The 104,996-nt window shown below is 43.7% G+C and overlaps 4 protein-coding genes across 10 annotated transcripts; 2 read left to right on the top strand and 2 right to left on the bottom strand.

The window, feature by feature from the left end:
- The first annotated feature begins 1,148 nt into the window (after window positions 1–1,148).
- Window positions 1,149–27,621, top strand: TMOD1 (tropomodulin 1). Of its 6 annotated transcripts, none has more exons than XM_014888147.2 (11): window positions 1,295–1,381; window positions 11,474–11,637; window positions 13,477–13,633; window positions 16,929–17,048; window positions 19,507–19,596; window positions 20,038–20,168; window positions 21,731–21,838; window positions 23,375–23,518; window positions 23,959–24,103; window positions 25,186–25,251; window positions 26,034–27,621. In XM_014888147.2, exons 2-10 carry the CDS (start codon window positions 11,518–11,520, stop codon window positions 25,218–25,220), a joined length of 1,050 nt encoding a protein of 349 aa, XP_014743633.1. In that variant the 5' UTR covers window positions 1,295–1,381; window positions 11,474–11,517; the 3' UTR covers window positions 25,221–25,251; window positions 26,034–27,621. The 6 variants fall into 6 exon arrangements, with proteins under 6 accessions (XP_088012951.1, XP_014743633.1, XP_088012950.1 ...); XM_088156827.1 differs by lacking the exon at window positions 1,295–1,381 and adding an exon at window positions 8,104–9,041 and having other exon boundaries at window positions 25,186–25,245; XM_088156826.1 differs by lacking the exon at window positions 1,295–1,381 and adding an exon at window positions 8,361–9,041.
- Window positions 26,445–42,122, bottom strand: TSTD2 (thiosulfate sulfurtransferase like domain containing 2). 2 transcript variants are annotated; one of them, XM_088156823.1, is made up of 9 exons: window positions 41,982–42,122; window positions 41,551–41,873; window positions 40,578–40,686; window positions 38,802–38,927; window positions 36,854–36,959; window positions 34,090–34,208; window positions 33,320–33,478; window positions 32,266–32,404; window positions 26,445–30,924 (listed from the first exon to the last, which is right to left on the bottom strand). In XM_088156823.1, the coding sequence occupies exons 1-9, from the start codon at window positions 42,081–42,083 to the stop codon at window positions 30,665–30,667; spliced, it is 1,443 nt and encodes a 480-aa protein (XP_088012949.1). In that variant the 5' UTR covers window positions 42,084–42,122; the 3' UTR covers window positions 26,445–30,664. The 2 variants fall into 2 exon arrangements, with proteins under 2 accessions (XP_088012949.1, XP_014743607.2); XM_014888121.2 differs by having other exon boundaries at window positions 41,551–42,122.
- A 54-nt stretch (window positions 42,123–42,176) lies between these two features.
- NCBP1 (nuclear cap binding protein subunit 1) lies at window positions 42,177–72,372 on the top strand. The gene is made up of 23 exons (XM_014888148.2): window positions 42,177–42,369; window positions 42,487–42,572; window positions 43,201–43,301; window positions 44,454–44,610; window positions 45,562–45,669; window positions 46,212–46,333; window positions 46,820–46,889; window positions 48,272–48,487; window positions 48,897–48,994; window positions 50,316–50,379; window positions 52,562–52,672; window positions 53,083–53,147; window positions 53,870–53,932; window positions 55,234–55,308; window positions 56,343–56,446; window positions 57,294–57,416; window positions 58,547–58,649; window positions 59,978–60,071; window positions 62,575–62,678; window positions 63,069–63,183; window positions 68,343–68,486; window positions 68,888–69,001; window positions 69,884–72,372. Exons 1-23 carry the CDS (start codon window positions 42,336–42,338, stop codon window positions 69,995–69,997), a joined length of 2,385 nt encoding a protein of 794 aa, XP_014743634.1. The 5' UTR covers window positions 42,177–42,335; the 3' UTR covers window positions 69,998–72,372.
- Window positions 72,373–76,703: 4,331 nt separating this feature from the next.
- Window positions 76,704–83,714, bottom strand: XPA (XPA, DNA damage recognition and repair factor). Its single transcript, XM_088155953.1, has 6 exons — window positions 83,471–83,714; window positions 82,977–83,105; window positions 80,800–80,905; window positions 78,999–79,164; window positions 78,266–78,383; window positions 76,704–76,931 (listed from the first exon to the last, which is right to left on the bottom strand). Exons 1-6 carry the CDS (start codon window positions 83,646–83,648, stop codon window positions 76,783–76,785), a joined length of 846 nt encoding a protein of 281 aa, XP_088012079.1. The 5' UTR covers window positions 83,649–83,714; the 3' UTR covers window positions 76,704–76,782.
- Window positions 83,715–104,996: the final 21,282 nt, after the last annotated feature.

The following is a 104,996-nucleotide window of genomic DNA, read 5'->3' as shown; positions in this document are numbered from 1 at the left end:
TCAGGCTTCTTCAGCCTGAGCAAACAGACATGTGGGTGAATTGGGTTCTAAGCACCCTCTTCTCTCCTGCCAGCAGCTGGGATGATGCCAGTGACTTGGGCCATAATCCTGCTCACCTCAATGATGTGTGCACTGAGTCCAGTGGTTGGCACAGCCCCCTTTTGTATCCTTTATTTGTCCTAGCTGGGAGCAGTATTTTTGGAGCTAACTTCAGATCTTCCTTCAAATGCCATAGGACATGGAATTTCAGTGCCAGGCAGGTCACACACACACAAAAAAAAAGCCAAGTACTATCTCACGGCAACAAGGGGTATCTTCAGATGAAGGTCATCATTAAGTGTGGGAATGGATCCGGCTGGAGAAGCATTCACATGGACTGGCCACCTCTGGTAAGCCTGAGCCGTCTCCACTCTTGGCTTGTGGCTGCTGGTGGAGACCAGACAGCAGAGTTAAGGAAGAGCTTGGGGCTGACACTGTGTAGGAAGTTTGGTAAAAAAATCATTAAAGGACAAGTCCATGGGGCCTTAAAATGACTCAAAGGTGAGCTAGGGGAAAGGAGATTTGGCAGCAATGTTAAAACTTGATACTACAAGACTGGAAGGCAGCTCTCCTCGGCTGACTGCAGACTTGGAGCAGCTCTAGTGGCTGTCACTGGATGTATGGGGCAAACTGAGAGGGAGTAAAGTAAAGCACGGGATTAGTAGGTGCATTGATACAGATGGCATTTGTGGGGAAGTAGCTTTTACAAAGTGCTCGTGTCTGCAGCTACAGGTCCACAGCAGTTCCGGCAGTCGGGCCATCCAGCTGGAGGCCTGGGTGGCCATGACTTGTCTGAACTTTGAGGCCACTCTGTTCCCCCTGTCCCAGTGCTGCACCACTCTTCTCAGAAAGGAGTTTTTCCAGCTGCAGTCTCAGGGTGCTTTGCAGTGTCCTGAATCTCCAAGAAGATGCGTGTACATGTTGTGGGGTTTCCCAAAAAGACAGTTTGCCAAAGCATCTGGCTCGGCACTCTGAAGGACGTTGCCACGGGACAAAAGGCAAAATCCAGCGTGTCTGAATCGTTAAAAAGCAGGAAAGACCCTTTGGAAATAAGTGCTGCCCTTGCTGCCGCCCTCCGCAGCTGCCCTGGGGATGGACGGAGGGCGCTTGCCATCCCGAGTGCGGGCGGAGGGTAAGGACCGACCAAACCGGGGCCCGGGGCGGGGGCCGAGCCGGGCGCAGCTGTTCTGGGCCGGGAGGGGCGGCGGGGCCGGCCCCCGCTGAGTGACGGCCGGCCCGGGGCCGCAGCCGGCCCGGACCCCCGCCCCCGGCAGCGGCGGAGCCGCCCGGGCTCGGCTCGGCTCGGCACGGCTGGCAGGGCTCGGCGCGGCGCACGGGTGCGGTAAGCGGGCGACGTGGTGACGGGCCCGGCTCGTATCGGGGCAGAATATTTGGCCGGCACCCGGCGGCCCCGGCTCGACAGAAACAGCGGCCGCCGCTGCGGTCTGGGCAAAGCGCAGGAAAAGGGACTGCTCGGGTGCTGGGTCTCCCTCCCCGCCTGCCTGCTTCCCTGCCTGCCTGCCGGCAGCCTGCCGGAGGTGGGAGCGCTGCGCCGAGATGCGCGGAGCCGGCGGCGGGCGCTGCGGCAGCCGGGGATCCCCGGGCCCGGGGTGGCCGAGATGTCCCTCGGCGGGCAGGCGGAGCCCGTGGCGGAGGCGCTGGGATGGATAGCAGCCGGCGGCGCTCACGCGTGTCCGCGGCAAATCCCGGCAGGGATCGGGGGTGCTGGCACGGTGAGACGAGAGGGCTCTGCACGACGCCGAGCAGGTTGCAGAGAGCACCGAGAGTCCTTTTTTACTGTTTTTGCTTGCTTTTGTAACCCACGGAGCTCTTCTGGGAGATGGTTTTCCCGACAATGGATCGCTGGAAAGCTGCACTTGCTTTTGTAAGGGCAAAGTGGAAATTAGCAGGGGGAAAGGTTCATTGAGGCCGTGTGTTGTATCTGTCTTGGCTCTACTTTCTCCAGCTTGAAATAGTTACTGCCCAGAAAGGCACTGCCTATCCTGAAGAAGAAAGACAACCTTTCTTCACTCAGATGGACACAGCTTTGCCCCCACACGTGTGCTCATGTACTGCCCTCTGCTTTTTAAATGGTCGTGGATGGTTTGTTGGGCAGAATCCATTGCTCTCTGCCTCCCTTCAGAGCCAGCTGCTTTACCCTTATGTGGAGGTCCTTTCTGTTTGCTTTACATCTTTCCTTGGGTGTTGGGACTTGAGCCAGAAGGGTGCTCAGCCATGTGACAAAAGTTGTTTTTAAGCGTTTTAATTTTTTTTAAATGCCTTTCTCATGTGTGACCTGCCAGACTATGCAGAAGTGAAGAATGACTTCGTCATTTCTCGTAAAAGAGACAAGATTTACACTGAGAAGCAAATACTGGATTAGGTTTTTGGGCAGGCAACCTCTACGTCAGTTTATAGTAGTGATCTCTTTTGCCCTCTTGAAAAGAGGAGCTGGGCTACAGCATTAAAGCCAAGCACCATCTTGCTTGCATTGCAGTCCCCAGAGCCTTTTGCAGTGCAGTAGAAGTGTCTGCACTGTGCCTGTTGCCCTTATGTACACACAGCTGGGTATTCCAACGAGCACACTGCATCACAGATTCACTGCTTCTCATTTCAAAGTCTGTTTTCCCACTCTCAGGGCTCTTCCCCTACCCCTTCTTCAGCATTGCATTGTTTTCCGGCCTGACTCATCTTGTTCTTCACACGCTTGTCAGCTGTGATGGTCTGCTGCCTTTTCTCCAGATACTGTGGTTTTGCATAATATTGGAAATACCTCACTTTCCCCCCACCCCCTGTAGTTTATTTGGAAAAGTCAAACAGGTATGGAAACAGTCTGGTCTATCTCATTACTGATTTTCTTTGCCCAATTTTTACTTTCATTCACCCAAAGGACCATTTGATTTATCTTTACCAAAGATCCTGAATTAACTTTTTGTAAGAAGCACCAGTCCTCTGCTGCCAGATGTGTAGCTCCTATTCCCCAGAGCAATGTGCTACAAAATGTAGTGCTGCTGATGAATTGCTATACTTTTCTGTGTTCATTGCTTCACTGTTTTTCAGGTGTGTGGAGTTTTTGTGAAAGCACAGGTAGGGGGAAAGAAACTGATCTGCCTTCTGATTTTTTTCTCAATAGCTGACAGTCATTTGCACAACATAAGCTAGGCAGACTGTCTTCACTTCTCTGTTCAGGCAGAGACCTGCAGACAAAATGTCTTCACTTGTTAAAATTCCTAGGCTCTTGGAAGAAACAAGTGGTGTTCCATGACTCCACGGTATTAAATGCCCCCATGTTCTTGGGCACAAGGGATGCAGCACAATGGGAGGTTCAGTGGTTCTCTAGCCCATCCCCAGCTCACAGCAGACCTCAGAGAGGGAGGTTCTGGCTTAATATGACCTATGTCTGCAAGTCCCCAAAGATGTAGATCTCCCCTCCCTGAAGCCTTGCATCACCCTCCTGGAAGGGAATTCTTCCTACTTGTTCATGGTGACTGAGATAAACACATAACAGAGGCTGTCCTGGGTCAGACCAAAGTCTCTGCATCCCAGGGTACTCTGGATGGCAGCAGCCTGGGGAGAAGCTTAGAAGCAAGGTTGCAGTGATGCTTCTCCAGAGCTCTCCTCCATTCAGGCACTGTGCAGTTTGGAAGCTCTCCCAGCTGGAGCTGGTTTCTTTGTTTCTGCAGATTTGTGTGATTGTGTGAGGGTCTCGTCTCTGTTAAATCTCTTGCTCAGGTTTGGTGCACACTGTACTCTGCATACTCATTGCTGCTGAAACAGTGCTCATTTTGCTTCAGTGTTAAGTAAGCATCAACTTGTCTGAGGCTTATTAGCTGCAACTTGGTGGGCATTTCACTGCCACTCCCTGTGCTTCAGCCACACTAGCAGTAGGGTGGGATTGGGATATGCAGGCATTCATGTGTTACTAACAGTTCCTTTTGGCTTCTGGCAGTTTGGCAGGGCTCTTTTACAGGACATGGCCATTGCCTGTCTGAGAGTCTGAGGCTCTGCTCAGTGCAGGACATGAGTCTTTCTGCTCCTATGTTCACAATGCACCCATCGGGTTCCCTGCAAAACCAGAGTGTGCCACAGACACAGGGGTGTCCACCTGAGGAATAAGAGATACTCAGGCAAGAAACCCAGGCTCACTTTCCGGAGGAGATTGTGCTGGCTGTGAAGCTTCCAAGTGGAAGGGCTCAAGTTACAGAGCAGGAACTGAGTGCAGAGTGTCACTAATGACTCGAGTGTGCCCACATGCTTTTCACAGGGATTAGTAATTAAGCAACTGAGCGCATGCCAGGTGCATGAGAGAACCTCACCCCAAATAGGAGAACACATAACTGTTTACAAGCGTGTGTTTAAAAATATGTGAAGTGGGGAAGATATAGCTGGGATGCTTTTTGTTTGGGCTTTGGCAGATCTTAGCCTGGTCACCAAACATCCAGGCTAATTGCTGTTGAGAAAGACCACTTGGTGAGAGCTAGTATTGAGTTGTGTGGCTTGCAGGCTGCAGGAGTATTGACTAAAGGAGAGGCAGGAGATAGAGGCAGTTTCTGGATATCAAGCTAGGAGATGGGTGAGCTGAGAAGACTGAGGAGAATGCAAGCAGTGTGAGACTTTCCTCAGCACTAATGGATAAAGGGAGAGGTTACTTAGCTTGAGTACAAGGAACATTCCCTAGTGTGTGCATGACCTCAGACAATAAGCTGTTTGCTGTGGATCTGTCAAGTGCCAGGATGGGAATGTCAGCTCTGATATGAGGATATCCATGGGAATGAAACTGCATCATCAGTAAGTCTTGCCTATGGCCTGTTGAATTTCACTGCTGCAGTGGTCTGGGTGGTGACGATAACTCCAGATAATGTTACATGTTCTGCATGGCTGGTATGTCACTTCAAGAGTCAGAAGTCATGTGCTTTGATAGACCCAAAATGCCTTCTTCCAGATGTTTCCTTTCAAATACGAATTTCAGGATGTCTTAGATTAACAGCTGCTAGCTGGGAGAAAACCTAGATCTTCCTTGGAAATTTAGAGTTTCCTGAAGGGAGAGCAGATTTGATTTCCTTAAGCATGAGCCTCTTGCTGGGAAGCCGAGAGTCTTTCTTGTTGATGGCTGACTTGCCTGGAGCAATGAGAGTGTGTGGTGTGCTCTGCTTTCTATACCTGACATGGCAGAGCTTCTCACCATCTGGAGTATCCTTGTCTCTTTTCTGTCCGCTCTCCTCAACCAGGACATGAATTTGCGTTTTTTCTTCTTTAAAAGTAATTTCTCTTCAGGAAGCATGTGACATGTGACTGACTGCAATTGGGTCCCTCTGCAGCCTTTCCCTCTCCAGGCTGAGTAAGTCAAATTGCCTTTGCTTGTTCAGCTTGGAGAGACCAGTCTTCTACTAGAGGACATCAAATTGCATGAGCATCCAGCTACATGCTCAGGGGTGCTAAGCAGAGTTTCCCTTTCCAGTATCCCGTGGGGGTCTCCTGGCTAGACACTTTCTAATGCAGCTTGGACTTCAAGCCCAGAGCACAGTCTACTGACAGTCTTTTGTAGCTTTAACAAGAGTTTTCAATATCTTGTACATTCAAGGTGGTGGTGCAGAGTCCAGGCAGGCCAACAGTGCTTGATGCTGCATCCTGGGTGTGTGTTTATGTCTTGTTAAAATGATTCTTTCCTCTCTGACTGGTAAAATGAGATCTGCTTGAAAAGGGACCTACAGAAATGTGCAGACCATTACCTTAAAGGACTGGACTTAAGCATTTATATTCCTTTCATTTTTAGGAGAACAATGTTCAATTGAAGTGTTGTAAACTTTTGAATGTCTGTACCTCAGGTGCAGGGCATGTAGTCACTTGCAAAGGTGCTACTGGGCCAGGGTTGTGTCTGTGAAACAAGGGACTGTGGGGCCGAGGTGTGAGTGTGCTGGGAGGAGACACACCTGTACCAGCACACCTGCACTGTCTTCCCTTGTGAGCAGGGCAAATCGTGATTGCAAGCATCCAGCAGTGAACACTTCTGTTGTGTATGGCTGTGTGATGACACTGGGCATGGATCCAACCCCTGCTCTGCTCTGATTTCCTCCTGGGTATTGCACAATTCATGTAGTTTCACATTTTTATATGTGGTCTCAGTAGGAGCTGATGTGCATCTTTTTCTTTGATGCTACTGGATCTGGCCATGATTTGTTGGTCAGTTCTTGAAACTGCAGGGAACTGGTTATGTTTGGTTGCCCAGTGACTCAAAAAGAAGGGTTGACCATGGAGTCACCAGCACCCAATTATGTTGGGATGCAAGTTCAGGGTTTGAAAGATGTCCCAGGAGGGGAGAATCAGCAGAGACTCACTTTTTGGTGGATTTATCTCCTTCATCTCTACATCCCCACCATGCCTGCTCCAGCACTATGTGTGTTACAGCTACACCTCCTCCAAAGGCTTCTGGTACCCCCTGCCTTGCCTTAGATCACTGTGCAAGTGCCCCTGCTCTCCTTCATTTCCTGACTGTCAGACAAAGGAGATCCCTAGGCTGACAGACCCTTTGCACACATGTGTAGCTTTCACGTTTGTCAGAGGACTGACCACATAAGAAGTTTCTAAGTTTTCACTTAGAAACAAGCTGGAGGTGATTTGTTCCTCTCATCAGCACAGCATGCATCTTAGATCTGCACCTAGGTTACTCACTGAGATTTAAGCATATGCACAGAAAGTATCTAACTTCTCTTGAATTTTTAGGAAATGGTCACTTGAGGTATGTATAGCTCCTCCATCAAAAAAACCCCAGACCCTGGCGTTTATCTTTTAAGTTATGCTGCAAGTCAAACAAAAGGGAAAAAAAGCTGATTGTAGCAACTATAGAGGAGACATTTGATATTGGTCTGTTATTTTTATACCGCAAAAATAATAGTTCTGAATTTTGACTCAGGCTTATACTTAAGCTGTAAAAAAAATGTCATAAATCAAAACCCTGTGTGAGTCAAACAGGAACAGTTTTCAAGCCATCCCTCATTATATGAATTTCTGCCTTCACTGCTCCTTAAATACACTTTCATCCTGAAAAGACTTCTGCCTTTAAACTAGGCAGTTTTTTCAAGAATCATCAATAGTTATGCTGGCCATGCTTGGCTACCTCCTTATCCCAAAACCCAAGCCCCATGGTCTGCTTTCACATTTCAGAGCACAGGAAAGATGTTATGGTAAATTCAGTGGTTGTCTGGGGCAAATATGGTTTTTTCAGGCCTGGTTCTCATTATGTTGCTGAGTACATAGAATTCCTGTCCTCTGCCTTTGGTGGTTGGTTGGTGTGGTGGTGACCAGGGATGCCCCAAACCCTCCCACATGCTGAGCCTTGGGCATGGTGGCTGCATGCTGCAGCCTGCACAGACTCCCAGAGTCAGAGTTGGCTGGGACTGATAAGAGAATTTATCCCTAGAAAGTCCTGCACCTTTGCTGAGGTTAGTTGGTCTTTCTCCCTGCATTTTGCATGAAAGGAAGTGCTTTCTGTGGTGTCCTGGTGTTGGCATGCTGGTGCTCGAGGGAGGTTGTGCGGGCAGGCTCTGGGCTGCCTGGCCCAGTGTGCACCAGATGATGTGTTGCCCAGCTTTCCTGACACAGCACCCCTGGCTTTCACGGTGACGTTTTTGTATTTTCTTGAAATTTGTATTGCTGCTGTTCCTGTCACTTTAGCCAGTTCTTCCTCGTTTGTTCTTTTTCCTGGGGCTGTCGGGTCATGGGGGGATAATCCAGCAGACCCTTTGACTCGGCAGCATGGGTGCTGCTCCACGGCCTCCCCGAGCAGCCTGCTGCTAAGCCCATTTCTGCCCTCCCTGCTTGCCCACCTGAGGAGCACAACCAAGTACTGATGCCTGCCCTTGGCTGGGGGTGACACAAAGTGGGCCACGTGGGCCACTTTCCCAGATGGGTTTCCACCGTTTCCCTGTGCAGACGTCAGTGCTGCTCTCAAGTTTCTGTGGTACCCCAAAAAGGTCATGATGCTGCAGGGGGCTGTACCAGTGCAAAGCTCTGTGAAAGAGTTATTTCCAGTATTGTACAAGATGCTTTTCATTTTCACTTGTTTTCATTTGTTTGCTCAGCATTTTTTAATCCTTCAGAAAGAAACTGTTCTATCCCCCTCATGATCAGAAATGTTATTTTCCCATATTCACAGTGAGAACAGCCTTCTCTTTTTTATTATCTCCCATCCAATTAAATTTTTCTCCTTTAACAGTTTTAATTATTGTTGTGCATTCCAACCTGTGTGCTCTTCAGACTTACCAAGTGCAAGTGCTTGGGCTGTCTTCCCACGTATCTGACAAGTACTTTGAACAAAGAGACCTAACGTCTTGCTCTCTTTGTAATCTATATGAATCTCAGTATTTTGAGGACTTAAAGTTGCAACAGTGTCAGTTTTGTGCAGTATCTGTATATTGCACTTCTTTTGTGATGCTTCCTTAGTTGATTGAATGAAGAGTAATAGGGTTAATGAAAAAGAGTGAGAACTCAAGTTGCGCTGAAGGATCTTGTTTAGTTTGAGTTCAGGTGAAGGTGACGCCTGCGTTAAACCATGCTTGTACTGCAGCACAAGTCAGGGAGAACTGCTGGTGATGGTGGTGGGTGTTTTAGTACTTGCAACAAAAATAATTACACTTAGGCAGAATTTACCTGCTTTCTTATCTTTGGCAGTTCAAAGCCCCCTTGCCATTTACAGCAGATGGGCTGGTTTGCCTTTTCTCCCAGCACTCATTAGCAAGATAAGACAGAAGAGGCCTGGGATGTGGAGATAAGGGAGCAGTGAACATACTGGTCCTGGAGGCTGTGCTGGAGGACACGATGCTGAACGGCTGGTTCTGCAGGCAGGGGAGCAGTACAGAATGTCCTGCTGCCACGGGCAAGGCTGGTGCTCCTGACCAGCAGTCCTTTCAGTGTGCTCGCAGCGGGAGATGTGCGAGGTGCCAGCGCTGTCCGGCTGCACCAGCAGGTCTGGGAAGGCACTGTGCCCCCCGACACCTCTCTTTGAGGTATGTAGCAAATTTAATTCTCCCCACGGGGATTTCAGCTACGTTTCAGCAGACTCTGCACCTGTCTTCAACCCTCAGGGCCTTTGCTATATGCAGCCCCAGCTTCATATCTCTGCAAGATGCTTTGAAACCTGAAGCGTTTTCCAGGAGCATTGCCTGTGTGCACTGACATCCCATGTCTGTGCTGCCTTTCGCCTCTCGGTGCTGACATCTCTGTCCTTCTGGAGGGAGGCACAAGGTCACCCTGGGGGCTGCACTCTGGTCCCAAACAGGCCCCTGCTTGCAGTCTTGCCTGCGCTCCTGGGAGGGGTCTGTGGCTGTCTCTGGGAATAGTTGTCTTCATGTGGCCAAGACAGATATTGCTATGTGTATGGCAGGTGTGGGTATTTTAAGCCATTATAGCGAATTTAGCAGCCTGGGGTGGGTTATTCTCTGCCTTCCTGCTTGCTCCTAGCACCAGATCCTTCCACAGCAGAATTGTCAAAACTGCACATGGCATATGAAATTCAGGCTAGTCATGGCTCTTGCACCCAATCTAAGGCCACAGTAGCACAGCATATATCCAGATCCGAGTCCAGGCTGGTTTTCTAGGATCTCCCACATCAGTGCTCATGAGTAACTGCAGTAAAGGTTCTGCCTGTCTCTCTGCCTGCAAGAAAGGCAGGCTTGCAGGGCTGCGCTGCTGGACATTACTTGTAGGCTGGCTGGTGAGTGGCTCTGCCTGCCACCTTGAAGAGCCCTGCTCTGAGGGCTGAAGGGCACTGGTGAAGCGTAGGAGTGTGGGGTTCCTTCCACCTCACTCAGTCAGACCCACTGATCCCCATCGCTCCTGCTGCCTCTCCACCCTTTTGGCTGCCCTCGGCTCCGGTGCCTACAGGCTGGTGGTCACTGCTTGGAGCAAACCAGCCCAATGAAAAGCTGATTTTCACCCCCAGTTCCCAGCTGAGGGAGCTTCAGGGGCTGTTTCTACCATCAAGGAGGCACCATCTCCTCACTCTTCACCTCCTAAGTGGCGAGTGGCAGGAATGTGAGTGATGCAGGAATTGCCATCACACTAGTGGGGAACCAAACGTCTGACAAGATGACAGCTTCTAAATTTAAGGGCTTGATGTTGAACAAGCTTGTGTGCATTACTGTGCCCTTTTGTGACCAAGCTAAAGATAATTTTCCTATCTGGAAGAGCAGCTGTGCTGTAACTTGTATAAAGAAACTTCTCCACAAATGAAGAGTGATCATAAGAGCATAATCTGTCCTGAGGGGTCTAGCAAAGCTGGAGAGATGTGATTCAGGGTAGGGCTCTGATGCTCCACAGGAGCTGAACAGAGTCCATTTATAGAAACTCAAAAGATGTTTGGCTCCCTAAAAAATACACAGGCCTTGCTGTTATTTTTAATGTAAATGTCACTCAAAAGAGTAGCAAAACTTTAAGAAAAGTCACGTTAAATTATCTATGGCTCATTATTCTCTGCATAAACAGAGCCAAAAAATTAAAAAAAAAAAAAATTACAGACAGTGCTGTGGAGCAGAAGGAGATTGTCAGCAAAAGAGCAGAGCTGGATATGCTTTTGTGTGCTGTGCTGAGTGTACGTTTAACCCACCTGCATATTTTAAACACATTGACCTTGGTCTCTGCAGTCTTTTTCCTTGCACAGGTCTAGTTACATGCATACGATTGTGTATGGTGCATTATATTAGGAGACACGGACCAAATCTCAGGGTCAGGAGGGATTATCCAGATAGACCATTCACCTCGCTTCTCGAAGGACTGGTTTAGAACGTGCAGTAGCACACAGGTCAGCTGCTTAGCTGGCAGCAGTGCAAACATGTGTTGTCTCAGGAAAGGTGAGTCACTAAATAGCACATTTAACTGGCAGCCTCCTGAATCTGAGTGGATAATACTTCCTGATCTCCTTGTGGCTTTAAAACATGGGAAGAAGAGCCATGCACTGGAGCCTTGTGGAGGTTTTCAGGGCTCAGAGGTACTCAGTGGTGCTACAAATCTGTTTTCCCATCTGGTAACATGTTATCTGGAGTGCCATGTGCAGAGCCGTGTTACTGGGGGCTTGTAAGGACATGAGAGCCGCATACTCTGACTTCTGGTTTATTGTCCTTCAAAGAAATAAATGCCTAGGACGCTTCATTAACATCTAGCACTGCTTGCAGAAAGACATCCCTACGCAGAGTCCTGTACAAAGAACTTCCTCAGTCTTGCCCTATAAATCCGTGATGGGGCAATGTGCTGCCGGAGCTGCGCCGCTCTCACGTCCCTGGGTGATTATGTGTGTGTAGGATGTGAGCAGTCTTTTGAAATCAGCCATGCTTATAGCATAAATAAAATGCAGCTCTGGGGTGCTCAGTCTTCCCCAGCCAGGTGGGCTGTAGCATCATGCTTCATGTGTTCAGTGTTAACGCTTCATTTTTTTTTATGTCAGGTTCTGTTACAGCTTAGAAGTGAGATCCACGAGACTCCTCTAAGATGTCTTACAGAAAGGAGCTAGAAAAATATCGAGACCTAGATGAAGATCAGATCCTTGGAGCTCTGACGGAAGAGGAGCTCAGGAAGTTAGAGAATGAACTGGAAGAACTGGATCCTGACGTAAGTAATTTTTAATTGAGGTGCTAGGCAGTGAATCTTAGTAATTGTGGGGGAGTGGACTGCATTAGTAATCTGTATTTCAGTGGGATCCTTTGCAGAGCCTGTACTTGGTGCAAGAGTGGAAGACACTGGCTGCAGATACACAGAAGAGTTTTTTTGCCATTGGAAGCACAGTCTACATGTGTGTCTTTGTTTCTGTTTTCTTGCTCTTTTCCTGATGTGATGAGCAGCTGTGACTTGCAGCAGCAATATGAGCCAGTGCTGGTGCAGGGCAGTAATCCTGTGGAAAGTGGATCTCTGTTTCTGATCATACCACCTTGGAGGGAATGTTTTGTGGGTTGCTTGGTTTGAGGGTTTTCTGTGGTTTTTGGTATTTCGGCTTTGGGCTTTTTATAACGAACTTCAAATGGCCTGCATTTTCCCCAACTTAGGCAGAAATCCAAATCCCAGAGTTTTGCAAAGTGGGACAGTTTATTTTTAGTAACCTCCTAGCATCAGCAGGAGCTGCACATACGCAAACATGGGGTCTGCTGGTGCCAAGCTGGTGGAAGGTTTTGGAGCCAGCACTGTCCTGTTGCAGGGGATGTGCAGAGCCAACTGGCAGACCTCTGGCCTATGGCAGAGTTACTCGAGGAGCTTGGGCACTGCCAGGTGACAAATTTTTCCTGCAACATGCAGTTAGTGTTTCTGAAGTAAATTATGGGTGGTGTAGATTGCATCATCAGTATTTTTAATTGCAATGCAGGAAAATATTTGAGAGCTGGCAAGCTAGCTCCTGGGATTAAGTGTATGGGCTGATGGGCTGGCTACAGCTACCTCAGAAGGCACAGAGTCAGGCAGTATTCTGTGAAAGATGAAGAAAGGTAAAATAACTATTGACATCTGTCAGTTCAGGTGTAGTCAGCTTGAAGATTGCATAGTTGCCTCTCACGGCATGAAGCCTGTGGAAGCAAGCTGTCTCCTATGCCTCCCTGCTTGTGCAATTCACACACTTCTCTGTTGCCCTTCGAAGTTGCCCAGGTCTAACTGCTTCCTATTAGTAATTTTCCTTCCCAGGCTTTTCACTGATACAGATATAAATTATAATGAACTACTTTTATCAGGAAGGCATAGAAAAATCAGTATGTTGTTCAGCATCACCTTGGATGTCTTAAAAAGTAAACGTTGACTTCTATCCAGTAAAGCTTTAAAGAACATGCTTAGTGTCAAATCTCGGAATAGTCTTACTTACTGCATTAAGGCTGTTCTATATTTAAATATAAGCAGGTGTTTACGTGCCATATGTGTCAAGCACGAACCAACTTCCCGTGGTGGCTTACGTGACTGAATAACAAGGAGGCAGCTTGAAAAAAGGCTGAAGTTCACAGGGGTTTTGCTTTGCAACCAAGTGGTCTTCTCTGTGAGACCCTCTCTGTAGTTTTGTGATGGATCATGAAAGGCAGAAGAGACCACCACAACTCTCTGATCTGCTCTGTGAAAGATCATGAGATTTAACTGAATTGATTCTTTTCATGGGGCATTGTGGGCACTTGGACAGACTCATATAGTGGGGAGAAGTTGGCTGAGAGCCTCCAGAAAGAAAGGGCTGGAGATGATGTTGCAGAGAAACATGTACTAGGCAGCATTTAAAACTGAAGGGGGAAGAGGAGCATCACATGTCCTGGATGATGTGGGAATCAGTGGGTCTGGATGAAGCTAACCTTTGACAGAAGGAGAAGCAAATTGTCCAGCAATCTGGGAGAAGAGTGGTGTAATGAGGGAAGTGCAGAGGGGAGAGTGTTTGACAGATAGGGATTGTGGCATGCAGAAATAACCTGTGTTTCTCACCTCCATGTCTAGAATGCACTGTTGCCAGCAGGGCTCAGGCAGCGGGATCAGACGCAAAAGCCACCAACTGGCCCATTCAAAAGGGAAGAGCTCATGGCCCACCTAGAACAGCAGGCAAAGGACATTAAAGACAGAGAAGACCTGGTTCCTTTCACGGGGGAAAAGAGAGGTATGGTCATCCTTTGTATCATGCTGGGTGCATCACAGTGAAGGCACAGTGGGTGCACAGCAGCAGAAGGGTTGTGTCTGACCTGTGTTGATAAAACAACACTTCTTTTTTGACACTACTGGGGTTGTGTATCTACTCTGTCTGCTGTCTAGCCCCAGCTAGACAAGAGGTCCCTATGCTTGCCGATTTGGGCACCACCTGATATGTTGTTAAATGCTTTACAGAAGCTGTACCACTGTGCAGCCTTCTGCCATCCCCATGCCACTGTATCTGTATCACGGTCTGGAAAGAAATCATCTTCTGTCCTCTCTTGTCCCTCCTTGCCCTGTTCTCCTGTTAGCTCCTCATGTTAAGCAACATGTTTCACCATTGCCTTTCACACTCCATCCTGACACTATGAGTTACTCACCATAGAGAAACTCCACAGCTCTTCACAGTTGTGGTGATGCCCAGCATTCCCATCTAGTTTTCATCATCTCTTGACAACTCCAGGCTTATTTCCCAGGCTCCTGCAGATTGCTTGTTTGTGTCTTCCTGCACCATACCCTACAGCAGCTGCTGCACTCCTGTTCTGCAAGGCCCTGAGGCTTGTGAGCAGGGGTTTTCTTCTGCCTCTTTTTTTTTCTCTTATTCTGGCATCTTTTGCTATTCTCCTTGTATATGATACATTATCCAAGCGACTTTCCTGTTCCCGTTAGAACTCTGAATATCATCTGACATGGGACATAGTCTGGTCAGTCCCTGCCCCTTCATTCCAGGAGCTTCTCAGCAGCTTTTCAGCTGTTGTGTCTCCCTCTGTACTGTGATCCCCCTGCAGCAGAAGATCTGGTTGTGCACTGTTCATGCTAATGGTTGCCCAATATGAAAAAGAACTGCATGAAAATGTGGACGTATGAGCATGTTTCCTAACTGAGATCTTTCTGAAAGGTGCCTCTTTACTGACCCACATGGCTGTCTTATAGAGAACTTGTGCAAAATCTGTTCATTTAATAAAACCTATAAGGCAGTATTTTTAGATTAAAAAAAAAAAGTAGTCCTTGAGAGAAATAAATTAGTAAATTGAGTTCTATCAGGAAAACTGGTTTGATACCTTTCAGATGTGCTCCAGTCCAGTGTTGCTTACCCACCTGGCTAGCCCAGAAGGTAGAAGCAGTGTTCTGCAGGAGACAGAGGTATTTCAGGCATTTTGAGTATGCAGCATCATATTTCAGTCTGTTGTGATCTCAAATGTATTAAACATATTTTAATTTGTAATATGCTGTTGAGAGAAGACACTACTTACATTGACTGTGAGCCAGAGATGGTAAATTACATATTCACAGCTGTGATGAAGCTGTAAATAAATCACCACGTTTGCAGTTTGGAGGGTGATTTACTAGTTGGTTATGGGCAGTGTTCTCCCTAGCCATGCTGCTAGGAAGGGTGTTGGGGTGTGCAGACATACTGTGTTATGACCTAAAATATCATGCATTGTCATCATCATGCATGCACTGTTTAATTTAAAGTTCTATCTTGTAATAAGGCATGACTGAGATACAAAACTTTCTAAAACTTAGAAATTGACTGAAATTAGGTAATTAAAATTAAACTAGAAGAAACCCCAGAAATTTTGATGTTGCTGGGGTGTCAGAAGGATTTACTGCATGGCAGCAGAATTAAGTTTGCCCTCTTTCTCTTGTTTCCTGCTGGCGTTGCACACACGGTACAGTTTGCCCAGCCACACATCTGGTGGGACAGGAGTTCCAGATCTCTACACCAAGCAGACATTTTGGGCAGACATTTTGCTGCTGAATACCCAGAAGATGCTTGGCTGTGCAGGCACATGACACTGCCTATTTTTGTGAGAGCAGCTGTGTCCCAGGAGGCAGATTCCTTCTCTCTCTGTCAGAGTGGTAGTGCACAGGAAGAAGATGGGAGCAAAAGGCTGTTTACGGCAGCCTCCGTTTTGTCCCAGGGGACCCTGAGGTGCAGTTGCTTCTTCCTTGAGGCTAAATTTAGCCCCTTTCTGCATATCCCTGAGCAGAAGGATTGTTTCTCCCTTTTGGTGCCACTGACTCTGGTTTCAGAGAGGTGACAAAAATAGTCCTGGCTGGCATGCTATGCCAGGCCTTTTGCAGTCATTATCTCTGCAGTGCTCCAGGACTATTTTAGGGGAGGGGACTGCTCCAAAATGTTCCCAGAGCCCTTCTACCCCTGAGCCAGCAATGCTGGATATACCCAGCAGACTGCTCCCTGCTGTGGACAGTTAAAACATCACAAGCTTCTCTCTTTTCTTTTGGGCAGTCACAGGTGGATGCCTGATGTGAAATCCCAGACCTGACCCATTCTGCCTCTGAGAAGAATCTGCTGCCCATTGCAGCATGAGTGGTGAGGAGCTGGGAGCAGCTGTGCAGGGCCATCAACACTGTCCACTGCCCCACACCTCCTGGGATGCATCCAGCTCTGGCAGAGAAAGGGTTGTGGCTTGCCCAGTGATGGCCACGGGCAATGGGATGGGGGATTGGCAGGGAGCCAGCCCACTGCATTCCAAGCTCCAGCCTCCTGGCTGTGTGGGCCCCCCCCCCCCTAGGAAAAGGCCATGAGCAAGCAGCTAAGATGACAAGTTTGCATTACCAGCTGGACCTGTGGAATTGCACCTTTGAATTGTAGGGAATAGGTCTTCTTTTTGACCTTTTGCTGTCCAGAGAGAAAAAGCATAGGGGTATCCATCTGGCATGCTCTTTGCAACAGGGTTGAGCTAGACCAGTTGCCCTAAGCCTGCTCTTCCTTGCATCCCATGCTTTCAATGAAGTGCTGTCTCTGCCTTCTGCCAGAGCCCTCCACCACCTCCCCTCCAGCCTCTTTTGACTAACGTGCCATCTGCCTTGCCAATATGCACTTGGAGTTAGCAGCAAGAGGTCTCTCAGCAGCAGGACTGATCCTGCACAGTGCTGGGTACAGGCTATTGGCCTCTCTTGAGCGCTGGCAAACCTTCCCCCCTTTTGTGCAGCCTTCAGAGAAGTGAGGACCTGCAGGGTCAGGCTGTGCATGGCTTTCTGAGAGCTGTGCTGTGAACAGTCACGATCCTGTACCAATGTGCTGATGGAAGGGCTGAGCTCTGCAGGTGCCTCTCTGTTCACAGCAGGACTCAGACCAAGCTGATGGAAAGGGATTCAGTTTCTCTTTTGATTTTTCTCTTGTGGCCCCTCTGTCTTTTCTACTTTTCAATTCTCACAGCATAGAAATGCATCTGCAAGGGTAGCTGTGAACTGGGTGTTGTCGCTATACTGAGAGTATACTCCCTTTGCATTTTCAGGAAAAGCTTGGATTCCCAAGCAGAAGCCAATGGATCCCGTTTTGGAAAGTGTGACTCTGGAGCCGGAGCTGGAGGAAGCCCTTGCTAATGCCTCTGATGCAGAGCTCTGTGACATTGCTGGTAAAATAATTTCACAGTAATAAGGGGTGCAAGCTGTGCAACTTCTAGGGGTCATTTTGTTCTCTTGTGTGAAATGAGCTATTGCACTTTTTTACTGTTTATCTAAATGCTTCCAGTTCTGACAGAATTTATTTATTTGTTAAAAAAAGTTACTCTCAGCCTATGTGATTTAATGAGCAGTTGGACCAAAGCTGAGGAGCGAGAGGAAGGGTTTATCTATGGAACAGTGTGTGGTTTGATCTCTTCCTTTGTCTCTACCACTGACTGTTGCTAGCTCCAGCCTGTACATTCAAGAGAACAGCTTTCTTCAAACCAAATCTTAGGAAACAGTCAAGCAGACACAGTGAGAATGTGGGTTTCTTGTGCAACCTGTTAAAGGATCTGTCAGGTTATAGAAGTCTTTCAGTGGACACTCAGGCCTGGTGGTTGTTAAGGAGCTTTTTGAACACATTTTAAGTGGTGAATTTCTTGTGATTTGTGTGGTCAGACAGATGACAATATTGGTATGTTGCTGAACCTATCGAGTGGCCTTTGCTCTGTGCTTGGGATAGGACATGCCTTGGCCAAAGGAGCACATGGACAGCCCATGATACTTCACAAAGCTCACATGTGCTCTGCTGGTCCAGCAGTCAGTGAATATTTCAGTGATACTGGCTTCTTCTTCCACTTTTGTCTTCTTCAGGTTTCCACACTCCCTAGCAGTATCCTTCTTGCTGAAAGCGTGTAAGAAATTCTGTAGAATAACTACACCAACTAGACATCATCTACATAATAATACCATCTTTTGGCTTAGAAATGTGTTTCTGCATTAATGCTCCCAAACACATGTACCCTGGCCAAGCATTGCATCTCTGGAATTTGCTTTTTTACTGTTGATCCTCAAGTCCCATAAAGACCTGTCCTATAAAATCTGCCTTTCTAAGCTGTGCAGCAATCATTGTCCCATGGAAATGCTGTTCACAGCAGCTTCTTCTATAGTTGCTGGGAGAATACACTTAAGTGGGAGCAGGAATACTGATGTGATACAAACTGTGCTGAAATCTCAATATTGACAGTGACAGCCTTGCTCCTGCCTGCTTAGCAGGATTCATTTAGCAGGAGCTCATTTTGCTCCTCCCTGTTTAGCAGGGATCATTGAGAGCTGTGGTGTGTTGCATCCATTCCTTGGCAAGGCCAGGAGGGTGGCTCCCAGTAGCCCTGGAAGGGCTCCCATGCCTTTGATCAGCTGAGGGAGACAGAAGTGGAGTGCCTTCATTCTGCCTTGAGTTCCTTTGGAGAATACACCATAAGCACCAGACTTAGAGAGAGTGGGTCCCTCTTGTCTCCCAACACAAACCTGAGCCCCCAAAATGCATGGTCATGACAGCAGATCCTTGCTTCTCTCTGCAGTCTAGATATTCACACTCTGGCTGCTGGAGAGGTTTCATTGTCCAAATAAGCTGTGATCTGGGGACTATCTGTGTTGCCAAAATGCTGAGCCTTAAAATTACTTTTCCAACCTGTGTTGCACCCCTGAAAATGCCATCTGTGAGAAAATGACAAAGAAAAGGGCCAGATAAAATACAAACAAGCAAACTTGAAGTGCTCAACCTCACTCAGATTTTCAGATGGAGACTGCTTGGCTCTGTGAGATTCAGCTGGGAATGTGTTAGTGGCCATAGGGAAGTTCACTGACATGCTTTGCTGCTGGCTGTCCAGCCTATGCAACCCATAGAGTCACTATAACAGATCCTATTCTTGTGCTGGGCTTCAAGGATACCTTTCTCCTGCAGATTCCAGCTCTTCTTGGCCAAAGTGACAGAACATGGTGACAGACTGGTGCCAACCAAATCTAAGAAGTGCCTTTGTGGTGACAGGCTTGGATTTTAGGGAGAAATTTATTATTTTCGCATCTGTATCTATCCAGAGATCAAGACTTGTTCAGATGTGTCTGTTTTAACAAGTATTCATGTGTCTGCATTTTTCTTTAGAAAGTTGTATAGCTATTAAAAAATAAAGTTGTTTATTCAAAAATAAATTTTCAAACTTGATCTTTCTGCGTATAGCAGGGTTACTTTTAGAAACGAACCCTTCACCCAAAAGTTCCTAAGCTACTGATTTCTTATTGGTCATTTGCAGCTGCCAGGAATTTCACCAGAGTCCCCAGACATGGCTCAACTTGCATTTGCATATTGGCTTTGCAGTCTTGAGTCTGAGACCAACATTCTCTACGTTTTGACCAAGCCAGCAGAGCTTTAGCTTCCAAGAGTGAAAACACAATGTGCATTGTTTTGCTTCAGGTGACAGTCTTGCTGCCTTGTGGCTGGAGCACATTGGAGCACTGTTGTATATTTACGTCAGCTGGGGGGCTTTGTCCTCCCTTTGTATGTTTTTCTGTGCTTGTACAGGGAAAGGTAGTGTGCTGTGTCTTTTCCTGGTTCTGGAGCCTCCAATAAGTCATGTTCTCCTGTTTCTGTAGCCATCCTTGGCATGCACACCTTGATGAGTAACCAGCAGTACTATGAGGCACTGGGGAGCAGCACCATCGTGAACAAAGAAGGACTCAACAGTAAGTGATTTATGTTAGCAGGCTGCAGTGCATGGCTTTGAAGCTGCTAGCAGAGGCGAAGTGATAATTATTTTTAGGCTGAAGGTTAGAGCTGTGCATGTCAGAGTAGCCTGTGATAATGCTGGGGCCAGCTCTGGTGCATCCTTGCCCCGTGCCAGCCAGTGTAGTCTCAGCCACTTCCCTGGTACCATCTGGAAGCCAGTGCAGCCCAAGGGAGAGCCCTGTGCAGGCAGTGTGCCTTCTGTCACCCAGATTTGGACTGTGCTGGGTGGCCCCAGTGGAGTGGTTTCTCATTGTGGCTGTTTGTCAGGTTATACTTCCATCTGTCATACTTCCATCTCCCATGCCTCCATCTCTCCACTTCTGGAAGAGCAGGAACACACTCAAAAGATAGTGCTACTCAGAATGCTTTCATTTTCACATCTTGCTTTTCACCTGCAGGCGTGATTAAGCCCACACAGTACAAACCAGTTCCTGATGAGGAGCCAAACTCAACAGATGTGGAGGAAACTCTGAAACGAATACAGAGCAATGATCCTGACCTTGAGGAAGTCAACCTTAACAATATTATGGTATTTGCTCCTTTCTACCTTCCTGTCTTATTAACAAGACTAAGTATCTGATGCACAGAAGGCAGACACAGTCTGTTTTGCTGCACAGAGCTGTATCATAACACCGAACGTAGCCAGACAAGAAACACCAGTGCTTCCCATCTCCACTGTGGGCAGCATTGTGGGCAGATTGGATTGCTACCTGGTGTGGAACAAAGGCCTGGGGTTGGTAGCAGGAAGATTCCTCTAAGTGCCTAGAAAAATGGAGCTATGTTGAGGGTAGTTTGGGGAGATCCAAAACTGTCTGGTTAAAGCCATTTTAGATTGCTCTAATGATTTAGACAGGCATATTCGGTGGAGGGAATGTTGATGTGTATTATAAGATGGTGGGAGGAAAAAGGTTTCATAATCCAGACACTTGCCATGAAAATAGGAAGAAGCCACTCTTCTTGCAGGTGTCTCTATCTCCCACCCATCCCAATCCCACCTGTGGACTCTTGCTTCTTGTAGAAAGTAAGTCAGGACATAGCACCACTTCTTATGTTGCCTTTGGGACATATGCATACACTAAAAAACACAGTTTCTGTTTCATGTGGTCTATTGCTAAACAGCAAGAACATGATTGACTGCATGTGCACATCAAAGACATTTTTGCAATGCTACCCACACCTTTCTAAAGCAGAAATATTTTTACTCCAATGTATTTGATTCAGGCTAGTGACCCCATCCCTTGAAGACACAAGACTGAGGATCTGGCAAGCAGACACTATTTTTGTGTGTTGAACTCATGACTTTGGGATGGGGCTTGGAGAACTGGGAAATGACAGTGGAGATTCTAAGCTGCTGGGTGCCATGTTATGGTTCTGTGGATGACTTTGAGTATAGGTGATTGCACATGGTGAGACCCAAATGGTGTGGCAAGAAGTCCAAAGTGAGGATGCCACTTACAATTTTAAGTGAAAATTTCCATTCTCTGAAAAGAGTATCTAAAGTTCTTCATAAGTGAAAAATGCTGATTTTGAAGGAACTCAGAAAAAGCGGTGTGGGGTTTTTTTCCTAGGTTGAGACATAGCATGGCAAACGTTAGCCTGTAAGATGCTAAAAGCAGTCAGGGGTGTTTGTGATTTGTGATACAAGGAGATCATCTCAGTCCTTTCTGGATCAGTTTCTGTAGGTGGAAATTTTCGGCATGTGACATGAATATTTCTCAGTGCTGCCATTCGTATCAGAGAGCGCAGGAGCAGTGCTTTGTAGGCTCACAGATCCTGGTTACAAACATCCCTACAATGCCCGTATTCCTAGGTAGCTGAGTTTCTGGGCAACTAAAGAGCAGAGATGTGGCTTCAAATCAAGGCAGTGAGCTTTCTTTCAGCAGAGTACAAAATAGGATGAAGATACGGCCATGCTCCTCAAAATATGCTGGTTATAGCAAGAGAACTTGTAAAAACATTTTTCAACTCCTTCCCAAATTACTTCAGTGCATTTGACCTTGATGAGAAGTTAGAAGTATCTTTTACATGTATTGCATATTCATTGCACACAGATGATGGCCTAACACATGCTTTCTGCATTTCTTGTCACAGAATATTCCTATACCAACCCTAAAAGCTTTTGCGGAAGCGCTGAAAAACAACGCATACGTGAAGAAGTTCAGCATAGTTGGAACCCGCAGCAACGATCCTGTTGCTTTTGTAAGTACTGTGAGTTCATCGTCCCAGTGTTGTGACAGGAGCTGTCCTCGGGAAAGGTATTGTCAGCATTATTGACTGACTGCTTCTGCACCTTGTGTTGTGTTTTGCACATTCCACCATTCCACACCTCTGGCTGTTTGCTGCAGGTGCTTCAGTTTCAGGGGCACAAGTGGAAGCCAGCAACAGACAGGCTTTGGTTCCTTCACTTCATTTTTTATCTGTGAAGGTTTCAGGGTGCAGTCCTTTAACTCATGCAGACTCAATTTGTCCTCTAGGACCTCCTGGAAAAGGAACGTGAGACAACAACTGATGTCCTAGCAGCATCTTCTAAAAGCAGTTTGTCTCTCTCTCTCTCTGGAGATTAATTTCTGTTGGTACAAAGTTGTGCACACCTGCTGCTCCCCTCACACACGTCTGCACGAGCTGTCTCTCATATTCTTTGTGCAGACCTGCAGAAGTAAGACTCTGCATCTCCTAAGGTGTGGCCTCTGTAGGTGATAATGGGTCTTTCTGGCTGCTGTGAGTGATCTTAAATATCAGTGGGGATGCAGAGAGGAAGCCAGTTGTTCTGCCTGGCCTTGGTGCTGCCTTCCAGGCTGCATCTTTGCATCCTTCTCCAGCACCATTTTTGTCAGCTTTTGCTCTTAGTCACCCAGGTTACCCCTGCCTACCTCCATACACACACACATACACACATGTGCACACGTTTCCTGCTAGAAAAAGAAACTTTCTGGAGGACAACTACTGCTCTTAAATTACTTCAGGCACTCTGGACTGGGGAGAAAGCTTGTGCAGGCAGGACAGGTGCTTTGTCAGAGCTTGAGGGGTGCTGTGCTGGGTTAGGGGAGCTGTGGGGCTAAATGCCGCGGGTGCTGGTCAGCCCTGCCGTGTGGGCATCATCTTCTGGTTCTTTTGTTTCATGATGTAGATGGATCCACCCTTGCAGTTTTTTTGAGGTGACATGATCTGATCAGATCTGGGACATAACAAGCATTCCAGCCACTTCTGATCTTACCCACTAAGAGAAGCAAAAATTATTAATATGGTTGTGATGCTGCTTGGGAGGACACCTTGGATGTGGAGCATCCCTTGTTGTTCAAGACAGATGCTCCTGCCTGGGAGTGTTTTAATGGGAAGCATCTCAACCCTGTGCAGTGCAGGCAGGGACTCATCAGAATGGAGACAGGGCTAATGCCGGCCAGCATCCTTGTCATACCATGCTGGCTTTAGAAGAGGGACAGATGAAGCTGTCACAGGGCAGCTGCAGGTGTGGACTATCACCTTTTGGGGTAGCCCCAAGTATTTGTCCATGCAAGATTTTGCTGCAGCCTCCAGCATGCTCAAGAAACCCCATGCAGCAGCAGGGAAGCCCCTTTACTCCACAGAGAGCGCTTCCGTCTGTGCAGTGAAACTGTGCAGCATGTGGGATCCTCCAAGAGTACTCTGGAGTTGAGGGGAGCTGAAGCCCTGCTGCCCTTTGGTTCTCTGCCCCTGCCTGCCTGACTGCCAGCTCTTCCCGCTCACCTCTGTCCACAGGCCCTGGCAGAAATGTTGAAGGTCAATAGCACACTGAAGAGCCTGAACGTGGAGTCAAACTTCATTTCTGGGTCTGGGATCCTGGCTATTGTCGAAGCACTCGAGGACAACACATCACTCGTGGAGCTGCGCATTGACAACCAGGTAAAGTGTGTGTGGGGGACAGCTCTGGTCAGGTGAACGTGGCCTGCATATAGGCCACTAAGTGTGCCATGATACAAAGCCAGGGGCAAGTGTAGCTCCCCAAGAAACCCAGAGCCTGAAGCAGCTGAGCTATGGGGAACTTGGAGACAGCTGACTGAGAGACCAAAATCCTGATTTCTCCAGATGTCCTTTAGCTGCTAATCTGACCAAGAAATAAAGTCTTTGGTCAAAAGGACTTTGGGAATATCTGGAGGAGCTGGAGCCTCTCAGCTTTAGCATGTGCACAGGAACAGGCCAGGGGTTTGTTTTACCAGCTCCAAGTCAGAAAGGGACACAAGTCCAGAGAAAGGTCTGCAATCTGCACCCCTTCCCTCTGAGTGCTTGCTCTGAGTCACCCTCTAGGCTGAACAGCTTGCTTTTCTGTTTTATGTTTTCAAAAGAGTCAGCCCTTGGGCAACAAAGTAGAAATGGAAATCGCAAATATATTGGAAAAGAACACCTCCTTACTGAAGTTTGGGTACCATTTCACCCAGCAAGGTCCCCGGCTTCGCGCCTCCAATGCCATGATGAGTAACAACGACCTGGGTGAGTCAGGCTGGCCACAAGCTGGGAAGCATGGGAAGGTCCTGTGGGCAATTCCTGGTGGGATTAGGGCAGAACTGCTCAAGGATGTGTATGAATTAGAATGTGCCTCTTGAAGGGCCTGATGATGCTTTGCTGCTCAAGGAGGAAGGCAGCCTTCACCAGCTGGTTCCTTACTGCAGCTGCTGTCAGCCAGGCAGTGTTTTTTGCAGAAACAGTGGGTATTGTTGGGAAAGAGCAAGAGCCGCTGATGCTGTTCAGTAGAGCTTGTGATACAGGATGTGGCACACGGGCTATGAGCTGCTAGCATTTGTGATTCCTGCCAACTGCTTGTCTTCCTCCAGCTTCATTTCCACTTTAACAAGGAGATGAAAAGTAGTAGAGTTGAACTTTGACAGCAGTTAAGATTTGGCCCATCCTCTTCAGCAAAACAAACTGGAACTGTTTCTAGGAATATGTGGAAAGCCACATGGCTTTGAGTTATCTGTATACTCTCATTGAAGTGATCAGAAGGCCTGTGAAGCAAAATGTGGGCAAGTCTGCAAACTGCCATTTCAGCCAAAGCATGTAGCAGAGCCTTTTCATTGCTTGGCTACAAGCTGCTGTAGAGCACTGGAAACCAGGCCAGCAGAGCACTGCTGGATGCAGCTAACACACCCACCACACTGTACTCAGCAGCTGTCATATCTTGGCAGATGATACATTTGTTGTTTTTAAAAACAAATGAAAAAAAACCCAAAACTATCTTGCTTCAGCTGGTATGTGCTCCTAGGAAGCACAGCCAAGCACAGGGGTATGTCCCAGTTCTTCAAGGATCATACAAAATACTCCATACCTGGTCACTCGAGCACTGCACTGAGAAAGGCTTGGTATTTTCTGCACTTTGGAACAGAGCATGATTTTTCATGACTCTGCAGCACCTGGAGTTCAAAGTAGTGAGCTCAAAGATTTAAAATCTAGTAATTTGATTGTTCCTGCTGTTGAGAGGATGAATTCACAACTTGCCTCCCATGTAAGAGTTGTGTATTTTTCCTCCTTGACCACTAATATCTGCATTTCTTGTCTGATTTGGTCCTTGTTTGCAGCTCGTATTCATCGGTCTGATGGTCTCTGGCAATAGCATCTCAGCTCTACACCTGGACAATGTATAAGTAAAGAAAAACTTAAACTTAATTTTCCTCCCTGTCAGAAATAGCTCTCTGCTTCTGCTCCACTCCAGTGTTCTTGCCTGTCAACTGATGCTACCAAAACATGGTTTTGGTCTCATAGCTTCTGTTCCCTAAGATGCTCTGTGTGAACCAACTGTGAAGGCTTTTATGTTCATCCTCATGAGCTAACTTCTGTATCCTCTTTATATATTTTTGTTCTGGCTTTTTTTCCTCATACCTTTCTTGGAAAGTCATGAGTGTAGGTGTCAAAAGGTGTAAAACAACATTTAAGACTAGGTATGAGACTGTTTTGGCTATGTTAACCATGATCAGAGGACTGCAGCCCAGTGGCTTAGGATAAGAAGAGGTTTTTTTGTTTGGGGTTTTTTTTTTATTTGAAGAAGAAATTTTTTAATTTGAAAAACTAGCAAAGGAAAAACTGTGACATCTGTTTCCTGCTGTCTCTCCATCAGTCAGATGATGCACTGGCCAAAGTCCAATTACAAAGACAAACTGTGAAATATAATTAACTACAGAATAAGGGAGGTAAGGCTGAAAGTAGCTTCTGACCTTAATAATGCATAGTGAGAAAAACCTCATCTTCCTTGATTTTACTGTGTAAGGCTGTACCTGCTGCTTAAGGCAGGAATTCAGAAGCTGCTGCTATCCTGTTTCTTTCCTGGCAGAAAGTACATCTCTCAGCTCCTTTCTACAGCTGTTAAGGCAAGCCTGCCATCCAAATTATCCCATTGCCAAGACTAACTCCTCTTTCTTTTATTTTTCAGTGAGGAAGAGAAGACTTGCAGAGGTGAATGGGCCTATTTTTCCTAAGTGCCGAACTGGAGTGTAGTTCCTGGCTATGGAGGTCATTCCCAGTGGTCTGTGCTACACTGTGGAAATCTAAAGGCAATAAGTGCCTCGACAGAGTATTTGTGGTGCCTCTGTTCTGTTTTATGCACTAACAGTTGAAATTAAATAGTGGCTGTAGTTTTTATGAAGATTTTATCCAGTAGGACTGTTGATGTTTTCTGTAGAGTTGGAAACTATTCAAGCCAACGTGTCAATTTAATGCAACCTCAATTTAGAGTACAATCCAGAGTTAAAGGGGATTAATTTTTCTATAACTTTCCTGCACGGTGTTTCATAAAGTTAGGATGTGGTATGCATGAGTGAAAGATACAATTGTTTCACACAAATTATAGAAGTATTAAAAAAATACTTTTATTTTATTTTTTTTCCAAAGTTGATCTCAAGTAACTACAGAGGAGTAAGTGTAACAAGCACTTTTAACATCTGGAAACATGGCTAATTTCAAGAATTGTAAATTAACAATTTTTTACCAACATTTGCTGAATCATTTAACTGGAGATGCCGTTTCAAATGCATCAAAATGCAAAAAACTGATTTCCACCCCCTGATTAAATGGAACTTAAGGCCACCAAATATAAAACAGAGTCCCAAAAATCAAGTGGTTTATATGAATGAATATATTTCAATCCCATGCACGTGTGAAGAAAAAAATAGTCATTCTCAGAGATGTGATGCAAACCCTAACCCCCAGAGATGGGCAAACTAATCAGCAAATGAGAACCTCTTCTACTCCCCATCCCTTCAGTTTCCTAACGTTAAAAGTGTTTGTCCAGATATTCACTGGAGACAGGTTGAATTCTCTCCCTTTGCTGTTTTGTCTAGATGACCATGTCCATTAATTAAATTTTGTTCTGCTAGGAATGATTTCTTTTACCGCTATCCCTTATGTCCACATAAATGCAAGAATAAATGTTCTGCCCTAAAAGAGCTATGAAGTGAAATATCCCAAATCTGAACTTAAACTATGTACACTACGTCTCACAGCTTTTTGTCAGTGTACACTCATCATCCAGCCCCACAGGCTTGTGCATCTCCCAGACCTGCAGTGGACTGGACCCAGGACATCCAAAACTCCCACTGTTAATGTGGGTGGGATCCTGCTCATTAAGAAGTCTCCAAGGAAGAAGCATTGCTGTACTCAAATCTTAATCTTGGGCAGATGACACACCCCAGAAAATGTTCTCTCTTGCTAGAAATCTGCCTTTAAATTTCTGTTAGAGTGAAGTTTTTCAGCCTTTTATATACATTCTGGCAAAAGTCCCAGAGATTTCTTCAGAGCTTGAGCACAAACGCCATTGATAACTTAGCTCTGACCAGCAAAGCAGAGAAACACTATTCAGCAATGTGGGAAATGCACTTGTTGCTCTTCAACTCTTAATAAATGTGCCTGTGGTGTCATATAAAATGCTTCACTATAGCTTGTTTCCTCCACTGTGCAAAAAATCAGAAAATGAAAGTGGAAGAAAAATACTTGAAAATATATTAAAATGAAAAAAACTGGCAGACTTCTTGTCTTCTATGTGCACTGTGAAGATTTTGAAATAACCAACTACATCATCAAATTAGAGCCACACACTTTCAACTGAGCCATCCACTTGGATTTGCATGACACAGGCTCAGCTCTTCCCTCAGTTTCAGAATGTAAATTAATCTTATCTTGAAAAATCCTGGTGGTACTAAGAAGCACAGCTATGCAAGGAGATGCATCTGAAGACCAGGGAGCACCACCATGGATACTACTCCAGCCCTTAATAAAAAAAAAGATAAGAACCTTGCCCGTGTTTCACTGTAGCAGCAATCATATTAACCTTGCAGCCCAAAGGTGTATTAAGCTGTCAAGATCATTCCAGGTTCCTTGGCTGATCCTCACAAAGCTGTTTTGCTGCAGGATGCATCTGACAGCTGAAGGTGTTGCAGCAGAGAACAGGCAGTGCTGAGGCATCAGGCTCTATGGTGGAAGGGTTTAAGCTGTGCAGCAATGGAGCTACAAAATTATGATACTTAGGAGCAAATGTATTCCTGGTGGGCCCAGCAGCTCTCTGGGAAAAGGGAGGAAAAACCATCTGCTGACTGCAGCATCTGGCAGTTACAGCCCATCCTCCAGAAAACTCTTCCCTCTCCTGGAGCTCATGTGCCTTCTCTCAGGCATTACCACTGAGATGCATGGATGCCACCACATAGCTTTTCACACAGCAAGTCTTTATTTGTATTAATCTGACAAAACTAACCCAGAAAACAGGACAGAGAGCCCTTATGGGCTAACTTGCAAGAAGGAGGCTAACACAGTCTCTTATCCCCTTCTCTGCTCTCTGCAGCAGAGAGAACATGGCTTTATGGGAATCCATCTGTACATATTAAATTCGTCTCCTCCCTTGTCTTAGTGCAGCAAGGACCAGAAGAGGCCTCATGGCTCCCCTCTGCCTTTGAGGTAGAATCTCCAGCTCTGAGGAGCTCTCAGGAGAATTGTACCTTGTAGCCAGGTCTACCATGTGGCAGACTAGGTTTCAGTGTTTATCTGTGCAGAATCAAGCACCTCCAACATAACATGTTAAGTGTATTTGTGCAGGACTTAAAAAAAATTATAATGGAAGCACTAAAGGTTATCATAGATGTTTCAGAAATTTACATATAAAATATAGCTGTTGCCATCCTGTACTGCTAAGCAATACAGAAACAGCATTTCAAATGGATTACAGTGTTCCAGACCTGCTGATAGACTGAATTACAAAATTGTGTTCTTTTTAGCCTAACACAGGAAGATCATGGGACACTCCCCATCAGTGCTTTAGATCAGACCCACAAGTGGAGCTTGCATGTTTCTTCACAAATACTCCAGTCCTCAAAACCACAGAGGTTAACTAGCCAGCTGGGACTGGGAAGCCAGGGAGACATTGGCACTGCTCATACTTTTGCTGAAGGTGTATACTGATAGGAATTTTCTAATTTCTTCTCAAGAATGGGTTGTTCAGAGATTTACTAATAAATACTATACTAGAAAAATTCCTGAAGGAAATATTTCTAAGCTTCAGGGTTGTGCCTCGTTAATGGAACTGTCATGAGGACAGTTGGTGAACTGTTAATTTCATGGTAGCAATACTGGAAGCAAGAAGAAATGTTTGTCATGGCTTCAGTGGACCCAATGCCCATGTATTTAAGTTGCTAGTCAAGCCAACAATGAGGCCTTGCTGAATTAATAGCACCATGAAGAGAAAGGTACAATCTATATGAAAATAACATAGCCCTGTCATTAAGCAATTGCAGAAACCTAAGAAACTATTTTCTTGCTTTTAAAAGCATTTGCCAGTAAAAAAGCTCCAAATCTAGTGACTTTGATGTCCTAAAAGCTTACTGTTTGGTTCCCAGGACAGTAAATTCCAAAGACATTTTTCAGTCAAGACCCATCTTCCACACTATTAATAAATCCTTTCTGTACCATTCTACAGCATCAGGCACACAATACAGCACGTGGGGCAGTATTGTAATCTCATCTGCTGTAGGTCCCTTCAAAGACAACTTCTCCACTAACAAGTGCTGGAAATTGCATAAACATCTTGAAGCTTTTAAAAAACTCAGCTTATGCTTAAAAAGCACCAATGTTCCCCAGAACTTGAATTATCTAACTTGGATAAATGATCTTGCAGTCTCCTCATAGCTGTTGCTGACATTTATGCACACATGCATCACTAACAGTGTCATGATGGTGATATTTTGACAGTCTCTCTGCTCCCCTCTTTGTGTGCTTGTTTCAACATGCTTCAAAGCTGTCAGGTTTTTTTAGTGCAAGCAGAGCTGAGCCCTGCAAATTTCATACACTGACAAGCTGAGGGGAAAAAACAGTTCCCAGGGAGACTGAGCTCTAGAAAGAAGATTGGGTTTGCTGTTCATCCTGCATGTCACACAAGTATGGCTGGGCAAACAGTATCTCTGGGCCTTTGCTCCAGCTCCTTATGCTGCTTTCAGACAGTTTTACAGGAAAGTTAAGTCAGTTATTTCAGGTAACTTCACCTTGCTTCTTATTGATATAAAGCAAGAGCTGCAGGTCGATGGCGTGCATGTGGAATATATATATTCAGGATCAAATCTGGTCACATATCCACACCAAACTGATAAATCTGCTGTTGCAGACCTTACTACACGCTATTGAAGGAGATTCATGATCCTTGGAGAGGTCAGACAGGTTGATCTCCATGCAGGAAGAAAAAAAAATGGAATTGTTCTTGAATTCCTTCAGTTTCTTTTGAATTGTGAGCAGTTCTGTCACACTGCAGATACTCTGCTCCAAAATCCCCATGGTAAAGGCCACACTACAAGACTGTACCCAGAGAGAGGAATTCTGTAGTGCTGGTGATGGATTGGGCACTCCGGTAATTTACAGGCAAGTAATGGATGGTTTCCAGGGCATATTCTATGTTTAAAGGCAGCATATGAACAAGACTTTCCAAGCCAACATATTTTCATAATTTCCAAATCCAAATGATTAACAGATAGAGAACTGGTTACAGAAGCCTTTCACATGAGCACATGCCAGATTAACCAATGAAACAGCTTAATCTTTTCCTGTGTCCAGCATCCTTGGTGAGACATGTTCAATTGGTACCCTTGGCCGTCTCCTTGTGCATTCACATTCCTCCTTAAGTGTCTGTCCTGAAGCCCTTGAAGTCACCTTGAGTGCCTTCTCTTGACAAACAGGACAGCAAGCTGTAAGACCTTTGTTGCAACAACTTGGACATGTCAGGACAAGCTGCCGGCAGTGCTGACTGGAACAAAGTTTATACTGGTCCCACAGCACCCCACAGTATCTGCATGCTGGAGGGAGGAGGAGAAGAAAAAGTTAACACCCATACTGCTCTGGCTGTTCTCTTGCACAGGGCTTGCCAAGGCACCAGGGGGCTGCCAGCTCTCATTTAAATGGCTATTATCTTGCAGGTTTTTAATTCCTGTTTAGCTTGATCTTCTAGAATCTAGTTCATTTGAAAACATCATTTTGGACATACTTAAGATACTTTTCCCTCTGGAAAAGTGGAGAGTGCTCACTAGTGCTTTCTCTAGTTCTGAATAGACAGATTTAGAGATTCTTACTGCCAAGAGAAGACGAAAGACAGGCAGATGGCAACTAAACCAGTATACAGGAATGTCACCTGCTAAATAAGGGGATGCCACTGAACTTCCTTCCATCTACAAACAATGGCTTGTGCAGACAGAGTGCCATTTGCAGTCCTAGTGGAGTCCTTCCAGAACATCACAGGTTTTAACTCTTTAACTGAAAGCTACAGCCCAGTTTTAGCTGTACCGAGAAGGTGCATACCACAGCACTTCCCCTTGAAACTTCCGTAGGGATAGCTGTGATATATCCAGAGTGTGTTCTGTTTCCATACCGAGTCAGGCCCTTTCAAGATGTACAGAGTAATTGCAGAGGAGGAATGGGAGGTTATGCTTGAGTTACCAACTCAGAGAAAAAACAGCACTGCTTCCTGAAAAAAAAGAGCCAGAGCCAAATTCCAGCTACTTGGTGTATCTGGCAACTGATAGCAAAACAGGAGATTACTTAATTTGCAGTAATTGAAGAGCAATCCCAGCCAGAAGATCAGGCTATGTTCTTAAAAACTTCAACTAGAGGTCACTGAAATTCCATTGTATATAGCATTTCTCAAGCATGAAAATAACAAAGTGTTAAAGAGCATAGTGCCACTACTCTCCCAATACCTGGAAGTCTTATTTGATGATATTCTGTGAGAGTGCTGGAGCAGAAGACTGCTGGCAGCAGGAGAAGTATTTAAGACTTTGGTCAGTTGGCCAACCACAGTCTGATCAGCACTGTGGGCAACAAGCAGGTAAAAACAGCTGTGGTGCTGGACATATGTCTCCATAGGTGCAGATGGCTCATAAAAGAGCTGTTCTGCAGGGCATACTTCCTTCTACTGCTCCAGTTTTAGTGAACTCTTATTAGGGACCCTCTTTCCTCTCATTTCTGTGTTACAGGTTAAAGCCACAGTGTTGAAAGTCATCATGAGAAGTGACAGCACTATGAGATCAAACCAAGTACGAGGAAGAACTGCACAGGCCAGTTTGGTTGTCCCTATCCTGCACAACTCTGGAAATGATTGCAATAGCTTCCCAGCCTTCTGCACTTACATTATCTAGTCCTACCTGAGATGATATCTTCATTGGAACAAATGGCGTAACGATCATCAAATACAAACAGCTTCCCCCTGTAGAATCCATCTGGAAACTCTTCTAGGTACTTGTGAATTCCACCTTTTAGCTGGTAAACCTCTCTGCACACTGCCTGTTTAAAGCATATTAGCAAAAAAGCTGAAGGAGACCACAGCAGTGGTGGTGCGCCAGAGTTCCCAAAGCAAATGCTGTAAATGCCAGGGGTCAGTGAAAAGCAGCAGCCTCCCAGTGACCATCAGATGGCACCACGTGCAGCCATAGCTCTAGACAGTGACACCAGGGAGTACTGGGCAGCTCCACAAGGCTAGCTTGTTGGCACAAACCCAATTCTTCATTTAATGTTACACTCAAAAGAAGCTGCTAACCTCCTCACCTGAGGAAGGTTTGCTGCATCATAGATCAACTGCTTTTGAACCTCCATGACCTTGTTATTCAGTTTTTATTTCGTAATAGTTAGTAGAAGCAAAATTTTGCAGGGTTCACATTGATGCAGCAGGAAAAAGAACCCCAAGGTTTAAATCTCTGGAGAACCTTTGTTTTCTGTTCCCTTGATCCTTGAGAGACGGATCCAGGAGAAGAGTGGGATGGAAATTTTAGAACACAATTAGAACAATGCACTGTGCTGGATTTACTTCTGCAACATCAAGAAAAACACTGACTGGCTAATTTTCACCACTCAGAGATGCTCAAGCTGTGCAGTAATGACTACAGAGCATAACCTAGACAGTCTGTGGAAACACTGCAGAATATTTTCAAGCCCTCCTAAAACAAACCTCTTCTCAGGAAATGGATAATGTAATTATTTTCACTGCTGTAGCACTAGTCCATGCAAGTCATACTGCGCCACACTGAGCTATCCAGGTCCTTGACAGACAGCACAAGACAAGTACATGTCAGAGACATTTATCTCCCCACCTGCGCATTCTGCAGGTTGTGCACAGTAAGAATTCACCAGCAAGACAAAAGACAGATGCCCTTAAAGCAGCCTCAACTCCCCAACACTTATGCCCCCAGAATGACACGTTACCTTGCTCCTGAGGTAAGCAGAGCCTCTTTCACAACGAATTCCTCCTGTGCAGTACATCAGGACACGCTTGTCTTTAAAAAGCTCCAGGTTTTCATCTACGTAGCTTGGAAAATAGCTGAACTTCCTGATATCTGGAGCCAGACAGCCCTGGAAATGTCCCTGCAATTACAACAGATTGCCACGCAACTGGTTACAAGCACTGTTACTGCTAAGGTCTGTGCCTCAAACTAGAGGAAGTAACAAATCTTTGGGCTGGAACACTCAGCTCACTGCAGCTGTTTTAGGCAGCTCCTCAGCTGCATTAATGCATCAAACGATATGTTAAAATCTGTAGGAGGATTCTGGACACAACAAGCAAAGAAGAGAGAGCTAAGCAGAACTGTCAGAGAAAGGACAAACCACAACAGTGCATGAGGGATGGTGGTTGTTCCAGCAGGATGCCTCTTTCTTTTTGACAGATGGGACAAGACAAAAAATGCTGAAAAACATCTCTACAAATGATGCTACTTCAAACATTTATGCTCACATTGTATGGACCACTTTGTTTTCTTCCTGCCCCACACTGTGAAAGCACTTGACCAGGCAGGCTCCTTCCCGAGTTGCTAGGCAGCTCCTCTACTACTTGTGTCGAATATTAATTACTAAACTGCACTCTGTACACATTACAGTCAATCTGGAGTACGTAACCTCTTCTAACAGTAAGGTTACACCTCACAATCATAAATACTTCACCCCAGAAGTGAAGAAAGAAGCAGGCAAGAAGCACTTACGATTTTACTTTCATAGAAGTTCCTACAGTCCAGCAAGATGGTATCACTTTGTCCTTGAGTAGCCTGAGATAAATACTGTTCTACTTCTCTATGAAATTCCTGAGGGGATAAATGGATTCCTTTACAAAACAAAACAAACAAACAAACAAAAAATAAAGAAAAGAAAAAAGAAGAGGGAGGGGGAAGAGAAGTGAGAAGCAGAACTACAAAACAATGTCACAAATGAGATCACTGATCCAGATTCTCCTTAGATTTCCAAACAAAATTTTCTGTGATTGTTCACAAGCCTTTTCATCCCAACTCAATCAGCCAAGTTTATCCACGTTTGGCTTCCTATTGGCAAATGAAAGAAAACTCAACACTCTTCCATATGATTGAAGAAACAGCAGATAGGTATTATCTCTATGATCTTTTGTTGCACCCCCCTGACTACTCTTACAGCTGTAGAAGAGGGAGTGACATGTTCCACTTCTCTTTGCTCATCTCTTACATTTGGAGGTGCAGAAATACAATTTCTTAAATTAAACTCCTTTTGATAATAATGGAAAATTTCCATAAACATGTATTACTTTCAATACAACTTCAATTTACATAAAGTTTCTCAACTTTCAGGGCTTAGGACTCTTAATCTACTGAAAAGCTAAAAACCTCCACCAGCCAAATCCTTTACCTTATTAAAAATACCCTTACAAGCAACCTGCCAGAGTAACAGGAAACGTCTCTAAAGAGGAGGGAAAAGGGCAAAAAAAGGAAAGACACAGCCAAACATACATCCCACAAACTACAAAAAAATGTGAATTAAACATAATCTTCCAAATCCACAAAAAGTTCCTGTAGAAGTGTCTTGGGTTGTAATGCAGGATGTGACCAGAGGTGTGTATTCTATCACCATCTGTTGAGGCCGGGTGGGGCAGTGATCTTTATCTCTGTGGTAGATATCCTCTGTTAATGGGCCATCTGTTAAAATCAGGTGGGGCACTCATCTTTATCTTTTCCATAACCCTTCCTTCCTCTAGAAAGATATCTCTCTTAATGGGCCATTGAATCCCACTAAATGACTGATAAAATTACATCATCCCATTGGGAGAGGCTCCACGCAGGGGGAGAAGCCAAGCCTTTCCTATCTAGAGAAAATCTGAGATCTGTAACACCAAGGCAATTTTTTCCACTGGATTAAAGAGGAAAAAACAGACCTTTCCACATCATCAATGGAACTCTGGAGGAAAACGGCACCCTTCTACAGAACCACTGCTTCAACTGAACCACATCTGTCATCCAAGAGGACTACAGCCACCATTTAATGGAACTGCTACCAACACCCTGCCTGACAGGGCATCAGGTTGTATTCTGACTCTGTCAGGGGTTTTGGGTTTGTTCTCTGTAATACTGTATTTCTATTTTAATTTTCCTAGTAAAGAACTGTGTTGGAGTGTTTGCTGGGCTTTGCACCACTAATCAGTAGTTTGTCATCAGTCTTGTCTGTTTCTGTTCGGAGCTAGGATTATTAGAAACACGATTGAGACGGTTTTTTGTGTTTGGATTTGGATGTTTATTATATTTTATCAGAGAATTACAGAAAGTAAAACAGTAATTCTAGCTCCCTGCTAGAAGTAGGAAAAATGGTTTTAGCTGAGCCTGCTTCAAGGCTTTTTAAAGCTAAACACACTAATAAAAGTTTTACACTTATATTATTTATACTTTTGACCTAATAATAGATTTTCATGACTCTTAGTGACTTTCGACTGACCAATTTAAAGGTTACTACTTAAGTTTTGTGAAGAAGGAAAACAAGAAGATGAACAAGAAGAAAAGACACTACTCAAAATTTTCCATCTTGTCCCTTAACTCCTACTATACTGTAAAAACTTTAAGTTTAAAACTCATCACATAGTGAAAACACACACATCTAACTCACTACACGTTTGTGATTTCTAATTTATTATTTATATTTACAAGTCTTCTCCAAGGTTTCAAGTGCAGGGCAGTGTTTTCCAGGGCGTCTGTGCCTAGAAGCACAGAAAGCTCAAAATCTTCAGTTTCCTGAGATCCAACAAACTCTTATTCCTATTCCCATATCTTTGCCTAAGAGCCCCTTAATTTCAAAATTATAATAATTTGGAGGTAGGAGTTTTACACTGTCCATTTTAAAAAGAGGCTCTTGCCTTTCTTGGCAGACACCTGTCCTTCAAACCAAGACAAGAAGTACAGCACCAACAAAATCACTTGGTGGAAAAAAAAAGGCCAAAGCTGCTCTGTTAATTGGTATTTGCTGTGCTCCTCCTTACCACCTATGTAAGCATCCTAACAGCAAATCTACAGCCAGGAACACCTTATCCGGCATAACCCACACTAAACAGCTACAGTTAGCACAAAACAAATGTAGTCAGATGGAGTTCATGCAGAACTAGGATCTGCTTAATGCAAAAGACAGCAGCATGGCTGCTGGCTCCAAAATGAGTGAAGCCAAGTCAGCAGTCCCTACCCCACAACAAGGTAACTGCTTCGTATCATCTTAACTCTCCTAGAAAACCTGAAGTTAATTCTGAAGTTTTCTGAGGCAGCTATACACTTGGCTAGCCAAAATCTGGGGCAGCAAATTCTCTGCACCAGTAGCTTTTGAGTACTTGTATGGTATCAATTTCTGTATCTATTTCTTCTGTGTCCTGGCCATTGTGCTAAAGGAAGTATTTTTGATTAAGTTATTTTATTCTTCACTCATCTCTCACTTGGGTGAGAGGCTTTATTTTTCTTTACATAAACTTACCAGTTTCCTTATAAGACACTATCTTTGGATCAATGCCCATAGGTACAATTTCTTTGAATACTCCAACTCGAAGGTCTGGGAAACAGTGAGCTCCTCCTGCACTGCTCTAGGAAATCAAACACAAAAACAATTCACCAAAATTTGCCTGGTGTCAAAATTAAAATTACCCACTTGCTTTAATTCTACAGCTGATTAGAATACGGAAATATCTTTGTAGCTGAGGGAAAGGAATGTCTTTCCTGCTGAAATCCACACTCTAAATCCTGAAGTTTAAGTAGTGGACCCCTACCACCACCTGGAAGACAGGTGTCTTAGGCCCAATGACTACTCAGCAGGGGAGACAGCATTTGGTGGAGGTGCAGGGATGCACACCAAATCTTAGTCAGAAACATGTTACTAGCACTTATTGTGAGAAAGTTGAGGCCCCTACAAAAGCATGCTGATCCTGGCAGGAATATGAAATAATGACTTCCAGTAATGGATCATGTTGCCACATCCAAGCCCTGCAGTTCTCTTCATCTCTCTGGCACTGGACACAAGCACAGCTGTGTCATAGGAACTGTAGTGTTCGTGCATGTGAAGGAGGTGTATGAGAGAGCAGCCAGGCACAAGATTTGTTAACAGTGGAGCCTGGCATCTCCTCCTCTCCCCAAACTCAAGTGTGGGGCTTCCCCTTCAGAAGTCCTGGTAAGCCCTTTTTTGGTAGGCACCCCCACTGTAGGCTGCAGGGAGTGAGAATTTCTGCAGGGCTGAGCCTCAAATACACCTTAGGCACCATCAAGTATATAAACACGCAAAGAAAACTGCAGTGCTGTGCAGCACTGTTCCAACTATTATGGAAATCAGTCTGCAGGAACTGTAGCAGCGACTGGGTTCATAGCCCTAAGCATAGTTCTCACTTCTCTCTTCTCTGTCTTCATGGCACAGCAACATGAAAGCCTCACCCACTTGGGTATACAACATTCAGGAGGAACTGTGAGACAGTAGTCACCATAGTCCACTAATGAAGGAACACTAATGCCCAGAGAGATTATACAAGATTGAAAGTTTTGCCAAGGTCAAATTCCATCCCTGTTGTTTTTGCATATACATATGACTGTAACTAACAGAAGTCCTCTTGAAATTCAGCCAAGCATAACAGACACTTTATAAAGCTAAGATTGAATCATCACTGCAGCTCAGCATGGATTTGAGTTTCACTAACTCCTTTGATCTAGTTGCTTATGAAAAAATAATAGCACTCCCTGCAAATAAAACTGTGTGAAGAGGAGCTGCTGCTTAAGCAGCAGCTCTCCCTCCTTGCAGAGAAACCAGAACCTACAGTGGCTGGCAGCCAGAGCCTACCAGAATGCCACACAGTGACCAGCCACTGCTGCCTCACCATGTGAGGGCAACAATCAGTACATATGCTCCAGCCAGGCACTACGTGAAGTAGGGAGAAAACTCTTGATAGTCTCTGTGTGTCTTCTCTGGAAGATACCCAATCCATGGAATTGACATTGCACCTAAATGGACACCAAATCCTGCGTGAACCTAAACCAGTAGTACTGCTTCCAGTCAAGGATCTCAAATCAGCGTGAAGAGTGTGCAAAAGCCTTCTTGGGCTAAGTGCATGTCATGATGCCTGCTCAGTCTGGAGTAAGTGCTTGTTACAGAACGGTGGGGCTTAAACACACTCCCTCACCCACCTGTACTGGGGGGCTCTGTGGCTGCACCCATAGCTTCCAAAGCTTGTAGCAGCTGCTATCACTGCCCATGGAAACTCCTAATTCTGGTAAAAACCAGCAAAAATATCGTTTTGGTACGATTAAATCCACCAACTTAGATAAGTGGTGGGGGAGCAGAACTGCTATGGCAGAAGTAATAATGTCAAGAAGAAATGCATTTATTTCTTGAATATTAAACAACCTGCATTAACAATGCCTATGTAAAAAAATTTTTTTCATACCTTGAAATCCTCTTGACACAAAATGTTTTTGAACAGAGGCTGGGAAAGCATAACTTTAATGTAGAGACTGGTAGCTACTTTGCTTCCACCAACTGTCCCATTAATCCCCTCTGAAGCAACTCGTACCTAGAAGGCAAGAGGAGAAGCTGGGACTGAGCCTTAGTTACAGCAAAACAGATCACAGTGAAATCAGCAAACTGGGTGACAAACGGCAGTCACAGGAGTGTGTTCAGAAAAGAGACTACTGAAAAAGGAAGGAAAATATGGTTAGACTGACGTTGAACATAAAGACAATAAACAGAAAAAAAAAATCCAGGAATCCAAATCCAAAATCCAGGAATCACTTCTGAGCCATTTTAAAAGAATCACACCAGGACAGTCAGAAGAGTTCATTCAATAAACAGAAATACTGTATAAACAGAGAAAATGCTGTCTGCAAATCCAGCAGTCAACATTAGAATTCCCTCTGGAAGTTGCCTCAGAAAGAACAATAGGCTTGTGCCTCATGACTCACACAGCTAAAAAAGAAAATGTGAATATGCATAATATTGCATCTAATATTAAATTCTGGAATGAGTCACTTTATCTCCAGCACTGACAAATGAACAAAAGCTCTGAAGCGGGGGTAGGGGGAAAGGGGAAACAATGAATATAAGAAGCAAGGAAAAAAAATAACTGATTGGGAAGGTAAGTGCTGTATCTGTTTTGGAGATGAGATGAAAAAAACAGAAAGAAAACTCAAGCAAAACACCAACCACAAGGCAAGACAGCTGAGCGGAAAAGGAAATGAATCCATGACAATATTTCATCCCCAGACCTGTGTTGATGTACCACTGGCAGAGAACAAGAAGCTACTTGGGAGACAAGTCATAGGTAAAACGAGCCTCCTGCTCCACATTGCCCTTCTTCTCCCCACAGACAGCCTAGGAACATCAGCTTTGTGAGGCTAAAATTCACCTTCTCCCACAGCCTCCAGAGGCCAGCTATACAAGCAACTCATGTTCTTGGTCTAGCCTGCCAGCAATGAAGAGAACAGACTGTTTTACGTTGTAGTGTGGTCTAAGGTGCTGGCTGCTCTCACCTAATTCCCAACAGTGTGGTTTACAGCTTGGTGTAGCCACTCTGACTGGGAGTCCACTGTGCACTGAGGAGGGAGGACACAGATGGCCAGTGAGTGCAGCAGGCCCAGGCCCATGCTATCCCTCTAGCCTGGCCCTCAAGCTGTGTTGTGCTGCATGTGCTCTTTAACCACAGGATAAAGCCAGCCTGCTAATGCTAACTGAGACACCTGCATGCAGCTCTCTGCTGACACCAGGGATTAAGCTACTTCCATCTCCTCACATTTATCTAAAAGCACATCACGAATTTCTCGTGTGAATATCCTTTCTGACTGATGGTTAGAGTGATAAGAAGATGCATTTTCCCGTTTCCATGTGTAACAGAGATGTGAATGGGGTAACCATTCCGAGATTAGGGAAGGGTGAGGGTTAGGCAAGGCCAGGGTATCCACTGTGGGCTGTCTGTGAGGCTCACTCAATGCCACACAACCCAGGGTCCCCTGCACCAAAAGATTTTTTTTTTCTTTATTGTGATAGCTCTTAAACAGAATTCTAAAAGATACCTTACCAAGTCTGAGTGCCTCTCTTAATGGGATCATAACAGACTATCACTTTCTGTGCAAAACACATCTGGTTCTCCACATACCCCATCATTCTGCACTAAATAAAAATGTGGGGCTTTTTTCCTTAAGAATAGAACCAATACTTTGAACCTTACCTTGCCAGTGAGATGTAGATGCTGACACAAAGCCTTTTGCCAAGCACAGAGTTTCTCTGGATCCCTCACGTCACAGTAACAGTAATAGAGAAGTACTTCTCCCACCTGGCTGCCCACAGCATGGCAAAGGTAAGCAAATAGAAAAAGAATGTCAAGAAAGAACAAAATTATACTATTAGCAATAACCATTCAAAAAGCAGACAATTTTCTTCTGGCAGATGTGTTGAGAAGAAAACCCTCAAACAAACTTTGGAGGGATTAGCACGGCTGGGTTCATTTCAAACAGAAGGAATATTAACAAAAAAAATCTCCCACACTTCTAACTCTTGAGACTGGTTAGAAAATTAACTCCTCTGTAGTCGCACTGCCCGTAGCCTACCATATGCTCTCCCCACATACAGAACACAAGAATTACTGACTTTTGCACACACAAGGATGTCATTAAATGCTCACTTGTCCAGAATGGCACTTGAAAACTCAAGCACTTGAGCTATCTAAATTTAAAAAGCCTCATTTTTTTGTGAGATTGTGTGTTCCCACATTCTGTGTGGCACAAGCCAAACTCTGTTGTAGACAGAAACTTTCTTGTCAACCTTCTTTGTAACTATGAGCCCTTCAAGAACCTGAACGAGCAGCAGAAAGGAACCCGTGTAGAGCATATCCTGCTCTGTCGTGGTCCCTCTTATACATCCAACTTGTCAAGCAACACTCATACAGGCCTGCTTTAAAGGTGCAGGATAATACAGCCCACATAGTTCAACCCACCATTAAAAACTGCAGTGGATCTAACTCTTTATATAAAGGATACCCAAAGAATCCGAAGATCTAGAGGAATACCGGGGAAGAGTTTTCCTGCACCTTAGAAGCATCGCTAGACTGAATCTCATAGGAAGTACTACTGGCTTCTGTCCTAGATCATGTAAAGCCGAATGCCCCACTCCCGGACCTTCGGAGCAGTGGGCGTCTTCCTTACCTTGTCAGATCATCCTGGCTGACGCGGCTTATGTCCGGGAGCGCCCAGGATATCTCCGGGCTGCTGCAGGAGTGCCCGCTCGGCCGGTCCGCGCTGCCAGCCGGGCCCGGGCCGCCTTCGGGGCTGTCTCCGGCCTCCGCCGGCCCCGCACCGAGCCCCGCCTGCCGCCCGATGTCCCCGGAGTGGTGCAGGGCCACGTGCCTGTGGATGCCGGGCAACTCCTCGAACGCCTGCCAGCAGCACCGCCACCGCACGCCCTCTCCGCCGCCGGGACACCGAGACGCGGCCGGCACCTCCTTGGCTTTGACGAACAGGGAGAAGGCCTGAAAGGCACCGCAAGCGTCCGCGTTACCGAGGTTACAGCGCGGCGCAGCGCGGCCCGGCCCGGCCCAAACCCGAAGCGGCCCAGACCCGAAGCGGCCCAGACCCACCTTCCTGCGGGCGGCCGCGCGCTGTTTCCTGCCCGCCGCCGCCCCCTCGGCACTGCCCCGCGGCGAGCCCGGCCCGGCCGGGGCCGCCTCGCCCGGCACCATCTCCGCCTCTCGGCGGGGAAGAGCCTGCTCTCCTCCTGCTCCTCCTCCCTGCCCCGGAAGTGCTCGGGTTCCGCAGGAAAGGGGGCGGGAGCTGCTGGGCCCGTCCCGGAAACAGTGCGGCCGCGGGCGGGGAAGCAGTGCGCTTGCTCGGCCCGCGCGAGGTGTCTCGGCCCGGCGCTTCGCGGAGCTCAGCCGAGCTCCTCACCGCTCCGCTCCGCTCCTCATCACTCCTCCCGGCCGCTCTTCCCCGCCATGTCGCGGCGGCGGCACAGCGACGACAGTGATGGTGAGCCCCGTGCCGCCCCCGGGGTGGCCCGGCAGGGAGGGTGGATTGGGCGGGATGGAGGAGCGGCGGGGTTTCTGCGGCGTCGGTAACGCTATGCTCGGTGTGTTGTTGGAGCAGGGCAGCCCCACAAGAGGCGGAGAACGTCTGAGCCATCGGAGATCGAGGAGAGGCTCGAGTCGCTCATCTGCAGGGTGGGAGAGAAGGTAGGCAGGCCGGCGGCTCGGGAGAGTTTAAAGCCTTGTTTCCCTCGGATCTCTCCCCTTCCCGTGCGTGGTGTGGGAGCACTTCGTCTGCAGTAACGGCTCTCAAAGAAAAATTATTTTATGATGTGGATAGAAACTTGCCATTTTTTTGCTAAGCCACGTGCTGTGGCGGGCAAGTGCTTAAATCGCAGCGTGATGTTTCCCAGCCTGCGATAAACGGTCGGAGAATGGTTACCATTGTATCTAAAGATTGCTGATTCTCGTCGGCGAAGGGTGTGAAAGAATTAACTGATCTGCCTACGGCACAAGGCTCCAGTCCTGACAATGGGACTGATGGAAGAGGGGGTGGCAGAACAAAAGATGATGGTGCTCGGAAAAACAAGGTGTTTTTCTCGTGCCGTGTTGTTAATCGATGCTCGGCCGCGCTGCCGGGATGCTCCTGAGGCGATGGCAGATCTTGCATCCCTGGGGAGCACTGAAGTTCGGATTTTTGCCCTGAAAAATGAGGGGACGTGAAAGGATGCTCTTGTCCCACTTCATTGACTTACATGCGAGAGTCGGACTAATTCGTTTTGCCCGGTTGATGATGTTTTTGGTTTTTTTGTTTGTTTGTTTGTTTTAATTTTAGAGTAATTCATCGTTGGAGAGCAACCTGGAGGGCCTAGCTGGTGTTTTGGAAGCCGATCTGCCAAACTACAAAAGCAAGATACTAAGAATACTATGTACTGTGTACGTATTAAAGAAGTCTAGGAATATGGATGTGCTTTCTTTGTGCATAAGTTCAGTCTTAGATAGTTTAAAGGCCGTGAATAGCTTTAATTCCTGATTGCTCTCATGGCATAGAGTTTGTCTTACTACAAACGAAATAGAGGAATTTACGTACTGGGTGTAATTCAAGAAAAATATCTCTTTACATTGCTTTGACTTGAAATGTGTATAAAGGCTCGAAGCAATTAGAAGAAACATCAGAACTGGTCTGTACTAGCTGTGGGAACACAGCGATGCTAGGCAAAATCCTGTTTCCACGTGAAATGGTTAAGACCACCAACATTACGAGCTGCTAACAGTTACTTGTGTTATCTGTGATGTTTTCTCACTGCTTTGTCTTCCCTGGCAGTGATGTGCTCGTGTCTTTGTTAGCCCATTAGCTAGAGGAGAGGAACTGTGAATGGGAGAAGCAGAAACCAGTTTCTGGTAGCTGCTAGCTCTCCTTCCTCTCCCTCACCAAGTGCTAAGTGCTGGAGCAGAGGTGCCCTGTCAGGATCACTGAGTGGTGTTGAGGGAGGGGTTGAGCAGGGTCTGTTGCAGGAGGTAAGGCAAGGCCGAAGCAAGGGTGTGGTGCAAACTATATAGTCTATGCTAAGGTTTTGTAGATACTTTAAGTCTATTTTGTAGCAATATTTTTAATAAAAGTTTTGTAGTGCGTTTCCTTCCCCCGTAGCACAGACACTTCTGAAAGTACAGTTATGTACATACAAAAATGGTAGAGGAAAATTCCTTTTTTACAGTAGGACCTGGCCTTCCCTATGCTGTGCAATAACATTACTTCTAAATCGTGAAATTAAAACAACTTCTTGCATTCTTGCAATAAATTCTGTCACTGATACTATTTGTCCAACCCTCTGTTATACTCAGCAATTAGATATAAACGAAAAGCAAACATTTTAGGTGTACTGGAAAGTGGTAACTGCCTTACTGAATGTCTGTGGTTAAAACAGAAAATAATATCTGTAGATATTAACTGTGGAATAAAACTGTAGGATCACGTTTAAATGTCTTTTCTCATTTAACTTACAACAAGCAGATTCTAAGATGCTATATAGTGGCCAGTTGGCACATGATGCATAAACAACTAACACAGTATTTCTTTTTCTGTGTCAGTGCACGTCTTCTACCAGAAAAGCTTACTGTTTACACGACATTGGTGGGTTTGCTGAATGCCAGGAACTACAATTTTGGTGGGGAATTTGTAGAAGCAATGATTCGTCAGCTTAAAGAGTGTCTGAAAGTAAACATGTATAATGAAGCCGTACATTTAGTAAGTGGAGTTTTGTTGTCTTTTTTTTTTCATGTCCTTTTTCTTTCCACCTTTCACCTTTTTGTTACAGAAGAGCTGGACCTTGCAATGTGTATTAGTGTCTTTTGCCATCAATGTGCAGTGCACTGTAAATATTCCAAGAGGAAGTGTGTGTTCTCAGGAACGAGGAGTCATATTACATTAGCCAAATTTACTTCCAGCTGTATCTTTTTCACAGTGAAAAATTAAATTTGCGTTAAACAGAGATGCTTCTTGCTGCTTGTTCTTCAGTCAAATGTAAAAGATAAAAGAAAGTCGATGCAATTCCCTTGTATTCAGAGTCCTTAAAATCTATATTTGATGGCTGGTTTCGTTCTGCTGATGAAGAGTGAAGATCAAGCAGTCAGTTTTAAGTGCTGCCTGTCTTTGAAACCATTTGTTCCATTCTTGTTACTTACAGATTTTTGTCTGTTTAAAGGTTTACAACTTCAGCAGTGTCTGATTTAGAAGCCCACTGCCACATTCCCCAATCTGCTGGTGAAAATTAAGGTTCTAGTCAAGAGACTGATGTTTAGTCAACTGTAGGACACTTGCTAATAAGATCTAATTGCTAGAATTTGTGTTATTTTAGTAATCCGATACTGTATAGAATAGGTAAAAGTACAAGGGTTTTCTTCTGTAGTATCAGTTTGCGTGTTTACCACCATTCCTTAATTGGGAATATTATCCTTAGACTATAATTGCAATGGGAAAGATTAAGGACATTATAACGAACAATATATTAGGGAGCACATATGATGCTTGTCATTGAAAGGCAAGTCTGTACAGTGTGTAGTATTTCAGTCTTTGTGGTACTGGATGAGTATTAGACGTTTATTGGAGGTTTGTTTTAATCATTTCAATAATGTTTATTTGTTGTTGTGCAGCCAATTTAAAAAGTATTTGTTTAGAACACTTTTTTGTCTTCTTTAGGTACGTTTTCTCTCTGATCTTGTGAATTGTCATGTAATAGCTGCACCTTCAATGGTGGCTATGTTTGAGAACTTTGTGAGTGTGACACAGGAGGAGGACGTACCCCAGGTAAGCAAAAGATCTGTAGGCTCTCCGGGCCTGTTTCACAATTTGTCTGTACCATTTGTTCTGTCCTTATGCTTAGAACAGGGAGGTTTTAGAGAGAGCAGTCTAACTGGATTGACACATACAGTCTCCTGAGCATTAGTAAAAGGAGCCTGTGACAATTGGGAAATAGCATATACATTAAGAAAGTAAGAAAAAAAGTATGGTCCTTTATAGTGTAGTGGCTGAATTGAATTTATTTTACCTTACTCTGGCAATTGCAGAGTGCCTAGCTTTTCTGCAATACTGACAATGTCCAGAAGAACTTTGAAAGTGATGCCTTTTATCCCTTTTTTTTTAAGTCTGCCTAACAGAGTTCAAATGAAAAATTACACTTTTTCAAGAATTTATATTTTTTCTCATGCCTTACCTATCCAATCTGCAACTTCTGGTCTTTACATTCCTTCAAAACACCTTGCTAATGTTTTAAATTGAGATTTGTATGTGTACAAAATTTGCTGGAGCTTACTTGTATACTCAGGTTTTGGTATATTTCCTTCCTGTAGGTGCGATGTGACTGGTATATGTTTGCATTTCTGTCATCTTTGCCTTGGGTTGGAAAGGAGTTATATGAGAAAAAGGATGCTGAAATGGATCGTCTCTTGTCTCAAACAGAAAGTTATCTGAAGTAAGTTGTACCTGGTTAGAAACACTCTCTTTGGTACCTGTTTAAGTGTGAACTAATAGCGTTGATTATTGCTCACTTGAAAGTGTTCTAGAGCTTTAGCTGTGAACCATTTTGTGGGGGGTAGCAAAGCCCTAAAAATGCAGTGGGTGAAGAGATTTTTGCATTTGAAAAGTTTCATGGTCTTGTCTAGTTCTAGGGTATGTTTAAGCTCTTGCTGTGCTCATGCTGGAGTTGTAAGTGTGCTGTTAATACTGATAAATTGTTGCATGAATACTGTTCAGTGTCGCTGATTTCTGTCTAGATGCTTCAAGTTAGTGTTATTGAGATCGTTTAATAGAGATATTTTAAGCAATAACATAACCAGTTTTTATCTGCTGTAGACTTCATCAGCTGAAGAAAATGAATGGTAGTACACTCACAATAAAAACAAAACTGCTGCCTTAAATTAATCTATTAAACGTCAGGTTTTCTCTCCTGTTTGAACAGACGCCGCCAGAAGATTCATGTACCCATGCTGCAGGTGTGGACGGCTGACAAACCACATCCACAAGAAGAGGTGATTGTGCTTTATACTGCATTTCTTCAGAAAGTTGGAAAAATAATTTTTTATTGGAGTGTTCTTTTATCATGTAATTAGAAGGCATCTCTATATAAGTATGAATGCTTTGATTTGTCTGCTGTTTGCCATTGATTCCAGCAAGCTCTGTGTGGGGAATTCTTTTCCAAGTATTGGGCAGAAATAAGAGGTTGAGTGTAGCAAGAAGGAGGGGATTCTGTTGTTGGCTGCAAGCCCCTGAGGAAATGTTATGAAGTAAATTGTAGTGTTTGATTTTGAATTGCAGGTTACAGGGCTTCATGTTAAAAGGACTTTTTGTGTGAAACAGCATGTATGTAATTCCTTACTTACCCTTCAATATTTTCCCTTTGCAAGAAAGAAGCCTTTGTAGTGGCTTTGTTTTTTCTCAGCTTCAGGAAAATGCTAAAGCAAATGCATAGAAACTGTATGCAGATGTTACCGTGCTATTTTTCTTTACATTTAAGCCAAAAATACTGGAGAGGAGAGGTGGCATCTGACTAGCTTAGGGTGGGATTTGCCTTTTTAGATATTCTTGAGATTTTCACCTAACTTTTCAGGACAAATGTTGGAAAGTGGAATATTTTCTGGGATGTTTTGCAACTTAGTCCTATTGGATTGTGTTCACTGTTCTAATTAAGTCACAGTCTTAAAAATTGTCTTGTTAAACATAGCTTGGATGGATGGCCTTTCTGATTATGATCAGTTTGTCTACATGAATTTTTTGGCTGCCCAATATCTGAATTTTGTTATTTAGTTCAGTAGAGGAGAGATTAGCTAGCTGTGTTTGAGACCCACAGTACTTGCAGACATGACTGTTTACGTCAGGTGCTAGTTGTTAGTAGTTTTGTTCATGTTTTGTGGTGTCATAATTTCAGTAAACGCAAAGCCTTCCATGTCAAAACGTTTCTTGCAAATGTAATTTGAAATTTGCATTCAGTAAGGCCATGGGCCTTCTGACGTCTTAGAGTAATTAAACAAAGCAAGACTGTTGCACAGGTATCAATGCCATCTCTGTGAGCATGCTGGGATATTATGATTCTTTGACACTACCAAAGAGTAGTGACTGATCTCTGCTCTAGTTTCACTGGGATTTCTGAGGTGCCTGTTGGTGTTTAAAAAATTGCCAGCAGTTAAATTTTACTGACACAAAACTGTATGGACTTAGGAATAGTTCTGGCATTTTCAGTTCTTAAGTTGTTTGTTGGTTTACTGAATTAAGTTGTTTGTTGGTTAGCAGTTTAAGAAACTTTGGGTTTTTTTCTGAATGTAGTATGGAATATAATACATTTCAGCTGGTTCAGGAAACTGCCTTTTTTGTTCAGAGATTCAGCAGATTTAATGTTTCTCACCTTTTCTTTCAGTATTTGGACTGTCTTTGGTCCCAGATTCAGAAATTGAAAAAAGACCGTTGGCAAGAGCGGCACATCCTGAGGCCCTACTTGGCTTTTGACAGCGTTCTCTGTGAGGCACTGCAACACAATCTGCCTCCCTTCACACCCCCACCTCACACTGAAGATTCTGTATACCCAATGCCAAGGGTTATTTTTAGGATGTTTGACTACACGGATGACCCTGAGGTACGTGATTGCTGTGGGGAATGGTGAGTGGGTTTCATAGTCAGGTTCCTGGGGCAATATTGGTGAAAATGTGATGTTCTGTCTCTCAGGACAGTGGGTGGTTGGAAGGCCAGCTGCAGTTTTGTTTTAGTACTTCTGCAGGAATGGACTAAGTGACCAAGTTACTGCAGATAGCCAGTTTGAGAGGAGCAGAATTTAGGAAGTAAAATGTTGTGGTGCTGTCATTTGGGGGACAGTGTTGACTGAATTTTCTAATGTCTCTAGTAAAACTACATTCACAGAGCTAGACTTCGCTTCCAAAAAGTTTGTGATTCAAGTATTTTTCTGTAAATGTATCTAAGAAAGCTTGCTGCCTGTGGTATCACTGCATTAGCAGTGATCTTCATGAGTCTTTACTCTTTCTTACCAGGGTCCTGTCATGCCTGGCAGCCACTCCGTTGAGAGATTTGTAATAGAGGAGAACCTCCACTGCATCATCAAATCTCACTGGAAAGAGAGGAAGACTTGGTAGGAGGAGCTTGGTAGTGGGGGACCATAGCACTTTTTAAATGCTACTGTGGCTTTGGTGCCAGTAGGGATATCTCCTGCACTGCTTAGGCAAGAGCTCCAGATCAAACCTTTTCTGAAGCTACTTGTGAAAGTTTATTTACTACATTTATCTGTGCTGAAACTGTTGCGCAGAATACTGTGTATTCATAACATCCAGATAACAGAGAGTCTGTGTAATCCAGGGGGCAGTGGTTTCTTGGGAAGGGAATCCCTTGATAATATGGAATGTGCAGCAAAAAGTATGCAGACACGCCTTATTCCTCATGGGACCTCTGTGGAAAATGTGTTTGTGTTGTGCGTCCTCGAATGCTGATTAGCTGGGGCAGTGAGCATGGAGCTGGTTCATCTGCAGCTGACTGAGCATTGCTATTTATGGACGCCTCCTTGTTGTGCTTCCTGTGGGAATTACATGGCCGAGATAATTGAGTTCACTCTGGGGAGTCACTGCAGAGCCAGATTTCGTCAGTTTCAATTCAGCTCTGCCAGAAGGCAGTCGGGGCACTTTTCTTCATTTCTGCCCAAATACTATCTGATGTGGGTAATTAATAACCAAGATGATTTTCCACAGCTGTCACACTTCTATATGAAAAATAGCAAACCCTGTATAATATGCATGAAATGGGCAGAAGTAATGTTTTTGGTGATGGCATGTGATAAAGTTTTGTGGTTACAGCTGTTTGATATAGCAGAAAATTGAAATTTGGTGTTGTTGCCATTACTTCATTAGTAATGGGATAGTCTTCATTAATTCTGAGAAGAAAGTAAAAGACCAGGAGAGATACAAGATGTGCCAGAGAGGTAGTGGTTTGCTTTGCACAAATGATAGGTGGTAATGACCTGATTAAAAAATTAGGCATTTTGAAACATGAGAGTTTCTTATATAAACCATTAGCTTAATTGTGCTTTTAAGTAATTCCGAACATTTAATTGCTTGAAGAAATTTATTTTTTCCCTTTTCATGTACACTTGCCACAATTACTGATCACTGTGACTTTCTGTGCTAAACCATTGGGGGTAGCAGGATAGCCTTCAAGTGATGTTACTGCTGCACAGAGAGTACATTATAACAGATCCTAGTTTAGGCAGTGCTAGTGAGTCCTTGTGCTGTTTCTTAAGTGCTCTGTGGGTTGAGTAACAGATTTTGGAAGGATTATTGATTTGTTTGGTGCTGTTTTAATGGGAACTCTTGCCCAGAATTAAGCATTTTCTCTAATTCTCTTAATTTTTATATCACATTTGCTGTGTTATGTTTGAATTAAATGTGTCTGTGGTTTTGCAGTGCTGCACAGCTGTTGAGCTATCCAGGAAATAACAAGATCCCTTTGAACTACCACATAGTAGAGGTATGGATTTTACAGATCACTTCTTTGGAGCTCCATTATTGCATGAGTAACAAATCCCTGTTAGTTCCATTATAGATTCCTTAAATTACAGTTTGATTTGAGAATTAACCAGAATTTTGCTAAATTTAACCAGCAGCTTTTAATTGAGCAAGTTGTGTACAGTTGAGTGATAGTCTTGTGCTTTTGTTGTCATTTTAACTAGGTGCTTGCAATTTTAAACTAAAATACAAGAGGAAAGGTACACAAACAAAGATTCAAGAAACTCCATTTAAACATTAAAAAAATCTGTTTTTAATGCAAAGGTGCTTAAGCACTGGAAGAGTTGCAGAAGTTCAAAACCTAGAAGGATGCAGCCCTAAGCAACCTGTTCTAGGTGACTGCATTGTGCAGGAGGCTTTTGACTTGATGATCTCCAGTTAGACTCAGCCGTTCTGCATGATTTTATGTTTGGATCTTCTAAAATTTTTGTCCTACTAGCCCTGAAAAGAACTTGTAGTGAAGTAGCTGAATGTTTCCTCCAGGACATTCTCCTTATTAGAAATTCTAGATAACTATTGCATGTACCAGCAAGAGCAGCACGAGTCTTCTTTTGCTGCCGTCATTGAAAAGTCTGTTTTCAAGTTGCAGAGGTGTATAAAACTTCACTAATTTTCATCAAAAATTCAGAGGAATTAAGAGATTACAGTAACAGCAACTTGCTGTATAAAGATGTTATGAAGAAGTAACTATAAGTATGAATTTCAGAGCTAATTTTGACAAGAAATAACCCTATGTAGAATACTGTTCTTCAAGTAGAATCGGTAATTCCTTTTGGCACCAAAATGCCAAATATTCTGATTGCTGTGAAGTCGTGTGGGTTTTGGTCACCTTGTTCTTTTTTTAGTCTGAATTTGGAACAGTGTTAAATTTATTTATTACATTAAACAGTATTAAAATTAGGAATAATTTTATGCCTTAACATTAAACTTAAACATATTCAGTGATTTGGCCTCTAGTATCTTGAAATGCTGTAAAAAGAAATGAAAAAACAAAAAGTGTGCAAATTCTATGACTAACATAGTAAATATTCCCTTTTTTCCATGTGAAATTTCACTAAGTTTCAGAATGCAACTGATTGTCTAGTTGTAGTTTCCTATTTTAAAAAATGGGGACATTTTCTGCCTAATAGAGTTCTCTCTACCTTTTGGACATATCTGTCTGAACGAAATGTCCAATATGCTGACACAGAAAGGTTCCCCAGCATCTTACAGTCTCTTCATGCTTTCAAGTCCTTCCTTAAAAGAACAAGTCCTAGCCAATATGTTTTCATTGGATGTTTTTGTAATCTATAAATGGATGTTGATTTCTTATACAAGTAAGACTTTTCTAAAAAAAAAAAAAGACTCCTTTAAGCTTTATTCAGCAATTTAAATAGGAAACTGATCAACCATAATGAATCAAAGTTTCCTGACTCCTTTGATGTAATTTAAATTTAGTTGAGAGTAGATTACAAAATAAACAGAAACTCAGAGGTGGATATTGTGCAGTGATGACATTTTTCTAGCACTCAGAGGTTGACTACTGTTACTACAGGCAAACTTTAAAATAAAAACACATGCTGACTGCAGAATTATATTCATGTTTCTTAGAAAGCTTTTTCCAAGGGGTAGTGAGCATATGTATTTGTTGTATGAAATGCTGGTTGTAATTCTCAGTTTAAAGTTGTGACTTTATTTTTATACCGTTTTGTATAGGAGAAAAGAGGACACAATGAAAAATATATAAATGTAATTTTAGTGCATATATTCTTTTAATACTAAATGCTTATGTATCATTCACTACTCAACAAGATCGAATTATTTCTGCATTTATCAGATCATATGGTATCATTGCAGTAGGTCATATAACTATGCCCATTTCTACAATAACATGCTATATTTGTTAGACATGATTCATGTGTAATGCTGGTGTTCTGTTAGTATGAAATGATAAGAGCAGTTGGAGTAGACTGTAGTAGTACAGTGTTGTGTTACAACTACCTCTTATTGGTTCACGTTTTTTTTCCTGGAACATGCATTTGATAGAAAAGTATGGATCTTTTGGGATAGGTAATTGTTTAAGATTGATGACCACTATTGTGAAGCTGAGAGTTGTGCAGTCCGTGTTGGACTGTGCTCTTATTCTGTGATTTCCTCTCCTGCAGGTAATATTTGCAGAGTTGTTTCAACTGCCATCTCCACCTCATATTGAAGTCATGTACACAACACTCCTGATTGAGCTATGCAAGCTTCAGCCTGGCTCTTTACCACAAGTTGTATCCTTTCTGTGCTCCTGAGGAGCATTTATGAAATGCAGTTGTTATTTTGTTTGTTCTGTAGCTGATGGGACAGTAATAAATACTATTAATATTTTACAGTATCTGCAGGGAACTTTGCCTTGCTTGTTATAAAACTTGCTTTGCTTGTTGCACGATGTAATTTCTATCCTTCTGTGGAAGAAGCCAGCAGTCTTGTTGCAATAATGGAAGCACAGGTTGGGATTAGAGGGTGGGACTCAAAATATTCTTCACTTTTTCCACTGTGGATTTATTTGATTCACCTGATTTTGGAGTAGGCTATGGGAACGTCCAGTGCAAAAAGGTGATGGCCTTCTATTGAAAACCTGAAAGGAAAAAGATCTGATTTACATACTTTTTTTTTGTTAACCTTAATAAGAAACCTTAAGCTTGCACAAGCCACTGAAATGCTCTACATGCGTTTGGACACAATGAATACAACATGTGTGGACAGGTAAGTGTGTTTTGGAGATGGTGGAAAGCATTCCTTGCTCAGTGTAGAACAAAACAAAGACACTGGAAAGAGTAGTCAGAAAGCCTTGTTAGGGGTATCTGATGTTATTCAAAATGTTTTGTGAACTCTGGCTTTGAGTGATCTATGGAGAAGGTGGAGGATTTACTGCTTGCCTCTCCTCCCAAAGTGCAGCTCCTGGAGGTCACAAGTCTAGTTGTCTGTGCAGGACAGTTAAGATGGGTGACAACTTTTCTGTGTTCAGAGTTGTTCACGGTTGTGTAGCACTCTGTTACACACTTAATGCCTGCGCCTTAGTGGTCGGGGGCGTGACTTGGAAGGGAAGTTGATAGCATATGTGCCACTCACAGGAGGAGAATGGTGGTGATTTTACCCTTTCAATGAAGTCTGCATTGAGTAGGGAAGTGATTAATGACTCATTAAAAATGTGAAAGTTGCATATTCACAGTAAGTTTACCTTTCAATTCGTAGTTGAATACTTCATCTCTTCATGTGAAATGCATGACAGGCTATTTGTCCATAAAACCTTTCTGACTCTCCAGAGTCTTTTGTATCTGTGAACATAAATGCCTGTTTAATGCTGTAATAGTGTAAAGAGTTTAGGTTCATCTTGGAAAAGTAGAATGCATTTATAATAAAAGCTCAACTGAAAGTTTTCCTGCACTTCTGACATTTAACAGAGCTTTCTTTTTCTTTTAATGAAGATTTATTAACTGGTTTTCTCACCACTTGAGCAACTTTCAATTCCGTTGGAGCTGGGAAGACTGGTAAGTTTCTATCTTTTGGATTCAAACCTGATATTGCTAAAACCTTAACATTTCAAACACATCCAGAAAGTGTCACAGTAAGGTGGCCTTGTTAATGGCATTCCTCTAGTTTATCAGAGACCTTTTGTTATCTGTGCACCAGCACACAGTGGTAGATTATCCTGATAATCTCTTTAGTCACTGTGTTGTCCCTGCTGAACTTTGTGATAAATCTCAAGCCAGTGTAAGCACTCATTAAAGAGGGGAAGCAGAAATGTGATTTCTTTAATTTGTCCTTCACTTTCTGTCAGTTGCTCGCAAACTTTCCAAAATGTCTCCCCATACCTTTTCTTTATTTTTAATGGTTTGTGTTGACTTTTTGTATCCTGTATTCATTCTGTTGTCTTGCGCTCTGCCTTATCCTAATTCTTTCATTATAGCTTTTATCCTTGAGACCATGTGGTGTTTTTCCCACCTTTCAAATTCTAGTACCTGTAGTTCCATCAGCCCTGCCACCTATTTTACTGTGCCACATTTTGAACCTACATCTCTAGCTGGAGCTCCCTGGAGTCCATTGTCTGTGAACAGGTTATCTGGGATTTCCATTCCTGGCGCCCATGTAGCAAGGGAGATCCCCTTGGGGTCAAGTCCTCCATAGAGTTGTTGCCACAGCATATTACTGTACCTGCTTTCTGTAGGTGATCTACCTGAGAGTCCTTGTGAAGAGGGGTTCAGCCCTTCTGATAGGATTCTGTGGCTTTACTTAAGTTTCTTGTCCTCTTTTGGGGTTAAGTGCATGGTGAGTATCCTGGCATACATCTGTGTTGACTGTCAGGCAGCAGTCTTCAAAGAGATGATTTTAGTTTGCCTGGATGTTCCTTGATGGCAGTGGTTCTGTAGATCCCTCTCAAAAGGTGCCATTTTTCACAAATCTTGCAAGTAATTGTATTTCAGGCTTTTCTTTACCTGCAGTGCATTTGAAATGAGCCATATCAGCTGAGGGAGAAACAGACTATGAAGTCACTCAAGGTTCATTTCCTAAGGAAAGAGAAAGCCAGCTAACCGTAGCCACAAATTATTTTTAATGTGGTGGGGGAAGTTACTTGAAAATTTATCACAGAGAGATGAGATTCCAGGAATCCTAATTGTCAATAAGAAAGTAGTGATTAACTTACTTCAGTGGCTTAGAAGTGCTTACACTCCAAGGGTCCAGCACCTCATTATCTTCAGAGTGTGATTGTTTTATACTATCAGACCAAGCCAAAAAGAGACTAAAGAGACTAAATCCTTTTCTAAAAGCATTGCATTCTGTCCTTTGATAGGTCAGATTGTCTTACTCAGGACCTTGAAAAACCCAAACCCAAATTTGTGAGAGAGGTTTTGGAAAAGTGCATGCGGTAAGTAAGATCATTCCATAGTTGCATCTGAATACTGTCAGAGTTCTTTTAACTTGACTCTTGTCTTGGGCACATCTTTTCTTAGAATTAATTTTCAGTTAAAATATGAGTGTGTTGTTTGTGTAATTTTTAATCTGGTTTACCTGCTGTAGGACACTGATTTAACGAGAGGGGGAAACAGGTGTTGCAGATGGTAGTGAGCTATCCATGTACACCCGTAATTAATAAAGACATGCTTTACCATAGGCATGGAAAGAAATAGAATTCAGGCTATATTCTTGGAAAGTATTCAGCATTCACAGAATAGAGGGAACTGACCATTAATTGTACTAAAAATTGAGAATCTAGTCTTGATTCTTGTAGGTGCCTCTGATGTTCATTTACTTTAAGCTAATGAACAACTGTCTCAAAAACATGTCCAACCCCAACAAGACTACATAATCAGTAGTTCTGATAAGTGGCCTGGGCTTAAAATTGTTGAGGTTAAGGTGGTATAGGACAACTAAAATGCAAAATATTGAAAAAGCCTCTGTTATATTCAGCATCCTACATGAAAACTATTAAGTGTGAAAGTATTGTGCTGCACAACAAATGCATATTTTTCTGTGGCACTCTTCCATTTCACTGAAAACTCTGGTAGCAAATTAAGCCTTTGTGGGAGTGAAATGAAGCTGGAAAGTAAAATGAAGATGTCTGGTTTAATATTTTTCCTGTTTTGAATACTGACATCTTACTAGCTTTCTGCAGCACATCTCAGGGTTTTGTATAAAACTTCTTGCAGGCAGCCTTTTCACAAGGCAAATTAATGGTATGAGGATGAAACTCTAGCATCACAGATTTAAAATAGAAATCATCTATTAGTAAGTTTGGTTTACTTAGCTCTTACTTCCTGGCAGAAATTCCCATTCTGTTGCATAGACATCCTGAATCTTGTTCTATGTACATTAAATACAGAAAAAAACATTATAAGGCAGTCATTAGCTGTAGTGCTATTCCCTTTTTAATTCTACTGCTGTGGAACTTCTTATTTCCAGACTCTCCTACCATCAGCGAATAATAGACATTGTTCCTGCAAGTTTTTCTGTCCTCAGTCCTGCTAATCCGGTGTGCATATACAAATATGGAGATGAGAGTAATAGTAAGTATTAAAATTACTAGTGGTCAAGTTGGAGAAGTATTTCAGAGCAAGGGAGTGCACTAGATTGACTGTAATATAAGTTATCTTCATAAAAAAGAATACAGCTCAAATAAATACACATAATTTTCATATGGATAAATATGCTTCACATGAGCAATTAATGTGTATTAAGCCTGGATCTCTCTAACAAAATCCTGTGTGCTGCTCATGAAGCAGCAAAGAAAATTCAGATACATCAAGCTACTCTTGCTGATGTGGGTGTGATGTTGTGTAGTATTATTTGCCAGAAGTCTAAAATCAGACAATTTATCTATTTCCCCTGTTTGGGCACAATTCTGTGGAGAAGTCAGCATCTGAAGTGATAATGAGAAATTATTTTTTTAGCTTCATGAAGCACTAGAATATTTTACCAGTAAACTTGATTTAATGAGCGTACAGAAGGAAAGATACCATAAGGATTGAGGTAGAGAGGGACCTTATTATTCCTTTATTGCTTGGTGTAAGTGCAGTCCTAAGCATAAAAATGTCATCATCAAAGATACAGTGAAGAAAAACAAGGAAGTATTGTATTTTTAGAAACCTGGTGGAAACTGAAGTAGAGCTTTAGTGAGGAACGTGATTGCCTGAGCTCAGGTTTAAAAGTTCTCCTTCAAGTTTTGAATTTAACATGAAGACCAGAAAATGTGTTGATCGGCTTTTATGGCATATTGAGGTCGACAATGATACTGGAAACACCAAGTTTTAGGTGTAGCTGGGAAGGGTACTTGTTTCTCTGCGAGGCAGACTGATGTTAAAAGGGCTCACTTACTTGCCTTTCCTTATTTTTGACTTCTTTGTTTTTGTTCAGGGTCTCTTCCTGGATATACTGTGGCACTCTGTTTAACAATTGCAATTAAAAATAAGGCCAGCAATGATGAAATCTTCAGCATTTTAAAAGATGTGCCTAATCCAAACCAGGATGATGATGATGGTAAGATACAAGCTTTGACAGACTGTCATTTATTCTGTGTGTAGACTGTTCTACCATACTTCGGAGCTGTGAGTGTGTTGGTTCACAGACCTGTATTCTTTTCCTTCTAATAGTTGGTTTTAATTTAGAAGTAAATACACCACTGCTAGATTTTTGTAAGCATCTTCATGCAGCGGCCTGCCTGCTTTTCCTTACAGAGGTAACTTGGTGCTTGAGGTGTGTTTTCTTGCAATTATTGATGGAATAAAAGAGTTTAACATCTCTTTTGCTTTCAATGGCAGAGGGCAGTTCTGAAATTCTGTGCTTCTGCCCTAAGAGTTTCCCTCCCCTCAGTGCAGTCCCACAACAGATAAGACAGACAGCCTGCCAGCTGTCATGTTCCACAAATGAAAACTCACAGTGGGACTACTCACATTCTCCTTAGTTTTGGAGGTACAGGCAACACTGATTCCTATAAAGCCTGAGTGTTTTATGGAGTGAGGGGTGTGAGAGAGAGATAGAAGTAATCTGAACAATGGCAAGTGCTTTATTGCTTTTGTAGTTTTTGCAAGAGTTCAGCTACACAGGCAGAGGGCAACAATGATCTGGTGGATTTTTTTCTTTCCATGTGATCCACTGTCATGTTCCCTGATTTGCTTTGGGCATTACCCACTAATTAGTGCTGTGCAGGAGGGCACCTGACACCATTCACCATAGTAGCTATATTTGCTGTTCATGCCTGGTGGACCTTCTCTTATATCCTTAATGGTCAGCCTCTGTATGTTAATAATTCTTACCTCTCCCCCGCCTCACTCACATTCCCATCTTTATGGCCTTCCAAGGCCCCCATCTTGGGGCACAGCTGCAGTTTCTGTGCTGCCATCAGTGCTGTCACGTGTTGGGGTGGCTGTGTCTCTGATAGAATTCCATGTTGGTGAAGAAGCTTTCTGTACATCCTCTTCATGGCAAAACTGGAGCCTGAAACTGCTCATTTTGTGGGAGTCTTTACTAGCTCCTTGCTTGACCCTGCAGAACTCTGTTGATGGAACTCTTGTGAAATGAGCTAAAACCATAAGTTATCTCTAGAGTTGTACAAAGCTGACATGCTTTACTTGAAGTATTTATTAGTTTCAACTTCAAATACCTTGCAGGTGAAGGATTTACTTTCAACCCTCTGAAAATAGAAGTCTTTGTTCAGACTCTGCTCCATCTAGCTGCCAAGTCTTTTAGCCACTCCTTCAGCGCCCTGGCAAAGTAAGTATAATATATGTATTATTTTGGGCCTCACAGAACAGTTTAATTCTGACAGTGAAATGCTTGATAAAAGAAGTGGAGTGCAAGCTTCAGCAATGTTGCTACTCCACAAAGCAATATGACTAGGAGAGCTAATGATATTCTTACTGAAGGAATGGTAGTGTAAATCCTAGATTATACATGCGTGAATTGAATTAACAGAAATACACACATTGCAGCCATGTGAGGTTAAAGATGTAAGTGAGATAGGTTTGGAAAACTACTTCGTTTTGTATTGCTTATTTGCTGGTTATGGCAAGGAAAAATGGCTTCTCCCTACATTTCAATGACTGGGTAGCTGCCATCGACTATCTTATACTATGAATATGAATCTAGGACAGTTGCATCTGTATTTAAAAAAAGAGAAAAGGAAAACAAGAAACTTCAAAACAGTCTGCTGTTAATTTCTTCTGTCTACCAAAGCACAGTAAAATCCATCCCAAAATACTTTAGAGTTTGTCCCTTGAAGATATGCTGGAAGTGCAAGGAATTTACTGCACCGTTTTTGGCAAAATTTGAATAACATTTTAATCCTGTGTGTTTTGGAATTGATTTTAAGCGGTTTTGTTACATGAAAGGTAGTCACATGCATTTTAATGGGTTATTTTTCTATCTGTCCCTAAAGATAGATAAAACTACTGCAAAAATATGCACCTGGAAGCTCTACAGAGGCAATGTTGATAAGAAGCTGCAGGTAGTAACCTGCAGTCAGGACTAAAAGAGGCGGGGTGATTCAGATACTTAGACCATGGTATTTTCTCTGCTGCACAACAGCAGTGGCAGCCAAGAGATCAAGAAGAGCCTCTTATGCCTTATAGTTACATTACAATAAACTGGGCTATGAATGCTGTGTAGCAGTCAGAGTAACTGCTAAAATAGATGCTTTTAGCAGCCTCTCCTTGGAAAAGAGGCACTTAGGATAAGTGTCTGAAGTTGCAGAAACACGTTAAGAGGGAGGTCTAAGGCTCAAAAGGCAGCAAATTTTGGTTCATCTGTGTATAGAAAAGCACATGAAGCAGGAAAATATCCTGCTTTTGAGAGCCTGAGAAATGTAGCCTAGCTTCAGGAAGCAGGTTCACCACTAACATGCAAGTTGCTTTTAGGAGATGTTATTCCTTTGTAGACTATTTTAGCTCAGGATGGTAATATTTTCCAGGGAACAATTGTCTGAGAAATGCTGTAGATAGTCACATAATTTTCTTTTGGCCAATCTAAACCTCCTGCCTTATGTCTGCTGCACTTTTGACCTGGTCTCAGCATATCCATTGACTACTTATTTCTATTAAAAGGTTTCATGAAGTTTTCAAAACACTTGCTGAAAGTGATGAGGGGAAACTTCATGTTCTGAGGGTTGTATATGAGGTTTGGAAGAATCATCCACAGGTAAGAGGCTGGAATGTCAAAGATCTTTGTGAGTTTCAACTCACAGAGGTCATATGTGAATAAAAAATGTACAGTTTGTTTTATATCCTTTAAAATAACTTGTCTATTTTCATTCTAACGAAAGTTTGGATTGTATTTAATGTTGCAACTACTAAAATGAAGGCTGGACGTAAAATATATACCATCAATGCTGCTGCTTCTTTCTCAAGAGTTCACTGTGAAAGGGCAAGGGCTGTCATTAAGACTCAAATTCATACTATGCTGGTTGTTGAACAAGAGAATAACTTTTGCCGAAGCCATGGTTTTGTTCAAAGTTGGAAAGCAGCATAAATATGTAAATTTAAATAAGATGTAGATCTCATATCTAAAACAGGCCAGAATCCTAGAAATGTGCACATGTAGAGATTTTTAGGACTTTTTTTTCCTCCTAACAATTGCTTGCGAAAGCAGTCCAGTTACTACACAGAGCTCATGCTGGAGTCATTGTTGTGTGTGGGCAGGGTGAGTAGAACTACAGTAGTGGCTGTTCAGAACAGATCAGTCTGACAGTGCTGTGATAATGTTCATTCTTGAGCCAGAGGAAATAACACCCTAAAAGACCTACAAAAGATGCCTCGGTTGTTTAAGCTGTTCAATTTCTCACAGCAATTGTGTTTTCCCTCAGCTGTCATTTTTCTATGAATAGAAATCAATGAGGAACTCAGGCTGACTTTGCCTGCGTTAGTTACTTCACATATTCTTTGTTGGCTTGTTTGTGTTGCTGGAAAGTGGACTTCTGTGCTGGAAAGTAAACTCCAAGTATGTCTCAGTTGCACAGGCCAGACTATAAGAAGTGATGCCACTGAGAACTAGGAGTAATCCTAGCATCTGCTACTAGACCTGTGGTCTATTCTCTAAGGGAAAAAATGAGCATCTAAAGGATACCTGTGCAAGCTGTAACCTGTCTTAAAAACATCCCAAAAGGAGGATTTAAAAAAAAATATTTATCTTATTACCCAGTTTACTGACCTTGAAAATGTGACACTTACAGTCTGACCTACTTTTTGCTGCTATTTTACTGGATCAAAAGAAATTTCATTACTACAATATAATATCTGTATCAGCTTCCTCTTCATTCCTTTGTATCAGAGCATTACCAAACTGAGATGGAGGTTTCAAACTCCAACTAAATAGTCATGTTAAATTTTTATGAATAAACCAAGGTCCCTTTAAGAAATCTCAAGTGCAGAAGTTAAGGGGAGTTGTCTGTTTGCTTTCTGCTTAATCATGGAACTTTTCTTCTCTTGCTTTTACTGCAGTTCAGTGGTTTTTTGCTTCTGATCAAGCACTTTTTTCTTATTCCCAAGTCCTCAACTTCCGTGTCACACAGAAGGAATGATGTCTTCACAGCAGGGCACTTGCCCAGAGTCTATTTTCAGGCTGTCCACCCTACTCTCATGTCTATGGGAACACCCTTTGATTTGGTTCAGACCAACAATTCTTATATGGCTTAAAGCATTAATGAGTGGTCTGTGCTGCAGGTAGTGATTTAGCAGCAGGAGTCAGTAGACCTTGGACTTAAAAGCAAGCTGGTGGTGTTGACTTCATAAAGAGAAACTTTAACGTTGAGATTAAATATTTTCTCAAAATCTTAGATTTGTGTTTTTTGGAAGACAAGACTAAGTAATCAGAAATCCTTCCTGGCAATGCAGACAGACAAATAGAGCACAGGATACTATCCTTGGACTTGAAAGTTGAGTACTGAGTCCTCTGTATGATTCATTCAGTTATTTTAATTTTCCTTCCTTAAAAGGAGCTTTGTTACACTTCCTCATTTGACAACGAGTGGTTGTAAGGATAAATACAGTGCAGGCTGTGGTTCTTAGATACTGTGGCATTCAATCACATGAGTAACTAAGATAAGCCCTTTTTTCTGAACAGCTTGCCTCTTCTTTAGGCAGTAACTCTTCTCTGCAGTTGCCTGCTAGATGGCTTGCAACTCCCTCAGACTTGCCTGTAGCAAGTAAACCTTTCCACTGACTCCACGATGCTCATTTGTTCTGTCCTGAAGTTAATGGGCCCTGTAGGGAAAAGCTTACTCTCATGTTTGAAGGCTGTTGCAGTTCAAGGAGAGTAGGCTAACAGCAGCCCCTTCATTATGGTGATCTGACAGGTATATATGCTCTGGTTGGAGTACTTTGATGTCAAATACTGCCGTTCATGTCTCTCAAGGCCTCAGTTCCAACTCTGATTCTTGTATTTTTTGCTTTTCTGTGGGAGTATGTATGCTAACAAAGAGTGATACTTTCAGAAGTAGATATGGTTGTTTACAAAATTAGACTGCTTTATGTAATTGATACAAATCCCCTCATCTGAAATGTTTTAAGCTAGATAACCCAGTTTGCTAAAGTTAAAATTACTCAATAATACCGCTGATGTAGAGTTGCATTGAATCATCTCTGGTTTTATCTGAGACTGGAATATTTTACACAGATTGTATGTGTATTTCTTTCACAAAATACAGATGATTGCTGTGCTTGTGGACAAGATGATTCGGACACAAATTGTTGACTGTGCTGCAGTAGCAAACTGGATCTTTTCTTCAGAGCTGGCACACGATTTTACTAGGTAACAAGAACTTGGTTTGGGTTGCTATTTATCTTTGATTTGCTATTTTAAGTTACCAGTACATAGTTCAATATTTAAAAACTCAGTAGTGGAATAATAAGGTACAATTAGACTTTTATTCTTTCTCCAAAATACGTACTGAAACATTTTCCTTTCTGAGTTGGGGCTTGAATGTTGGTGTGACAGTGCAAGATTGCTGCTAGCATGTAATTTTGCTTGTAGTGTCTAAGCCTGCTGACGTGGAACTGTTCCTAGACAGTCTGTTTCTGTGTGTTGTATCTGAGGTGTCAAATTTGGTGTTAGTAGTATATTTTTCTGTTAAGAAACTAGATTTACTTTCCTATTTTCGAGTAGTGTGTAATGTGGTGTTCTGTGTTTTGTCTTTCCTAGGTTTTATATCTGGGAGATTTTACATTCCACAATTCGTAAGATGAATAAGCATGTCCTGAAGATTCACAAAGAACTGGAGGAGACCAAAGCAAGATTGGCCAGGCAGCACAAAAGAGTGAGTAATTTGTTTGTAAATTTTAAACCAAGTTACACAAGCTGGCATGCTGATATACAGACACACAGTTGGGTTTGGGAAGGACTGAATACATATGATTCTTCAGGAAGCCTGTCTGTAGAGATGTGGTCAGCTGTAGCACTGAGTCGTCAAAAAACAGATGCATGTTCTTGGTCTGCCTTTCTAATGGTAGCTGTAATTTCAGAATTTAGTAAAATCTTCTAATGGAGTTCATATGTATTTGGTCTGTTCAAGTTCTCTCTCCCAAGTTTCTTCCAATATGATCATGTCTTCCACTTGTCATCTTATCTGGATTCCAATTACCTTATTAGAGAACAGTAAGAACAGTTACAAAATATTTATAGTAAGTTCTGTTAAAGAGTGCTCTTGTGGCTTCCATGCAGAAGTGCACAGAAACAGCTATTTGCGATTGAGAAGTTGGCTGTTACTGTTCTTCTGATGGATGCTGCTGGATTCTGACACTGACATGGCACTTCCTTCTTCCAGATTATTTTCCTGAGTACAGTTACAGGATCGTGCATTATTAAATACAGCAAACTGATGAGGAAGCAGCTGTTGTTGTGTTCTGTTGTCTCAAGTGGGCTAGTAAAATTGAGTGAGTGTCTTTGTCTGTGGCAGCTGGAAAATATGGGGTCCAAGGAAGCTTGGCTGAATGCAGTACTTAGTTATGACAGAATTAAGTCAGTTTATAAATATGCTGAATTGCAGAAAACAAGAGAGAATTTCTGTGTTTCTTTGAGGTCTGTAAGTGTGTTTACCTGCATAAAACCCTTAGCTAGCTCCAAAATTTTGAATGAGGTTGGTGTCAAAATGTGACACAGAGCCTGTTGATGTTTTTTGAAGAAAGCTCCTCAAGTCAGTCATTTGTCTAGAAGCTTCTGTTGAGAGATCACTAATAACTCAGAGCTTGCCAGTGTTGGTTCATCCCAGCCGCTTCATCTTGTTTCCTTCACTCACAGCAGCAGCCAGCCTGCTTCCTCCTCAATATACATTGATGAGCCGTTAATAAATGCCTGTGATTATGGAAGACTTAGATGCAGTCATTGATCTTGCTGTGAGGCAAAGAGCTTCTCTAGCGTCTCTAAATATACCAGTGTTTTAATTTCTGTCCTTGTCTCTTGCTGCAGCTCTTTAATGCTCAGTACTTCAAATGAGTATTGTGCCAGGAAGAAACATTTGTATGCAACAGTGAGTAGTTCTGCAGGCTGTTGCTCTGCTGTATGACCATTCCTTTTAGAGGAAGCAAGCCATTAAGTTTTGATGTCCCCAGCATGAAGGGTATTCCCTTACCATGGAATGAGTCCAAGGCTTGCATGCTTTATCTTGGTCCTTCAGTGTTTTGAGTTCAGAAAACCTCTATAGATGGCAAAAAGGCAATTTCCTATCGAGAGAATAAAATTAAATACTCACTTGTTCTGGTAAGTTGTTTTAATTTTTTACACTGATTCAGAGCTATGCCTGTCTTGTGGTTGTGAACTTCATCTCCTATGCTGTAGGTGAGTTAACACATGGCCCTGTATTTGTCCGAAGTTAGACTTACTTCTTTTACAGATAATTGACGTTTCAAGCTGGTAATTTATGGATGTTTTTGCACAGAAATAACTATATGAGACTAAAGCAGTGTCTTGTGTTTGAATTTACCATAATCTATCAGATCCTGCCATTCCTCCTATATGCTTTGTAGTCTTGTTTAAGACTTAGTCACCTGAGCTTCCAAGGCTGGTACTTAGGTGTGTTTTGTGGGTGGTGGTGGTGTTGTGTTGTTTTCGATGCAGTGAAGCATGCCATATTCCTAGTTAATAGATCAGTTTCCGTACTGACTCTTTCTACTCTTGAAAGTAGCCTTTTTGATTATGAATATAGGGAGTCTCTCTTCAAAACACTGGCTTCAGTCTTTAGCCTTCCTGTTGAGCTAATCAATTGGATTAATTTGACTTGCACCAAGTACAAGAGAGAATTTGCACGAGGTGCATTATTTTTTGAAGCCCTGAGATTTCAGAACTCTTTATTTAATAATTACCTGTCTTGCTGCAGCAGATGCAATTAGAAAAAATCTATGCTAGATTGTTTTTAAAAAGTTGTTCATTAACATGTAATGATAGTTAGCAGATGTATTACCTTTCACTGTGTTTTCCTTTAATAAATAATGAAATCATAGAATGGCCTGGGTTGGAAGGGACCTCAAAGATCACCTAGTTTTAAGCTCTTGCCATGAGCAAGGACACCTTCCACTAGACCAGCTTGCTCAGAGCTCCATCCAGTCTGGCCTTGAACAGTACCAGGAATGGGTATCGTCAGCTTCTCTGGACAACCTGTTCCAGTGCCTCACTGCTCTCACAGTAAAGAATTTCTTCCCTATTTCTTAGCTAAACCTACTCTCTTTCAGTTTAAGGCCACTCATCCTTGTTCTACCCACTGCATGCTCTTATACTTAGTCCTTTTGGAGCCTCCCTTCAGGTATTGGAAAGCCACAATTAAAACACCCCACTGACTGCTCTGCTCCAGGCTGAGCAAACCCAATTCTCTCAGCCTTTCTCTTGTAAGAGAGGTGCTCTCTCCCTCTGATCATCTTGGTGTCCCTCCTCTGGACTCACTCCAGCAGTTCCGTGTCCTTCCTGTGCTGGGACCCCAGAGCTGGATGCAGGGTTCCAGCTGGGGTCTCACCAGAGCAGAGCAGAGGGGCAGAATCCCCTCCCTCCCCTGCTGCCCACGCTGCTTTGGATGCAGCCTGGGACCCGTTTGGCTTTCTGGGCTGGGAGTGCCCATGGCTGGGTCATGTCCAGCCTCTCACCCACCAGCACCCCTAAGTCTTCTCACAGGGCTGCTCTCCATCTGTTCATCCCCAGCCTGTGCCAATACTGGGGGTTGTCCTCACCCAGGTGAAGCAACACCTTGAACTTGGCCTTGTTAATCCTCATGAGATTGCTGTAGGCCCCTTCTTGAGCTTGTCCAGATTTCTCTGGATGGCATCCTATCCTTCAGGAATGTCAGCTGCACCACTAAGCTTGGTATCACCTCCAAACTTGATGAGGGTGCACTCGACTGCTTTGTCTATGTCATTAATCAAGATAACACTGGTCTCAGTAAAAAGTGAAACCACTGGTCACTGATGTCCCACTGATTGGAACTCAGACCACTACCCTCTGGATGCCACCGATTTCTTATCCATGTAGCAGTTCATCCATCAAATCCATCTCTCTCTAATTTAAGAGAGAAGGATGTCGTGGAGGACAATGTCAAAGTCTTGATAAATGACATCTGCTGCCCTTCCCTTGTCCACTGGTGAAGTCACTCCATCATAAAAGGCCTGCAAGTTGGTCAGGCAGAGCTTGCCCTTGGTAAAGCCATGCTGGCTGTCCCAAATCACATCCCTGTCCTCCATGTGCCTTAGCACAGCTTCCAGCAGGATCTGTTCCAAGATCTTCCCAGGCAGAGAGGTGATGCTCACAGGTCAGTTGTTCCAGGGATCCTGCTTTCTACCCCTTTTAAAGATGGGTACAATGTGTTCCCCTTTGCAGGCAGCTGGGACTTCATCCACAACTTTTCAAATGTCATGGAGAGTGGTTTGGCAACTACATCTGCTGGTTCCCTCAGGACTCCAGGTTGCATCTGTAGACTTGAAGTGTGTTGATGTTCTTTAGGTGGCCATGAGCCTGATCTTTATTTAGAGCAGGAGAGACTTTGCTCTCCCAGTCCCCATCCTGCTGTTTATCCACTCGAGATGTGGGCAGAAGGGTTAGCATTGAGGACTGCAGCAAAAGAAGTTCTTGAGCACCTCAGTCTTCATTTGTTGTTATTTGTTGTCATTGTCTGTCAGGGGGCACACCTTCTTTGACTTCCCTTTTCTGGCTGACATACTTTCCTGTTATTCTTTGTGTCCCTTGCCAGATTCAGTTCCAGCTTTGCCTTGGCCTTCCTCACTCCACCTCACCCCTACTCAACCCAGCTTTTTCTCTATGCTCTTCCCAGGTTATGTGTCCTTGTTTCCACTGCTTCTGCATTTTATTTCTTTCCTTTTAGTTTGACCAGCAGTTCCCTGCTCAGCTATGTCAGTCTTCTGCCTTCCTTGTCTGATTTCTTGCTCTTGGGGATTGCAAGCTTTTGCTCTCTTGTGGATATTTGCCAGCTCTACTCCTCTCCCCATCCCTGAGGGCAGTCTCCCAGAAAATCTCATTGACTATGTCTCTGAAAAGCTGAAAGTCTGCTTTCCTAAAATTCAGGGGCCTCTCTTGACTCCTTTCCTGACCCATATCCCTCAGGACTGTGAACTCCATCAAGGCATCATCACTGCCTCCTATCTTCACATTGCCCATTAGCCCCCTTGTGTTGGTGACCACTAGATCCAGTGACACCTCCCCTCTTGTAGAGCTGTCTATTTCTTGGATCAGGAATTTATCCTCCATGCATTCCAAGAATCTCAAGGATTGCCTACAGCTACTTTTCCAGCTTGTGCAGGGGTGGTTGAAGGCCCCCAGCAGCACAAGAGCCCGTGAGTGTGATGTCTCCTGCAGCTGGAGCAGGAAAAGTTCATCAATGGTGTCTCCTTGCTCGGAGCCTGTCACAGACACCACCACAGGCTCCCTTCCTTGCCCCACCCTGGGCTCCTTACCCACCAGCTTTCCTCTTGCTCATGGCTGTTCTTCAGACACTCTTCACACTCTGTCCAGCTCTTGATGTACAGGGCAATTCCTCTGTGTCTCTTTCCTCCTCTCATGTCCCTTCTGAACAGCCTGTGGACACTGTTAGTCATGCTCCAGTCATGAGATCCATCCCACCAAGTTTCAGGAGTGACAATAGGGTCATAACTGTCCAGCATCACAGAGGCTTCCAATTGCTCCTGTTTGCTGCCCATGCTGCATGCCCTGGTGTAGGGGCATTTCAGCTGGGGTGTCAGCCACAGCACCTTCCTGGAGGAAAACCCTTTAATTCTGATAAATCGCTATGCTTGCTTTAGCTTCTCCAAAATCTTGGTAATAATTTTTTTTCAGAGCTTTCCCATATTAGCATTTTTCCTTCCAAATTTTTATCTGGAATTGTCTGCAGTTGTTCTGCAGGCCTTTTCACACGTAGAACTGGTGGGTATTAATGGTATTCACACCTGGCAAATTACTGGTTAAGTCCTGTGTTGTCATTTACAGCGTGACAGTGATGATGATGATGATGACGATGACCGAAGCACCGATCGGGAAGATGGACCGCTGGAAGAACAGATAGAGCGCTTGCAGGAAAAAGTAGAGTCAGCTCAGAGTGAGCAGAAGAATCTCTTTCTTGTTATATTCCAGGTAATGATGGTCAAAGTCATCTGATTTATAAGCTTTCAGCATCTTGCAATCATGCTATCTTGGGCATTTTCTTGAAGTAAGAATATGGAAAGGGGTTGATGAGTTTACCATGGGTTAGAGTGAGTCCAGATCATCGCTCTGCAAAGACTGGTTCTGAGCAGGATCTGGTGAGTTTCTGCTTAGGAGCAGAGGAGTTCTCCTAGCACACAACACAATTTCCTGAGCAAGCAGAAGGTAACTGGTTTATTTGCCTACTAAATTTGGTATTTGCCAAGCAAAATGGTTCTTCTCACAGTGCTGTTCAAAGCTTCTGACACCCAGATCCTCTTACCTGAGGTTAGGATACTGCTTTAATTTGATGAGACTGAGTAAGTTTGTGGTTTTTTTCCCCTCTGCTGCAGCGTTTTATTATGTTGTTAACGGAGCACTTGGTTCGCTGCGAGACTGGTGGAATTGATGTATTTACACCTTGGTACAAGAGCTGTATAGAGAGGTTGCAGCAGATCTTCCTGCAGGTAAGTTTTGTTTCTCAGTTTGTAAGGGTGTTGGCGGGGCCATTCTTAGCTGGGAAAGCTCGGTTGCTGGAGGGCTGAGCGCTCCACCAGAGTAGCAGCAGGTGGCAGCAGCACATTTTCCCCAGAGGCTGGTGTGGGGCCAGGTCACAACTCTGGCTCTGGCCAAATCTCTGCCACCATCTGGTGGAGCGACTGATCCTGAGTGGAGAATTCTCTCGTTGTAAGCATACTGCAAAAAAATTTTAGGATTATGAATTTCACTGACTTCCACTTAACTGTAGGTTTTTAGTAAGGGCAAAGTTATGAACAAACAAGAATGCAAAAATAGACATGTTCTAAATAAGGGAATTAAAATATTGCAGGATTCCTTTTAGTGAGGTTTGTAAATATCTATTAAACATGATTTTTGAATATTTGGCTCTGTATTAAATCAGTTAGTAAGCACAGGTGGCTGGATGAAAGTGATTAGTTATAGGAAGTTATAGCTGTGTGGGCACGAGATGTGTTGAAGAATGGGAGGGGTGGTGTAGTTCTCCCTTGGGATGAACCCTTCCCTGGTAGTAGATGTGTCTTCAGAGGAAAGGAAAGAAACACCATGATTCTCCTAAGATACCTACAGTGGCACACAATCTGGGATCCGTGAGTGAAGAATTACACGGAGCACAAGGCAGGATTTCAGCACAGGCTTCATTCTTGCAGTCAGCAGTGCCTCTACATTACGCTTTTCTTATCCATGGCTGCTATGTTGTGGAAATTAGATGTGCTAAACAATTCAGATAAGAACATTTAGGATTCTTGCCTATCTTGGCTTCTCCGCCTATTCCGATATAAATATAAAAGCAGTAAATATATGTGGTTTGTTTTTGTTTTTTTATCTGCCAGCACCACCAGATAATCCAACAGTACATGGTGACGCTAGAGAACCTCCTGTTTACAGCTGAACTGGACCACCATATTCTGGCTGTGTTTCAGCAGTTCTGTGCTCTGCAGGCCTGAGGGATCATTCGTGGACAGAGTCTTGTCTGCAGGACTTTAGTGAATTTAATTTTTTTTTAAATGGCAAAACTTAACATGGGGATGGAAGAATTTTTTTGACTAAAACTGGCTTTCATGTGCTCCTATATAAAAAAATAGTCTTCTAAAAAAAGACAAACTGTGTAAGCATCGTAAGCCTTAAAAGATATGACTAATAGGGGATATTTGTGAAGTAAAGTATTAATTCTTTTTATTGTCTTTTAATTTAGTTTGACTCTTCGCTTCATGATAGTAATTTTATTTCTCCCCTCTTGCCTATATAAAAGTAAAAATCTGGCACACTCCTTCCCCCCAGAAATATTCCTAACTTCACAATAAAAAAAGCGAGCGAGCCTCAGGCAATTGAATTTGTTGCCTCTGCTTGTCCCTTAAATCAAATTAATTGCAGAAATGAGGAACAATTCATAGTGCTTTGTGAGTATGAAAGGGGATGCACCTTCTCAGTGAGCAGTGTGTTAAGTTCTCTAGTATATGACATAGGAAAACTGTCTTTATTTTGGGCATGTAAAACACATTTTCAAAGTAGCATAGAGAATACAGACTTGTTTTATTACCAAGCCAGATAGATTTTTACAGTTTAAAAGAACATGTAATACAGTTGAAATATGTTTTTGAAACATATTGTCTAGTTATTACAGTATCTATAAACAGTCAGTAGAGAAACTTCATGGACCACTTCTGAAAAATGCAATTCTTTTTGCATTGTGGTCAAGAAACCATGAACTGTTCTTGGTAGCAGTCTTCTCTGATAAATAGAGACAATAAGCAAGAGCTGGAATGGAACAAACTTCTGACTTACATGCTGCAAGTCTTACTTGGGTGTTGGGAGCTCCAGCCCCAGATGCCAGGAACGGGACAGGACAGTGCTGAGCTTGTTTTTTTTCTTTCAGCCTGTAACTCACTGGACTATCACATTTGCACTGGGCTGGACCTGTAGGCTTGCAGGATGTCAGAAATCCTTCTGCTTAGTGGCAGTGGGTGAACCAAGTGCTCTCACCTCATTTGGCTTGGCAACAACTGCTGCATCTGTTACGCTTCCCTTGCTTTAAAATGTGACAGCAGCATGTTGCTCCCATGTCTTCAGGAAGTGTTTTAATGCCGAATTAAGTGATACATTACTTAGGGAGGCTTAGACTGGGAGAACACAAGTGAAAATAGAGCAGGCTTAGTTTTGAGTTAGGCTAGTAATGTGAGGTACATGAGAACCAAACCAGAGTGTTCTGAACCATGAGAGCAGTGGTGACTGGCAGAGACGCTGCCTTAGGTGCTCAGGTCCGTCAGTGTGCAGAGGGCTTCCAAGCTGTTTATGGCATCTTCGTTTTGTAGGTGAATGTTTTAAAAAATTTCATACCCAGTGCTATTTAGTTTTAGCTTAGGAAATTATGTGCTTTGAGTAATTTTGTTCCTGTACAAATTATTTTTACAGGTATTATACGTAGAAAGGTATTTCATTTGTACATTGACCAGTGACCTCCTGACTAAGCAAGGAGGGTAAAAAATAGAGCATTTTGCTTTGACTGTTCATCTAATTTTGCGTGTGGCCTGTAGCAATCTGATGTATCCTCATAGACTTAGATCTGTTACTTCTACTTTTTCTGCTGGCCCTTTCTGACTTAACTGATCCCTTCCCCCCCATTCTTTCAGGGTGTATTGTTATTTGTTGTAAATTTGCTTTATGCAAGGATTTTGTCAGTCATGCACGAACTTATGCTTCAGATCTTTCTCTGTTAATGTTCTTGAGTAATCAAATAGTTTCTTGGGTTTTTTTTATTTTTAGGAAGCATTTAATACTTTAAAGGTTTTAATTGGAGTTTAATAGTTTTTTCACTGGCTTGGGTCAGTATCAGTTTTGATAGTAACTAATGGTGAGGGTTCTGACTATAAATGTGACTTCTGTAAAACTGGTAATGCAGTTAGAACTTGCAAACCTGTAACTTTCTTTGAGCCTTGACTAATACTGATGCTGGGGATACAGTTGCAAATGCTTGAGTGTAATCCTGTGTTTTAAAACCAAATAGCAATGTCTTTCAAAACTGATTTAACTTCCAATCATGCCAAGCTTTGAGCATGGGATTTGATTGCATTTCTTAAGTCTGTTGGACACCTTCACCTTTTAGGTCTAATGGTGTACACCCGACTTGTCTGGGAAATTGGCTGGATCTATAGGAAAGAGTGAAATACTTATGTAGTGATACCAGCAACTAACTGGAGAAACTTGGAACTGCTGAAATCCGAAGTTGTGGATAGTGTAAAGATGTTGTACAAATGTGGTATGGTTGGAAAAAAATGCATACATAAAGACAAAAATAAATGAAGGTGAAGCAGGTTGCTGCTGAGAGTGTTTGTCCAGTCTCTTTGGGGGACACTGAAGCAAAGAAGTCATGCTAGCACACCTGCAGCCATGTGAGGCAAGCATATGTGCTGCTAGGTGCAAGGAGGTGCTAGTGTAGAAATTCTCCCTCTCCCTTGCCAACTCTTGTCCTCTGGGAAGGGGAAGTGCTGCTGCAAGAGGTCAGGAGGATGTGGGTGGTGGTGCTTGCTGTGGGGTGGGGTGGGGTGGATGCTGCAGCATGCCCACAGAAGGGCAGTAGTCAGACCACCCCCATCTGCCCCGAAATGGAGTTTAGGAACCCAAGACAACGCTGGGTTGTGAAACCATGACATGGAGGACTACCTCGACAATCCCTGCTGGGACCTGCCTCCCTCCTCTAGCCAAGCCCCCATGCCACTTTCTTAGGTCTTGCAAGGCATTAAATGCTCTGCTCGGTGGGCCAGGCAGGTTACTGCATAGCTGCAGAGGAGAACATTGGAAAAGTGAACACCTATTGCTGGAAGCATCATCTACCCTTCCTGATCACCTTACCTTCTCTAAAACAAACAGAGTTTTAGGTTGGAAAAGACCTCTGAGGTTATCACATCCAACTTAAGACCGAACATCACTGTGTCAGTTAGACCATGTCACTGCCGTGTCCAGTCTTTTCCTTGAACAGCTCCATGCATGGTGACTCCCCCGGTTCCCAGCAAAGCTCATTCCAATCTCCAGTCACCTTTTCTGTAAAGAAATCTTCCTGATGTCTGGCCTAAACCTCCTCTTCTGCAGCTTGAGGCCACATGTCCTCTTGTTCTGTCACTGTTTTCCCCAGTTGGAGAAGAGACTGCCCCCCACCTGGCTACAGCCTCCTTTCAGAGAGTTGCAGGGAACCTGATGTCACCCCTGAGCCTCCTTTTCTCTGGGCTGAACAAGCGCTGTTCCCTCAGCTGCTCCTGAGCTCTTCAGCAGCTCCATCAATCATCTCTGGGCATACTACAGCACCTCACTGTTCTTCCTGAATTGAAGAACAGGACACTGATCTCAAGGCCTCACCAGTACCAAGCTGGTTGCACTCTTGCTGATACAGGCCAGGATGGCATTGGCCTTCTTAAACACTTGGGCACACTCCCAGCCAGATGCTGGCCAGCACCTGTAGGCTCTTTTCCACTAGGCCTCTTTTCAGCTACCCTGCCCTAGCCTGCATGGGGTTGTTGTGACCCAAGGGCAGGACCTGACACTTGGCCTTATTAAACCTCACACCTTTGGCCTTTGCCCATGAATCCAGCCTGTCCAGATCCCTCTGCAGAGCCTTCTGCCCTCCAGCAGATCAACACTCCCACACAGCCTGCTGTCATCATTGAATCATGCTGAGTACAGTCGATCTCACACAGATCGTCAAGAAAGATTTTAAACAGGATTGGGCCAAATACTAATTCCTGAGGAACACCACTTGTGACCAGTCCCCATCTGGATGCAGAACCATTCACCTCCACTCTCTGGGCCTGGCCATGCAGCCAGTGTCTAACCCAGCAAAGAGTGCTCCTGTCCAAGCTGTGGGCTGCTAGCTTTTCCAGGAGTATGCCACGGGAGATGGTGTTAAAGGCTTTGCTGAACTCCAGGTAGACAACATCCACAGCCTTTCCCTCATCCTCTGGGGAGGTCACCTGGTCATAAAAGCAGATCAGATTGGTCGGGCAGGACCTGCCTTTCCCAAAACCGTCAAAAACTGGGCTGGGCCCAGTCTCCTGATTTTCCTGCATGTGCTGTATGATCACACTCAAGATGAACCATTCCATCCCACTACAGATGCTGACAGGCTTGTAGTTCCCCAGATCCTCCTTCCAACCCTTCTTGTAGATGGACATCACACTGGCCAAACCAGTCATCCTAGACCTCCCTAGTTATCCATGACTGGTGATAAATAATGCAGAGCAGCTTAGTGAGCTCTTCTACCGGTTCCCTCAGTGCCCTTGAGTCTAATGGCTCAGGAGGTCAGTGCTGCTCCCTGTCCCTGTGTACCAGCTCAGGGTCTGGTTGCCTCAAGGGTAATTGGTCTTTCTGTCAAAGACTGATGCAAAGAACCCAAGTATCTCAATCTTTACCTCATCCTTAATGACAATGTCCCCCCATGTGTCCAATAACCAGTGGAGATTCTCCTTGACCCTCCTTTTGTTGTTATAAGTATTTATAAAAACACTATTTCACAGTGGTGGCCAGATTGAGTTTCAGTTAAGCTTTCATCTTTCTAATTTTCTCTCTACATGACCTGCCACTCTTGTACTCTTCTAGAGTTGTCTACCCCTTCTTTCAAAGGTCATAATCTCTTTTCCCTGAGTTACAGCAGAAGCATCCTGTTCAGCCAGGATGAACAGGAAGACCAGGCCAGTCTTCCACGATGGTTCATCATCTGGCATGTAGTGACAGTCTGCTCCTCTGTCTTTCAAGAATTCCTCTTTAAAGCATGGCCAATCTTCATGAGACTTCTTTACTACTAAGTCCTTTGTTTCCCAAGGTACTCCCTGAACCAGCGTCCTGAATAGGCCAAGGTCCACCCTCCAGAAACCCAAGGCAGATGTTTTGTTGACCATGTTCCTTACTTACCTAGGGTTGAAAGCTATCATTTCATGGTCTCTGTGATGGCCTCCAACCACCACCTATCCCACCAGCCCTTCTCTGTTCATGAACAGCAGATCCACTAGGCCACTGTCCCTGGTATGCTCATATTGTAACTTAGGAATCGTGTTCCTCAGTTTAGCATTTCTACTGAAACACTCCAAACCATGCATAACTTGCTCACTCCTCACAGTAGGAAATGGATGAGAATTGGAGACATGAAAGGTGAAGATCAAGGGTTGATAAGAACAATTTACTGGAAACAGCAGTGAGGTAAGAAATGAACAGCATCAATATTAATATGGTGTTCAAGAAAGATGATCAATTCACATGCAAATGCCCACCCTGTGAAACCCGATGTTACCCTGACCGGAAAGGACCCCCTTCTGCCCACCATGTATGGTGTGAGGTGGTACAGGATATCTTCTGGGTCTGGGTTATGCCCCTCCCAGCTAGTGCAAAAAATAACTGTCCTGGCCACAACCAGGACAGCTCACTTGCCAGCTGTTCTTTGTCTTCTGCACACTCCAGGAACCTCCTAAACTGCCGCCTCTCTCCTGTTGATGTTTTCAGTAGACATCCCACAAATTAAAGTCTCCCACAAGAACAAGGGCTAGTGATTGTGAAACACCAGCCAGCTTCTTATAGAACATTTCATCCACCCTTTATCCTGTCTGGGTGGTCTGCAACAGAAGCCCCATGGGATTTCTGCCTTGTTGGCCCTTCCCCGATCCTTACCCATAGGCATCCAAACTTATCATCACTGCCCTTGAGCTCTGCACAGTCAAAACCCTCCCTCCCTAATGTACAGAGCCACCTCCCTGCTTCTGCTTGCCCGCCTGTCCCTTCTGAAGGAAGAGCTTCTTACCATCATTGCAGCACTCCAGCCATGAGAGCCATCCCACATTTCTGTAATGGCAAATATGTCAGAGTTCTACTGAAAATTTCAGTTCTGCACAGCCATAGTGGCCAAGGCTCACAAAGGAAGCCTCCAGAGACTTCCCTGAAATCTGCCATATTTACAATGGTAAATAAATGTAGAGCTACAACCCTAGAACATGTTCCCTCACTTCAGCAATTCCCACATGCATTCCCCAACAGCTGCAGGAATTAGAATTTGGAAATTGAACTTGGAATTCACTCTACTGAAAGCAAGTATCATTCAGGTGCATTTAAAAGAGCTCTACCATGGAATGCTACTTCCCTCTTGCCCCGAGGATAGGGCTTGATCCTTGGTCTCTGCTTCAAAAGTTGTGGGGAAAAAAAAGAAAAAAAGATGTAGAGAATACATGTAAGGACGCTATCCTGAGAAATATGGTAGCGACAAGTCAGAACTTCCCAAGGAAGCAGGCAGCTTTCCTTTTAAGAGAGAATTCACCTTTATGAAATTGTGCATCCAAGCCAAAGGAGTCTGCCACATTATAAGGTCTCCACCACCAGACGTGCTGCTCTACCAGCTTGTTGCCCTCTGCCTGCCCATGACCAGTAACTGAAAACCAGACAACAGTCAGGAGAAAATGGAGCCTTTCTCCTGATGTGAGCAGAAAGGCAGTGGGAAGTTCACCTTCATCAGTGCATCAAGTACAATGATACAAACTTTTGACTAAGAAGATACCAATTGTTGAACGGTTGCAAACGTGCAATATTCTACCGTAAGATCTAGCTTAAAAGCCAAAGCCCACTGTTCTTCACAGAGCTTCTTGCAACTGAAAAATAGAACACTTCATAGAATCTGGCAACAGCTTGTTCATAATTATCATTTATTTGACTGTAATACAAAATACCATTAAAAACAAAGCAAAATTTAAAAAATAGGTTAACATTACATCTTCTCATAAGTTAATTCATGGCCACATACAGTGCATGTCTTTTTATATGTATCTTCATCAATGTTCTCTTCTGGTCCATATTCATGTTCGTGGATACTAGCTGCTTTCTTCCACAAACTACTCCTCACAGCACGGCGGAGTTCTGGTAAGAAATACAAGAAAAAATTAAGATTTTAATAAATCTTAAATAATGTTTAATAAAACTCAAGCTAACCAGCTTCTTGAGGCCTACAGATGACAATACGCTTGCTGCCTGTCTTCCACAAAGTCTGGGAATGAATCTGCTCTTGCAAGAACAAGCTCTGACTTGCCTTGCAATCCTCACCTTGTTTGCATATTTTAAAGGCCAAGAACTACACTGTCATAGGATCTCACAGTCCGTTTTCCACGTGGACTAAGGACATGTTGCTTGCTGCCTTTTTACACAAAGCCATTCAAATGTATCCAAAAGGGGTCGGTGGAATGCAAAGGAGAAGTTTTTATAGAACACCTCATTTATTTTACGTGACCAAGAAAGAGTCATTTTCATTCAGGTCACAGTAAGCCTCCCAAATGACTTGGCATTCTCTAAGCTTTATGCCCAATAATATGAGTTGCCTCTGCAGCATCCGCAGTGAAATCCGTGGGTTCTCTAGAGCGCACAAGCTGGCAGCAGGGCCCAAGATATTATCCGGATGTTGCAAGCGGGTGGCAAGAATACTGAACAGCAAAATGTGGTCACATTTTGAGCCAAGCCATTCAAGTTGCAAACTTTGTCACGTTAAGGCCCGTACTAGCACTGAACTCTGGCATCTTGGCTACAGTCTTCTGCCAGTCCTTCTGTGCGCACATCAATGGCCCAGATGGGTTATTTGTGCAGTCTCAAGTTCTGTGTCCTTCAGACAATATCAGTACAGCCAGCTTAAGATTTCTGCCCTTCTAAATGCCACCCCAAAGTAAAGCATGGATGCTATAGATGGTACAAAAGGTTCCACCCATCAAATACAAGTACTGATTTATCAGGGAAAAAACCCGAAGGATAATGTGCAGTAAAGAGCACCTAGGAATGCTGTGAATAGGAAAATCCGTTTTCATTACCGCTCTCCACCTGACGGCTATCACAGAATTATAACCCACTGTCACAAAAATCCGTCTTCCCCAAGTCAAAAGTACCAGGAGCAATCCATGGCACATTCTGGGTCATACCCCAAGATTTGAAAAACACTATAATGAACCATTGTAATTGATTTCTATCACATCATGTCCACAGGACAACAGGGGAATTCAAGTTGGAAGGGACCTCAAGTCCTGCAGTCCAACACTGCCCAAAATAGGGAGCTATGAGGTCACACCAGACTGCTCCAGGCTGAACCCACGTCTTGAAAACCTCCATTTCACCACACTGAATATTTTCTCAGTAATTTAATCATATGCAGCAGGTTTAAACAGAACTGTACTTCCCTTCAGGTACTGAAATATGTAATTTTAACACTTTACCTTTAACTTTCTTGTCAAACTTCTTCTGTTTCATCTTCTCTCTGCTGTCACGGCGGAGCTCCTTTGCTTCTTGCAATGCTTCTTCGCTACCCCAGACTTCAAGTGAACGCTTGATTACCTACAGGATGGACATAAATGCCTTTTTTTTTTCCCCTGAAACGATAAAAGTAAACTATTCTAACTTACAAATTTAATTTCTCCCTACACATACATAAAACAACCCCACCCGCCTCTGCACTTTACTCACAAAAGACTGCACTCCTTCCACAGGAAGAGGCTGGTTTTTAGTATCAGCTGGATATAACTTAGGAAAACTTAAATCCAGCTCCTAATTTTGCCCATATTTTACTAAAGCAGTATGATTCCTATGAAGTACCAAACAAGAAAAGACAAGAGCCTGGGAAATCCACTTGCTTTTCCTGCCGCCTTTGCAGGCAAAGCTGTGAACACAGCTACAAAAGGCCACGCACAGCTGCGGCTGCCCCATGCACTTCAGAGAAAAACTGAAGGGCCACATGCTTTGTGACTCGTAATTGTGCAACCCACTGAAGTTCTGCTCAATGAACATCTTTAAAATGCTCTCAAAACCAGACATTTTCACAACTTAGACTGCAACCATTTAACTATAACAAGCTATTAATAACACACTCAGCTTTGACAAAACCATTCGGGTACCAAGTGACAACCAAAGCTGTATAAAGGTAAAGGTCTGAAACACACTAAGTTTCTATACCTGTAGTTTTAAATAAAGTTTCATTTCACCCCATCGTGAATTATGAGGGTTTTTCTTCACAATGAATCTGAGCACTGGCTCCCTCTTGTCTAAGTCACAGTCTTTAAGCAGATACTCTTCTTTTGCTTCTGTCCTTGTTATAAGCTTATGTTTATCTTCAACATCTCTGGAAGATGTAAAATAATGGTGAGAAAGCTACACCCTAAAACCACAGGTTATTAACATCTCAGTCCCCATCCCTTCGAACATTCTTGAAATACAGGTAAGCCCTAATCCCTTCAGTTTTTTATGCATGCAAATAACTTTGGATTCCAACAGCCTAGCTAAACTACAGACTAGATTTACTGAAATTAAGTGTTTAAAAATTCCCCCCATTTCAGCAAACACATGCTGAGAAGCCTGTTCTTCTAGAAAGGCTTTTCTTCTATTTTCTTACTAGAGGGAATAACTGAAACTTAAAATGAGTATGAGTAATTTCAGGTTATTCACCTAACCCAGATGGAACCCAAGAGGACAGAAGTATGAGCCTCACATGGTCAAGACAGAAAAAATGTGTAATGTGAGACAGGTCAGATCACCTGAGAATATACACACTCCATATACTTCTAGATCTCAGAAACTGATTAGCAACACAGACAGAGTACTTCTTTCTATAATGCAACACAGCAGGCAGAGGAACCATAAAATAAAGACTTTTAAAAGACTGCAGCCTTTACCAGATAGATAGTGAAAAACTGTAACCACAACAGCATTTATGAGTTAATGGAAAAAGTTACCTTTACGCAATCCTGACTGAAGTACAACTTGAATGGCTTGAGCTAAACAATCTGCCAAACACTAAGCACTAACAACGGTCATCAAGGAAGCACTGCCCTAAATGTATCTTTACTAGAATTCAAAGTTCACAGTTACAGCTAATGCACCAAGGACACTACCATTAGCTGCAAAAGCTTAGACCCAAGGAAAAGTACTCCACAGGCTCCAAGTCCTGTCCTTAACGTCCTTTTCCTACCCATTTTAACTTCCGAGAAACAGAACTTTGCCTCCATAATGACTGTGAATTGCCTACACCACGTGCACACCCTTAACCACTCCCTGCAGTAAATGGGCAGGCTCCCAGAACAAAACTCTTAACTGCCTGTTTTTTTTCAATTCACTCGATTCATTCTTACACACAGGGTGGCCGGCCGGCTGCTGCAGTTGGTTTCATTGCCCTGGTTATCTTGATGGCTTTTGGAGCGTTTTCTGTGCTAAAAGATAAGAGCTTGCTCTCCTCTCAAGGTCAAACTCCTGCTTACCTCGCAGGCCAACCAGTAACCTCCCATGGGGGCTCTGCCCTTTGGCTGCTGTGCTTCCAGCACGCCCATGCTGACCAAAGTACCAACTCCACTTGAGCTAAAACACCAGGACCACAAACCTTTCCTAAATCCTTATTCCACTTCAAAGAGATTATTGTGCTCCGTCAGGTTTTCAAACGGCTCTAGTCTGCAGCCAGACATAAATTTTCACACTGACAAACACACCAACTGCTCTCATGACATCCTATTTCCATAATGTTGTATGAAAATCCACTGATGTCCCCTACCTAAGGCAGGCTTATGAGACAATATGTGATTCAATTCCATAGTGGAAAATGCACAGGCCATCAGTCAACTTTCATTTAAATTTTTTTAAGTTACTGAAATATGTCTCTCTGCTGACAGTCTCTTTAAATGACTGTAATTCATTGAATTATAGCCGGCAATCTTTATGTAAAGATTTATGTAAAATAGTGTTTCTCTCTCCTGATTATTTGTAATACCTGCAATTATCACATGTTGCCCAATCAAAGTGCTGCATAAGGTAGGAGTCCATGAATTCTTTGCCACAGTCTCCACAGATGAAATAGTCAAATTCTAGTACGGGTGCTAATGGAAAGAAATATTTTTTTAAGGGACTACAATGATAAAAACAAGCATCTAGAATTGGTATTACAGGCAATTTTACTAGAATTCACATAATCGTATTACAAACTAGTTTCACTCTATCAAAGTTTTTCAGAATACAATACAAATTCAAAGCCATTACCACACAATTCCATCTCTGTTGGAGTATTTTCTTGTTGTAGGTTCACTGTTAAGTACTAAAACATTAAAATGCACATTTAACTTAGCCATTGTTAAAAAAAATTCTCCACATTTCTCTCACAAAGTACTTCAAATCCTCTCCTACCATTTCCTCTGTTCTGACCCTCCCAAAATATGCCCTAATCAATAGAGGACATGCGGGCAGAAACAGGAGGAAGCAGAGAAGGGATTCAGTTTGAAGAGGGTGGCTAGAGCAAGAAACTACAGGAGCTGCGCTGGCATCATAGTTCTCTCAGCTCTGCTCCAGTTTTTTTCCTAGCTCAGCCACACCTGCCTCTCCCTGAACGAGCTCAGTGGAAGCCTGGGGCAGTTGGCAAGGTTCTTGTCCGTTCCAGCTGGCAGAAACGGAGGTGGATGGCCAGAGAGCTGCTAGGAGTGGAATGGGGATGGAGCTCCACTACAATCCTCTCCCCAAGCCCTCTCAGCACTGCTCCAAGCCCAGACTCATCTCAGCGCCAGCCACTGCTTCTGGCCGCATCCTCAACGGGCGGATCACCTCCAGCGTCATCACCATCTGCTTTTATGTTCCATGGGACACCAAAAAACACCGATTCAGGGGATGAGAGCTATAAGGGATATTCCTTGAACAGTAACATTGGAATTCTATCAGAAAATTAACATTTCTATACAGTTTTGAAATCTAAAAGCTAGGCAGTGCTGTGAAATTTTAGGAGCACCTGAAGCAGAAGATTAATGGTTGACATGCAGCACTATACATTTTAATTGCGTTTGCACTTATAGCAGATCCGATCCAGCAAAGACGACATTTTATGTAAATTCAGTCCTACTAGCGACAGCCGGATGCTCAGTACTTCACAGTCATTTCATACTCTTACATCACATTCCATCATGTAAGGCATTGCTCCCGAACACGAAGACATTTTATTAAGACAATGACGTTATGAATTACACAGCAAAAAATACGCCCAGTGTAAAGGCATCCCAGATCTACTTTAATTTATTGTTAAACATTAGCCCATCAAAAGAAGCAGGGCTGCTAATTGTTTACACTGTTAATGAAATCTGGTGCTGATTTCTAACAAAGAGATACACTGCACCAACAGCCCCGCAGCTGATTCAAGCAGAACAAAGCAAGACAAAGACAATCCCAGAGAAGAAAGTCGATCTATTCTGGGACCCTTACTTCTCCATTTGCTTTTTTTGTGGGGGAGAATATCGCAAGGCAATGTGCTGAAATCCTCCACCGAACGATCAGTAACTTGGCGCCAGCACGTTTTATAACGATAAAAGCTGGCACTGCAGCAGCGCTCCGGTCTTGGCACAAACCACATAAATCCCAAAATTCCCACAACCGACGAAGTCGCGAAAATTTACCCTCATGTCGGTCTTAAAATTTAAATTCCCCAAAAGAAATAAGAGAAATAACGTTTATGAGGGAGAAAAAAAAATTAAAATGTGCTATACCCAAGGGCACTGGCTGTGTCCCACTTCTGCGGCTTAAAATTCTTCATTTTTAATTACCGCGCATTTGCTATAGCCGATTCGATTTAATGCTGAAAAGAATCGGACGCGCCACTAATCGAGCACATCCAGAAAAATGTGTGAAGGAGGAAAAGGGGTGGCAACAAAAAAAAAAAAAAAAAAAAAAAAAAGAACAAAAGAAAAAAAAAAGAGAAAGAACAAGAGGGTAAGAAAGGAGAGTAAAAAAAAGCCCGGGAAAAAAAAAAAAGGCGCCCATCCATCCCGCCCCGCTGGCGCGGCCGGAGCCGGCTCACTGTCGCCCCCGCGCCTTCCTGCCCTCCCCCGCCAGCCCCGCGCACGCGGCGCCGCCTCCTCCCGCCACCTCCCCGCCAAACCCCCACCGCTCCCTACAGGTCTTTTTCTTAATTACCGGGTGGGTGCACGATCTTCTCACCGGCACCTCGCTCTTCCTTCTCGCTCTCCTCCTCCTCCTGCTCCAGGAAGAATCCCCCTCCCGTGTCCACGACCTTGGGGAGGGCCCGCGCCCGCGCGCCGCCGCCTGCGGGAGCACAAACGAGGCGGGCGCTGCGTTAAAGCGCCGCCGCCGGCAGGGGGCGCGCGCGGCCGCCCCCACCGCGCCGCGCGCGCGAGGCGGGGGGCCGCGCGGAGAGCGCGCGCGTGCAAGAGCCCCCCCTCCCCCACACATGTGGGGGGAGGGGGGCCCCTCGCGCGCCGCGGCGGATTCTACCCCCCAACCCCCACTCGGCTCCAGCCACCCTACCGCACCCCCCCCCGCCGCCCCCACCACCTCGCGCCCGGCGGCGCCCCCCTTTCCCCACATCTTTCCCCTCTCGAAACCTCCCCCCTGAAAAAGAGAAAGAAGGGCGCGGGGACTCGCCCGTTCCGCCGCCGCCGCCATCCGACCTGCGGCAGGGTAGGGCCGGGCCGCCAGCCGCGCCTGCCGCAGTGCCAGCGCCCGCTGCCGGTTCCGCTCGATCTTCGCCAGCGCCGCCGCCGAGAGGTGCGGCCGCTCGCCCGCCGCGGCCGAAGCCTCTTGCTCGTGGTCTTGCTCGCGGGCCGGGGCCGGGGCCGCGCCCGCCATGGCGGCGGCGGGAGCGACGGAGCCCCGTGGTCCCCCCCGCTCCGGCAGCCGCTCTCGCCCTTCCCCTCGCCGAGCCGCCGCCGCACTGCGCCTGCGCAGGGCGGGGGGCGGGGGTGGCCACAGAAGGGGCGAGGCCGCCCGCGCAGGCGCGCAGCCGCCGCCCCGCCCCTCCTCGCGAGCCGCCAGGGCGGGGGCCCCGCCCCGCCGCCGCCGCGCGGGGCGCGCCGGGAGGGCGCGTGAGGGGGGAGGGGAAGGGGGGGCGCGCGCGGCCAGGCGGTGGGGCGGGGCCCGCGGCCCGCGTGGCGCGAGGGGTGGGGGGCGGGGGGCGCGCGCGGGCCGGGGTGGGGGTCGGTATCGTCTGGGGGGGGCGGCTGTGACGGGATCGGAACCGGGACTGGGACCGTGGCACCAGGGAGGGGACAGGCTGGGGGAGGGGAGCCGATGATGACCCTGCGCTTTCCGCACCGTCCCCCGCCTCGGGCCCGAGCGGCCCCGTGGAAAAAAAAAAAAAAAAAAAAAAAAAAAAAGCCATAAATCCCGCCCCGCCCGGCAGGAATTCCTCAGCAGCGTCACCCAGCAATGCCCCTTTTGTCCGCCCGGCCCGGCCCCGCCACAGCCCTGCGCGAGGCTGGTTCTCGGCCGGAAACGGCCCCGGCCACGTTTTCTGCCCTGAAACTCTGCTGAAGCGCTGTCCCCACTCCCCGCTCCCGCTGTGCACAGCCCGCCGTGGTTCCAGCCCCGCTCGGCACGGGCAACGAGCGCATTCCTAACAAAATCCCCGTCCTGCCCTTAATGGTCTCCCGTGTTCCACGCAAGGGAGGATAAATGGAGGCTGCAGCCTCCCTTATTGACGAGGGACGCGCAAATGGCTTTGTCATGCAAATGTGGCTCTAAGCCACTTTCATATAAAGCCACTTAATGCTGAGCAGCCAGTGATCCTCGCCCGCCCGTCAGGCAGTGCCTGCCCTGTCCTTGAAGGAACGGAAATGGAGGCACTGGCACAGATGCGTGCTCCCTGCCTCCATGCTGAAACGGGATGACCTCAGCACAGGGAGAAGCCTTCTTCCCTCCCCCCCCATGCACCCCCCCAAAAAAAGGAAAAAAAAAAAAGAAAAGCTCGCTCTCTTCCCGTGAAACTAAACTAGTTTCCTGCCAACCCTTCCTTGGTGCTCCCAGAATACGTCCCTTGTTCCTCTCCGTTCAAATGCCCGCGGTAGTTACCTGCATGGATTGTGTTTCTCCTGTGTCCTAAAACATTTTATTTCTTTTTAGCTTGTCGTCCTCGCTTGGCATTAACTTTCGACAACAGCCAGCAGAGTGTGCTGTGAACGCTGAGAAAAGAACATCCTGCTTCTGGGAAATTTTTATATATATCTCCATGTATAAATAAATATATATATATATATATTTATCAATACACATATGTACAGAAATGCAGATGAAGACATTTTAAGTGGTTCTAATACTTGCATGAGTGGTAGGTAGCTCCTCCCGTCAATTAAAATACTTCTCTTGTCACAGATCACAGAACCTCTTCCTTAAAAATTAATAACCAAGTCATACTAAACCGTCTGCTTTCAGCGAGATTGCTTTCCAGTGTTTGTATAAAGTTGGAAAAGTGCCACAGTGGAGATGTCCAAATACATTTCACAGTCAGAGAGAAGGATCTAGAACACAAGGTATTTAATAGATGAAAATGCAAATCGTACCCCCAGCATACAGGAAGCGGCTTATGCAATTATACAGTATGAGCATACATTTCTCCAACCTCATTACTCCCTTGTTTGGACTGACTTACTGACAGTGGAGTTCCAAACAGATTAATAGAGTAGAAACTAGTGAAATAAAAAAAAAAAATTGAAGAAAAGTGTTTACTAAATGTCTTGGAAATGGAAATGTTTGCATGAAAAGCAAACACGTATGTTTGGATTCCTTATGCTATTCTGGTGTCTCTTCTTCCTTGTTTTGTAGGAGCAGACATTTAGGGAGGAGTGAACTGAGTTGTGCTTGTGGGGTAACAAATAGTTTTGTATCATTTTTAAACCAAAACTGCCTTAAAGCAAAGCCAAATTTGAGACCCTGTGTAAGGGTTTTAAGGGCAAAAGGACATTATTGTTATGCAACCGAACTGGAATTAGGATTAAAAGGAAGTCAAAATACATAAACAAAAGCAAATTCAGAGGCAAGGCGTTCAAATAAAATTGGCTGTGGGCCTCAACTGTCTATGCAAGTGTTAATTATTAAGTCAAACTCTTTTTGAAACATATACTAGAGATTTTTGATTTTTTTTCTTTTTCTCAGGGGCAGTCTGACTGGGCAATCAAAGCAGAATATTCTCCCCAGCCCTGCTTCTGACCAGAATGAATCAAATACAATGCTCCTAATTTTCAGTCCCAAGGGCAGGTAATAAAACTAATAGTTGTATACTAGCAAGGAGTTACAAACTATCTCATATGCATTACTCTGGTCATGCAGTAATATTTATGCTTAATATTAAACATGTGAGGCTTAATGCATGCACATGAGATAATAATTATAATGGTATCTGTGTTTTAAATAGTTATTTTGGCTTCTGTATGTGAAGTAATATCAAGTATTACTTGGCTGCTAGTAGCCATGTATTAGAAGGTAGGCTGTCAGTAATTGTCAAGCACAGATGGGCATTGTTTCATAGCCACAGACACGATCATCAATGAGGAGTTGAGCGCAAGGAGGCAGCTGAGCAGTGCTTTAGAATTCATCACTCCCATGGAGGAAACAGTGAGCAGCAAGACAAGAATGTTTGCTGACTATGCAAAGCCTTTTAAAGTTAGCAGGGGGTAAGGGTCATCTGTAAAAAATAGTGGGTGATTAGGCAGTAATAAATAGAGAGTTGATAAATGCAAGGTGATTCATAACTACGCAAAACTTTTCATAAAATATAGGAATACCTGAATTAGTTGCTGCCGCTCAGGAGTGAGACTTTAAGTACATATGTCCTGTATGAACGCCATATTTATGTTTGAAAACAGCAAGGCACATTTCAAGGAAAGGGACAGAGAACAAAACGAGGAACACATTTATGGCACTTCAGAAATCTGTGGTGAGTTCGCACCATGAGCACTGTTCCCTGTTGTGTTTCCTGCTTCTTAGAAAGAAAATGCTGGAACTAGAAAAGAATAACAAGGGTGCTCGGCTGTCGGACTTTGTGTCCCTTTAAAGGGACAACTGAGGCTTGGAGTTATCACCAAAGAGGGAGAATGCATGAGGCCCATCACATTTTAAGTAACTTGTAGATGGTGGATTCCAGGTGACTTTCTGAGTACAAACCATCAGATTTGCAGTAGCAGGAGCTCAAGTCTAAATAAACAAGAGGAGATGATTCTTCGTTCACTGCCTTTCTGAATGGCATGCTGAGTACAGGGTGTTTCTCTAGGGTGCAGGGAAGATGGGACGAGTATTTGGAAGAGGACTGTGTTGAGAGTTAATGAATGAACACCCACTCAAGCTCAGGAAATTCCCAGAGCTGAAAGCAGTTGGTAGCTGTGGGAGTGTTGCAGAGAAGATATCATATATTTGCCTTTCTTTTCCTCTTCCTTTGACGTTTGCCTGTGGCCTGTCATGGAAACAGGATGTTGGACTGAATGGGTTCTTCATCCCAGGCAGTTCACCTCTTCCTCTCTATTCACAGAGGATCACACTGAAACACCTGGAGCCACATGATAGCAATAAGCCTGTGCGATGGGGTTTTTCTAACCACATTCACTGTTCATCTAGACCAGTAGTTACTTATGGAGCAGCTGCTGGGCATATATTTCTATTTTGTTTCATGATATACTGTTTTGTCTTTGTCATCAAACTCTTACCAGCAATAGGCATACAGCTGCATTGCAGTTGCACACCTACAATCAAAGCATCCTTTTGTCCTTCCTCAGTAGAAAATACTTGTTCCATGAGAAATAGACCTAACATTCTTACCTTTTCAACAAGTTTGTCTTTTGAAGGAGCAGCTGTGGACGAAAACCTCTTTACTCCTCCCTCCCCACCACCCATCCCTTTTCCTCTGTTTGGTAGTTCATATGGTAGCATCAATTTTAGCCATATTCGAATCCAGTAGCCAGAAGCTGACTGGCCAATACACACAGGGTGTTGGGCCGCTGCCTCTGAGCATGACTAAGGCATTGGATTTTATCCAATGATTTCAAATGCTTTTTGACTGAGAGACAACAGTTCAATTGCATCCTTAGGAATGTATGGCAAAAAATACCATGCCCTTTGTAATTTTGTTTCCATCATGTTTTAGTTTGATACACCCATTTCTTATGTTACCTTTAATAAATGGAGAAATACTGCTGGCTTCTTGGTGATAAAGAAGCATGACCTCTGAAAAACGAAGTGAACTTGTTAAAATCAGACAATGAACCTGGTTGAATTTGTTATGTTTTCTTTCTGAATTCACCTATGCTATAGCTCATGGATCGGGGATACACAGTGAATCATCCTGTTGGACAGAATGGGACATGCAGAGTAAATTAGGTTTGTCATCTCTCTGGGATTTTCTCCTTTGCTCACAACCTGTAGGAGAGGATTTTCATAGTAATGTGGCCTGTCTTCACGCTCCATTTATCCTACTCCAATTGATGTATGCAATCTTGGTTGAACAGGTAGGTAATGGAGTAAACATATAAAGTGTTGAATGCCTAAACAACACATCTGAAACAAACAGGTAGGCAAGAATCAAGGTGCAAATGTTCAGAGACAAAAATTGGCATTCTTCTCTGGCATGAGATCTTATTGCAAGTTTGTTTTAATTTTCTCATTGTAGGAGATGATAGAATTTAAAATTACAATGTAAATATATTTTTTTTGCTAGCATTGTACAAGAGTTTTCTGTTTTATTCCTGAATAGACTTTAATATGTTGGCTTTTAATATCAATAGAAAATAGAAAATGTTCATTTCATATCTGTGGACAGGAAGGTGTCGATGGCCACATGATGAAAAAATGCTGTTTACCATTTTAGAGATTGCTACAAAGCTGACTACACACTTTTGCTATTGATTGGCAGTCCAGAAAGAGAAATCCTCTTCCAGTATTGTACCAGAAAAAGTCATCTTTCTCTTCCATGAGTCATCTTTCAAGAGTGGGAAACGATGGCAAAACAGCAAACAAATTCTGTACCTGTGGTATGGCAGCCTTTGGTGATTTGATACCTTCAATACAAAGGACAAAAAACATTGTAGGAAAACATATATTTTTCTGAAACTAAGATACTACTATATTGTTCTTGTCCCACCAGTGGCTGGCAGAGGAGATTTTATAGAAATGGGTTTGAGCTGTCATAGAGTTGAGCTATTCAGGTTTTGGGGCCTTTTTCCCAAGTGTGCAAGGAATAGTCTCATATGATGTAAAAGAGATCTATATATTGACAAATTTATTTTCCCTCCTAGTATTTCTATATGGACAGTTATTTAATCCATGCAAGAACCTTTCCTGTAACAACTTAGAAACATCAAGAATCTTTGCTGAATGCTTTAGTCACTTTTTTGTTATATTAAGAGCATCTCAGGCATTTCTGAGACAGAAAATAGGTACATCATCTACTATAATAGTCTCCAGGATATGAGCTTTAGTTGTATTGATGGTGAAAGGGTGAGCATTCTGGATAGAAGTTCAAAATTCAGGCCTTGTTGAAGTATTTAAGGAGATGGGGAATGTAAGTATTTTTTTAAAAATCCTTACATTTCCATTTTATATCATACAGTGTATTATACCTTTTTTTTTCCCAAGCCCTAATATAAAGAGATTTTTTTACTATTGCTTCCAAGTCAGCCTGACTTGTTCCTGTGTGCGGAGTACCTGAAATGGGAGACCATAAAATAGCTGACAAAGTTTGCTGTAGCAAGAAAATAATGTCCCAGTTACCAGGGTTTAAGCAAGATGTGAGTCTTCTGGTCCTTGCAAATCTCTGCAAAACATTTTGGTGCCTTTGTCCAGAGGTTTGATCACATCTTTCTCTGCAGTTTGTTTTCCCAGTGTTAGCTGCTGTCAGAATCTGGTAAGTTAATCTCACAGTGCTGTCCATATGCACCTCCAGGCCCCAGTCCTGCTCTTCATAGCAGACACCACCAGGAGCTGTGACCATTTCAGCTCACTGAAGAATGAGAGAAGGGGGATAATGTGGAATTGACTTTAGAGACTGTGCATTCGAGGCTCACACCGACCTACCTGTGAGAGAAATGTGGAGCCAAAATATGGCTTAAGCCCCCTAGGAATGCAGGACCAGTGGGAGGGCTTCTGAGGGACTGTGCCAACCACAGAATTTGAATCTTGAATATAATCTGAATTTATCCTCTTAACATGATCAGAAAATAGTTTCTGATCAGGGTCTTACTACCTGGATTACTTCAGTTAGTTGATTTTGTTGTCTTAGTTTTGATTGCTTTTTTTCTCCCTTAATGTGAAAACTTGGCTTTTCCTTGCCAGAAAGAGGAGCAGTGACCATAGCAATTAAACATGTGATGTTAACTGATTTCTCTCTTGGAACAGGGAAGAATGGATTCCAAAGGTTTTAATATCTCTGATTAAGTTGAAACTGTTTATGAGTGAAAGAAAATAAAAATAATTCGTTATGCCACTCACTCCTTTCTTACAGGTTTGATATATACTGCATTCCTGTGTTATTTCCACATCATCCAAATGTTTCTGGCTAAGCTGTCCAAATCAAATTTTTTAGAATTTTTTCTCTATATAGCTACACTGAGCTTTGTCATTTACTGGAACCCTCTTTTTTTTTTTTTTTCCTCCTTGAAAGACCATGATATGCATAGAGCGTGGGAAGTAATTAGTGAAGAAAAATAAGAGAGGGGAAAAAGAAAAGGGGTTTTTTCTCTTCCTGACTAGATTTGGAATCTAGTTAAATGATTTTGGAATCTAGTTACTGATCTAGTGACATGACACTTCTGTTGCAAGAGACTGAACTTTCTTGATTTTTGCTCAGTTTTCTTTACAGCAGTGATCAACAGTTTCCAGTTTTCAGCATCCTCTTTGAATTTGGAGGCAATGAAACTGTTCACCTCTGAGTGGAAGCATCCTGTCTAGGAAAACATCCTGTCTAGCACTTGAATATTCCTTGACTGAAGACCTGACACACTCAGCTGCCAGCCATTGTGACTGGTGTACCACTGGAACAGTCCCATGCCAGGAGGGAGAGGGATATATTACTCGTTCATGAGTCTGCAGCTGCTCTAGGTCTCTCTAGGATGTGTCAGCATGGTTAAACTCAACCAGCTTGGATTTTCATCTGTCAAGGTTTGGATCTTCCCCAAGTCCCATTTTTTACTTCTTGTTTTTCTGATTTTGGGGGTGCATTTGTTGCTCTAAGTGTTGCACGTTTTCCAGGTTTATGTTTGAGAAATTTTTATTAGTTCAAACTTTTTTTTTTGTTCCTTCACTTTTCTGAGAAAGCAAGAAAAGCAGAGTTGAAGTCTCAGCAACATTTCACAGATTCATTAACTTTTATCTTGATGTCTTCCAAAATCTGAAAGTGCCTGTACAAATCACCTCAAATATCCATGATCCTTGGACTATTTGTCTGCAGTAGCCATTCCGTCTCTTCTCTGAGCAATGTAATTTCTCGTGGTACATTCAAAAATATTGGAATATGCTATCCCAATGCCTTTATTTTCTGAGTGCATGCCTTCTGGTGTCCATAGAAATCGTCTTCTTAGAAGAAAATGGAACATTTTAGCGCTGTGTGGCACAACCTCAGTTTCTTTTCTAATATACTGACAATTTGAATACTTTCCTTGTTTGATTCATCATTTCATTAATTGACTTCATACTGTGAAACTTGCTTCCTTGCTTTTTCTTACTTTTTGCAAAGTGATTGCTCAGAACTGCACACCCTGCAGTAATCTCCTGTTACAACATAGAATTGTCTTAACTGAGGCAGAATCCTGGTTGCAGGATTACCTAATACAGTACATCAGTTCTCTTGACTCACACATTTATGTGGCAAATCCCAGAGGACACACTCAGTAAGTAATATGCTGTCATGGTAGCAGGTAGCAATAACTTTAGTTACTAACTTAATCATGCAACATAATGATTAAATGAAGACCAGTGTGATACTAATATGATATGGCAAATTCTTGAGGTGTAGTACATGTCTAGGGGGTGTGCTTGGAAGTTAAATGCAGAAAAAGCATGCTTGCTGGCTACTTGGCATTCAAGATATTCTTCCTAATCTGCTTCCATAAAGACTATTTCCATCTGTCCCTTACCTTTGACAGTTTCTTATGCTGTAACTCTCATATAGTCTAACCAAAGCTAACTTAACTGAAGCTGCCATAATTTGCTCAAACATTTCCACCTAGTACTTTCATTCTGACTGTGTTTTATGTTTAATGATTATCAGACATTAATTTCTGCATTAAAGTAAATTCCATACTTAGGCATCATAAGAAAAGTTAAATGGAAATTCTGCATGTTCCATGATTGCTTCAAAGAACTGCAGCAGTTCTGTAAAGATCAGTTAATCATGACTCACTTTTACAGTAGCCACATTGCTTCCTTCTCAAGAGATTCTCTTCATGCATTAATTCCATTCTCTGGTACAGTTTTTGCTAAGTTCTCTGGTATGGAGACCAAACCTACTGCTCTATAATTTTTTGTATCCTTTCAGAGAGTTTTCTTGCCAATTTTGAAAATAGCAAATAAAGGAATTACTTTGTTCTAAGCTGCATGAAATATTAAAATATTTTTATTTTTAAGCATACAACTTTTGGTGAATAAGCAAGATAAAACCTTGCAGTTGCGCCTCGGGTGCATATAGAACAAATCATGTACAGCACATTCATTTACATATTTTAATAAACTTTCTGGGTACTGTATTGGCATGAGAGAGCAGATACATTAAGAGTTTACCATAAAAGGTTTAATTAACATACGTAATAATGACCACAAGAGGGTGCTCTTAATTACTGTTCCGTGAGTGCTGTTGGACTTCAATCCTCAGAGCCAATAGGACAACTAATATTAACCCTTACGAAAAATCAAGTGAATTAGTCGTAAGTAGAATCTACCTCAGTTATTTGAAACCAGCCATAATGCTTGGTCACATAAACCCCACCTAAATGCACTTTCCTCTAACTTGAAGCTAAACCAGACAGGACCTTAAGCTTCCCTTTCATGCGTGTTTTCTGCATTAACACAGCTCTAAAAGTAGCGAGAATTTTTGTTTACTTTGGTTACAACACTCACACCTGCAAAGTGTTTTACACTAGTGTAATGTGTGAGTGTTTACAAAATAAAACGTTTTATATTTGATAGAAAAGTCAGTTTCCAAATGAAAATACACTTTCGTGATGTCCAGTTGTTTTCCAAAAAAGAAAAAGATTTTCCGTGTTTGGTACTGCAAGTAATTTAGCCGGGTTTGTGCACCGAACGATCTACTGAAAAAGGGCTTGATTTGTCTTAATATCTTGTTAGTAATTTAATCGTTAAAGGTGGGCAATTAACTTGCTGCTCTGTCTTGAAAGACACCTCGTTTTCCACTCCCAGAATATATCCTTTTTTTTTTGTGAGCTTTATGCGTCTGTTTCTGTGTGGGAAATGAGAGCGTATTCATCTTAGCATTAAAATGCCACTTTAATTCCAGACAGAAAGTGGAAGCGATGTTAGAGTGCCACTTCCCATGAAGTGGCGCTTCCCACTTGACGGCCGGTTAGTGGAGTACTTGTGTTAAACATCATTCAATACACAGGTAAGCCACTTCGTTTCAAATGCGGCCATCAGACCGCTGTATTTGCGCACACATCACTAATCTTTTGTGGCAGTTTGTGCTGAAACCATAACAACTTCCAAGCAGACCACCCACCTTGCAGTGCAGGAATGCATTTTACACAATTGACAGACTTTTGGGTTGTTTCCTTTCTCCTCTCTTTTTTTTCTCTCTTTTTTTTTTTTTTTTCTCTTTTAAAAGCCTGTTCCTCTGAATCTGCCGTTGAAAGAACAAAAGATTCAAATAATGGCAGCAACGCTGACTTTTCTGTGTGTTCATGTTACTGACATAAGATTAAGACTAAAAGAAGAGATTTTTGCCTCTGTAGAAGTTGAAACTGATGAGACTTACTCCCGCTGTAAGTCACACTGTGCAGTTCTGAATGAGACAGCTTCTGGCTGGTTCTTTTCTCTGTTTCTGTAAAACTGAAAGGAGGCAGCCCTGAGAGAACAGCAACTGAAGTGAAAGCTGCTGCACTGCTGAATTAACCCAAACCATAGCTGTGTCACTCTGGAGTCAGAAGTCCATGGCTTCTCTGCACTTTAGAACTGCCACCCAGCATGGCAGTGCAGCCCAGGCTCTGTCCCATCCTTACCAGGGCGTTTCCAGCAGCATCAGGGTACCTGGGCTGAGACCTGTGCTGTGCCTATGCCCATGGCTGTGCTAGGGATAATGTGGTTCTGCCACATTAGAGATGGCTCTGCTGACCTAATGCTACTCCAAAATGCCCATTCATTCATCCGTCCAGATCGCTAGTTTATGTCTGTTTTGATTCTTGTTTTTTGAAGCATGTTTCCCAGACCTTCCTACTAACATTTAAAAAGGTAGGCAAACAAATGAGCAAAATGCATCCTTTCTGTGCATGCCACAGGACAAACAGTGGTGTATCCTTCCATAACTTTGTCAGCAAAGAAGACTTGCAGAAGTCATGGGCATAATTCAGTGTTCTGAACGCATAATTCAGTGTTCTCCAGCTGCCGGTGATGTGTCTTTTCAGTGGCCTCTGTGTTGGGAGTGAAGAACAGCTGCTGGCAAGACAGTATGAGACCACATAAAAGATTAGGGACACAGTTCTAGTAAAAATCTCTGGATTCCTGTCAAAAGCAAGGAACTAATCAATTAAACAGAGCCTGCACTGGGTGTCTGTCCTCTTGTTGGTTCACAGGACCCTAAAGCACTTGAAATTCTTACACAGGATCCTTAAAATCACAGATCCACAGAATGGGACAGATTGTAAGAGAGCAACTTAGTCTGGTCCAGCATCCCTGCTCAGGCAGGGTCATACCGGAACACATGGCACAGGATTGCCTCCAGACAGTTCTTGAGTATCTCCAGTGAGGGAGACACCATAACCTTCTATCATCTTCTACAGAAAGTATTTCCTTGGTAGATTGCCATGCATCGTTTGTCTCTCTTCATACAGCAGCTTGGTCGATTAGCATTGTGCCGTCCAGCCTATGGGGAGACATAGGCAGCCACCCAGGATGAGTTTAATGTGAGTTTAAAGTGTGGCCTTTTTTAAATTTTGGAGATCTCAGTATACGGAGAGTGTCCATAGAACCATGATCCCTGAGCAAGTCTCCTTTTCCTATGCAGAAATTTTGTCCAGGCCAAAAACCAGAATTTGGGCTGTTTTTTTCCAGGATTTGTGACTGTCTGGTAGACTGTTGGAAGAGTAATGCTGTGTAATGCAGCAATAATCTCTGAAGGCATGGTCAATATACACGCATCCTGAAAGGTGACTGTGATGTGTGCAGACCTATTTTTTCTTGTATAAAGAGTGAATCCAAAATTACCTAGAAGCTGCAAAACCTTGGTTTCTGATTTCTGTGGGTCAGCTGCTTTTGCTCAGAGTCCTGTGTGCTCTTGGCACACACATAAAATCTTCCTGTATGTGCTCAGTAAATCTGGGGTGTGTACGTAGTGCTCACTGTGGAACTGCTGCACAGCACAAATGCATTGAGACATCATCTGATAGAAACACGGGAGCCTTATAAAAAAGTGTTAGTGATTACTATGTTTTTACTCCCAGCTGAGAGTCTGATTGAGGATGAAAAAATCCTGTATCAGATTTCTGCTTGAGGCATTTTGTCTCCAGCCACAACCATGTAAAGAATCTCTCACAAGATAACATTTGACCACCATTGTGAGGCTGCAGTCTACACATTGCTAGATCAGTTTGAATTACTTCTGGGTCCTCCAGCTGCACAGGAAGAGCAAGTGATTTGTGTTTCTTTATTGCAAAAGGACACAGCAAATGTACCTTAGTGTGCTTGCTTGAGTAGTTAGGTCTGGCCCATCTCAGTAAATTCCTTGCTAAAGAATTGCAAATTTGTTTAGTAAATAACTGACATGTGCCAGAAACTGGGGAAATAAGAAAGACAGAGGGGCATGCTTTGAATTGCATTCACGCTTACAGTTTTCAGTTGGTGAAGAAGCACATGGATAGCATCTCCACATTCCTCAAAGCCCTGTCAGAGGTCTGTTCTGCTTCCTAAGGTTTACTGGTAGTGACCAGGACTTGTCAGTGTTGGAATAATTTACACTTCCTTTCCCTTCCACCAGGAAGAGCAAATTCCAGACAGAAGGGGGAGAAAGAGAGATAGAAAAGTAATATTGTTGTTATTACTGAGAAGGTAGAGGAGATTTTATAAAGAGATTCAGCTAAGGCTGCAGATCTAAGTCCCGTGTGCATGCCATACCTCTTTTGCCAGATCCAGCAAGTATCTCTCTAAAGTGATGTATTTGCTCACTTCTTGCAGCCATGCAAAAACCCACGGTTCTCATTCAAACTAGTCTTTTACACTGTCAATGGGATTGTTACCTAGAGTCCATGGGAGACTGCTACAAATTATTTGTATTTGTGTCTTAGGAAGAGTTGAATCACAGGAGTTGCCTGTTTCTCTCCCTTCGGGGTAAAGTGAACCACTTTCCACTCTCCATCTGATTCCACGTAGGAAAACAGGCAAATTTCTGGTTCCCACCTTTTCTGTCTGGGCCACAGTTCCTCAGGGCAGTGGAAATGTACAGTGCTGTACAGTCTGGTGTACCTGTACCTGGAATAATGTGTCACTGAGCTTGGGGAGAACTGGTAGTGATGCTTTTGTTTAATTAGACTCAAGAGAGATGGCTTCTGTTTTCTTTAAAACTTTCAAGTATTCCCCAAGGATGATTTTTGATGGCTTCCTGCCCTTACCATGGACCAGGCAACAGCTGTGACATTTGTGGGAATCACTACTACAGACAATTCTCCAATGAGACAGTCAGAAAAGTGTTTGAAGGTGCTTCAGCAGATGTGCCAGGTACAGCTGCTCCCCTGTGCAGATCCTTTCCCATACTGCAGGGCAGGCAGCAGTGCAGAGGTGCCGTGTGAGTCATGGAGGTGATGGTCAAGCACTGAACCGCCAGTGAAATTTGTGAGTTACTGTCACAATCACACACTGTGTGATTGTTGTTCCCTTGTCAATAGCACTTACGTTTTTGATTAAACATGGGTGATCAGTTCTGTCTTGCAAAGCTGGTCATGCTAGATGGAATATGGTTCCCAAAATCTGATAGAGATTTGTGTCAGAAGACTCTTCTGGATGTATTCAGTACAAGCCTAAGCGCCCAGCAGGCTCACTACAGGGCTCACAGTAGGCCAGGGAGCTCATGCTTGCATGCTTGGTATCTTCAAGGACAGAGATTCCCACGACTTTTCCGTAGCTTGTCCCAGGGCTGCACTGCTCTCAAGGGAAGTTTTTGCCTCACATCCAAACCCTTTTGCAACTTGTGCCCTTTCTGCAGGATCTTCTACCCTGTCAGTCGCACCTCTGAAGAGAGTCTGGATTTACCTTCCTTGTAATGTCCTATAGGCAGTGGGAGGCTGTAACTAGGCCCCTCAGATGCCTCCTTTCCATGCTAAGCAAAATATGTTTTGCAGAATGGACTGAGCCCAGAACATCTCTTTAACACAATCAAGAATAAGTTAACTCCAGCAGGTAATGTGAAGGCAGGGCACATTTCCCTAAGAAAGCACGAGGTAATGTGCTGATTGGAAAGTTACCATGGCCAGTTTTCACTGACAGGAGTAATTAATAATGCATGGGGATAAAGTGGGCAACAAGAATAATGAGGCAACAAATGAAACTAGCAGACTAGCTGGATACACAATCCAGCTGTGTGTAATTCTCAGTGAATGGTTCACCATGGCTGGCTGTCCCAGGAGAGGGTCTCATGCTCTTCCTTACTGTTTTCTGGTTCCTCCTTATCACAGCAATATTTGCTTTAGTGGATTTTGTCTTTTCCTGTTACTTTGGACAAAAGTAACTTTCTCTTTCAGTGAATTTATCTTGTGGGTTTTAAATCCAGGCAAGACTACTGGGTCTGCAATAACTAGCAATAATGGGTCACACAGCTGCATTGTGTGTGGTAAGAAGAAATGAATCCTCTGGCTGAATGTGATGCTGCCGTCTGCTGGTTTAATTTGTTGCCTCTTTATTCTTGTACTGAGAGACACACGAGTACTTACTGTCTGTTGACCTCCTCCTTGCCTCTCGGTGCTGAGGGGATCTGCTTTCATGCTAGTCATCTCTTTCCTAGACCAGCATGTCTTGATAGAGTCTGCTATTTCTTACTTTTCATTATCCTCCCAACATATTTCTGTCCTTTTCCAGTTCTTCCATCTCCTTTCTGATGCAGGGAAATAAAGGTTAAATATTACTCCACTGGCATTATGAGAGGCAGGTGAAAGAGGAGATTTAAAAGTGTGTTTGGATATGTTTAGCAAGGAGGAGAGAACTGGATGCTTGCTAATTGTTTATGTAATGTTTTCTTTGGTTGTCTGAAGGCTTCTCAGTGATGTAGACAAAAATTATGACCTGGAAAAGACTTTACCAGCACCACTGTCACCTTGTCCTTTGTCCAGTCCCTGGTCCTTTAGGCATCTGCAGTGAAGGTCCCAGTGGTGTTGTGACCATTTACCTGTTGCCTGATTTTCTGCCTGCTGAGTTGCACTTGGAAACTGACAGTCCCTCCCCCTGCCCCAAGGAGGAGAATTGTATTATGAGAACTCTTTTGAAGAAAAACGATATATTTTATTTATTTTCCCTCTTTTCTACCTACAGTGGTCAAAAGGTACTGCTGAAAGTGGCTTCTGAAAACTCACTCATTTGCCACGGGGAGGGTAATACAGATGGCCCCACAGATGTATTTGGAGTTGTTTCATGTATTTCATTACCAGGGCCAGTTTCAGATTCCAGATTGATCTTGTGTGTAGGAATGGCTTTGTCAGGCACAGGTGTTGAGAGGATGCAGTGCATTTCAGTGGTGACCTCTAAGGCAGGGGCACCCATGAGAGCTACTCTACAGTGGCACCAGGAAGACTGGGAGGTAGAAGAGGCCCTGTGGAGGTGATGTGACCCATGAAGTGGAGGCTGCTACAGAAATATCTGGCAGGAGAAAAGAGTTCTTGCAGCAGCTTGCAGTGTACCCTGGAGGCCTCACAGCAGGTAACAAACACTGGAGTCATTCCCCCTGCAAGAAGTTTCATGTGTGAGGGTCAGAGCAGAATCCTCAAGCCCTGAAAGCAATTCACGTCAAGGTAATACCACAGTTATTAAAGCAGATGAATCCGTCAGTTTTACTGTTAGAAAATATCTTCTCACACATCCCTGAAAGAAATTGAGCTATTTTATTTTCTGAGTTGCCTTCTGCAAGGGAAATCACTGAGGGGGGATGCAGTGTTTGGGGAAAAGAGTATTAAAATTCAGCTCAGGCTGAAGAGCACGCAGCTTTTAGACGGGTGAAGGCTGGCACGATTTTCTATCTGCTTTTGGCATTTCTTAAATATTTGTAAATACACGGTTTTGGACTTGGCCTAGGAGTCAGCCCCCATTTTTGCTGGCACAGCCCAGAACTCAGAAGCTTATTGTGTGAGGCTTGTGGCACTCAGAGCAAGAGCTGCTCTTTGTACAGACATATCTGTCCTAAAGTAAGCCACGGGCACTCAGGGGGGCAGCAGGAGAACAGAAGAAGCAGTAGTTTGTAATTTTCTACTAGGAATGTTATGCTAGTAAGATGTCTTGTGCTTTTTACAGAATTATCCTCTCTTGCTGTTAGAATAATTTCTCCTTCGAGGTCATAAATTTCTGCTGGCAAGGAAAAACTCTGCTTTAAGAATAGCCCAGAAAGCAGCAAAGAGCAAATTTTTATGTAAACCATTTTCTCAAACCATTGTCTCTGGTGTCTTTGCCCAGGAGCTATCCCCACAGGTCAAAGTACAGCCATTGTGGTGACACTTTGGGTACACATACAACAATAGGGCAGCTGTGCAGTGAAATTAGATATGCATCACCTGTGATAAGAGAAGGCTTGACAGGTATGCTACTTTGGCCTTAAATCCCAGGTGCCTGTCCTTTCCCATCCCCTAGTTTTGCTCCATGGCCCAAAACTTCACCTAAACACAAGCTCTGTGCTTTCCTTTAATTTCCCCCCAATCCTGCAGGGGATCCTCTACAAACAGAGCTTTTTCCAGTGGCTGCATATCAAAGGAGGTGTTTTAATGAACACAAAGGATGAGCAGAGGTTTTTGTGCTCCCTTGTTATTCCTTGCAGCAAATGCAAGGAATCAAGTCGTTTTCTTGATCAAGGAGTCATTGGAGATTAACCTTCTCTCAAAGTCCTGACAGGACAATGCTGCTTCTCCTGGCAACAAGTGAAACACATGCCATGAGATGAAACACCAGTGGTAGGTGGCACAAAGACTCTCAGGGCTGGAGGAAAACTAACTGGCATGGAGTTACCATTCAGCAACTCTGCAGCTGTGTGGGTATCTCTCTGACCATGTGTCATAGCAGTTCCACCACCTCTTTTCAGTCTGTGCAGATTGCTGGGGTGAAAAAAGGGACAATCAGCCCTATTTTGCAGGGTATGGGTGTTTTGCATTGTGGCAGGACCCGAGTTCTGGCCTGACTATACCACCACCATTGCTTCTGTGGGGTGTCCCTCACTGTGTTTGCCACTGCTTTGGCTCAGACATTCCCAAACAACACCCAGGCCTGGGAGCACCTTTGAGAAACTCCTGGAACAATCCTCACCTATATCCCTTCAACGTCAGACCCATTTCAATCACACATAAGGTCCCAGTCACACAGGTCTCCCACCAGACTACCTGAATTCCTAGCCCTTGGGCACTGCCCTTCCTTCCAGTGACTGAAGCCTGCCCGTAAGCAGCAATGGTGTCAAGACATATAGTGTGAGTATCTATACATATTTAGGTGAGAGGTTGTTAGGAGGGGTACCCTGAAGCCAGCATCAGGCAGGAGCTAGGATACATTCCTGCCAGGCTGTGGGGAACAAATGTACACCAGTGTGTTGGTAACACTGGAACAGCATGGCCTACTGGGGTGAAACCTCCAGGACTATACCCTGGTGTTGGCTGAGTTTCTATCCCTGCTACCTCCCAATCTGCTTTGCATCACAGGGGCTTTAGCCACCAAAGGGAAAGAAGTCTGGAGATTTCATGCCCTTGCCCATGTGCAGCTGTGGTGCCTTCTGTAGCCATAAGACTTGCCACGCAAACGATCCAGCCCCAGACAGCTTCAGCTCTTCTGCTGTGTAGCTCAGCTCTTGGGAATATGCAGGAAATCTTAGAGTAAGTTATTGATAGTGAAAACAGGCCAGCCTGTTGATGGCCCCAACAGCCCTTTAGATTTTTGGAATGGCATTGTGCAGGACTGATCCATGGTGGGCGTTGGCTGGCTGCTTGGGTAGGCACAGATCCTCTTTAGCTGTGTCTGACAAAGAGAAGGGAGCAGGAAACCAAAGAGAGAGGGAATTTGGGTCAGCAAGGAAGAAAAAGGGCAAAAGAGGGTGTTCGTTTCTTTAATATTCTGCTCTTTGCTCCTGGCGAGAAAAATATTCATGTCACACTGGTGCAGCCACACTGGTGCAGCCAGGTCTTCATCACAGCATCTGTGAAGGAGGAGCAGACAGTTCTCAACCTGTCTGATTGCTGCTGTGGGCACAGTTTGTACTTGCTTCATTTTTCCTGTCTCATTGCTTCATGGTTCATTTGGCTGAACTCTCCATACAAAATAACATGTTAGACAGGCTTTGTACTGGGAGTATTGTGGAAAGGCAGTAGCTGTCTGTGGAAGGGATGGGCAAAGGGACTCTGCTTTCAGCATCCATACTGACTGCCTAGGAAGCAATTGTGCATGTTTGCCTTGTCAACCCATTTACATTATAATAATGTTTCAAGTCATAGAAACACACCTATGAAACCAAATCTTTCTGGCCGGTGGGTCTGCACACAAGCTTCCTGCACTGTGTCCTACCAGCTGATTCCAACTCTTTGCTTTGCGTTAGACAAGGAAGACACTCAACTAGCATGTGCATGATGTTTTAGTTGAAAAAATTTAGTTACAAATGAGTGGAAGAGGTATTTCCCTTCTAAGCTTTCATTTTTGGTCCCCTTTCAGCAGTACTGTTAAGTGGGTTACCACATATAACAAACCAAAAGATGAGTGGTTTCTTTTTTTTTTTAAGAGCACAGGCAGGTGCCTCAGCTACAACAGGGCACAGCAATGTGTGAGTGAGGTTGAGGGAACAGAAGGGAAAGGGTAAGGCCTGGACCACAAAGACTGACAGAGTTAAGGTCTATCCAGCAGTAACTTTCCTCTCCTGGACACTATTACTTTCTGGGCTGCCCAAAGTGACCCCAAGGTCCAAGTTCATTAGTGGGTCCTTGCAGTGAGGGGACTGTAGAGGGGCTAGGGGAGAATGGCACTGCCCCACACCACCGTGGTGCACTAGGGACTCTGGGGTGGGAGGCTGCACCAGGGTCTGCATCCCTGCTTAGCTGAGCCTGCTGCCAGGGAGGCTCAGGACAGGCTCTTCTGGGTGTGGTGGCCGACCAAGATACAAAGGGCCACCACAGAAAGTAGGGACTGGAGCTAACAAAAGAACAGCAGAGGGCAAACAACTTAGATTTTTTCGTCCTGTCAGTGGAAAAAGTGGGTCTTTTAAACTTGTATCTCATATCCAAAATTTCATTACGTTCTGGCTCTAAAAGCCTCACAGCAGACAGTGGTAGTGGCCAAGTGAGAGGATGCTCAGACCCCTGCTGAGTTCACAGACATGCAAAATAGGCCCTCTTTCAATTACTCCAAAGGCTGTGAAGCTCAGAAATGCTTTGTCCCCAAATCAAACAACTGTAAAATTCACACCTGAGGGTCATAAAAAGAGTGGAAAAATTTAGATTAGAAGAGGAACATAATGAGGTCTCCAGTCCCACCCTCTAATCAAAGCATGACTCAATAAAGCTAGGTCAGATTTCCTTGTCTTATCAACTCTGGAATACCTCCCAGGACAGAGGTCCCATCGTCTCTTATCTGGGCCTTGTCTGCATCAATGATAGAAAATTTTTTTCTTGCATCCAGCTACAATTTCCCCTGTTGCAGCTCATGCCTGTTGTCTCACCATTTCCTCATGTGCCTCAGAGAAAAGGTGCCTCTCATTCAAACAGGCAATGACTGACTGCAAAATGGATCCTACTGTGGCTTTTCCTTCAGAGTGAAGATCAGTTTCCTCCACTTCTTCCCATAATGTTCTGCACTCCCATCACTGGGATATCTTTGTGATCCTGTGTTTGAACGGCGTTTGTTTATCTCCCATTTATTGGGGAAGCCAAAACTTTTCTTCAAAATTCCAGATGTGCTGAGCAGAGGTGCACAGCCCCTCTCTGCAGGATTTGGGTATTCTTTGTGCTAGACAGTCTTTAAGGCATGTGCTGATGCCATATTTTGCTGCTGGGTCTGGGAGCTGTGCAGAAAGGAAAGTGATGGCACATCTTCACAGTGCGTGCCTTCTGCTGGAAGCTGTCTAGGGCACACAGGGACAGTGGAATATGCTTCTATATGGTGACAGTGCTCTTGGAATTTGCTGTATGAGTTTTGAGAGTTCTCTATGAACTTCTAGCTACACAGGGCTGAATTTCTTGCCCAATTCATATATTCTGTCTTACACTCATACATGAACTAACAGTGTTTTTTAGAAATCCTCTGTGCAAGTACAGTATGCCTGACGTACTGCCATTCTCTCTGTGTTTAGAAACATTTCTTAAAGACGTTGTATTATTTTATATTTACATTGTTTCACTCTATGTTTTTTGCATTTGCTAACTGGCATTTATTTACAGAACAGGACACAAGTACTTTTGACAAGCACATGTAGTGGCTGGTTTCAGAAAGATGGGGTAGGGCTTGCCTTACAGACATTTTTAGACCTGTTTAGGAAAGGTTATGGGGAACAAATAGCTGCACCTACATTTTTCTGTTTCCCACTCGTTTTAGTTGCAGCTAAGTTTGACTGACTCTTAATAGGCACAGAAGCACACTGGAGTCTGCTCCCAGCTTTCAGTTGGTCTTCCTCGGAGAAATACAGCCTGAGGCTTCTTGAGGAGCAGCAGGAGCAGTGGTATTGTAAGCCCTCTGTTAAAACAGCAGATGTGGCACCAGAGTCAACGATTTTGTTTATGGTACAGGTTTTACACGGACATAGGTGCCTCTTCAACCTGTGTGTAGGAGAGATGGTCTTTCTGCTTCATTCCATTGTGACAGACAGGTTGTTGGAGGAGGTTAAAATAGCCTTCAAATGGGAGACTTGCCTTCTCATACAGCTTTCAGTTCACTGTTGCCTCTTAATGCAGTGCTATGTGGCAAGGAAGAGACAAGATTCCAGAAGATTCATCTGTTTCTGAAGTGGGATCTTCTTACCATGAGTAAAATCAAAAATAAACTCAAAAAGGGTCAAGTCTCTTGCTCTCTTCCATCTACCGTAAGATTTTTTTCTTAAATGCAGAAGAGAATTTCTTTTTTAACAGAGATAACTAAGAGATCTGACTCATCACTCCAAAACCAGAAGGAGCTCCTGTAAGCTGCTAGCTGACTAAATTCTGTATACTGGAAAGCAAGTTTGCATTTCCCCAGAGGTGATTGGAAGTGATCTTGCTGAGTTCTCTAGTATTAAAGGTGATGCATATTTTCTTGCATCCAACTTTTTTTTCAGGATTGCACAAAGGAGGCAGAGTTTAGGAGCAGCTTTATTTTACCTTTTGGAAATCAATGACTTCTTGGTTATTTTCAAGCTTTTGAGTAGTCAGAATAGCAGATCACTCATCCATTCTCATTAAACAGATTTTCAGGAATGGCTGGAATCCCAGGACCTTATCTATTGTGGATATGTAACAAGTCGATTCTTTTGTTTCCTTGCCTTCTCTTTGGCAGTGCCTTGTATCTCTGAATTTCAGGAAACATCAGATGCCCCAAAGATGGTCATGTGAAGCTGTGTTTGTGTGTTTGGGGCAGTTCATTCTTGTATAAGCAGGCTTCACAAATAAGCAGCAAAGGCACGTAGGGTGAACTCTACATAAATGCAGCTTCCCAGAAGAGCACTTACATGTAATTGCTTGTAGTTAAATTGGATGTGTGTCTTTGCTTTGTAATGTAATACATACACAGCCATATCTGATTGTGATATTATGCCCTATATTTCCTTCTGTGAAGCAGTAGCAAATTGAAAGGCAAGGTATTTTCTTGTAACAG

Source organism: Sturnus vulgaris, chromosome Z (assembly GCF_052056855.1).
Source record: "Sturnus vulgaris isolate bStuVul1 chromosome Z, bStuVul1.hap1, whole genome shotgun sequence".
NCBI lineage: Eukaryota > Metazoa > Chordata > Aves > Passeriformes > Sturnidae > Sturnus > Sturnus vulgaris.
This window is presented reverse-complemented; position numbering and strand designations above follow the sequence as displayed.

Bases quoted from the DNA above. Each gene is read 5' to 3' on its own strand.
- TMOD1 (XM_088156825.1), top strand. From the start codon at position 11,518: ATGTCTTACAGAAAGGAGCTAGAAAAATATCGAGACCTAGATGAAGAT. The intron at 11,638-13,476 runs GTAAGTAATTTT...CTCCATGTCTAG, and splicing joins TGGAAGAACTGGATCCTGAC to AATGCACTGTTGCCAGCAGG. The intron at 19,597-20,037 runs GTAAGTGATTTA...TTTCACCTGCAG, and splicing joins GAACAAAGAAGGACTCAACA to GCGTGATTAAGCCCACACAG.
- TSTD2 (XM_014888121.2), bottom strand. From the start codon at position 42,083: ATGGTGCCGGGCGAGGCGGCCCCGGCCGGGCCGGGCTCGCCGCGGGGC. The intron at 40,687-41,550 runs GTAAGGAAGACG...TGCTGTGGGCAG, and splicing joins AGCCAGGATGATCTGACAAG to CCAGGTGGGAGAAGTACTTC. The intron at 33,479-34,089 runs GTAAGTGCTTCT...TTGTAATTGCAG, and splicing joins ACTTCTATGAAAGTAAAATC to GGACATTTCCAGGGCTGTCT.
- NCBP1 (XM_014888148.2), top strand. From the start codon at position 42,336: ATGTCGCGGCGGCGGCACAGCGACGACAGTGATG. The intron at 46,890-48,271 runs GTGATTGTGCTT...CTTTTCTTTCAG, and splicing joins AACCACATCCACAAGAAGAG to TATTTGGACTGTCTTTGGTC. The intron at 50,380-52,561 runs GTATGGATTTTA...CCTCTCCTGCAG, and splicing joins TGAACTACCACATAGTAGAG to GTAATATTTGCAGAGTTGTT.
- XPA (XM_088155953.1), bottom strand. From the start codon at position 83,648: ATGGCGGGCGCGGCCCCGGCCCCGGCCCGCGAGCAAGACCACGAGCAA. The intron at 80,906-82,976 runs GTAATTAAGAAA...TCTTTCCATTAG, and splicing joins GAAGATCGTGCACCCACCCG to CACCCGTACTAGAATTTGAC. The intron at 79,165-80,799 runs GTATTACAAATA...TACATCTTCCAG, and splicing joins GCAACATGTGATAATTGCAG to AGATGTTGAAGATAAACATA.